We start from the raw sequence: 141,457 nt of genomic DNA, 5'->3' as shown, positions 1-141,457 counted from the left end.
ACCCCAGCACGGATATGAGTTCGTAGGTTTCAGTGTCAGCTTGTCATGAAAACACAGCACGTGTTGCAGGGGGAAATGAGGACAGACATACAGACAAGCAAACTAATGTAAAACTGTATTTGATCTGAATCAGAAGAAAAGGCCTGACAGTCATAATGTAATTCATTCTGTGATAGTTCAACGGCTGTAATACAGAAACATACAGTAAAAGGTCACCACATCAATGCGAGGACCTAACACTCTTTATAATGACCTGTATTATGGTCCGACCTGGGAATGAGAAGCCATAGCTTGATCTTTGCCAGGTTCATGTAGTTATACAGTAGGTCCCCAGCTCTAAAATGTACCACAACGTATTGACGGGTCATTCTTTGGCATATGTCAGACGTATTGGGATAAAAGAAATAGACAAATAGTCTGTGACAATTGACAATAAAGTAATATATTTCTCATCTAAGACAAAGCCAGTCTAGATAACCTGCAAGCGTATGGTGGTAGGCCAACATACAGGGAGGTCTTATAGCAATCTACTGCTGTAGGTTTAGTTCTTACAATGGCCGTGACTCAAATCAATAACATGGGAGGAGGATGACTTTGATGTGAAAGAGGAGAAACAATGTATTCTTCCTATAGTGTTCTCCGAGGGCTTGTGATTTGGGAGGATGACACAATAGAGCTATCTCAGGTCGTGTCTACACTTGACACTTACATGCAACTTCTGCTATCAGAATATTAAGATCACATTGAAAAGGCAGGTCTAGAATCACAAAAGTCGCTTTGTGGTCGAAACAGTAGTTGCATGTGTTAGCTGGCCTCATAAATGCTAGCCAGCAAGCTGATATTTTGGCTAGAGTTATCCTAACCCGTTTGCAATCCCTTTAGCATTGCTAGCTTGCTGGCTAGTTAGCTACAGTAGTTAGCTATTGCCATAAGTTGTTGTTGTGTTATTATCATATTTAGCCAATTCCACTGTTTGTACAATGTATACTGTAATTTGAATATAGTGCAGGGAAAGGGTATACGAACACACTGTGGACACAGTAGACACATTTAAAGATGATACGTTCGGAATTCCATGATCAGAAATCTATGATCAAAATAAAAGCTGCATGAACCGTCAAGTCTAGACACGGCCTCAGGTCTATGGAGGTTTATTTGGCACAATTATGTGACCCATTGAAGGAGGTGCATTGTGTTGGATCTAGCTCCATTTGATAGGAGATAGTTTTATATTATCACATTGAAAAACACAGCAAAATGTGTTTAAAAAAAAAAGAAGAAAGAATACAGCATAGAAATGCAATGGTAAATACCTTGCACATACAGAGGTGGGAGGACTCAAAAGTGTTGAGGTAAGTCCCACACCCTTTCCAGTAGAGCGTCAGTATGCAGCCATCTTGTGTCTATCTATCCTCAATCATGAGATGGCCGACACACTGAAGCATCATCTAGTTCTATTAGCCTATACATGGCTGTTCACATCCATACTGCTGAGTGGGATGCTTTGCATTGATAAATGCATTGATAAATGCGTTGTTTGTTATTGTCATGAACATACAATCTCGCCATTCAACAAGGGGTTTTTTGTCTCACTCTGTGTAAATACGTACATGTTAAATGAAATACAGTGGCAGGAGATAATAGATGTGAACTCTTTGACCATGTTGTAAAGTAACTACAGCACTAACCAGGTCTCATCTTATTGTTCACCAATATTTACACATTCTCTACCAGATGGAACCATGTTCTGGAAATCTTGCCAGCTCCCACAGTATGTTCTGGTATGTGCGTGACGGGAATAACCAAAGCAAGTTCAGTTTGTGAATGGAAAGTCCCTGAAATGAACAATAAGAGACAAACCAGCCATCGCATAGGCTATAGTGAAGGATAAACAATGCCACAGTGCCATCTATATGTAGACTGTAACTCTCCTCACTACTCGTTTCAAAGAAATCACATGATGAGTAATTTTAAATGTTGGTGTCTGTCAGGTGAAGTTTCCCCTAGTTGTCCTTCTGTAGCTCAGTTGGTAGAGCATGGCGCTTGTAACGCCAGGGTAGTGGGTTCGATCCCCGGGACCACCAATACGTAGAATGTATGCACACATGACTGTAAGTCGCTTTGGATAAAAGCGTCTGCTAAATGGCATATATTATATATTATTATCGATCTAGGGTGAGCTTCCCTTATTAGGCATCTGATTTCTTCTGTTAATTGGATGTATAAAAATATATTTCAGCAAGATTACATTTTGAATGACATTAGAAGCTTAATAGGATCACTTAATTATATATATTGTATAATTACTATTTTTTGCCAATACAGTCACCAAATGTTTGCTATGGTGTTATGTTTATTTCACACATAAAAAATAAAAATGAGTGACTGTTGGGTATGATGCTGTAGATGACATGAAAACACACCAGTGGAGGAATTATGATCCAATAGGAGATTAAATAATTACAATGTGATCAGGCACCAGGCAGAACTGAGAAACATAAGTTGAAAGAGAAAGTGCAAGTAAATGTAATTGATTATTGATGTTTTAATGGTGATACTGATGAATACATTTAATTATAGGGGTTCCTGGGGAGAGGTTTGAGAACCACTGATATGTAGGCATCAATAATGCTTACATAATCTACACCAGTTCACTAGTCTTTCTCCAGTAGACAACTGGTCATTCAGATCCTGTCTATTACATAGATCTGCCTTGTCTGCCATGTTTGTTCCCATGGGTGAACTATAATGAGGGTTGTAGTTGTGTGTTTTATTTTCATACATGTCTGATTAGTGATAACTGTGTCTTAAAAGCCATGTTGATGTCTGGCCTGAGGGGTCAAAGGTCAAGTAACTAGATTAACTGTGAGGGCAACAGTATAGCCTGTGTACCAGAGAATGAAGGGGACAGTATCTGATGAGGTATGATGTCATCAGATAGTAAATCAACCGTATATACACATTTATGATTGTAATCCTCAACCTAACAGTTACATAGAAAAATAAATCACACAAAGTATATATTTTAAATAGCCTGGGTACTGTTTCTGCTCTCTTACCAACTCTTTGGCATGATAGCACAAACCTACTGGCACTCAGGCCACCCCCAATGTGTCTGTTATAAAACTGTAATGATATGAGAGGATAATTTGTACAGAATTGTTAAGAATAATGGCTCTGATGCTCGTCTTATGTGGCAGGGCTTGCAAACTATTACAGACTACAAAGGGAAGCACAGCCGCAAGCTGACCAGTGACACGAGCCTACCAGACGAGCTAAATTACTTCTATGCTTGCCAGGCGCAGTAAAAGCTAACCAAGGTTGCCAGGTGCACGGTGTACCCTCCGACACATTGGTGTGGCTGGCTTCCGGGTTGGATGCTCGCTGTGTTAAGAAGCAGTGCGGCTGGTTGGGTTGTGTATCGGAGGACGCATGACTTTCAACCTTCATCTCTCCCGAGCCCGTACGGGAGTTGTAGCGATGAGACTAGATAGTAGCTACTACAACAATTGGATACCATGAAATTGGGGAGAAAAAGGGGTAAAAAACAACAAAACAAACAACAACAAAAAACAATAGTTTTATCACTAGTTTTACATTGATGTTAACAATTTCCAGATGACATTTTTTTTATTGGTATACCTGTATAGCAGAAATATAATCCTAAAGCTAAAGAAAAACCTAAAAGTTATTAATATAGTATTCATTAAGACAGTAGTGATATTCCTTCCAGCATGTTGACAGTGTGTTACAGCATAGCACTTAGTTTGTAACATCTAGCAAAAGTGAATAGTTTTTTTCCAGCATTGTTTTCATAACTTGTCATTTCTGTTCAAAATGTGGGAGACATCATCACATCGCAACAGATATTTATGTACAGTATGTAAATCAGAATGAATGAATCAAAAACAGAAATGCATCAAGAGACTGTTAATAAACCAATAGAAACAGATTTAGGTGAATAAATGACACTTTTTTTCTTCTTTAAAACCCCATCTGTTTTTGAATTAGTTTAACAGTAACCACAATATCAAACCCAGTTACTGTCAAAGCAAAAAGGCAGTTGTTTCAAAACTCTTAAGCACATTTTCAATTGACAAAGTACAACACACAAAATCATACTGTCACTTTTTCAAACTTAATCAGTTTCACATAGAACATTTAAAAAATCACATTGCAATACATGTTCATATAAAGTAATGAGAACTACATAATGAAAATGGACAGTATGTCTGTAAAGTAGAAACATAAAAAGTATGATATGCAGTTGAAGTTGGAAGTTTACATAGACTTTGGTTGGAGTCATTAAAACTCATTTTTCAACCACTCCACAAATGTCTTGTTAACAAACTATAGTTTTGGAAAAGTCTGTTAGGACATCTACTTTGTGCATGACACAAGTCCTTTTTCCAACAGTTGTTTACAGAGATTATTTCACTTATAATTCACAGTATTCCAATTCCAGTGGGTCAGAAGTTTACATACACTAAATTGTAAACTTGGAAAATTCCAGAAAATAATGTCATGGTCTAGAAGCTTCTAATAGGCTAATTGACATCATTTGAGTCAGTTGGAGGTGTACCTGTGGATGTATTTCAAGGCCTCAGTGCCTCTTTGCTTTCCCACATCATGGGAAAATCAAAAGAAATCAGCCAAGACCTCAGAAAAAAATGTGTAGACCTCCACAAATCTGGTTCATCCTTGGGAGCAATTTCCAAACGTCTGAAGGTACCACACTCATCTGTACAAACAATAGCATGGAAGTATAAACACCATGGGATCATGCAGCCATCATACTGCTCATGAAGGAGACACGTTCTGTCTCCTGAACGTGGTACGAAAAGTGCAAATCAATCCCAGAACAACAGCAAAGGATCTTATGAAGATGTTGGAGGAAACCGGTACAAAAGTATCTACAGTGGGGCAAAAAAGTATTTAGTCAGCCACCAATTGTGCAAGTTCTCCCACTTAAAAAGATGAGAGGCCTGTAATTTTCATCATAGATACACTTCAATTATGACAGACAAAATGAGGGGAAAAAATCAAGAAAATCACATTGTAGGATTTTTTATTAATTTATTGTTTATCTCAATACTTTGTTATACATTTACATTTAAGTCATTTAGCAGACGCTCTTATCCAGAGCGACTTACAAATTGGATATATACCCTTTGTTGGCAATGACAGGTCAAACGTTTTCTGTAAGTTTTCACAAGGTTTTCACACACTGTTGCTGGTATTTTGGCCCATTCCTCCATGCAGATCTCCTCGAGAGCAGTGATGTTTTGGGGCTGTTGCTGGGCAACACGGACTTTCAACTCCCTCCAAAGATTTTCTATGGGGTTGAGATCTGGAGACTGGCTAGGCCACTCCAGGACCTTGAAATGCTTCTTACGAAGCCACTCCTTCGTTGCCCGGGCGGTGTGTTTGGGATCATTGTCATGCAGAAAGACCCAGCCACGTTTCATCTTCAATGCACTTGCTGATGGTAGGCTTTGTTACTTTGGTCCCAGCTCTCTGCAGGTCATTCACTAGGTCCCCCCGTGTGGTTCTGGGATTTTTGCTCACCGTTCTTGTGATAATTTTGACCCCACGGGGTGAGATCTTGCGTGGAGCCCCAGATCGAGGGAGATTATCAGTGGTCTTGTATGTCTTCCATTTCCTAATAATTGCTCCCACAGTTGATTTCTTCAAACCAAGCTGCTTACCTATTGCAGATTCAGTCTTCCCAGCCTGGTGCAGGTCTACAATTTTGTTTCTGGTGTCCTTTGACAGCTCTTTGGTCTTGGCCATAGTGGAGTTTGGAGTGTGACTGTTTGAGGTTGTGGGCAGGTGTCTTTTATACTGATAACAAGTTCAAACAGGTGCCATTAATACAGGTAACAAGTGGAGGACAGAGGAGCATCTTAAAGAAGAAGTTACAAGTCTGTGAGAGCCAGACATCTTGCTTGTTTGTAGGTCACCAAATACTTATTTTCCACCATAATTTGCAAATAAATTCATTAAAAATCCTACAATGTGATTTTCTGGAATTTCTTTTCTCATTTTGTCTGTCATAGTTAAAGTGTACCTATGATGAAAATTACAGGCCTCTCATCTTTTTAAGTGGGAGAACTTGCACAATTGGTGGCTGACTAAATACTTTTTTGCCCCACTGTATTTGTATAGTTCATCCCAGTTCCAATTCCATTCATTCACGAGTCCTATATCGACAAAACCTGAAAGGCCGCTCAGCAAGGAAAAAGCCACTGCTCCAAAACCACCATAAAAAAGCCAGACTACGGTGTGCAACTGCACATGGGGACAAAGATCATACTTTCTGGAGAAATGTCCTCTGGTCTGATGAAACAAAAGTAGAACTGTTTGGCCATAATGACCACTGTCAGTTATGTTCGGAGGAAAAAGAGGGAAGAACCTCATCCCAATCGTGAAGTATGGGGTGGCAGCATCCTGTTGGGGGTGCTTTGCTGCAGGAGGGACTGGTGCACTTAAAAAAATAGATGACATCATGAGGTTGGAAAATGATGTGGGTATATTGAAGCAACATCTCAAGACATCAGTCAAGAAGTTGAACCTTGGTTGCAAATGGGTCTTCCAAATGGACAATGACCCCAGGCATACTTTCAAAGTTGTGGCAAAATGGCTTAAGGACAACAACGTCAAGGTATTGGAGTGGCCATCACAAAGCCCTGACCTCAATCCTATAGAATATTTGTGGGCAGAACTGAAAAAGCGTGTGCGAGCAAGGAGGCCTACAAACCTGAACCTGTCAGGAGGAATGGGCCAAAATTCACCCAACTTATTGAGGAAAGCTTGTGGAAGGCTATCCAAAACGCTTGACCAAAGTTAAACAATTTAAAGGCAATGCTACCAAATACTAATTGAGTGTATGTAAACTTCTGAACCAATGGGAATGTGATGAAAGAAATAAAAGCTTAAATAAATAATTATCTCTACTATTATTCTGACATTTCACATTCTTAAAATAAAGTGGTGATCCTAAGACAGGGAATTTTTACTAGGATTAAATGTCAAGAATTTTGAATGTATTTGGCTATGGTATATGAAAAGTTCTGACTTCAACTGTATACTCAAATGTACTACTATGATGATGACTATTAGAATTTTACTTCACAGTAAGTGTTTTTTTAAATCTGATAATGACAAGATCATGTACTGTATGTAACAAATCATGTCAAAGTTTATTGGTTGGGTACACAGATTAATGTCAAAGTTTATTGGTTGGGTACACAGATTAATGGATGTTACCGCAGGTACAGCGAAATGCTTGTGTTTCTAGCTCCTACAGTGTAGTAATATAATATCAATACAATACCAATATGCAAATTATTCAGAAGGTCCAAAACATGAAAGAAACGCACCCCCTATACAGTAAACATGTATCCAAAACGAAGTTGTAGGGGTCTTTTTGATGGGGGGGGGGGTTCACACTGCTTTAACAAGATTCCAATGGCCGATACAGTACTGTAATACCATAATATATGCCAGTACTATGACTACGGCTAACTACACTGAGCAAAACTATGAATTCATCATGAAACAATTTCAAAGATTTTACTGAGTTACAGTATATAAGGAAATCAGTCAATTGAAATAAATTCATTAGGCCCTAATCTGTGGATTTCACATGACTGGGAATACAGATATGCATCTGTTGGTCACAGATACCTTTAAAAAAAGGTAGGGGCGTGGATCAGAAAACCAGCCAGTATCTGGTGTGACAACCATTTGCATCATGCAGCACGACATCTCTTTCACATAGAGTTGATCAGGCTGTTGATTGTGGCCTGTGGAATGTTGCCCCGCTTTCCAATGGCTGTGCGAAGTTGCTGGATATTGGCAGGAACTGGAACATGCTGTGGTACACGTCGATCCAGAGCATCCCAAACAGGCTCAATGGGTGACATGTCTGGTGAGTATGCAGGCCATGGAAGAACTGGGACATTTTCAGCTTCCAGGGATCGTGTACAAATCCTTGCAACATGGGGCTGTGCATTATAATGCTGAAACATGAGGTGATGGCAGCAGATGAATGGCACAAAAATGGGCCTCAGGATCTCGTCACGGTATCTCTGTGCATTCAAATTGCCATCGATAAAATGCAATTATGTTCGTTGTCCGTAGCGTATGCCTGCCCATACATAACCCCACCACCATGTCAGATGTTCTTTACCATTCGGCCATCAGATTTGCCACCAATGCTCCTCATAGGACACATCACTTCACTCAATACTCCTCTGTAAACTGGTCATCTCTGTATACAGGTCACAAGACTCACTGGTTGATGCTTATTTAATAAACCCTCTTAGGCCTCACTCCCCCCTATCTGAGATACCTACTGCAGCCTTCATCCTCCACGTATACTGTAACACACACATCCCAAAGCACACACATCCCTGGGTCGCTCCTCTTTTCAGTTCGCTGCTGCTAGCGACGTGAACGAGCTGCAAAAAACACTCAAACTGGACAGTTTTATCTCCATCTCTTCATTCAAAGATTCAATCATGGACACTCTTACTGACAGTTGTGGCTGCTTCGGGTGCTGTATTGTTGTCTATGCCTTTGTTGATGGAGTTTATATGAATGACTAGAATATTCCACCCTGAAGCCATACAATATGTCTGAGTATGAAATTGATTAGAATTATGTATATCCATGTACAATATGTCTATAATAGTATTTGAATAACAGACAGACTGTCTGAGCAAGATTCAGTGCCGACCTTGGCTGGGGCCTCTGAGAGTACCTCCCAGCGTCTCCCTGTCTTAAGGGAGGATGGGGAGTAAGTCTCACGGGGTCCCCTAATCTTTGTCGGCTGGGTAGCAGGACATTGTGTGCTAATGTTAGTGTGAATGTGTGTGCGTATGTTAGCGTGCATGTGTGTGCGTATGTTTTTGTGAATGTGTGTGCGTGAGAAGCCATTATAAAATGAATTGTTTTGTACAACAGAGCAGCGAGCTCATCGTGAATAAACATGATTGACTATTTTAGCTGGGCCTCCGTCTGCTCATTTCAATTAGTATCTTACAAATCCTGATTTAGCAGACTGAGTCGTTTAATTGAATTGGTTTATGAATATTGAGAACATAATTCTCGTAACAACCTTCTTGCCTTATAAGCTGTTGTCTGTGCCCAATAAGGTTTGTACCATGTTGTTCTACTGCCATGATGTGTTGCTACCATGTTTTGTTGTCATGTGTTGCTACCATGCTATGTTGTTGTCTCAGGTCTCTCTTTATGTAGTGTTGTGGTGTCTCTCTTGTCGTGATGTGTGTTTTGTCCTATATTAAAATTTTAATCCCAGCCCCCGTCCCCGCAGGAGGCATTTTGCCTTTTGGTAGGCTGTTATTGTTAATAAGAATTTGTTCTTAACTGACTTGCCTAGTTAAATAAAGGTTAAATAAATAAAATAAAACCTCCACCATTGGGCACTCTATTCACAACGTTGACACCAGCAAACTGCTCACCTACACAACTTCATACCCTCTCTGCCATCTGCCCAGTACAGTTAAAACTGGGATTCATCTGTGAAGAGCACACTTCTCCAGCATGCCAGTGGCCATCGAAGGTGAGCATTTTCCCACTGAAGTCGGTTACAACACTGAACTGCAGTCAGTTCAAGACCCTGGGGAGAACGATGAGCACACAGATTAGATGGCTTTTGACAGTTTGTGCAGAAATTCTTCAATTATATAAACCCTGAGTTTCATCAGCTGTCCAGGTGGCAGGTCATTGATGATCCCGCAGGTGAAGAAGCCGGATGTGGAGGTCCTTGGCTGGCGTGGTTACACATGGGGCCGGTTGGACGTACTGCCAAAATCTGTAAAACGATTGACCATGTAACATCATACAGTATGGAGCTCTTACAGTTTTTCCCAATTGTTTACACACTAAAATTGGAACTTGAAATGCAATCACCGAAACCTGAAACTCATGTACCAAATCCCTAAACCAAGTCTGTTAAATTGCAAGCACAATTCCTGCTTTACACTCAGTTTTCAATTCTATATCACACTTTTTGCAAAACACGACACACAATTCTCTACATTAGGCACAACATTCAAAATTAAAATCTCTTTAGTCCCTTTGGAAAGCAACACCAAACACAATGCCAAGCTCTATACACCAATTGGCAACACCCACTCCTCACAGGTGTAGCACTAGTTGCTGAATTGTTCACTTATAAATCAGAGCTTTAACACTATTTTATTTATTTCACCTTTATTTAACCAGGTAGGCAAGTTGAGAACAAGTTCTCATTTACAATTGCGACCTGGCCAAGATAAAGCAAAGCAGTTCGACAGATACAACGACACAGAGTTACACATGGAGTAAAACAAACATACAGTCAATAATACAGTATAAACAAGTCTATATACAATGTGAGCAAATGAGGTGAGAAGGGAGGTAAAGGCAAAAAAGGCCATGGTGGCAAAGTAAATACAATATAGCAAGTAAAACACTGGAATGGTAGTTTTGCAATGGAAGAATGTGCAAAGTAGAAATAAAAATAATGGGGTGCAAAGGAGCAAAATAAATTAATTAATTAAATACAGTTGGGAAAGAGGTAGTTGTTTGGGCTAAATTATAGGTGGGCTATGTACAGGTACAGTAATCTGTAAGATGCTCTGACAGTTGGTGCTTAAAGCTAGTGAGGGCGATAAGTGTTTCCAGTTTCAGAGATTTTTGTAGTTCGTTCCAGTCATTGGCAGCAGAGAACTGGAAGGAGAGGCGGCCAAAGAAAGAATTGGTTTTGGGGGTGACTAGAGAGATATACCTGCTGGAGCGTGTGCTACAGGTGGGAGATGCTATGGTGACCAGCGAGCTGAGATAAGGGGGGACTTTACCTAGCAGGGTCTTGTAGATGACATGGAGCCAGTGGGTTTGGCGACGACTATGAAGCGAGGGCCAGCCAACGAGAGCGTACAGGTCGCAATGGTGGGTAGTATATGGGGCTTTGGTGACAAAACGGATTGCACTGTGATAGACTGCATCCAATTTGTTGAGTAGGGTATTGGAGGCTATTTTGTAAATTACATCGCCAAAGTCGAGGATTGGTAGGATGGTCAGTTTTACAAGGGTATGTTTGGCAGCATGAGTGAAGGATGCTTTGTTTGCGAAATAGGAAGCCAATTCTAGATTTAACTTTGGATTGGAGATGTTTGATATGGGTCTGGAAGGAGAGTTTACAGTCTAACCAGACACCTAAGTATTTGTAGTTGTCCACGTATTCTAAGTCAGAGCCTGTGACAATACAGAGGCGGATGCAAGATGCAAGCAACGATGGTTTAATGAATACAATTTATAGCAGCAACAGGACAGACAGACTGTACTCAGACGGAATCCGACCCAGGGACTAGAGCGCATCTTCCGGTGATAGCGTGCTGAGAAATCCAGGGGAGTGTGTCCGGATGGGAAGGAAGGAGCACAGCAGATAATCCACACAAGGGCGGCGAGAGATGAGCACTGACACACGACACAACCTCAGGGAAGTAACAACACAACCTCAGGGAAGTAACAACGATCTGACAACAAGAAACACTGGTTACAGAACATATAAAGGGAAGATAAGTGGTTCCAGCTGGCGCAGACAATCAGGCCGAGATTGGGAACCACGCCCACACAAACACGGGAGAGAGAGAGAGAGAGAGAGAGAGAGAGAGAGAGAGAGAGAGAGAGAGAGAGAGAGAGAGAAAGAAGAGAGAGAGGGAGGCAGTGGATTCATGAACCGTGACAATACCCCCCCCCCAGGAACGCCTCTTGGCGTTCCCAGGCGAATTTACCTGTCGATTGAAATCATCAATAAGGGAGTGATCCAGAATGTCCCTAGCAGGTACCCAACTTCTCTCCTCCGGGCCGTAACCCTCCCAGTCCACCAGGTACTGGAATCCGCGTCCCCTCCTTCTAGAGTCCAAAATACGATTGACAGAAAAGGTGGGTTCCCCATCAACAAGTCGTGGCAGCGGGGGAACCGGGACCGGCGGGTTAATGCGTGCCTGAAACACAGGTTTTATTTTAGACACATGAAAGGTAGGATGAATTCTCCTATATGCCGGAGGAAGCTTGAGCCGGACCGCCACCGGACTAATGATCCTGGTGACTCTGAACGGGCCGATAAATTTGGGGGCAAGCTTGTTCGAAACAGATCGGAGTGGAATGTTCTTAGTAGAAAGCCACACTCTTTGGCCAATGACGTATACCAGAGGCTTCGACCGGTGGCGATCGGCCTTAGCCTTGGTGCGCGCCCCCACCCGGAGAAGAGTCTCACGGGCTCTGCTCCATGCGTGACGGCACCTCTGGATGAAAGCGTGAGCGGAGGGAACAGTGATCTCGGACTCCGTACTGGGAAAGATAGGTGGCTGGTAACCTAAACTACACTCAAACGGAGAGAGACCCGTGGCTGCCACTGGCAACGAATTGTGAGCGTACTCAACCATAGAGAGTTGTTGACTCCAGGAAGAGGGATTCTTAGAAACCAAACATCGCAACACTCTCTCCAAATCTTGGTTGGCCCTCTCCGTTTGACCGTTGCTCTGGGGATGAAACCCTGAAGACAGGCTGACACTCGCTCCCAGTAACCTACAAAACTCTTGCCAAAACTTGGACACAAATTGGGGCCCCCTGTCAGAAACTACGTCCATCGGCAGGCCATGTAAGCGAAAGACGTGATCCACGACAGTTACCGCTGTCTCCTTGGCAGATGGTAATTTAGGCAAGGGAATAAAATGAGCCGCCTTCGAGAACCGGTCCACCACGGTCAAAACAACCGTCTTGCCCTGGGAGGGTGGAAGGCCGGTAACAAAATCTAGCGCGATGTGGGACCAGGGTCTCGAAGGGACCGACAGCGGTTGGAGTAACCCATCTGGGGGTCGATTAGAAGTCTTCCCAGTGGCACAAACCGAGCAAGCCAAGACGAAACTGTGAATGTCACGAGCCATCAGTGGCCACCAAAAGCGTTGCTTAACCAAAAAGCTAGTGCGGCTGACTCCTGGATGACACGCTACGTTGGAGCAATGCCCCCACCGAATAACATCGGACCGACACCCCTCCGGCACAAACAACCAATTAGGCGGGCAACCGGGCGGAGGCTATACCCCTTCTAAGGCCGTTTTGACCCTCGATTCAACCTCCCATGTGAGTGTGGAGACCACTAGGGTCCCGGGTAGGATGCACTCGGGAGTGGATGGGCGTTCAGAATGGTCAAAAATGCGAGAAAGGGAATCGGGTTTGACATTCTTGGAACCCGGGCGATACGAGAGAGAGAAGTCAAAACGTCCGAAAAAGAGTGCCCACCGCGCCTGCCTGGAGTTGAGTCGCTTGGCGGTTCTGATATATTCCAAATTCTTGTGATCGGTCCAAACTATAAAAGGTACCCCCGACCCCTCTAACCAATGGCGCCACTCCTCCAGTGCTAACTTCACTGCCAACAACTCTCTGTTGCCAATGTCGTAGTTGCGTTCCGCAGGTGATAACCGATGGGAAAGGAACGCGCAAGGGTGCATCTTGTCGTCAGAAGAGGAACGTTGGGAAAGTACCGCACCTACCCCCACCTCTGAAGCGTCCACCTCCACCACGAACTGACGCGAGGGATCGGGAGCTATGAGGATGGAGGGCCATTAAAGCCGAAACAAAGCGGCTCTTGAGTTTGGCGAATGCAGCCTCGGCTGTATCGGACCACCTGAACGTCACTCTGGGGGAGGTTAAGGCGGTAAGAGGAGCGACTATCTGACTAAAGTTGCGAACGAAACGCCGGTAGAAATTGGCGAATCCCAGAAACCTCTGTAGGGCCTTACGGGAATCTGGGCTAGGCCAATCCACCACAGCCTTAACCTTGTCAGTCCATGCGAATACCTTCAGTCGAGACGATGTAACCTAGGAATGGAACGGATTGTGCATGTAAAATGCATTTCTCCGCCTTGACAAAAAGTCCATTCTCCAACAACCTCTGAAGCACTCGTCTGACGTGCTGAACGTGTTCCTGGAGAGAAGAAGGAAAAAATCAGTATGTCATCCAGGTAAACATATATGAACTGATCAATCATATCTCTCAGCACGTCATTGACGAGTGCCTGGAAAACCGCTGGGGAGTTGGATAGCCCAAAAGGCATGACCAAATATTCGAAGTGCCCTCTGGGGGTGTTAAACGCGGTCTTCCATTCGTCCCCCCCTTATGCGAACCAAATGATATGCATTACGTAAATCCAACTTAGTGAACACGGATGCTCCCTGTAACCTTTCAAAGGCTGAGGACATCAACGGTAAGGGATAGGTATTCTTCACTGTGATGTTATTCAACCCACGGTAATCAACGCAAGGACGCAGAGATCCGTCCTTCTTCCCCACAAAGAAGAACCCCGCCCCCGCTGGAGAAGAGGAAGGACGAATGAATCCAGATGCCAGAGAATCAGATGTATCTCTCCATAGCCTCCCTCTCCGGAACAGAGAGTGAATATAACTTGCCTTTAGGCGGAGACTCACCTGGCAATAAGTCTATTGCACAGTCATAGGGACGATGCGGAGGAAGAGAAGCAGCACGGGACTTACTGAACACCTCCTTCAGGTCAAGGTATTCAACGGGCACGTTAGACAAATCCACCGCCTCCTCTAGAAACACAGAATCAGACACAGACGAACAAGCAGACACTAAACAGGACTCAAGACACTTGTTACTCCACATGGATATAGATTTATGAACCCAGTCAACTCTGGGGTTGTGTTGGGTGAGCCAAGGGTGGCCGAGAACTAATGGTGCAAGGGGTGAGTCCATGAGTAGAAATGATAGTGTCTCAGTGTGATTGCCAGAAGTGATGAGTGTGATAGGTTCAGTGGTGTGAGAAATGTTGGGGAGTTCTTGGCCATTGAGAGCGTTGACGGATATCTTGTGCGTGAGTGAGTTGATAGGAATCTGGAGTTTGTGAGCGAGCTTGGTGTCCATGAAATTACCCTCTGCTCCTGAGTCCAGTAAGGCTTGGGTGTCGTGCGTGTGGGTGGCCCATCTTAGTCTTACCGGGAGGAGAGTAGATGATGAGGTCTTCTCTGTGGTGACACCACCCGATAGTAGCCTCATGCTTACTACCGGGCCTGATCTTTTACCGGGCAGGAGTGGATAAAGTGGCCCGCTCTACCACAGTAGAGACAGAGTCCTTGGGATCTCCGCCTCTCCCTCTCTTCCCGAGAGAGGCGAGCTCTCCCCAGCTGCATGGGTTCGTGAGCGGAGGCTGAACTGGCCGTGTTCCCGCCGCTGGCATGCCAGCCCTCCGTGTCGTTATACGGTCTGTTAGGGCATGCTCGGCGGCCAATACGACTCAGACGAGCGTCGACCCTCAAGGCTAGTTCCACTAGTCCATTTAAACTCCTGGGAAGGTCCAGAACATAAATCTCCTTCTGGATCCGGTCCTCCAGCCCATGCAGGAACATGTCCCACTGCGCCTCCTCGTTCCACTGACACTCTGCGGCCAGAGTGCGGAATTGGATGGAGTATTCTGATACGGAACGGTCTCCTTGGCGAAGGTCAGCGAGTAGTCTGGCCGCCTCTCTACCCGCCACGGCCCGATGGAAAACCCTTCTCATCTCCTCGGAGAGTGTCTGGAAAGAGGTGCAGCATGGGTCCTGGTTCGCCCACACCGCCGTTCCCCAAAGAGCCGCTTTGCCTGATAGCAGTGTGAGTACGAATGCTACCTTAGACTGTTCACGGTTGAAGGTCCGTGGCTGCAACGAGAAATGCATGGAACATCTCGTAAGAAAAGCTCTGCAATAGTCAGGATCACCTGCATAACCCTCTGGTGTCGGTAGCCGTGGCTCTAGCTGTGAATCCGGTTCTGGCGGGGCGGGTTGAACTGCCGATGTAGGTGGCGCAGCGGAACCCCTCAGATGTTGTAATTGTTGGGTCAGCTGGGATACCTGCGTCGCAATGGCTTGTACTGCCCGACCTGTGCTGGAGATGTTCTCCTCTTGTTGATCTATTCTCGTAATACTGCGGGAAATGAATTCGGTCAGACTCGTTGAACTCGCTGCATCCATGGTCTGGTCAGATCGTTCTGTGACAATACAGAGGCGGATGCAAGATGCAAGCAACGATGGTTTAATGAATACAATTTATAGCAGCAACAGGACAGACAGACTGTACTCAGACGGAATCCGACCCAGGGACTAGAGCGCATCTTCCGGTGATAGCGTGCTGAGAAATCCAGGGGAGTGTGTCCGGATGGGAAGGAAGGAGCACAGCAGATAATCCACACAAGGGCGGCGAGAGATGAGCACTGACACACGACACAACCTCAGGGAAGTAACGACACAACCTCAGGGAAGTAACGACACAACCTCAGGGAAGTAACAACGATCTGACAACAAGAAACACTGGTTACAGAACATATAAAGGGAAGATAAGTGGTTCCAATCCAATCAGGCCGAGATTGGGAACCACGCCCACACAAACACGGGAGAGAGAGAGAGAGAGAGAGAGAGAGAGAGAGAGAGAGAAGAGAAAGAAAGAAAGAAAGAAAGAGAAAGAGAGGGAGGCAGTGGATTCATGAACCGTGACAGAGCCATCCAGAGTAGTGATGTTGGACAGGCGGGTAGATGCAGGTAGCAATCGGTTGAAGAGCATCCATTTAGTTTTACTTGTATTTAAGAGCAATTGGAGGCCACGGAAGGAGAGTTGTATGGCATTGAAGCTTGCCTGGAGGGTTGTTTTATACTATAAAAGGCCACAGATGAGCTCTCCTGTTTTGGAGGAAAATGGAAGTCAATGGAGAAGCAAGAGCTACAGGTGAAGGAGTGAGAGTGAGAGTAAGAGGATGAGGAGGACGAGGATGAGGAAGGACAGTTGTCTCAGGTGAGATCAGGGCCATATTGGTTGACCATGTGCCTAACCATGGATTGAGTATGAGGGAGGCTGGGCAGAGAGTTCATCCATACATTCAGAAATGACAACCGGTAGGTTACCTACCATCTACACTATGCTCTTTCAAGATGTATACTGTAGTATACTGCAGTCCAACATATCAGTAGGCCTATGTTACTCAGTGATTGTTGGCCAATGTTACAGTAATGTAATTTCATATTGAAAGAAAATAGATTACCTTAGCTTACTGTAACCAATTATATCATATTTGTGGATCTTCTGCAGAACTGAGAGATGGCCAGGCCATGGTGGAAGACACCGGCTGTTCACACCAGAACAGGAGACCGGCTATTGTGAACATAGTAGTGGCAAACAATACCATTAGACTATGAGAAATCCAGAACCACATAATTGCAGACAACACAATATTCAATAACATTCACCAGGTGGGCTTGGACTGTGTATTACAGCGGAACTGAAACCAGTTAAAACAGGTCTATAAGTTGTCATTTGAGCGAAACTCAGAGAGGGTTAAAGAACAGCGCTATGAATATGTGCAAGTCAGTACTATACTGTGAATTTACTATCATATCAGCACTGTATGGACACATTACAGTACTATGATCCAGTGTATTGTGCCTCACCATATTGACTGCTCTAGGTCTATGTCTTGTCTGTTTCAGAGAGTCTTGGAGCTGGATGCCACTGCAATTCAGCACGTTTAATATTTTCATTGATGAGTCTGGCTTCTACCTAGCCAAAAGAAAGGGACGGGGATGGAACATTATTGGCCATTGTGAATGTCCCTGGACGGCATGGAGGGAATATCACCATGTGCAGCCGTTAGCCAGCAAGGTGTCCTCCATCACCACGCCAACCTTGGTCCCTACAACACCGCCCTTCTCATCACATTCCTGGACACACTACATGGCATCCTCATTCCAGCCGAGCAGAGGGGTGGACCAGAGCGAACCAGGTATGTTGTCATCTGGGACAATGTGAGTTTCCACCGGGCTGCTCTGGTCCGCAACTGGGTCATCAACCACCCACAATGTATTGTTCTATACCTCCCACCATATCCCCCATTCCTAAACCCAATTGAATAGTTTTTTTCAGCTTGGCGATGGAGGGTGTATGACCGCCATCCCCTCGCACACATGCTTCTTCTTCAGGCAATGGAGGAGGCATGAGGTTGTCACGTTCTGACCTTTATTTCCTGTGTTTTGTATTTAGTTAGTATGGTCAGGGCGTGAGTTGGGTGGGCAGTCTATGTTTGTTTTTCTATGTTTTGGGTATTTCTATGTTTCAGCCTAGTATGGTTCTCAATCAGAGGCAGGTGTCATTAGTTGTCTCTGATTGAGAATCATACTTAGGTAGCCTGGGTTTCACTGTGTGTTTGGGGGTGATTGTTTCTGTCTCTGTGATTGCACCAGATAGGACTGTTTTAGGTTTTCTCACGTTTGTTGTTTTTGTTAGTTATCTCATGTGTAGTTTCTTTATATATTAAAGAACATGAATAACCACCATGCTGCTTTTTGGTCCGCTTCTCTTTCACCAGAAAACCCTTACAGAGGTGAAGTTGATGTGGGGGCTTTCGCCCGCTGGAACCAAAGAAACGACCGTGAAGCTTACTAGGGCTATAGTGCTACTAACAAAGATAACTACCCACAATAACAAAAGGGAAAAAAGGCTGCCTAAGTATGATTCCCAATCAGAGACAACGATAGACAGCTGTCCCTGATTGAGAACCATACCCGGCCAAAACATAGAAACAGAAAACATAGAAATAAAGAAACTAGAATGGCCACCCTAGTCACACCCTGGCCTACCCAAAATAGAGAATAAAAGCCTCTCTATGGCCAGGGCGTGACAAGGATGCGACAGGTGCATCTATCTGCTTAGGCTCTAAATCCATAGGATATTACTGGACATTGACCTACATCTATATGTCAACATAGCCTATATTAAAACCATGCAAATAAGTGTATGTTCTAACATGTATGGTGCTAGGCTGCTTGCATCATATGGCGCTGCAGCATATAGGTCATTTATGCGGGTGAAAAACGTGACCTGCTTGAGGCCCTACTTGTCGTTGGCAAATGTCATCAAAAGTTAGAACACATATCATGGCAATTCAGTGGATCAATGTCACGCAATATCTAAAATAGACATATAGGGACTATGGTAATGTGCCTGTATAGGCTATAGGGGGTTCAATGGCTACACATATAATATAATGCAGAAATGATGTATTTTTGTTAGTTTGTCGATATAATTTTGGTTTTATATTTACATTTAAATACTTGTTTGACCTATTATTCAGCTTTTGGCGCAGTAATACCCTATGTATTTATCAAGCCAGATCTGGTCATGCAAAAACAGACTTTCTTGTATTTTGTAGCTCAGACTTGGGGTTTGGCACAAATACATCTTTGGGATGATTCTGGGATAATTTTCCAACCCCATAACTCGGGGGCACATGGGGGGGGGGGGGCTCAGTGGCGCTCCCCAAAGGTACATTTGAACCACACTTTAATGATTTGTAAATCATGAATAGATTGACATATCATTTTAATGACCCATTTGTTTTTTTTTAAGTGCACCACTTAAAACCTTGAAATTGCATGTGCTGATGCGGTACAATTTGATTTCGGTATTAATGAAGGTACATTTCATGTTACACGTCAATTGTAATGATATTGGTGAAAATATTGATAAAGAAGATCAACCGAGCTAGGGTTAGGAAAGAAAACTACAAAATAGCACCATATTTGTAGTTCACTCTGTAACAATGTCAGTTGTTAGCCTATTTGTTACATAAATGATTTAAAACAATCCAACGTCGTAATACCAAAACGTAGTGGTGATTTTGGGCTCTCGGGTGGCGCAGGGGTCTAAGGCACTGCATCCCATTGCAAGAGGCGTCTCAATGCAAGAGGTATCACATCCAGCCGTGATTGGGTGTCCCATAGGGCGGCACACAGTTGGCCCAGCATCGTGTGGGTTTGGCTGGGGTAGGCCATCATTGTAAATAAGAATTTGTTCTTAACTGACTTGCCTAGTTAAATAAAGATTATGACGAACGATGGAGCAACTAGAATTGATTAATCAGAAAATGCAGACAGAATCGCAGCTGAGACATAGGCGATAGAAGTGAATAGGTCATTTCAGATTGAGCTGACATATGCAGCGTTTACCGTGAAAGCGAGTGTCTTCTCAGCCCTCTCCTGTACTCCCTGTTCACCCACGACTGCGTGGCCATGCACGCCTCCAACTCAATCATCAAGTTTGCAGACGACACTACAGCGGTAGGCTTGATTACCAACAACGACGAGACGGCCTACAGTGAGGAGGTGAGGGCCCTCGGAGTGTGGTGTCAGGAAAATAACCTCACGATCAACGTCAACAAAACAAAGGAGATGATCGTGGACTTCAGGAAACAGCAGAGGGAGCACCCCCCTATCCACATCGATGGGACAGTAATGGAGAAGATGGAAAGTTTTAAGTTCCTTGGCGTACACATCATGGACAAACTAAAATGGTCCACCCACACAGACAGCGAAGCTGAAGAAATTTGGCTTGTCACCAAAAACACTCACAAACTTTTCCAGATGCACAATCGAGAGCATCCTGTCGGGCTGTATCACTGCCTGGTACGGGAACTTCTCCGCCCACAACTGTAAGGCTCTCCAGAGGGTAGTGAGGTCTGCACAACGCATCACCGGGGGCAAACTACCTGCCATCCAGGACATCTACACCACTCAATGTCACAGGAAGGCCAAAAAGATCATCAAGGACAACAACCACCCGAGCCACTGCCTGTTCACCCCGCTATCATCCAGAAGGCGAGGTCAGTACAGGTGCATCAAAGCTGGGACCGAGAGACGGAAAAACAGCTTCTATCTCAAGGCCATCAGACTGTTAAACAGCCATCACTAACATTGAATGGCTGCTGCCAACATACAGACTCAATCTCTAGCCACTTTAATAAGTGGATGTAATAAATGTATCACTAGTCACAAACAATGCCACTTTATATAATGTTTACATACCCTACATTACTCATCTCATATGTATATAGTGTACTCTATACCATCTACTGCATCTTGCCTATGCCGTCCGGCCATCGCTCATCCATATATTTATATGTACATATTCTTAATCATTCCTTTACACTTGTGTGCATAAGGTAGTTGTTGTGAAATTGTCAGATTACTTGTTGGTTATTACTGCATTGTCGGAACTAGAAGCACAAGCATTTCGCTACACTCTCATTAACATCTGCTAACCATGTGTATGTGACCAATAAAATTTGATTTGGGAACATTTCCTTTAAATTTCAGTCACGCTGTAAAGCTGAACTTCAGCGATGCGGATTGAATAACCTTAAACCTGTTTCATCATCAGTGGGTACAATAGGAGAGTCAGAGTTCAGATGGTCATACTGAACTCCCTTCTATCTCGGGTCACTCAGGCACGCAGCAGTTAGCTTCAAGTGAGACAACACTTCACGACACCACACCTCTGACCTAAATTCGCCCAGAGCCTGTTGGCTTGACGTGTGTGTATATAACCCCTCTGATCAATCAAATATGTGCATATTCTTATCATTAAACGTTTCGAGTTGTACAATCAAGCTGTTTCCCAAGTTTACTGAGGAGTATGTTATGCCCTAGATAAAAGCCTACAGGCCTGTTTATAAAAAATAAAGTTCACCATAAGTCCTAGATTGTAGTGAGAACATTATGTAATATGTTTAAGGGGTGTTCCATGATTGGGATTCCAAAACCAAAAATGTCACAATGTTTCAGTGCTTAGGAAGTATAATGGTTCAAATACACCTATGCTTTCTGTGAACTACAACTCCCTGTTTCACGTTGCATTGTGTCCAGCGGCGGCGACCGGAAATGGCGCCGAAATTGTAGTTCTAACCCCTTCTGCCGTTTGTTTAAACATAGTGTACACTGTAAAGAATACAATTATTTTTAGCCACAGCTTTTGACACCCAACTGTAGATGGAAATGCCATGCTATTCATTTTGTACTATGCCTTTACATCTAAGATGTAGGATTAACTTGCTCTTGCTTCTTGCATGTTGAATTTAGGCCCTAAATCATGGGTGGGGAACTCCAGTCCTCAAGGGCCTGATTGGTGTCACACTTTTTCTCCATCCCTAGCAAACACAGTTAATTAATCAAATTGCATTCTAAACTGAAGCTCATGATTAGTTGATTATTGGAGTCAGGTGTGTTAGCTGGGGCTGCAGCAAAACTGTGACACCAATCAGGCCCTCGAGGAATTGCCCAATAAATGCATGTACCCAGAATAATGATTTATTACATTTCAACCATACCATGGCCTCGTGTCTCCTCTCTCCAGTAAAGTCAATTTATCAGAAGTCTACATCTCTATTTTTTTTTCTCTACACACTTAACCCTTAAAGCAAGAATCCTTAGTTGCTAAATCCATTTTTGGACAGTTAAATGTTGCAGGAGGCAGGTAGGATCAGGTGTAGAAGTAATTACTTTATTTAAAGATGACAATGGTGATATAGATGTTCAAATGACAATATTTACAAAATTATCTAAATTGATATACAAACTCCACAACTAACAGGTCAATGAAAACACAATACCTTGGAAGAAGCAAACCTGTCTATTCCATTAGACTTCTGTAGCTCAGTTGGTAGAGCATGGAGCTTGTAACGCCAGGGTAGTGGGTTCGACCCCCGGGACCACCCATACGTAGAATGTATGCACACATGACTGTAAGTCGCTTTGGATAAAAGCGTCTGCTAAATGGCATATATTATTATTATTATTATTACTTAGGTTGGGATATACCAGGCTCACATCTAACAATTAAACAGAAATGTCCACAGATACTTACATTTTAAACAAAGGACAGGAATACAATGACATACATTAAAACAGAATGGACATGTTCAATAAACAAGAAACACACAACAAATAGACAAAGGCAAAACATTGAAAAATGACAAGAGCAGCTATACAATTACTCTATTACCATCCGACAATAGACCATTACCAACCGAAACAAGTTCAGAAACAGCAAAGAATAAAATGTATTATTGTGTTTGCCCACCGAGAAATATCATAGAACTGATATGAGTTGAAGCGACTGATGGTGGGGTACCATCGATGGGGGATGCTGTTCTTCCTCTCCACGCCTTTTCGGTCATCGGAAAGGTTCTAAATACTTTTACCAGGGAGATGAATTATATTCATTGATCTAACAATATTGCACTGTTACAAACTGAGGAAGTACCTATTGATCTGCACAAGCTGACCAACAGCAGTTCCATCGCCACTTTCCTGCTATGCCCTGAAAAAAAATGAATGAGACAGGGCATACAATTATGCCTGTAAAAAAATAACAACTTTGTTCAGTCATCTGAAATTAATTACATACATTGCAATTGTATGTTGCTGGAGAATTGCAACATATTGCCTCTCAAGTGTGACACTGACATTTCTGACACAATCTGTAATGGTATCCAGTGTTTCTAGAACATAAAAACATTGACAGATGTGACAACAAATTCGAATCAATACTGACATTCTATGCTTCGAGAATTGATACAATGGTGTACCTGTTAGACTGTGCAATTTCGGCCATTTCCCTTTCAGCCTCTGTTGCAACTTCTGTTGCTTGGGGAAGCCTCTGTGGCAGAGTCCACTAAAACAGAACAGGAAATGTTAGGAGCATCACTAGTAGAAGGCTGGACACATGACATTTTTAACAACGCTTTTTTCTGATAAAAGATTAACTGGTGTTATTACATTAACCAGTGTTGTTACATTAACCGGTGTTATTACATTAACCAATTTTATTACATTAACTGGTGTTATTACATTAACTGGTGTTGTTACATTAACCGGTGTTATTACATTAACCAGTGTTATTACATTAACCCATTTTATTACATTAACTGGTGTTATTACATTAACCGGTGTTATTACATTAACCAGTGTTATTACATTAACCCATTTTATTACATTAACCCATTTTATTACATTAACCGGTGTTAGTACATTAACCAGTGTTATTACATTAACCAGTGTTATTACATTAACCCGTGTTATTACATTAACCGGTGTTGTTACATTAACCCATGTTATTAAATTAACCCATGTTATTACATTAACTAGTGTTATTACATTAACTAGTGTTATTACATTAACCGGTGTTAGTACATTAACCTGTGTTATTACATTAACTGGTGTTGTTACATTAACCCGTGTTATTACATTAACTAGTGTTGTTACATTAACCGGTGTTAGTACATTAACCCGTGTTGTTACATTAACCCGTGTTATTACATTAACTAGTGTTGTTACATTAACCGGTGTTAGTACATTAACCCGTGTTGTTACATTAACCCGTGTTATTACATTAACTAGTGTTATTACATTAACTGTTGTTACAAGGCCTATTCCCAGCACCAGAAGGATAAAACCCTTCATTTTCACATTGGCCAGTCAATTCCCGATTTGTTCTCTCTGGTAATCTTCCCTCTTCAGGCGTCCAGACACAAATTATCTGGAAAAACTATTCGCACCAAGATGTTAGCTTGTACATCGTTATTGAGCCGATGAGAATTTAGTAGCATAAAATACAGGTGGAACCAACCAGCAGAGGTGAATTTTATTTATTTATTTACAAAACTGAAAGTAAGTTATATGAATGTCAATCAACCATTAGGTCCGAAACAGTGCTCTCCTCTGAGCCTGGGGATCTGGATATTTTCACTGACTTTGATGGCTTAGTTGCAACTCTTGCAAATATGGACAGACAGAAAGCCAGCCGTAAGATTGAGACAAGCAGACAAGCAGACTAATGTAAAACTGTACTTGATCTGAAACAGAAGAAAAGGTCTGATGACAGTCATAATGTCATTAAGTGTGTGATAGTTAAATGGGTTTCATGCAGAAACATACAGTAAAAGGCCACCACCTCAATGAGAAGCCATATCGTGATCTTTACCAGGTTCATGTAGTTGCAGTTTTCCCATCACTGAAATTCACCTCAAAGTGTTGACAGTTCATTCTCTGGCATACAGTGACTTCAGAAAGTATTCATACCCCTTGACTTATTCCACATTTTGTTGTTGCAGCCTGAATTCAAAATGGATTAAATAGATTTTTTTCTACACATTTTACACAATAATGACAAGGTGAAATGTTTTCAGACATCTTTGCAAATATATTGAAAATGAAATACAGAAAAATCTCATTTTCATAAGCATTCCCGCCCCTGAGTCAATACCTGTTAGAAACACCTTTGGCAGCGATTACAACCGTGAGTCTTTCTGGGTACGTCTCTATGAGTTTTGCACACCTGGATTGTACAATATTTTCTTTAAAAAATTCTTACAGCTTTGTCAAATTGGTTGTTGATCATTGCTAGACAACCACGCATTGTATTCAGGACATAAAGTTCATTTCTTCGACACGTTTTTTGCAGTTTTACGTTAGTGCCTTATTACGAACAGGATGCATGTTTTGGAATATTTTACAGGCTTCCTACTTTTCACTCTGTTATTTAGGTTAGTATTGTGGAGTAATTACAATGTTGTTGAGCCATCCTCAGTTTTCTCCTATCCATGCCATTCAACTCTGTAATTGTTTTAAAGTCACCATTGGCCTCATGGTGAAATCCCTGAGTGGTTTCCTTCCTCTCCGACAACTGAGTTAGGAAGGATGCCTGTATCTTTGTAGTGACTGGGTGTATTAATACACCATCCAAAGTGTAATTAATAACTTCACCTTGCTCAAAGGGATACTCAGTCTGCTTTTTAAAAATCCTTCTACCAATAGGTGCCCTTCTTTGCAAATGATTGGAAAACCTCTCTGGGCTTTGTGGTTGTATATATGTTTGAAATTCACTGCTAGACTAAGGGACCTGACAGATAATTGTATGTGTGGGGAACAGAGAAGAGTTAGTCATTAAAAAATCTTGTTAAACTCTATAATTACACACAGAATGTGTCCATGCAACTTATGTGACTTGTTAATAAACACATCTTTCTTTCTGAACTTATTTCAGTGTTCCATAACAAAGGGGTTTGGCCTCCCGAGTGGTGCTGCAGTCTAAGGCACTGCATCGTAGAGCTAGAGGCGTCACTACAGATCCGAGTTCGATCCCGGGCTGTGGCACAGCCTGGAAGACCCATGAGGTGGAACACAATTGGCCCAGCATCGTCCGGGTTAGGGGAGGGTTTTGCCGGCTGGGATGTCCTTGTCCCATCGCGTTGTAGCGAATCCTAGTGGCTGACGTTGGTCGCCCGCTGTGTGGTGTTTCCTTTGACACATTGGTGCGGCTGGCTTCCCGGTTAAGCAAGCAGTGCGGCTTGGCGGGGTTGTGTTTTGAAGGGAACATGGCCCCCGACCTTCGCCTCTCCCGAGTCCGTACCGGAGTTACAGCGATGGGAAAAGACTGTAACTACCAATTGGATATCAGGAAAAAGGGGTAAAAAAACATTACAATTTCTTTCTTTTTAACTAAGGGGTTGAATACTTATTAACCCAAGACATTCCAGCTTTTCATCTTTGATTAATTTGCAGAAATTTCCAAAAACATAATTCAACTTTGACATGGGGTATTGTGTTGTAGGCCAGTGACACAAAACCTAAATTGAATCCATTATCAATTCAGCCTGTAACACAACAAAACGTGGAAAAAGTCAAGGGGTGTGAATACTTTCTAAAAGCACTGTATATCAGATGTATTGGGATAAAGGAAAAAGGAAAAAGACACATCCGTGTCTTTGTGAAAATTGATAATAAAGTATTAGTATTCAGAACCCTTGGCTTTTTACACATTTCGTTAAGTTAACGCCTTATTCTTTTGATTCAATTGTTTTTCCCCCTCATCAAGTAAAAACAGGTTTTAATTTTTTTTTGTGCAAAAAAAACAACTAAATAAAAACAGTTACATAAGTACTTAGACACTTTGCTCAGTACTTTGTTGAAGCACCATTGGTAGCGATTACAGACTCGACTCTTTTTGGGTATGACCCTACAACCTTGGCACAACTGTATTTGGGGAGTTTCTCCCATTCTTCTCTGCAGATCCTCTCAAGCTCTGTCAGGTTGGATGGGGAGCGTTGCCTTTACAACTATTTTTAGGTCTCTCCAGAAACGTTAGATTGGGTTCAAGTCCGGGCTCTGGCTGGGCCACACAAGGACATTCAGAGACTTGTCCCAAAGCGACTCCTGCGATTGTCTTGGCTGTGTGCTAAGAGGTCATTGTCCTGTTAGAAGGTGAACCTTCGCCCCAGTCTGAGGTCCTGAGCGCTCTGGAGCAGGTTTTCATCAAGGATCTGTCTGTACTCCGTTCATCTCTCCCTTGTCTAGTCTCCCAGTTCCTGCAGCTCATAAACATCCCCACGGCATGATGCTGCCACTACCCTGCTTCCCAGTAGGGATGGTGCCAGGTTTTGTCCAGACGTGACACTTGGCATTCAGGCCAAAGAGTTCCATCTTGGTTTCATCAGACCAGAGATGTGTGTCATTTACTGAGGAGTGGCCATAAAAGTGTCATGTTTGTCATTTATTGTCATGTCTTGTCCCTGTGCTCCCCATGCTATTCGTTTCCCTCTGCTGGTCTTGTTTGGTTCTATCCTTCTCTCTCCCCCTCCCTCTCTCACTCTCTCGCTCTCTCTTCTCTCTGTCGTTCCGTTCCTGCTCCCAGCTGTTCCTATTCCCCTAATCATCATTTAGTCCTTCCACACCTGTTCCCGATCCTTTCCCCTGATTAGACTCCCTATTTATTCCTTTGTGATCCGTTCCTGTTCCGTCGGTTCCTTATATTGTATTCACCATGCTGTGGTTGCGTTTCGCCCTGTCCTGTCGTGTTTTTTGCCGTGATTGTGTATCACCCTGTTCTGTCGTGTTTTGTGCCTTCATCAGACGCTGCGTGTGAGCAGGTGTCTCAGTCGACTACGGCCTGCGCCTACCCGAAGCGACCTGCAGTCTGTGGCCGCTTCTCCAGTTGTTTTCCCCTCTACAAATCTAGAGGATGTCAGTTATTCCGTTTTGAACATTATTAAACTCTGCTTCTGTTAAGTCGCTTTTGGGTCCTCTTTTACCAGCATGACAGAAGGAACCGACCAAGGAATGGACCCAGCGACTTCAGACGCTCGTTACACTGCCGTCGAGTTCCAAGGAGCCATGCTCGGCAGACACGAGCAGGAATTGTCTGCTGCTCGCCATGCCGTGGAGAACCTGGCCGCTCAGGTTTCCGACCTCTCTGGACAGTTCCAGAGTCTACGTCTCGTGCCACCTGTTACTCCCTGGCCTGCCGAGCCTCCTGAACCCAGGGTTAATAACCCACCTTGCTACTCCGGGCAGCCCACTGAGTGCCGCCCCTTTCTCACGCAGTGTGAGATTGTGTTCTCTCTCCAACCCCACACATACTCTAGAGAGAGAGCTCGGGTTGCTTTCGTCATTTCACTCCTTACTGGCCGGGCTCGAGAATGGGGCACAGCTATCTGGGAGGCAAGGGCTGATTGCTCTAACAGATTCCAGAACTTTAAAGAGGAGATGATTCGGGTTTTTGACCGTTCAGTTTTTGGTGAGGAGGCTTCTAGGGCCCTGGCTTCCTTATGCCAAGGTGAACGGTCCATAACGGATTATTCCATTGAGTTTCGCACTCTTGCTGCCTCGAGTGAGTGGAACGAGCCGGCGCTGCTCGCTCGTTTTCTGGAGGGACTCCACGCAGTGGTTAAGGATGAGATTCTCTCCCGGGAGGTTCCTTCAGATGTGGACTCTTTGATTGCTCTCGCCATCCGCATAGAACGACGGGTAGATCTTCGTCACCGGGCTCGTGGAAGAGAGCTCGCATCAACGGTGTTTCCCTGCTCCGCATCGCAACCATCTCCCTCTGGCTTTGAGACTGAGCCCATGCAGCTGGGAGGGATTCGCATCTCGAATAAGGAGAGGGAACAGAGGATCACCAACCGCCTGTGCCTCTATTGCGGAGTTGCTGGACATTTTGTTATTTCAGGTCCAGTAAGAGGCCAGAGCCCATCAGTAAGCGGAGGGCTACTGGTGAGCGCTACTACTCAGGTCCCTTCATCTAGATCTTGTACTACTATGTCGGTCCATCTACGCTGGACCGGTTCGGGTGCTACATGCAGTGCTTTGATTGACTCTGGGGCTGAGGGTTGTTTCATGGACGAAGCATGGGCTCGGAAACATAACATTCCTTTCAGACCGTTAGACAGGCCTACGCCCATGTTTGCCTTAGATGGTAGTCATCTTCCCAGTATCAAATTTGAGACACTACCTTTAACTCTCACAGTATCTGGTAACCACAGTGAGACTATGTCTTTTTTGATTTTCCGTTCACCGTTTACACCTGTTGTTTTGGGTCACCCCTGGCTTGTATGTCATAATCCTTCTATTAATTGGTCTAGTAATTCTATCCTATCCTGGAACGTTTCTTGTCATGTGAAGTGTTTAATGTCTGCCATCCCTCCCATTTCTTCTGTCCCTACTTCTCAGGAGGAGCCTGGCGATTTGACAGGAGTGCCGGAGGAATATCATGATCTGCGCACGGTCTTCAGTCGGTCCCGAGCCAACTCCCTTCCTCCTCACCGGTCGTATGATTGTAGTATTGATCTCCTTCCGGGGACCACTCCTCCTCGAGGTAGACTATACTCTCTGTCGGCTCCCGAACGTAAGGCTCTCGAGGATTATTTGTCTGTGTCTCTTGACGCCGGTACCATAGTGCCTTCTTCCTCTCCGGCCGGGGCGGGGTTCTTTTTGTTAAGAAGAAGGACGGTACTCTGCGCCCCTGCGTGGATTATCGAGGGCTGAATGACATAACGGTTAAGAATCGTTATCCGCTTCCCCTTATGTCATCAGCCTTCGAGATTCTGCAGGGAGCCAGGTGCTTTACTAAGTTGGACCTTCGTAACGCTTACCATCTCGTGCGCATCAGAGAGGGGGACGAGTGGAAAACGGCGTTTAATACTCCGTTAGGGCATTTTGAGTACCGGGTTCTGCCGTTCGGTCTCGCCAATGCGCCAGCTGTTTTTCAGGCATTAGTTAATGATGTTCTGAGAGACATGCTGAACATTTTTGTTTTTGTCTATCTTGACGATATCCTGATTTTTTCTCCGTCACTCGAGATTCATGTTCAGCACGTTCGACGTGTTCTACAGCGCCTTTTAGAGAATTGTCTCTACGTAAAGGCTGAGAAGTGCTCTTTTCATGTCTCCTCCGTTACTTTTCTCGGTTCCGTTATTTCCGCTGAAGGCATTCAGATGGATTCCGCTAAGGTCCAAGCTGTCAGTGATTGGCCCGTTCCAAGGTCACGTGTCGAGTTGCAGCGCTTTTTAGGTTTCGCTAATTTCTATCGGCGTTTCATTCGTAATTTCGGTCAAGTTGCTGCTCCTCTCACAGCTCTTACTTCTGTCAAGACGTGTTTTAAGTGGTCCGGTTCCGCCCAGGGAGCTTTTGATCTTCTAAAAGAACGTTTTACGTCCGCTCCTATCCTCGTTACTCCTGACGTCACTAGACAATTCATTGTCGAGGTTGACGCTTCAGAGGTAGGCGTGGGAGCCATTCTATCCCAGCGCTTCCAGTCTGACGATAAGGTTCATCCTTGCGCTTATTTTTCTCATCGCCTGTCGCCATCTGAGCGCAACTATGATGTGGGTAACCGTGAACTGCTCGCCATCCGCTTAGCCCTAGGCGAATGGCGACAGTGGTTGGAGGGGGCGACCGTTCCTTTTGTCGTTTGGACAGACCATAAGAACCTTGAGTACATCCGTTCTGCCAAACGACTTAATGCCCGTCAAGCTCGTTGGGCGTTGTTTTTCGCTCGTTTCGAGTTTGTGATTTCTTACCGTCCGGGTAGCAAGAACACCAAGCCTGATGCCTTATCCCGTCTGTTTAGTTCTTCTGTGGCTTCTACTGATCCCGAGGGGATTCTTCCTTATGGGCGTGTTGTCGGGTTAACAGTCTGGGGAATTGAAAGACAGGTTAAGCAAGCACTCACGCACACTGCGTCGCCGCGCGCTTGTCCTAGTAACCTCCTTTTCGTTCCTGTTTCCACTCGTCTGGCTGTTCTTCAGTGGGCTCACTCTGCCAAGTTAGCGGGTCATCCCGGTGTTCGAGGCACTCTTGCGTCTATTCGCCAGCGCTTTTGGTGGCCGACTCAGGAGCGTGACACGCGCCGTTTCGTGGCTGCCTGTTCGGACTGCGCGCAGACTAAGTCGGGTAACTCTCCTCCTGCCGGTCGTCTCAGACCGCTCCCCATTCCTTCTCGACCATGGTCTCACATTGCCTTAGACTTCATTACCGGTCTGCCTTTGTCTGCGGGGAAGACTGTGATTCTGACGGTTGTCGATAGGTTCTCTAAGGCGGCACATTTCATTCCCCTCGCTAAACTTCCTTCCGCTAAGGAGACGGCACAAATCATTATTGAGAATGTATTCAGAATTCATGGCCTCCCGTTAGACGCCGTTTCAGACAGAGGTCCGCAATTCACGTCACAGTTTTGGAGGGAGTTCTGTCGTTTGATTGGTGCGTCCGTCAGTCTCTCTTCCGGGTTTCATCCCCAGTCTAACGGTCAAGCAGAGAGGGCCAATCAGACGATTGGTCGCATACTACGCAGCCTTTCTTTCAGGAACCCTGCGTCTTGGGCAGAACAGCTCCCCTGGGCAGAATACGCTCACAATTCGCTTCCTTCGTCTGCTACCGGGTTATCTCCGTTTCAGAGTAGTCTGGGTTACCAGCCTCCTCTGTTCTCATCCCAGCTTGCCGAGTCCAGCGTTCCCTCCGCTCAAGCGTTTGTCCAACGTTGTGAGCGCACCTGGAGGAGGGTGAGGTCTGCACTTTGCCGTTACAGGGCACAGACGGTGAGAGCCGCCAATAAACGCAGGATTAAGAGTCCAAGGTATTGTTGCGGCCAGAGAGTGTGGCTTTCCACTCGCAACCTTCCTCTTACGACAGCTTCTCGTAAGTTGACTCCGCGGTTCATTGGTCCGTTCCGTGTCTCCCAGGTCGTCAATCCTGTCGCTGTGCGACTGCTTCTTCCGCGACATCTTCGTCGCGTCCATCCTGTCTTCCATGTCTCCTGTGTTAAGCCCTTTCTTCGCACCCCGTTCGTCTTCCCTCCCCCTCCCGTCCTTGTCGAGAGCGCACCTATTTACAAGGTACATAAAATTATGGACATGCGTTCTCGGGGACGGGGTCACCAATACCTAGTGGATTGGGAGGGTTACGGTCCTGAGGAGAGGAGTTGGGTTCCGTCTCGGGACGTGCTGGACCGTTCGCTCATCGATGATTTCCTCCGTTGCCGCCAGGATTCCTCCTCGAGTGCGCCAGGAGGCGCTCGGTGAGTGGGGGTACTGTCATGTTTGTCATTTATTGTCATGTCTTGTCCCTGTGCTCCCCATGCTATTCGTTTCCCTCTGCTGGTCTTGTTTGGTTCTATCCTTCTCTCTCCCCCTCCCTCTCTCACTCTCTCGCTCTCTCTTCTCTCTGTCGTTCCGTTCCTGCTCCCAGCTGTTCCTATTCCCTAATCATCATTTAGTCCTTCCACACCTGTTCCCGATCCTTTCCCTGATTAGACTCCCTATTTATTCCTTTGTGATCCGTTCCTGTTCCGTCGGTTCCTTATATTGTATTCACCATGCTGTGGTTGCGTTTCGCCCTGTCCTGTCGTGTTTTTGCCGTGATTGTGTATCACCCTGTTCTGTCGTGTTTTGTGCCTTCATCAGACGCTGCGTGTGAGCAGGTGTCTCAGTCGACTACGGCCTGCGCCTACCCGGCGACCTGCAGTCTGTGGCCGCTTCTCCAGTTGTTTTCCCCTCTACAAATCTAGAGGATGTCAGTTATTCCGTTTTGAACATTATTAAACTCTGCTTCTGTTAAGTCGCTTTTGGGTCCTCTTTTACCAGCATGACAAAAAGCCTGATTGGTGGAGTGTTGTAGAGATGGTTGTCCTTCTGGAAGGTTCTCACATCTCTACAGATGATCTCTGGAGTTCTGTCAGAGTGACCATTGTGTTCTTGGTCACCTCCCTGACCAAGGCTATTCCCCTGATTACTCAGTTTGGCCGGGCGGTCAGCTCTAGGAAGAGTCTTGGTGGTTCCAAACTTCTTCCATTTAAGAATGATGGAGGCCACTGTGTTCTTGGGGACCTTCAATGCTGCAGAAATGTGGTGGTACCTTTCCCCAAATCTGTGCCTTGACACAATCCTGTCTCTGAGCTCTACGGACAATTCCTTCGACCTCGTGGCTTGGTTTTTGCTCTGACATACACTGTCAACTGTGGGACCTTATAAAGACAATTGTGTGCCTTTCCAAATCATGTCCAACCAATTGAATTTGGACTCCAAACATGTTGTAGAAACATCTCAAGGGTGATCAAAGGAAGCAGGATGCACCTGCGCTCAATTTCGACTCTCATAGCAAATGGTCTTAATACTTAGGTAAATAAGGTATTTCTGTTTTTATTTTTAATAGATTTGCTAAAATGTCAAAAAATCAATTTTCCCTTTGTCATTATGGGGTATTGTGTGTAGATTGATGAATATTTTTATTTATTTAATCCATTTTAAAACAAGGCTGTAACGTAACAAAATTTGGAAAAGGTCAAGGGGTCTGAATACTTTCCGAATGCACTTTTTCTCATCTAAAACAATCTAGATAACCTGCAAGCGTATGGTGGTAGACCTACATACAGGGAGGTCTTCCAGCAATCTACTGCTGTAGGTTTAGTTCTTACAATGGCCGTGACTCAAATCAATAACATGGGAGGATGATGTGAAAGAGGAGAAACAATGTATTCTTCCAATAGTATTCTCAGAGGGCTTGTGGTTTGGGAGGATGACACAATAGAGCTATCTCAGGCTAAGGTCAATGGAGGTTTATTTGGCATACTGGATGGAAGCCATTGAAGGACGTACATTGTGTTGGATCTAGCTCCATTTGATAGGAAATGGTTTGAAAAAAAACAGCAATAAAATCATATAGTATAGAAATGCAATGGAAAGTGGAGTCAAACCGTGTTGAGGTAAGTCCCACACCCTTTCCAATAAGAGCGTCAGTATGCAGCCATCTTGTGTCTATCTATCCTCAATCATAAGATGGCCGACACACTGAAGCATCATCTAGTTCTAGTAGCCTATACATGGTTGTTCATATTTATACTGAGTGGGATGTAGGACTATTACATTGACACGTTCTTTTCAATTAAAAAGTGTTTTTGTTTCACTAAGACTATAGGCTACTGAAAGAACTAAAACAGAGCCAGTGTATACCAGCTGAAAACGTGTTGACCATAACTCCAGTAACAAGCCTACACATCCAACCAAGTCATCTTTGATCATATTTTCACATTTTCTCTCCCCAATGAAAATGTGTTCTGGAATTCTTGCCCACTCCCAGTGTGTTCTGGTATGTGAGTGACGGGAATAACCAAAGCAAGTTCAGTTTGTGAATGGAAAGTCCCTGAAATGAACAATAAAAGAGTCAAAAACCAGCCATCACGCAGGCTACAGTGAAGGATAAACAATGCCACAGTGCCATCTATATGTAGACTGTAACTCTCCTCACTACTGTTTCAAAGAAATCACATGATGAGTCACTTGACTTTTGGGTATCTGTCGCTCTGGGGTAAAGATTCCTCTAGGAACAGATATGGGATCAGCTTCCCCTCGTCCATTGCAAACCTTAACCATTAGTTGGGAAAATGCAAATCTGACCCAAGATCAGCGTTTTAGGGCAACTTCACCCGACTCCGTCTCTCGACATCAAAGTAGAAGTTGCCTCACCACAAACAAATCTTGGATCAGATTACCCTATTCCTTCTTGACATCTTGTTTCTCTGCATTCTGCAAACAATCAGGCAACTCTGTGACATTCCAATTCAGGAAGAATGAAAAACAAGCTATTTAAATGTTCTATTTAAAAGGGAGCACATTTCACCTGTTGACAGGAAATACAAGACAGCCAGGGGCTAACTCTTTCATAAAATAATGACCTATCGTGTATTAATTAATGCCACTGTACCGAAATCCATGTGACGTTCGTAATTTCGAACAGAAGCAGCCAGCCAGGCATAACCTCCAATGGTGTGCATGTTCCCAGATTCCAGTTTCAAAGAAATCAAGTGATCTTGACCACGCTGGGGCACGTTTGAAAGTAACGTCAGTGTTGGTGCACCATCTAGTGTTGAGTGTGCATTCTGCAATGTGTGACGTCGTCGTATTTCTTTGCGGGGCAAATCATGTTGTGCACGAAGCTCTCTTGAGTTTGTAAAACAGTACATTTTTCACAACATGTTCATGCAATTTGCGCCTCATAAAACCAGTGTATTGACTTAACCTAATATTGGACACCGTGATGGTTTATCGTTATCTATGCCTCGTCTAGCTATGCAAATGTCGGCCTGAAAAATGAAAGTGAAAGCAGTTTCTGCAGGCCACTGGGGAAGTCCGAAGACAAAATCATATTTCTCCATGCTTTAACAACTCCAAACTACACCAGAACAGTCGATAACAGTGTCGAAGACAACCATGGCCAATATTTCAACAATTTACAAGCTATCGTTTCTCGCCTTTACTTACTTCATACAAGGTAAAATTATCGACTTTTCTTCGTGTATTTCCTTTCAACTATCCGGCATCTGTGGTGTAGCTTTTAAATATATATATATTGAAGAATATTGAAAATGACTTAATATATGATACAATTTGAAACAACTGCTGCTACCGTATCTACTTAATCTGCATTGATCTGTGATACTTTTTACTTTGTCGCTTGTATATGCATTGAACTTGGTTGATTAATTTAGATCATTGTGTGAAATGACAAGCACACATAAACAGCCTTACAGCAAATATGCATTCATACGAATGCAATTGCTATGTATTACATGTATATTAATGTATTACAGTTCAATAAAAGAGATTTACAGTAATAGGGACTTACAATATTTTTGTTTTCACTGTCTGAATACTAAGCATCTCCATCTGCTCTTTTGATTGCCTTTTCATATCTATTCTTACCAAGCTAATCTACAGTAGTTTTATCTTCTCACCTGTCCACATTGACGGTCTCACATATTCACACAACTTTCTCGTCCTTCTCTCTTCCAGTCTATGGGACCAGCTGTCCAATTCTGGAGTGCTGGTTTGTCCAGGAGAAACCAGGTCGAGGTGGCGGATTCCCTGCTGCAATGATTCAGGAGAAGTCACTGCTGTATATCAATACAGACCCAGAGAGTGAACAAACCAAGTCACAGCAGGGACCATCTGCAGACATCAGCAATGATAGAGTCTACTACATCACTGGTCAGTACTTATACATTGTACATTATGTAGGACAATCTCTTTAGAAATTATGTAGGATTTGAATGACAAACCAGTCGCTGTTAAAGGTGCACTCCGTCAATTTGGTGTTACAGCTCAACAATTCGCCATCCTCTAACACCAAGCCTCTAATTTAAGTTATACAAGACTACAAGAGTGTTGTCGTTTTAGGCAGAGCGTTTCAGAAAAATACATGTTATTTCATTGAAAGGACCACCTCTACAGACAAATCTCCCTCTCTCTCATCAGACCCAGCAGCCATCCTCTGCAGTTCCTCTCTGCACCCACCAGAGGGCTCAGTCCATAAACCACAGTGTGAGATAAACCCCTTCATGCCCCAGCCCTCCACCGTTCAATGGGCAGTCCCGCTCACTGACTCTGCCCACAGTCCTATCTACCTGCAAGCTGACTGGTACTCTGCAGCCTTGCAGGGCCTGGACGGACAGCTGGCCCTATCCAGTGTCATGCGTGCTCCCACGGCAACCAAGGAACCCACTGGTAAAGAGCCCTATGATTGAAAAATAATTACATTCTTCTTGAACAAGGGTTGTTAAAGTCAGATTGTTGTATTTAACCATTACAAGTGTTAAAGATGGACTTAGAATCAAAATTGTATACAGTTACCAACACCACAGTGATAATGACTTATTATTAACTGGGGCTCCCGAGTGGCGCAGTGGTCTAAGTCACTGCATCTCAGTGCTAGAGGCATCACTACATCTCAGTGCTAGGGGCGTCACTACAGACACCCTGGTTCAAATCCAGGCCGTGATTAGGAGTCCCATAGGCTGGTGCACAATTGGCCCAGCGTCGTCCGGGTTTGGCCGGTGTAGGCCGTCATTGTAAATAAGAATTTGTTCTTAACTGACTTGTAAAATATTGAAAAGAAAGTCATTTAAATTAATTTGTCATATGCCATGAAGAAGTATAGAATCCAGTGATGTTTATTACTACGCAATGTCACAGATAAAGCAGTGTGAAAGTTTAATGTCTCTCTCCTACCCCTCTCTCACTCTCCCAGTGGTGCTCAGTGTGTCCAGTCGAACCCCCTTGGTCCGTTCCAGACTCGGGGAACCGGTGGTTCTAGACTGTGGGTTCTGGGCGGAGGCCTCGTCTCCTCTCTCTGGCTTGGGCTTCGCCGTGGAGTGGCGCTACCAGTTCAGGGGCGATGGCCGTCTGGTCCTGGCCTACGACGGCAAGACTGACCGATTTGCCGAGACCAAGGAAAAGGGAGCGGGGCTAGACTTCACGGCTCTGCACGAGACAGGAAATGCCTCACTGATCCTGCAGGAAGCTGAAGTGCGCCACACAGGGACCTACATCTGCACGGCGTACTTGCCCTATCTCCTGGCTCAGGTGGCAGTGGAGCTGGAGATTGTAGGTGAGGAGAGATGAATACGCTTGATTAGTCTGCCAATACTAAAGCGTTGCAATGTTTGTTTTAGACCTGTAGAATTTCAACCACTATGTATAGTATATTCACTGTAATAACTACTGTAACTCCATATACAGTACATTAGAAAACATGGTATTTATGTGTATCATCCTCTGACCTCATTCTCTCACTCCTATTTCTCCCTCTATTTCTCCCAGAGCCTCCGTCCCTCTCCATCTTCCCCTCCCCGCTCCCTCTCTCCGTGCCCGGACAGGTGGTGAAGGTGCAATGCGAGGCGTCAGGATTCCTCCCCCTCTCCCTGGAGTTCTACTGGGAGTTAACAGGGCCTGACGGTAAGGTCAGGCCCCTGGGTCAGGGCAGGGTGACAGGCCACAGGCAGGGCCCAGACAACACCTACAGCCAGACCACCCGTCTGGAGTTAGACTCAGCCAAGCTGGACCTTGGCCGTGGAGGGGAGGTCACCTGTGTGGCCGTCCATCCTGGAGGCACCCGGCGGGCCAGCGTCACCCTCAATGTCATCGGTGAGAGATAATTTAATAGAGCTGCATTGAGTTGATGGATGTTGCTCCTGGGTTCACTGATTCAGAGCCTGATATTTGTATCCTTGTAGAGGTAAAGGTTAGGATTGGCGTAAGGGAATCAATCTGTGATTAGGGGCAATTTCTACCTCAAGCAATGTTCTTTACATTCCATACATGGGTCCATATAGCAGTGTCTCTAGGCCTACCAGTATAATAAAGCAATAAGGCCCTAGGGGGTGTGGTATATGGCCAACATACCATTGCTAAGTGCTGTTCTTTGCACGACACAACGCCACCTGCCTGGATACAGCCCTTAGCCGTGGTAGATTGGCCATATACCACAAACCCCAGAGGTTCCTTATTGCTAATATAAACTGGTTACCAATGTAATTAGAGCAATAACAATGTATATTTTGTCATACCTGTGGTATACCTACTGATATACCACGGCTGTCAGCCAATCAGCATTCAGGGCTTGAACAGCCCAGGTTATCATTTCTGATATGCAATTACATTGATCTGAAATGTCAAATACATTTGACTTGACACAACACAACTTATCCTGAGTATGTATTAAATGTACTCTATCTCTTCATCCCAATCAGGTGTTAATGGTCCCTCCATTGAAGACTCCATGGCGATGGTTGCCGTGGCACTGGGGCTCTATGGTTTGATCAAGATCGTCTCCTGGACATTTAGCTCTGGTAACTACAATCGGTTTGAACTAAGATACACAAAAAAAGATGTTGAAGCCGTGAAGCTACAGTGTGAATTTGGATCTTTCGAATTCATTTGGATCTTGTGTGTCAATCTAATGCTTGACCTTATATATTCTTGCCTTTATAGGGTCCGATGATACTAACTCACAAGAGAAGGTAATTGCGCTTTCGTAAATGTCGTCAGACATATTTTGGAGTTAAGTGTAACTACTATGTGTCTATGTATATTTCCCAGATAACACTGTCTTGCCCAAATTGGTTCTATCTCAAGCTGTATCCCTCTAGTTAAAACTCCAGCCCCTGGATTGTCAATCAATCAAATGTATTTACTATGGATTACTATGTAATATGATGACATGATCTGTTATGTAGGCCCTTGGATTTCTCCCATTGTCTTTTTTTTTGTTAGTTGACACACTTTGGGCTCATCCTTATCCTTTCTCAATTACAGAAAGTGAAGTAAATGTGGACACTCCTGGGATTCCCAGGTGAGTGTGTAATGGAACCAACAAAGCTGGAATTTCAGGAATAAAAGTGCACCGTTTTGTGGAAGGTGGTACACGGAAAGAAGATATTGAGTTTCTGACAGCAGTTGAAAATGAACGATCTAACAAGTGGTCGGGGGAATACAAATATTTGATTGGGTGACTGATTTAAATATTGACATATTTAAATACGGTTATACAACTGTGAATTCCTCTGTAGAAGAACTCAAGAGACTTGTGCACATGAGCGTATGTACATATGGATGTAGATAATTGTGTGTTGTGTTATTAGTGGTTCTATTGGGTTAATTGACCCTGGAATTATAGATTGAACCCTGTCATTATTGGCTCTTCTATTGATTCTGAAGGTGAACATAAGACAAAATCCTTTCAATTGGAATGAGTAATTCCCTGGAAGTGTGTTTATATATTGTTTTCATTTAGTTTGTTTAGGGTTTTATTTAATGATATATTGTCTTGTATAGACGGTATATAGGCTATAGTGATGTTTTGTTTTTTGCTATTGATGTTGCTACCACCACATCAGAATTGTTAGATTAGTGTATTTGCCAGGAATGACCAACAACTTTGAGCAAATGAGGACTATTTGTGATGGGATGTAATAAATTCTTAATCTTCAAAGCATTTTCCCCGTTGTTGAATTTGTGTTATTGGTCATGCGATAAGTAGATAAGAAGTACTTATCATATGAAAATCCTGGGATCTTTTGATTAGGGGTGCTTTTGCTTCCACACAACTTGACTCAAGGATGTGAATACTCGACGTTTTCCTTGGTCATAACCTAGCAGACTAAACTCAACTCCACGATTTAGAATGGAGTTGAGTGGCAACGAGTGTGTGCATCAAGTCTCAGTCAGTGGATTCTTGTAAAAATGTACATTCTCCCCACCCTGTACATGTTTGTCCTGTGTCACTGTGTTATTTTTTGTGTGTGTTGTAATCCATCGTTTTTGATTAAAAGTACCGTTTTATGTGATGTCTGTCAAACTGCCCCCGTATCCACTGTTTTTCAATGGAGTGTAGGAAGTTACTTTACGCACTACCACGCTATATATATATATATACTGTGTTTCTGTGCTTTTCGTGATTGAAAAGCCCAAACAAAATAATCTAGTTCAATGACTGGTTGCTCCTTCTCTGTTAAAACAATGGCACATTTGGCAGATGTCGCGTAAAACACCACTTTTTTTTCAGCGCCAAAATAAAAACACGCAGATATACAGGACGAACACAGTCTCAAGGTAGGCATTAAAAAATTGCCTTTTTTTATTTGATTTTTTTACAAGTATAGACTGACAAGTGTATTCAGCCCAAACTCGTCGCTGCTTGAGTTGGCCTAGTTTTAACCATATGGTTGTACTGTCAGTTGCAAGGAGCGAAACTGTATTCGCCTAATCACTTAATCCAAATGAAATACACATTCTTCTTATTTTTTTGCTATCAATATTTATCTAAGAGTCTCAGACAAACGAAATAACGAATTTGTTTAGGTAAATGCACTATGAAGAAATCGCTCCGCCATTTCATGGTTGCTAAAATTCTAATAGTTTCAGTTTATGTGATAAAACAAGCAAGTATAATGTAGAAAATCATTTTACCAATCTATTCTTAAACCGTTGTGAAATACAGTATTTAACAAAAAATATTGTATTTTCAGCTGTTTGAAGCTGGTGTACAAAAACGAAAGTAAAAGACAAAAAAACTTAAGAACAAGAAGCATAGAAATAGCGCACATAGAACAATTCTAGCACTTCTTAAACGTGCTTTCAATGAAGAATGACAGATCCATAACACACATTTATATGTTGAATTTGTTCGGATCGACCAAAAAGTGACTTATACAGCTTTAAACAAGCTGACGGACAAATGTAGACAATTTGGACAAAACACCTGACATGTGAAACTGGAGTAAAGTGAATAGCCAATGATCGATGATGTTACTGAGCGACAACCAACCAACAACCAATGGTAGGCTTGAATGTTCCCGAGCTCTTCGGGGCGAGACATTTCGGTATCAAGCGGGTAAGTTGACTATCATTGTTTTGTCCATAGCTAACCGTCTAACCACGGTCTTAAAACAGTAGCTTTATTATATACATCTGCATTTCATACATAAAGCTAGTAAAATAATTTGTTTATATGTTGTCTTTGTCATACCCCTACCATTTTACCCGGAGAGATTGGCGCTTTCCTGAGCAGTAGCTAACATTAGCTTGTTGCTAACTGAGGTTAGCGAGGTATCCAGCCAACAAGGAAACAACAAACACAACAGTGGTGTTTGGAGTGTTTTTGCAGTAAACGTGTTTTTTTCCGGACAGAAGTTTCAACCAGCTCAAATCTAGTTTAATCCAAAAAATTAACTACTTAGCAAGAGTCCTCGACGTTAGCCTAGCATGCTAGCTCACGTTACTGGCGGTCAGTGTCTGTTTTCGTTGTAGATAAGCCTACAAGATATAAACAATGTTTGTTGTTATAACATTTGTTTTAAATCGTGCTGGTGAAAAGGGACAGGGTGGGGTTTACAATGGATAATAGGTAGCAGTGATGTTTGTGCCTGATCCTGTGTAATTGTCGTATTGTAAAAATGGTTGACCATTCATTGTATTGGATAGGCTCACTAAACCAGATGGCATGACAGTGGTATGTTACTTTTGAATTTGCCCAAGGTATCATTTTAACACAGTTGTTTTTGCCGTTCCTCAGCAAAGAATAGTCCCTATCTGATGGCGGTTGCCTCAGCAGCAGTGATGGACAGCATTGTAATCCTTGATGATGATGATGAGGAAGAGGAGAGGCCTCAACCCTCTTCCTCCACCTCCTCTAAACCCTCAGCCAATCATCGTACTCCCCCAAAAATCCAACAGCCCGCTCCAACTCACATCACCCAATCTCCTTTTGCTACAGTGAAGAAAGAAAGCCATGTTCTTAAAGCAGAGAACCAGAAGCTATTTACTGAGGTAAGAGGGTACATGGATGGATGGATGGATGGTGGAGATGTTTGGTGGAGATGTTTGGTGCAGTCACATTACAAATATGTCAGTGGAGCTGCAACACTGGAAAGCACAACTACGGCTGTGGCTTTGAGTCTTTGCAGATCACGGAAATCATAACAAATTTGTGCATGATCCTTTCGGATTTGGGCCTTCCCACATCACTCTTAATCAGTGTTTTTTCAAATCCCATAGTTTTGCAGGCTTTTGCTCAATCCCAGCACTAACACACCTGATTATAACTCATCTTTAAGCCCATGTATTGAGCAGGAACAAAAGTCTGCACCAACCCTGTGTCCCCCCCAGTGGAAAGATTGAACAACATTCTTCTAAACCCTTCTCCCTCGTTCACTCCCCTCCCTCGCTTTGTTCAGTTTGTAGAGTACTGCTCGGCCCACACACAGGACTGCCCTGAGGTCATGACCTTCCTGCACGCCAAGCACTCAAAGGCCTCGCCGAACTTCCTGGCCTCGGTGGAGTTCCGCAACACGCTGGGCCGCTGCCTGACGCGCGCCCAGGCCCGCCGCACCAAGACCTTTGTCTACATCAACGAGCTGTGCACCGTCCTCAAACAGCACTCGGACAAGAGGAGGCAGACTGTCGTGAAGGTGGAGCCTACTGCCGGGGAGAAGAAGGAGATGAAAGAGGAGGCACCGACAGAGGAGCTACCGTCTACCTCGGGGCAGCAGGAAGAGAAGAATGAGGAGGAGGAGGAGGAGGAGAGGAAGACGAAGAAGGCTTCCCGGAGACAGGTCAGCAGCCCCAAGAATGGACAGAGTCCAAGACTTCTCTATAGCTTTATTCCTCTTCTGCTCAAAGTGTGCACTTGGTCACCCTCACGGGTTTAAAAGCTTTTATTTGGTGTAGATTACTATAATGTTTTGCATCTGATAGTTCATCATAAGGAGCAATGTGCTAGGCATATCTTCATATCTCGCTCTCTCTCTCGCTCTCTCAGATTGCGTACCTGGAGAACCTGCTGAAGATGTACAATGATGAGATCCGGCGGCTGCAGGAGAAGGAGCTGAGTGTCAACGAGCTAGAAGAGGAGGACTCCAGCTACATCCAGGAGCACAAGCTCAAGCGCAAGGTCAGATCACCGAGGCCTATTGGTTCCAATGGCTCAGTTGGTTGGAGTGTGACGCTTGTAACACCAGAGCTGTGGGTTTGATTCCTGCTTGAGCTGTACATGACTTTGATAGATAGAAGCCACTGAAGTCCTCTCTCTCCTCTCAGATGATGAAGATCTATGATAAGCTCTGTGAGCTGAAGGGCTGCAGCAGTCTGACAGGCCGAGTGATCGAGCAGAGGATCCAATACAAAGGGACACGCTACCCTGAGGTCAACAGAAAGGTAACCAACATATTGTTTATTGACAACCCAATGCTTTTTGACCACTGCTAATTTATGTTATATAGACTATGGATGAATATTAGATTTAAAACTAACCCCAGTATGAGATAATATCAAGGAATAAAAATAAATGCATGAAAACAATAACCATTTACATTTTTATTGGTCGCATGCAGATGTTATTGCGGGTGTAGCGAAATGCTTGTGTTCCTAGCAATTGATTTTGCTGTCCTTAGTGTTTGCTCATGGCGATACAGTACACTCTGACCCCTCCTCATCCTGCTCTTCCCACCCCCACTTGCAGATTGAGCGTTTCATCAACAGTCCCGAGGCCCAGCTGAATCCCCCCGACTACACAGACATCCTGCAACATATCCGCCGGGCCAACGAGCGCCACGGCCTCAACCTCAGCAAGAAGCAGCTGACCCAGATCGCTCAGGACGCCTTCCGCGAGACCGGCAACCGCCTCCAGGAGAGACGCCACCTCGACATGGTCTACAACTTCGGCTCGCACCTCACAGACCTCTACAAGCCCGGTAAGAGAGCGTAATACACACAGCTTTACATTCCTAGTTGGAGCTGTATGTTTCCGTCTGTGCGATGTCTGTCTTTCTGTGTGTGAGAATAAAGAGAATTACACACTAGGCTGGAAATTACGATACGATATTATCACTATACTTATGTGCCGATTTAAAATATGTATTGGGATTCTCATGATTCTATATATATTGTGATTCGATACTGTGATTTTATTGCGGTTAGATGTTTCCAAACATATTGCTCACCATGGGTGTGTTTGTAAATTCGCTCTGGCTATCTACTCAGATTTCTGAGCACTCTCGTTTGAGCATGCCAGAGCGCAGAATAACTGATGAATTCGCGAACGTCGGCAAAAACGCATAATTATATTGTTGCCAGCAGCATCATCAACACTCTGGATAACATGAAAACAGCCTAACCAGCTCTGCTAGGGCGAGTAAAATGGTCAGTGAGCTGTTCCCACGTTTGTGTCTGGAAGTAGCTAGCCAACGTTAGCCAGTTAGCGTGGGTGCTTGACTGGCATTGTGAGGTCAGAACGCTCAGATCAACCCTACTCCTCGGCCAGAGTGTCCAGTGTGCTCTCTGAACGCTATGAATTTACGAACGGACAATCTGACAACGCTCTGAATTTACGAACACCCTGAGGGCACTCTGGCACTCAAAATTTAATTGACGAACACACCCCCATACACATTAGGGCGGCAGGTAGCCTAGTGGTTAGAGCATTGGGCCAGTAACCGAAAGGTTGCGACATCGAATCCCCGAGCTGACATGGTAAAAATCTGTTTTGCCCCTGAACAAGGCAGTTAACCCACTGTTCCTAGGCTGTCATTGTAAATAAGAATATCTGTTCTTAACTGACTTGCCTAGTTAAATAAAGGTTTAAAAAAATAAATGTATGTATATATATGTGTGTGTGTGTGTGTGTGTGTGTGTGTGTGTGTGTGTGTGTGTGTGTGTGTACCCCACACCCTCTGCTGCAGAGAGACAAGAGACATAAATGAGAAACATTGTGTGTGAAGCTGTGAACCTGGTAGTTGACACAATTACAGAAAGAGTGACACCAGTATGCTGCTTTGTGGATATCAGGTTGGATGTGTGGGAACTATTTAAGAAGATGGACTACGAAGTCACTAACTCTCTCACTCCCCCCTTTCATTTTGCCCACTCTTACCAGCCACTGACCCTGCCCTGTTGGACCCCACGTTGGCCCGTAAGCTGCGCACTAACCGGGAGGTGGCTCTCTCCAGCCTGGAGCAGGTCATCTCCAAATACGCCCTGAAGCAGGACGACACAGAGGAGGAGGAGAGGGCTAAACGGATAGAGAGAGAGAGGCAGAAGAAAGAGGTAGGAGGAGGAGAAAGGTGTTGAAGGAGACCAATTTACATTTTAGAAATGACTGGAGATGACATTTTAAAAATGTTTTGTAATTCTGACCTGTTGTAGTCAGCCAACGCTTTTCCACATCTGCTTTGAAAATACATGGTATTTATTTACATAAATTACTATATCTGTCACCACTCACTGTCTGTCTTTTCTGTGTGTGTCAACGGAAGGGTCAGTCATCGGCGCTGGAGGCCACCACAGCCGATGACAATCCCCTGAAGAAGGGAGAGGATGGAGAGGGTGAGGAGCAAGTTGAGGAGGAGGATGATGATGAAGACGACGAGTCGTCTGATCCAGACATCGAGGAGGAGATCCAGGCCAGCAAATCACAAGCAGGGCCAGGTGATGAGGATGATAATTTGTATTTACACAGCACCGTTATCAAATTCAGTGTTTTAACCCGGTTCATCCTGGGTTTTGGCAACAACATGGAGAAATCAAATTTTAAAAATTTGTTTTCAACTGATTTGGGTTTTCTTTTCTTTTTCAGAGGATGATGAGGAGGAGGACAACGAAGTAGAGGCAGCAAACGAGAGTGAGAACGAGGTGGATGGTGGGAGTGACAGAGACCAGGATGGAGGAGAGGATGAAGGGAACGCTGAGGTGGACAAAGACTCCGTGATGAGCGGAATCAGCCTCATTTCCCGGGTTGACACCCCACGGATCTCCTCCTTAGTCGACGAATCCCCCACAGACAGCCCCAGCCAATCAGAGGCGATGGAGGTAGACAAGGGGAACGAATCATCCAATACCAACCTGACAAAGGAGGACATCGTTTCCTCCAATCACGTTTCAGCTGTGTCAATAACCACTAGTGTGGAAACGAAGGACTCCTCAGCCTCCCCCATGGCGGCGACTCAGGTCTCTTTGCCACCGTCACCGGTGCTGATTTCGACCAATGAGGACTCCTGCACGGTCATCACTGAGACGAGGTCAGCGAATTGCAGCCCCAGGCCACCCAGTCCCAAAGACACCTGCAGAGGCAGGAAGAGAAAGAGGAAAGAGGAGGAGGTGAAATCCAGGAAGTCTTACAACGGGGTTCTAAGAAACCACAATGGGAGGTAAGGCTGTAGCACCAGAATGAATGATGGTAGAGAGAAATAAATCCATGGAGATACCTATCCATTTTCAAATGTGGAGACTTGAATGAATGAATTCTCTCTGTCCGTGTGCAGTGGCCGTGACCTCCCTCTGGACATGGATGTGGTGACCAGTAGCCCCTTGCAGGCGGACTCCACCAGGGCAGACTCTCCCACCCAGGAGATGGTCACCAGCTCCCAGTCCACCCCGCCTCCCAAGAAAAACAAGGTGAGGGTAAATGATGATTGCTGATGTTTAAATACCATGACACAACACGTTTTGTTCCACGTATGCTCAGCATATCAAACATACAGTGCATTCTGAAAGTTTTCAGACCCCTTGCCTATTTCCACATTTTGTTACGTTACAGCCTTATTCTAAAACGGATTAATGTATTCCCCCCCCATCAATTTACACACAATACCCCATAATGACAAAGCGAAAACAGGTTTAATTTAAATAGAATAAAAGAGAGCCGCACATTCTAGGAGCTCAGATGCAAAAATGTAATACCAACGTTTCGACAGCCAAGCTGTCTTCATCAGGGTATACCTGTGGTTGAAACGTTGGTATTCATATTTTTGCATTTTTTGCGGCTCTTTTATTTTCAAGTTTCTACTCCACTAGCCAGCACCTCGTCTTAATAGGTGTGCGTTTCATTTTCTTCTTAATTTAAATAGAATACCTTATTTACATAATTATTCAGACCCTTTGCTATGAGACTCAAAATTGAGCTCAGGTGCTGTTTTCATTGCATTTACATTTAAGTCATTTAGCAGACGCTCTTATCCAGAGCGACTTACAAATTGGTGCATTCACCTTATGGTCATCCTTGAGATGTTTCTCCAACTTGATTGGAGTCCACCTGTGGTAAGTTAAATTGATTGGACATGATTTGGAAAGGCACACCTGTCTATATAAGGTCCCACAGTTGACAGTGTATGTCCAGTGTTTCTCCTTTTTGCTGTGGTGCTTGCGCCACATAACAACAAAAATATGAAACATGAACAAATATTTCTGCTGAGGCGCATTTTGAGGATGCTAGAACAGTCCACATTTTCCTCTGCAAACAAAACGAGTAATTCATAGGAAAATCAAACAACCCCATAGAACAGCTTATATATATATATATATATAACACACACACATACCTAAATATTCCTCTTGTGGCGCATTCATGTTACAAGTGCTATAGGGAGGGAAACATGCATTCTATGCTGCTGCTACTCTGTTATTATCTATACATAGTCACTTTAACTCTACCTACATGTACATATTACCTCGACACCGGTGCCCCTTGACATTGACTCTGTACCCCTTGTATATGGCCTCGCTATTATTTACTGCTGCTGTTTAATTATTTGTTATTCTTATCTTACTTTTGGGGGTGTTTTCTTAACTGCATTGTTGGTTAAGGGCTTGAAAGCATTTCACAGCGCGTGTGACAAATAAAATTTGATTAAACCAAGATTGAACTTTTTGGCATGAATGCCAAGCCTCGCGTCTGGAGGAAACCTGGCACCATCCCTACGGTGAAGCATGGTGGTGGTAGCATCATACTGTGGGGATGGTTTTCAGCTGCAGGGACTGGGAGACCAGTCGGTATCGAGGGAAAGATGAACAGAGCAAAGTACAGAGAGATCCTTGATGGAAAACCTGCTCCAGACCTCTCAGAACCTCAGACTGGGGTGAAGGTTCACCTTCCAACAGGACAACGACCCTAAGCACGCAGACAAGACAAAGCAGGAGTGGTTTCGGGTCAAGTCTCTGGCAGCAACGCTCCCCATCCAACCTAACAGAGCTTGAGAGGCTCTGCAGAGAAGAATGGGAGAAACTCCCCAAATACAGGTGTGCCAAGCTTGTAGCATCATACCCAAGAAGACTCGAGGCTGTAATAGCTGCCAAAGGTTCTTCAACAAAATACTGAGTAGAGGGTCTGAATACTTATGTAAATGTCATATTTCAGTTTACTTTTCATAAATTTTCAAACAATTCTAAACTTGTTTTTCTCTGTCATTATGGGGTATTGTGTGTCGATTGAGGGGGACAATTTAATCAATTTTAGAATACGGTTGTAACAAAATGTGGAAAAAGTCAATGGATCTGAATACTTTGAATGCAGTGTGTGTCATGCTCTAACTCCACTGCCGTGACGTCACTTGTGTACACTATACAAATCTCTTAACAATCTCCACTTTGTGTCATTTTCAGGTCAACGTGGCCACTCAATGTGACCCGGACGAAGTGATCATCCTATCGGACTCGGAATGACCTCTGCCCCAACCCTACTGGGTGTTCAGGCTTCCCATTGCTAGCCTGGAACCAGGTCTGTTTATGCCGCAAAAACAGATCTGGGACCAGGCCATCCCATTACTGCCTCTTGACTTCCAAACCAGTGCCTGCTAATGTGAACTCTTGAAAATGCACACATTTTCAGATGGGAGAGAGCAAACTTTTCATTACAAATTGGCAATGGACGTGGTAGTTTACCACCAGTGTTTACATTTTGTATTTATATGCCAATTTTTGCCCAGCGTCTGGATTGTGTGAGGGAGCAGTATCACGTCAGGTTATTTTTGTATTTTAGCTGTAAAAATGAGTTCAATTAGATATTATTTTACCCGTTTTTATATATTTCTTTTGTCAAACCTTTTAGGTGGGTGAATGAATGGGTGTCTGTTCGTATTCTAGAATGCCGGCAATAGAAGATGAACCAGCAGAACACCGAAGTACTGTATCTTAGATTTTATACAGAGCCAATACACAATCTACACGTCCAACTGTCAGCGTAATCATGGATCATTTACTGTGTGGTTGCTCTGTCCACGTAGTGCAACCTAATGGCCTGAACAACGCTATTTCTCTCAAGTAATTACAAGAGCAACTTGGTGGCAGATTGGCCATTTGTGTTCAAGGTGCCAAATGAACATGATTGAGCAGATGCATTGACGTAAACTGCCAGGTACAGCTTTGCGTTAACGTGAAATGTAGTGCAGTGTCCTACTTTATGCAGGCATAACCCCCCCCTGAAGAAATGTTCACATTGACTTTGCAGAAATAGCTGTGTTCATGCTGATGGGTGTTGTAGGGGAAGTTCATCTCGGCATGTAGTAAGCAGGTAGGTGTTTAGGTTGATTTGCATCAAAGGAACGTTCATAACGCCTCTTGCTTGAGACTGCAAACGGTGGTAATGATTTAATCAGTCTCATTCTTTTTCAAACCTCCCTAAGACACTGATTGGATTCCGTTGTTTTGACCAATTCAAGAGGGTTACGGGGAAGGTCACATTTATCTAATTTTCCTTTTAGTACACTGAGAAGCAAAGATCACATTTCCTTTTAAATAAACTTTGATAAAAGAAAGTGCTTTGTGGTAACTCATTTAAAGCAATTAGGTAAGTTGTCCTTGCAAACAAAGCGCCACATTGTTGCCCAACGTTGTTGAACATGGCAGAGATTTTCCATGGATAAAGCCGACGTGGAATTAGTAATCACATGTCAGAAATGCGTGTTTGTTCTACATACCATATTTCTATCTGAACGTTCCAAAACGTCCCACTGAACACGCCACAGGTGTTTTGTGGGTAAAGACATAGAAAAACATGAATTGTACATTTGGAAATGCGAAAACAGATTACAGAAATGGACTTTATACTTATTTAACTTGGCAAGTCTATTAAGAACAATGTGTGCTTTGGGGACCTAGATCCAACCCTTTTGGGGGGGGGGGGGGGAAAAAATGACATAACCCAAATTCAACAGAATGTGACTGGTAGAACAGGTGCTGTATGTGGAGGATGAGGGTTGCAGTAGGTATCTCAGAGGGGAGTGAGACTTGAGGGTTTTATAAATAAGCATCAGTGATGTGTTCTATAAGGAGCCTTGGTGGCAAATCGGATGGCCAAATGGTAAAGAACATCTAGCCTCTCGGGAGCACCTTTACCTGACGATCTATAAATGACATCTTCCTAATCTAGCATGGGTAGGATGGTCACCCAAATCAGGGTGAAGAGGAGTGATTACGATAGAGGAAACCAAGTCTAGATGGAACCTTAGCCTGCAGCTTGGACATGTATAATAATAATAATAATAATAATATATGCCATTTAGCAGACGCTTTTATCCAAAGCGACTTACAGTCATGTGTGCATACATTCTACGTATGGGTGGTCCCGGGGATCGAACCCACTACCCTGGCGTTACAAGCACCATGCTCTACCAACTGAGCTACAGGACCATGTGCTGGGATAAGGATGGTGTACTGTCTAGCCATACTCCCAAGTATGAGATGACTACTTCAAGCTCTAAACCCTGTGGGGAGAGGCGCATTCTTACCGAACCACATGACTTTTGCTTTGGAGGTGTTCAGAACAAGGTTAAGGGCAGAGTAAGCTTGCTGGACACAGCTTTGTTGTAGAGCGTTTAACATAAAATCTGTGGAGGGGGCAGTTTAGTACAAGACTGTATAAAGACAAAATGAAGGCCTTTAAAAAGTTGATGTTTCTTTTGTAACAGATCACACATGGGAACAAGGCACAGCATCACACATGGGAACAAGGCACAGCATCACACATGGGAACAAGCTTGCTAAATTACACCAGGTATTTTATTTAGCCTTTTGATAAAGATCACATTGATGTACTTGGCCTAAAGTAACAATGTCTAAGAAAGACTTGCGCCTCGCTCACACCGACTGCGTCATTGTGTTTTGGTACACCAGAAGTACATTCATTTCCAATGGAACACTGCGTTTGCCTTGCAACATGGCAGTTGCAGTGCGTTCTGTGTGGTGCGTACGTTGGATTTATTCGAACGTATGCATAAAATGGTATGCGTAGAAGGCTTGACAGACATTAAAGAAGGTGAATGTTGAACTTTTGTTGCACACCGACGATGCTGCGCAATGACGCTGTAGGTGTGATCGAAGGCATTAGGCAACACCGGTTCCACACGCATGTGCAACAACAATCGTGTTCAATATCAAATAATATGTAACCCAAAATATGCACTATTCAGAAGTTAAACAGTATATTTCAGACCTAGTGTACAGTAGCAACAAGCGTTCTATATTTTAACCTCACAATTTTTCCCTTATTTATCCCGCCATAAAGATGACAACTGGATACTGGCTGTTAAGTGTCATACAATAGTACAGACTTTAAGATCAACTGATGAAAACGTGTTACATGAAGTTGAATCCTTTTATGTGATGTAAATGCTATGAAATGCAGCCAGGCAAGTTATTGAACAGTCCTCTATTGAAACCATACTGTAAAAGTCTTGAAACAGTCCATGGAATTCCTTTTCAATCTCACAAATAGCAGCCAACTTGAGAATTAAGAGGGAGTCAATACGAAACTCACTATTGACCAAAAGCACTTTATCTCTATAAACAGTGGGGTTTGAAATTGACACCCTTGATCACGAGAAAAATGACTAAAATATTTAAAATACTGAGCTATATTATATGCTAATACAATGCTAAGAGAAATCCATTTTGTTTAAAAAAAATGTTCCCTCAAAGGTAGGGGTAAAAATGGACAACCCTGTTTTTGATACCTCACCATGTGAGGATAATGACATTGAGCCTTTTTAAACATGTTTTATGAGATTGGAGAACACATTGGGAGGGATCTCAGACCATTCCTCCATACAGAATCTTTCCAGATCCTTAGTCTGTGCTTATGGACTGCCCTTTTCTGTCTGGAGACAGATGGCCATTTCTTTGTGGATTTTGGTGTGTGTTTGGGGTTATTGTCTCACTGGAAGATCCAGTTGTGGCAAAGTTTCCTCCTCCTGGCCAAAATGTCCTGGTACTGGGTCAAGCTCAACTCTGTCTCCGGATTTGAAACCCAATTGAAGAGGGCAGTCCATAAGCGCAGACAAAGGATATCAAGGATGTGGAAGAGTTTTGAATGGAGGAATGTTCCAAAAATCCCTCCCAAAGTGTTCAACAAATCATAAAACATTTTAGAAAAAGGCTCTGTGCAGTTATCCTCACAAGGTGGGGTATTGAAAAAAGTGGTGTCAGGAGTAAAATGATTGAGACTTAAGACAATCTTTCTCTGAGCAATTGTATTAGTATAAAATAATATTTCCAATTTTCTTTTGCATACAATATAGCTCAGTATTAACATTTATACTCATTTTTTATCAAGGGTGTCTATTTTCAGACCCTACACCCACTATGTTCTAGTAAGGCAGTCACATTAAGCATATAAATTAGTGTTAAATAGTTCAATATTCCCTATTTGATAAATCTAAACATATCTTTCATTATATTCACTTCAAATGCAATTTCCTCAACTGCTGCAATCATGACATTTTACCACATGATTTAACAGATAAGCACACAGACTACAAGCAACAAGTTTTTCTCCTGAATAAAAACATAGCCACAACCTTCATAGAAGATAAAACCTGGTAAAAACATACAGAATCCTGGTGGATACAGCTTTGTTGAGCCTGCCTACTGTTAATAGTACTCAATGTCTCTCGAGGCATGCATTGGAATTTGGCAGTTTGAGTAAGGAATGATCCGTAAGTAACCCAAGTGTCAGACTAATGCTTTGTTGTCTATGATCAATATTAAATGAGGATGACTTGTAAACACACTATACACTTTATAGTTTTGCACCTATCATAATGGGAGCAGATTAGCAAGTGATGTAATACTGTACCGTAACACTGGAATTGGACATTGAACACATCACCCATGTGGAAGGGCATCCTGTGAAACAAGACCGCAGTACTGCAAGGGTCTTCTTCACAGACACTTACTTGAAATGCACTCATTCCCTGGTAGAACAAAGTGTAGAATATTGTAGAACACATCACTTGCAACTTTCCTCTCTATTTCTAGTTTAGACTTTGCCAAAAGTGTTGTTGGTGAGTCATCTCTTTTGATTTTTGGTTTTCTTACTGGCATGTGCCACAAAACAGTCATACAGAGAATAACCTTGACATGTCCAGTACACTGAACTGTACAATGGTCCCTAGCCATTTTCCAAGGAGGGGCACTTTCCAGAGGTCATTGGAATACCTCTCCAAAGCCCCTTGTCTTAAACACAAATGGTGTTCACCCGTTTGGTCAAGTGACACTATCATTATCACCAACCTCAGACACTTCCTCCTCACACCCACCTTGGCTGACCCCCAGACCAAACACAGAACCTTGACCCTGCAACACGCTCGGACAATTGACCCCTAAGTGCACTCCTGCACTGGCCATGGTCAGGCAAGAGACGGCATTGCTGCTGCTACCTGTACTGGAATGATGTGGCGACAAGACAGAGATCCCAGTCCTGCCACCAACGGCATCTTGACTGGCCGAGAGGGGGAGATGAGAGAGGTGCTGAGGGGAGACGCCATCAGTGCGGTCGGACCCTCCCCCATCCCCGCGCCCACCAGCCGCCCCGTCATGTCTCTCGCAGTGGGAGCGGTGCCGCATGTAGCTATCGCGCCACATGAACTTCTTGCCGCAGCCGTGACAGTCGTAGGGCTTGAGCCCCGTGTGGGTCTTCATGTGCTCCGTCAGGTGGTGCTTCATTTTGAACTTCTTGGCGCAGACGGGGCAGTTGAAGGGACGCAGGTCCAGGTGCATGTTGATGTGGCGGTCGCGCATGCTCTTGTGGGTGAAGGTCTTTCCACAGTGGCACATGAACACCTTCCCTGAACCCCCGCCACCACCCCCATCCAGTCCATCTATGCCACCGCCCAAACCCCCCTGTGCTGACAAATGGACCGCTCCATGCTCTAAGTTTGGCCCTTTAAACGGTGCCCCAGCCATGCCTATTCCTATGGGTTGAGAGGAGTCTACAGAGGATTGGCTGTACATGAGGATCTGGTTGCCTTGCATGTCTATGGGAAAGAGCTGAGCTCTAGCAGCAGCAGCAGACTGGACTTGGCCGAGTAGGGCAGAAACAGCTCTGCCACCACTCTGACCAGCACTGTCATGAAGGTGCTGTGGGGGAGTCTGGTCCATCAAACCACTGTCAAACTTGAGGTAGTCTTCAGAAGATTGGCAGTAATCCATCTATGAGAAAAACTGATTCAGTTTGGTAACGATCCAAAAATACAGAAACTGACAGTTGTCCTCCTGATAAGTTAGAATGGTAAGTAGCCACATACACAGACAAACATTTCGCATCAAGGGTTTGACTAACCTGTGCCTCCGTCTCATGGTCCGCTCTGCTCCTCAGCTCTCCAGACAGAGTCCTGACATTGAATATGTTGAACGTCCTCTCCCTCTCCCTCAACATCTCCAACTCTCTCTCCTCTTCCTCATCTGGCCCTTCCTCCCCCGACACCACAATCAGGTCATCGTCCTGTGGTCTCTCCGTCTTCACCACCAACCACTGCTTCCGGGGCATGATGCTGGGCTGGCTGTAGGTGGGTCGCTTCTGGAGAGGGGAGGCGTCCCCGTCTTGGTAGGACGACACTCCGAAGCTGTCGCTGACTCCAACCTCTTGGTCCGAGACAGAGGTTGTCCGTTTCCTCCGGCTGCTCCCTTGCTTCCTATGGTACAGGAGCTCTTCTTCATCCTCCTCTCCGATCAGGAAGGCCTCCTCGGCCCCAGAAGGGGTGCAGTAGCTGGGAGTGGCGTTCACGCCTTCCTGCCCTGCAGCTCCAGCTGCCCCCCCTCCGAAGTTGACATCTCTGGGGCTGAAGTAGTTGGTGCTGCTGGGAGACTGGCTCTCACTCAGGGACAGGCGGCTGGGAGGGTGAGGAGCTGCCTGGGTGTTGCTTCCACCTGCTTGGGCACTCCCAGCCCCTAGGGAGCTTTCACTGCTACTGCATCCAGGGTTCCCCTGCACTCCCCCAATGACCCCCTGGGATGCGCTACCCACCACCCGCCCCTCTTTGAGGAGCTCTGTGCACTTGTCCACGATGTGCCACATCTGCAGCACGCTGCCCACGGTGAGGTAGTTGACGATGTCTTCGCGGAGCATGCGCAGCTGGCCCGTGTAGGCGCAGCTCAGGACGCTCTCGAACGCCAGCGGGTCCATGACGGCAGGGATGGAGACAGTGGACATGTTCTTCAAGAGCACCTGGGGGGGGAGACAGTTAATGATGGCTGGTGACATCCCAATGCACAGAATCAAGGTTATCGTAAGCTCTCACTTTAGTGCAGCAAGTTGCATAGTGCCATAGGCCTTGGACGAAAACTATCTACATGAGACACTATCAGAGGCTGTTAGAGTTAAACTAAGTTCAGTCTGGCTCTGCAACGCACCAGCAAGCAGAACAAGACACACACCTGGTCGTGAAAGTAGGGTGAGGATGCAGCTAGCACGCAGCGGTGGGCCTTGAACACCTTCCCCTGGACCTGGATGGAGAGGTCACAGAGTTGGCCCTCCTCACGCTGCCGATTCAGGCTGTCCAGTACAGACGCCTGGGAGCTGGGGAAGCGCACCTGAACCACCGAGCCAGAGGGGGCGCCTGAGCTGCTACAGCCCTGCCCCATTGACAGAGAATGCATCTAAGCTTTTGAAGAGATGGAAAGATAAGTTTGTGACAGAATAATTCAAAGGCCACGTTATATCAAGTGGTGGATGAATGTTTTATATCCTTTCATTTACCTACAAGAAGGCAGTTTTCCTAAGATTGACCCTTTCAGTGCTTATTAATGCCTACCACAAAACAATGTTCAACCACATTCCTGAAACAGTATTATGAAATTGCACTAGGTGGTCAATCAACCAATCAAAACTAATGTAATGTAAGCTAAGCTTTACAGATCACAACCGATTATTTCTTATAATACATTGACTCAAATTTCTCTGAATGACAGACACTACCTTGAGACTCAAAAACATTTAACATTTTTCTGGGGTTAATGTTTACAGCCTACAGATTGGTTCTATAAATCAAAGTTGTCACATGCATAGCAAAATAACAGATAGCAATGCAATTAGTTAGCACAGGCATGCAGTCAGTCGATTATTCTTACCAGCTAGCATTTGTAGCCAATCTAGCTAGCTAGTAGTAAAGCATGCTGGTGTGTAAACAGTCTGCCCCGGTGGACATGCGTTGAAAAGGCAGTGTTTAGAGTTTCTCTCGTTACAAAGCATAGTAATTTTCAAGCTCTTAATCATGAGAGCATCATTTAGCTACAACTAAAAACTGCCTTCAATGTCTATCTACATCTACTGGTAGCTAGCTAACATTGGCTTGTTAAAACGTATCTAGCCAGCAAGCTAAACACAACTTACCGTTTCAGAATGTGCACCTTTGAAACAATTATGTCAAGCCAGACTCTATACCGACAAGCTACCCTCTCTCCGTTGTTTACATATACATTTCCAATGGTATGATTTGTTTTCCATCGTGTTTTGCATACAACCCATCATGCGCCGCCTTTGAAGAAATGCCTAACGACTAAAAATGTAGCAGGGTTGTCTCGATTACCGACTAGACACTGGAGGTAGCATAGCAACCAAGCTAATTCAACCTCTTGTGGCGTTTAGTGAAAGTGGTCAAAACAAGAAGAGGTTAGTTAATTAAACCAGATGTATACTGGACAAAAATATAAACGCAACAATTTCAAAGACTTTACTGAGTTACAGTTCAAAGAAATCAGTCAAATAATTTCATTAGGCCCTAATCTATAGATTTCACATGACTGGGAATACAGATACGCATCTGTTGTTTACAGTTACTTTAAAAAAAATAGAGGCGTGGATCAGAAAACCAGTCAGTATCTGGTGTGACCATTTGCCTCATGCAGCATGACACGTCTAGACTCGATCAGGCTGTTGCTTGTGGAATATTGTCCCACTCCTCTTCAATGGCTATGCGAAATTGCTGGATATTGGCGGGAACTGGAACATGCTGTCGTACACGTCAACCCAGGGAATCCCAAACATGCTCTATGGGTAACATGTCTAGTGACCCCTCAGGTGGATGGATTATTTTGGCAAATGAGAAATTAACAGGGATGTAAACAAATTTGTGCCCAACATTTGAGAGAAATCATCTTTTTGTGCAAATGGAAAATTTCCCAGGATATTTTATTTCAGCATGTGAAACATGGGACCAACACTTTACATGTTGCGTTTATATTTTTGTGGATATAATGAAATGCTCATATCTCCGCCCTAGCCGGGAAGGCTTGCGGCAAGTTTAGGTCTGCATATTAAACCCATAGAAACACATTGTGCTTATTTTGAACATATTTAGTGGAGAGTGAGCGCTCTCACTTCGCCTCTTCCTCTCTGAATAAATTGTATTTCAGTTTAACCTCTCTGAAACAGATCTGGAAGGTAACATCAGACGAAATAACCATTCTGCTTAGCGGGGGAGATTTTAGCATGTAAATCTTGGTGGGGCAAACAATAAATGTTTATGCATGCCAGCAAAGCGACAACGCTAAACAATACATTCATTGCGCTATAACCGTGACAAAACAGTACCGACAAACTGTTGGGACAGCTTTAAGGAAGGCCCTAACAGTAGAGCTTTCTTTTCAGCACCATGGAGTGAATCCTTACACCTGGCTATCAGCAGAGCCTTGTCTGGCAGCGAAACAGTTAATACAGCCTCATTTACTGCCTTTTTGAAAAACAAAGCTGATATGGCTGACTTGATTAAACAAATGTGGTTTCTACTGACAGTTGAGATGTACAGACTATGGTATAAGGGGACGACGAGTGGATAGCTCCGTAATTTCGATTAAGACGTTAATGCTAGGACAGACGTAGTCAATATAACTATTTGTTCAGCTTTTGAAATCTACAGCGACAGAATTCAGAACATGGTTCATCCTTACAGTATTCTCCCTGTACACCAAGCCAGAACCATAGGATAAATAAATGGGGGCATATAAACAGACTAGGAAAGCTCTTACAATATTCAATGATTACATTTCTCTAAAACAGGCTATAGGCTACATCTGCAACATCAAGTCAGAACAGTAGGCTAAATTATTAGGGTGATGCACATGGGCTACTAACAGCTTACTACACAACATACACTTAGTATTACTTTCTTGGCTACAGTATACATATATCCTTGACATATTACATAATTTATGCAGCAGCATACACAACATTTTTGGACTCACCTTGTGCAATGCTCACTTGAACAGGAAGGTGGCGCAGCGGTCCTAATTGTGGGCTCTAGAAAGAGGCCCGAAATCCAGAGTTGGCATTCCAAGTTGGATGACCGTTAAATTATATTCCCAGTCGGAGCTAGTTTTATCCGAGGTCCCAGTAGTCTTGAACTCACTTAAGTTTGAGATTTCCCAGTTCTGAGGTTCCAATTTTTTTGAACACGGCAGAAGTCATGCTGAATTGACAGCTTGGCCAATGTATTCAAACTTATGGCCCATAGTTACCCCCTTTTTCGTGATATCCAATTGGTAGTTCCAATCTTGTCTCATCGCTGCAACTCCCCTATGGACTTGGCAAAGGTGGAGATCCAAGCCGCACTGCTTCTTGACACACTGCTTGCTTAACCCGTGTCAGAAGAAACACTGTCGAACTGACGATCAACGTCAGCCTGCAGGTGACCGACCCTCCACAAGGAGTCGCTAGAGCACAATGAGACATGGACATTCCCGCCAGCCAAATACTCCCCTAACCCAATTGTGCGCTTCACAGCCTGGGATCAAACCTTAGGCTGCAGCAATGCCTTAGCACTCATTGTTGAATTTGCAATTTCCATCTTGAAATGTTTACGTTAAATCTATAATTTATGACAAGGTTAGAAAAGGATTTGCCAGTAGATTGCTGACTTGATGCATGATGACTGCTTATCTAGCTTGATAAGATTTTGAAAGTATGATGTTGACATCAGTCCAATCAAAGCTACTGTAGATATAACTTGATTTGACCTGTGGCTAATGACCTTGAGACTTTTTGTATGGTCAATTCTAATAAGTCTATTGCAGCACCCAAGATCTCTACATGTAGATTTAAGGCGTGGTACAGTGGTGTTCCCATGAGTGACAAAACACTGAGCCAATTATGGCGAAACTAAAATTACCAACCCCTACACTCCATAATTTCCACAGGCTGCCCCACCACCACCACAGAAAGCACTCAAATAGGCTGAAACATCTGCATTTTGAAGCTTCCTTGCCCAAGAAAGCAAAAGGGAGACAATGTTTGTATGTAGATTTATTAAAATGAAAATATATATTTTTTTAATACTCAAAACAGAATTTTTCAGCAAACTGTGGGTAAATGGTTGGGCAAACAAAACAGGTGGGTAAACTGTTTTCCCTGCACTACTGACAACATCCATCTATGATTATTAACTACAAGACAAAGACTGTAAAAAAAGAGAGCTTTTATTGACTGTTGTATCTCTGATCCAATTGATTAAAAATGAATAATATAAAATAACCACTAATACAAGGGCATGTCTAAAAACCACAATGTACAGACACCACATTAATTTCTCTCCACAGGAAGCACATTTACTTCCGGTTAGCTGATGCTGTGCCAATAACACAATCATTCACCTGCAACAGAATAAATAAACAGTAAAAAAAAGAAAGCCATTGTTATTCATATATTTAAACAAAATATGCACAGCATTAATATGAACATGTTCCAGAGTGAATTGTATGTTGTTTAAAAAAATTAAATAATGTGCGAGGTCACAGACCTTGCTGGCAAACCGCAGAGAGTTCAGGGTCTCTGGGAAGCTGTCTGCCTCTGGGGAAATGTTGACAAACATCAAGCTAGAAGAGCAGAGACAAAAGGTTACATACTTTGATCTGCTCATAATCACAACCGTACAACCAACAGTCAATTAAAAAAACTAATCCGAGCAGAAATCCCATTCAAACTTCGCTCATAACCCAATTTACGTCTTGCTGTTTCCTCCGAGGCAGCTTTGGAGAAGATACGTCAGCTTTGAGTTTCTGTACGGGATAAAGCTCTCCTGGAATACAGACAAAAGAGTGGGAGGGTAAGTGAACGCAACCAAGCTATAACTTACAAAGCACCTGTGGCTCCATAAGCATGCCACCAGCCTAGAGGCATTGGGCTGCAAACACATACCTTATTAGCCAAGGCAGCGATAACAATCCCAAGGTTGGTCAAGGAGCCGTTGATGGCCGTCATCTCCTTGAAGCGGTCCCCTTGGGATTGGCTCTTCTGCACCCGCTCGCTGCCAGCCAGGTCCACCAAACACAGAGAGGCTGCAGACAGACACAGGAACACCAGTCAGGATTCTCATACCAGAACGCAATCAGATAACAGGATTATCATTTGTTCTAATTTAACATCTCAGCCTGTGTTGGTTGCAGATGTACAAAACGCAGACAAAACGATTACATTTGCACTTGACATCTCTTCCAGAGTTCTCGCCCTCAATGTCAAGCTGGAACACAGAGTGCGAGCGGGAGGAGTGGTCGTTCATGTTGGTCCGGGCTGTAGATCGGTTCTGGTTGGCCAGTGCAATCAGGTTACAGACCTGGATGAACAGTTGGTCAAAATGGACACATTAGATTAGTTTATAGGCTAGGGGGATACTTTATTGCAGAGGGATTTGAACCGCCCATACAGGTTTATCAGACAACTGCTCTACCTCCCTGTGTTTGACATGTAGGACAATTCAGGTCCTAAATGGGCAACAATTATTATTATTTACTTTTTTAAAACAAGAGGCTACTTCACATCATTCCTTTACTGTAGCACTAATTGAGGTAATTATTATGCACTTACTGGTATGCATTTGTACATACCTATAATTTAATTCTACACAAGTCGCTGTCTCTATGGATAAGTGCCATCCAAATTACTTAAAGGTCGACATAGCGAAATGATGTTGCCTCAAGACCAAAACAGCGCTTCGCCCCTCTTATTTGCAGAAATTTACCCACTAGGTGGTTTACTTTCTGCATAGGTCATAATGCTGAGTCTACCGTAAAAATCTAAAACGTACAAATAAAATGAAAATCAAACATTAGTTAAATTTAAGATAATATGACTGTTGAAATGCCCACCTCATCCTCAGAGTTGACCTTCTGGTAGGTCAGATTGGTGACAGTGATCTCGCTGTTGGCGCTTTTGCGAATCTCATGCTCCGGTCTCTTGTTGGCCTTGCCAGTGTAGAGGAGATCACGCAAAGTTTCATTGTAGATCTCAACGAAACTGGCAGTAAATGTAAACTGGGGGGGAAAATGTACCGGTCAAAAAAAGGTTGCCATTGCAAGTTCCATGCATTTACACAAGCTTTAACTCATTCCACTTAAATATCAAAATGGGAAATATACAGTATCATCTGATCTGAAAAGCAGAAACACATCAATACAGCAAAAGTCAAATCAACATGTTCAAATTCCCTGTTCACTATAATAGAAATGTCCAGCTGTAGGAACAGCTACCACTCATTCAGATGAAAACCAATGGCATCATCGGTACCTTCCATCCCTGCTCCCACAGTTTCTTGGAGGCCTGGAAGATCTGCTGCACGGCCCGGGGGATGACCCCACGCATGTCCTCCATCTCACCACCCTCCATGGTGTAGGTTTTGCCACTGCCCGTCTGGCCGTAAGCGAAGCAGCAGACGTTGTAGCCGTCCAGGGCTGACTGCACCAGGAGGGAGATCTCCTCAAACACATCCTTCTGCGGGATGGAGGGCCCAAACACCCGGTCAAAGCTGAAGTTGTAGCTCTTTTGGGTATCTCCGGAGCGCCCTATGTGAGACTACGTGGGAATGGGGAAGTGATGATTTGTTTGCAATCTTTGACATTTAAGAATAGAGTAAAATTAGAGGTCCACACTGAAAAACATACAATTACCTAAACAATGATTATAGTGACCAATTTCATGATTGTGCTTCAGGTGTGTGATTGTTACCTCTTCAGTCTTGGCCAGTGTGAGAGCCTTGTTGTCATGGGCCGGGAGCTGAATATGGTCACTCTGCCCACCGGCCTGCAGGGGGCGCACTCTGCAGAAAACTCTGATGTTTCCCTATAGAAATAAGAGAGCGGTCAGTCTTGTTAGTGTGAGAAGATCAATGCAACTTTATGCTCCTCCATCATGAGCTACAAATGGACAGGGGCCTAGCTAACTAGAGCATACAGTTTGTTTGAAGCAGAAATATAAAAAAAATATAAAAAATAATTCAATAGGCCCCAGAGAATTGAATTTTATGCAATACAATCATATCAAGGAATTGAGCATTCCCCATACTGAAACACCCCCTTGCCTTGAGCTCTTGGATTGTGTTGTGAAGCTCCCTGCGCTCCATCTCTCCACAGTGAATCTCGTCTGTCTGGCGGGCCACAGTCTCCTCCAAGTTGCGGACAGTGACCTGGGTCTCCCTCAGGGTGGTCTGGCAATGGGAGAGAGTGGAGGACTGCACAGAGAGCTGGGTCTGGTAGAAAGAGAGATGTCAGACACCTATGCACTAAAAACAAAACAAAATCTTGGGCTGCAACAGGGGCTGGTGACAAGCCGTAATGGCAGTGAGTTTGAATGAGGCTGGGCCAAAAAGGGCTATGCCAGAACTCCTTAGATACTACTGACCAAGGAGCAGAGACATTAGAACACCAGCTATACTCCATGCATCTCATGTCATAGCAGTCAAGGTGAACCGTTGTCACAATGAGTAGGCCTGCCTGCCATTTCACTTCTTGTGTGGGAGAACATGTCCTACCTGCACACTGTGAAGCTCAGCCTCCAGACTCTCCCTCAAGCCCAGAAGAACTTTGTGCTCATCGGTGAGGTTGCATAAGTTCTTCTCCAGGGAGGCCTTATCGCTGGACACAATGGCTAGCTGCTCTTTGACACCAGACAGGGCAGCCAGCTCCAGTTCATACTGGCTGCAACACAGTAAAAATTGCTAAGATTGACAAACACCAGAAGGACAAAAACAGTAACTTGATGGTATCACTACAACACTACTGGCTAAATGTATACATAAAGTTATGACTAGTACTCGACTGAAGAAAGGCAAGAGATCATGTCAGCTATAGGCCCACTTGTTTTGCTAAATTAACACTCTCCTTTGATGTTCCTTATGCAAAATAAGTAACTCTTTCCTATGTGATTACAATGCCCTTTCCCATGCCATGTCACATAGTCAACCCTCTGCATGTTCCCTGGTACTCTGTACCTGAGCTGTATGTGGAGTTCTTGTAGGTCTGAAGTCATCTGTGCTTCCTTCTGCCTGCTTTTAGCTACAGACTCCTTCAGGCTCTCGTTCTCCTGGGCTACCGTTTGGACTTTTCTCTGGTAATTGGAAATCTTGCCCTCCATGTCCGTAACTTTTCCCTTCAGGTCCCATGCAGGCCGCCGTGAACCCCCAACAGCTGCTATTGGTGCTAGGGAAACACATTCAACACCCTCATGTTTTAAGATATGGAAGAGAATGTTTGTGGATGCAATATACAGAAAATGTGATTAAGGAAGGACCATGTGATTGAAAAGGGACTTGGGTACCTACCTGCTTTAGCAACAGAGGCAATGGGCGGCTTCTGAAACCCTATTCGGGGGTTAAATATATACGTATATATTTTTTTTAAAAGACAACGTGAAGAAATATTACCAAACAAGAAACTTACAAGGCTAGCTATTAATATCACATGCATACATATTTCTCAATACACAGCATCTCACCTCTAGAGGGACCAGCAGCTATAGTGGCTGCTCCTGTATGCCGAATCAATTTGGCTGCTAAGAGAGAGGGTTATAAAAATACAAATAAATAGTGCTAAAACTATGAAAAACAAGATGACATTGGCCAAACCAGTCGTTGAAGTTTGAGTGAGGACACTCACCAACAGCGCGCTTTGGTGGAAGGGGCCTCTTTGTTCCCGTCGCACTTGCTGTCGGTCTCATCTTTGGGTCTGAATCAACCCTTCTCATCTTTTTCTAAAGGAGGAGAAAAAAAAAACATTTACTACTGGTAATTAAGGATCATTTGGAAACAAAAGGACACGTCTAACTTGTGTTTGTGGTGCATTTCTAAAGGAATTGAACATGTCCGTCATCACTGTCTGTATTAGTTTTGCAAAAGGTTTTTACACACCTGAGCAGGTTGTTGGTCTGAGCAGGAGTTTATACTCTCACTGCTGCTAGCGGAGAGGACCCTTTTACCAGACATGACTGGTAGTCGGGAGTGGTTCTGCAGGTTAGTGAAGGAAAAATCACCTAACTTTACAAAGTGACAACAGATTGTAGCAGGCAGTCCATTTAGCTGCATGTTATTTTTCTGTACCTGCCAATAGAGAAAGAGACTAAACTAACTAGTTCCTGGCTTAAGCTTGCTTATATCCAAAACCACCCTATTCAGATTGTTAGCTTACTTTAGGTTGATAGTTAACTGGCTATCTATAATCCCACTCACCTCTTTATTCATATGGCTTGAATGTGTACCTGAAACAGAGGGAGCAACATGTAACGCTGACCATAAATGCATCAATGGCATGACATAGGCTAGCTAAAAAGAAAAGAACATTGCCCAGTTAGCAAGTGGAATGGTGGGTGGAATTAAACCAACTTTGTAAAGGTTGTAGCTAGAAATCCGTTCTTTAGTTGTGTGAATAAACCAATAGCATGTTAGCAGGAGTGTAGCTAAAATTACGTTACCGTTGGGGTAACGGAAAAGCCATAGCAGGAAAAACAAAATTCAAACAGCCGTTCATTTGAACCTCTCTTCGTAATTATAAACATATAAACAAAACATTTCACGCATTTTAGTTTATTATTATTTACTTACCAATACGGGCATTCACACTTGTTTCGCTGCAAACACAACAGCCGTTTGAATTTCAAATTGAAATGTTTTGGTGGCGCTTTACACCGTCCAACGTAATTGGCTGACCTTAGCCCAATCGCGTTATAGGAAACACAATCCCGCCTTCTCTTTTGCCTTACTACCCAATCAAATTTAAATTCTAGTAATTTAGGGGATGTACAATTTTCCTCAATTCCATTCGTGGAACCCTGATACAGAACATCCATTGATCAGTCGTGGTGGGATCATTGAAATTAAATATCGAATATAAAATATAAATATAGCTCTGATTCATCAGCGTGGCTCTATAAAATAACTATATTTTATTAAATATGAGCAGATTTAATATGAATCTTGAGTCAGATATTGTCAAGATGGAATACCTGGAATTGAAAGATAAGAAAAACAAACACATTTAAATATTATGTAAACCATTTTTTTTATTCTCTGTTTGAATTCATTAAAATCTAGTTTTTCCCCCGAAAAATATTTCCACAACACATTGGCAAATTATATATTTTCTATGAATTATGATGATTATCAAATCAAATTATATGTTTTAAATGCGCTGAATACAAGTGTGAAATGCTTACTTTACAAGCCCTTAACCAACAATGCTATAAGAAGTTAAGAAAAAAAACGTGTTAAGTAAAAAAATACAATAAAAGTAACAAATAATTAAAAGGCAGCAGTAAAATAACAATAGCAATAACGAGACTATATGCAGGGGTTACCAGGGGTTACCAGTGGTTACCAGTACAGAGTCAATGTGCAGGGTAGGAGGGATTATGATGATGATTACTTTTATTATTATGTTATAGATTAAATACATACATTCTAAGCATTTTCACATTCATCAAAACCTACTGTTCCTAAAATACATTGTTCTCTCATCATATACTGTTACCCCATCAGATACTATGGGTTTGGCGAAGGTGGTTTTGCATTTAGATGTGTTTAGTGATATTTTGCTGGCTTGGACCCATGTATCCCAGGCTATTCAGGGTTGTCTGGTGCATGGTAATGTCTGAGCAGGAATGAAGTAGGTTTAAGGCCATCATGTCCAGCTGTTGTTCACGTCACTGGTAGCAATGTCAATGATGGCCATGATGGGGGAAAAACAGTAGGCCTATGTGATGGGAAAGCCATATCTGATAGGGAACAGTATATTGTTGCGATGGCCATTTAAAGTGGTTTAACCCATAGCACGATGAGTAGGGTGTTTTCCTTTCACACCAGAGACCAGGGTTTGCTTCCTGATTTTTCTGTTAACTACACTGGTGTCAGAAGGAACACACAGCTCGGGATGTAAGGGGGCTGAGGTTAGGGAAAGCAAGGGGATGTAGCTTCCCGTTTGGAGAGGGCAGTGTAGCGATCTGTGCTACATTACAATTCCTACCAAATGGAAGACCAGGGTATTCATGCCAGAGACCAGGGTGCACCTCCTGCTCCCTCCGTTCGCTACAATATAACGAGGGAACAATATGTCAATCAAATGTATTTATAAAGCCATTTTTACATCATCCGATGTCACAAAGTGCTGTACAGAAACCCAGCCTAAAACTCCAAACAGCAAGCAATGCAGATGTAGAAGCACAGTGGCTCGGAAAAACTCCCTAGAAAGGCCAGAAACTAGAAAGAAACCTAGAGAGGAACCAGGCTCTGAGGGGTGGCAGTCCTCTTCTGGCTGTGCCGGGTGGAGATTATAACAGAACATGGCCAAGATGTTCAAACGTTCATAGATGACCAGCAGGGTCAGATAATAATAATCACAATGGTTGTAGAGGGTGCAACAGGTCAGCACCTCAGGAGTAAATGTCAGTTGGCTTTCATAGCCGATCATTCAGAGATAGAGACAGCAGGTGCGGTAGAGAGAGTCCAAAACATATATGATGGGGGAGCATAATTTATTTAAAAAATAAAATTGCACCTTTCTGGAATAAGACCAGGGAAACCAGTTTGGGAACCCCTTTCTTTGCCTAGTCTGTGGTATACCTTTTTATCAGCCATCATTAATAGTGGAAGGCTACCAGCAATAACAAGTACATTCCACATCATCATAAATTCATATTAATAATCATATAATATATGATCATATTAATTTTAATAGTTATATACGTCCCCAAAGACCGGAAATCGATTTCTAGGCACCGGAAGTGTAGAGCGGAGCAGACCCACAAGAGGGAAAAAGAAAAAAATCGAGGAAAAAAAATTCGGAGAATCTGAGGGTTTGGGCGGATTTGGACTGAGTTTCCGAACTGTCCCAACCCGAGGGAGCCCCAGGGTTGAGAGGGAATCGCCAACACCGGTAATTAACATCGAGTTATTACTCAATCGTTAATTATTTCTGTTTGACAGAGCAACTCATATGAGCTGCTACTCCCCTCTGTCTGGATAGCCGGAAGTCTACATGAAACTGCATCTCGCACAGGGGCATTGGCGTCGACGTTTTTTTTTCTCGTTTTTTTTTATTCTCACAGTGTGACGAACAGGGAGAGGGATGGAGGCGTAGGGGTTGTGACATTGTTGTTTTCAAGCGGAAGTTTATTTGTTTATTGTCGACTTAAAAATAGGCCGCATAGTAGCCAGCTAGCTAACAATACTGAAATTAATGGAGGCAAGTTAGCTACAGTTAGCTAGCTAACCTCAAGGAGCTAGGTAGTTTCTACGTTACCTAACTAGCTCAGATATCACTCCTCTGTTGTTGCTAGCGAACATCAATAGTAGTCTATCGAGCTTGCCACCAGCCAGTTAGCTAAAATAAAGGTTAGATAGTGTTTTATTGTAGGTAGTGTTGGCTATCCCGTTGGCTGGCAAGCTGTCTTATGTGTGGGATGAGATAGGAAATACTGTAACTTAACATAACTCAATATTCCCCATCAGAATTGTTAGCAGACACGTCTCTGTTTCTGGTGCATTGTGTTACAAAGCTCCAATAAATAACTTCCCCGTTATACACCTAGCGGGATGGTTTTCCATGACAGACTTGTTCCTTGCTATTTATAGTGCCCACTCCTGCCATGTAGCTCAGTGAGAGTAGCTAGCCAATATGTTTCAGGGAGTTGCATGGCATTGAAAAATATATTCTATTGTGCATTCAATACAATGTATCCATATTTTTTTGTTATGATCTCTGTAGACAGCTAGAAGGTTATATGTAGCCATTGAGGAAACATGCTTTCTGTACAACCCCACTACTTCGCTCTGCATGCATTTATTTGTATGTAAACAGTAACATGCCATTTACAATCCTGACAAACAACGACACTCTCTGTCCGGGGGGCCATGGAGACTTTCAATCAATATGGCTCACACTTTTCTATCTTTATTTAAATCTATTGGCAGTGGACAAAATGCATGCCAGTGAAGAAAAGTGTTCGCTCAGCATTTGTATTGTTCAACGTCCCCCATTCCCTTGAGCAAAACTCTTACATTTCTTTTACTCAACTTCTTGGATATACTTAGCAGTTGCAAGAGACCAAGGACTTTGGCCAGACATCAGTTGAGATGGGCGTGGTCTCGTTTCAACTGACGATGCAGAGCGAGCAAGTGTTTATAAGTTATGTTGCTTTTCAATTACAGAAATAATGGAAGAATCCCATTTCAACTCATCATACTTTTGGTCTCCCGTTCCCACAGTACAAGGACAGGTAGAAACCTTATTACTGGACCTTATCTTGAAATGTACATGGTGGTGTCGCAAATAAAGAAATAATACATGTTAGTTAACGGTAACAAATAATGAGCTTACACCTTAGGTGAGGATGGCAAAACATCAAATCCACTGTAATACATATGTAAGTAACAAAACAACGGGCCTCCCCAAATGATCACTTCTGCCCCTCTCTCCCACTTCCCTTATCAACCTCTACCACCGCTACTCATTTCCTTTTGGCATCTCACCCCATTCTCTCTATTGCCTGTCTTTCTCTTTTCTACCCCTCCTTTACGAACCACGACCCCCACCACGATAGATTGAAAACGCCATGTTCCTGAACAAGATGAAGGAGCAGTTGGGTCCGGACAATAAGGGTTCTCTGTCGTTCCCTCACTCCTCACACTATCCCGCCGCCGTGCTCACCATGGACACGGGAGGCCGGGTGGTGCCCAAACAGGAAGGTGGAGGCGCTGGTGTCCAATTGAACGCCGTAGGCGGTCACCTGCACCAGCCGCACACCTCACAGAATATCACGGTGGTGCCCGTCCAGTCCACTGGCATCATGACGGCAGGTGAGTAAACAAGACACGCTGCCAGTGTCAGTTTGTCTGGCTATCCTCTGGTTGTTCTATGCGTGTCTCCTCCCTGTTTCTGTCTGGTCTAATCATGTTATATATTGAAAGATACAGAAAGAACCAACTTAAACATTCTCAGTATTTCATTGTGTGTGTAATGTGTGTCTCGGCTCTCCCTGGGAGGGGTGTGGTGCAGTCAGGTCACCGTCTCTCTCTCCCTCTCAGGGGGCCTAGTGATAACCACTCCCCAAGGCACCCTGGTCTCTCAACCCACCTCCACACAATCTTTTGTGCCCGGACCCCCTGCCAACACCATGATAGTGTCCGCACTACACCCCACAAACACAGGTAAAACCTCCACCGCATTCCCCCGTTCCCCAAAACCCATTCCCCAAAACCCGCACTGTGATAGGTTGTGTGTCCGAGTGGCTTGCAAACCTTTCCTGGCTTATCAACAAGCAAAGCAGACTCACTGGCACACACTCACATACAGACATACATTAATTTGATCATTTATTTGTATTTTATTTCATCCCGTTGTTGATATAGGCTGACCCAGCAAAGGTGGAACCACCTAGTCTTTAAAAAAAATTTTTTTTATCACAAACTTCAATCCTCAACACTCACAGACATGCATTACACTCACACAAACAAACACACAGTAACACACACATTGCTGCTTGAGCTAACCCCGGCAACACGCTGCCAGCAGTCAGCCACTAACCCTTGACCTGATCCAGCCCCCCTACCCTCTGCGGTGAGAGAGAGAGAGGGAGCGAGCCGGGTAGTGAGCTCCGTGTGTTGAGTGTGTTCTCCTCTTCTCTCGGTTTCTGTCAGAGAGCAGCCAGCACTCCTCTCTCTACTTCTACAGCCACAGTGAGTACCCAGCTCCATCTCCCCTCCACCCTGTCTCACCTAGCCTACTACTTCCTCCCCGTATGCCATCATCCATCCCTACTGCTTAGCAGTAAAGCATCTGCAGCCTTAGCCTATGGCCAGTCCTATGGTTGTGTTTACCTGCACTCTGGACTGTTTGATGCCTGGTTTGGATGTGCAGTTGAGTTGCGTTTTAAATTACTTGTCTGTGCTGAGATAATACAAGGCAGAGGTTCCCAAACTGTTTTGGCCCGCAACCCCATTTTGATCTTTTTTTTTTTTTGTATAATATTTTAATTGGGGCTATGACAGTCTATAACAAATCAGTCTAACAGTAAGGAAGTGTGGTTTGAAGTGACTGACATGTATCAGAAAGGTATTTGGAAGTTCAGAAGACCATCAGGCAATAATTGTATATATATATATATATATATATTTATTTATTTATTTATTTTCCTTTATTTAACTAGGCAAGTCAGTTAAGAACAAATTCTTATTTTCAATGACGGCCTAGGAACAGTGGGTTAACTGCCTTGTTTCATTGGCAGAACGACAGATTTTTACCTTGTCAGCTCGGGGATCCGATCTTGCAACTTTTCGGTCACTAGTCCAACGCTCTAACCAATAGGCTACCTGCCGCCCACTATGGTCTTCTGTGTAGAAAGGATTTAGTGTCTGGTCCCGTCCTCTCTATTCTAATGACTCCTGCGCGGCATGTGGGCATTATAGAGGGAAACGTCAGACACATCCACACATGTGGAGTCTTGTCTTTCAGTGACGGGGTCATAATATGTTGCAGCTAAAACCGTTCAAAAGATAAAGCCATATGTGTAGGAAGAAAAGAGAAACCACTCCTGTTTATTACAACCGCATCTAGCGGCTACCAGAGGTCACTGAACCAAGCGCACCTCTGAACCAAGCGCGACCCCATTTTCAAATCAGGCGACCCCTAGTTTGGGAAACGCTGCAGTAAGCCCTGTCATAGGCTACGAAGAAAATGTCTAAAATGTCTTCATATATGCAGGATGCTTGGATGTAGTGTTTTACTGAAGACTGTATTTAAGCTCACACTATAAATTGCACAACATATGAAGATGATCAAATCTGGGACCTGTGGATGGTCCAATAGTTATATGAGTTATATTGACTCCAAAAACCCCAATCTGAATGTCGAAGAATATGATCTGATGCCCTTCCACTAATGGTCCAAGGAAGTTATCTGGAGGACCAAAGGAGTGTTCTGGAGTGCGACGCTTTGTTCTCTGGTGGTGCAATTCCATCCATGAATGTGATCATCAAAAAGTTGATGAAAGTCTTTGTCTTGGAATAACATCCAAAACATACAAACTACAGTATCTGGCCCATTCAAAAAAAGCTAAATCAATTTTGTTTAGTAATGTAGCTGTGCAACACTGTCCAAATAGGCAGTTGGGTGTAACCGATTCTTTTTTTGCAGCGATGAAGTCTGTCAGGTGTTCCAGTATATGAAGAGATTAAAATGCCTCTGTGTTGTGGGGTGATTTACCACTCACGTGTTGTTGCTTTCACCGTTGCATACCAGGAGAGACCGCTTTGGATGTTACTCACCAAGCAGAGAGGCCCATGGGATATGTTGTGTGGTTTTTGGTCTCTATTAATGAGAGCTGTATTCCTCTCTCCCCTTCCCTCCTTTCCCCATCCCGTTTTTATGTCCCTGTTTCAGACAAGAAAGAGGATTTGGTCGTCCCTCCTGTTGTCATGCCAACGCCCGGGAAGCGGGGCAGGAAGAAGAAGTCGATGATGCAGAGGGCTGGCGCCAACCTCCCCCCAGGAAGTGATGCGTTGATTCTGGCTCACCTGGCTGCTGGGGGGCAGGTGATTTGAGTTTTTAAGTGACGTCACAAAAGAACTAACATGCTGACTACCCGGGCACGTGCCATCGCGCGCATGTTGATAATGTCCATCCACACCAGACGCGGTCAGGCCACGCAGGTTGAAATATCAAAACGAACAGAACTGATTTTGAGGACAGGTCGAAACACATAAACATTCATGGACATTTAGCTAGCTAGCTTGCTATTGCTGCTATTTTGTCCTGGGATATAAACACTGGGTTGTTATTCTACATTAGATGTACGTGGTCCTTTTTTTTTGCTGGATTTTGTAGAATTTTTACCCATTTTGATTCACACAAAATCGTGTGTTCTCTACTCCAACAATTAATCCACAGATAAATGGAGAAATCTAGTTATTTTCTAGTCATTTCTGTGGGTTTTATATGGCGGTTGGCAACCAACTTTAAGGTGCCTTACTGCAACCAACACTGGAGTGTGGACCTCGTTCATCTTTCAATCACCCATGTGGGTATATGCTCCTAAGAACCAATGAGGAGAGGGGAGAGGCGGGACTTGCTGCCTCTACGGAGGTTATCTTCAGTATTACGTGGAGGTTAGATCACTGCATCTCCCCAGTCAATCCATAGTGATAAAATGTGTTAAGGCTACTTATTGTAGTGTCATTACTTCAGGATTAATGAAGCAAAGAGTTGTTTATTAAACAAACAACATTGTTTTTGTTTGTTTATAGCACCACACTGCAGACCATTATGACTTATCAAATGATGAGGATGAGCATGGGAACAAAGACGGGACCAAATCATACAGGTAGATTGCAGGCCTTGTGTTTACATACTTTTTTACTCCTTAACACTCATCATTTGTTACCCAAGTTGACCCTAGATTTTTCTTCCCCATTCAACATATCCTCATCTCTAAACAGTATATCTCTGTTTCGCTCGTTTTCCATCCCTTACCGTTCTCTCTTACCCATCCTCCAGGTGCCGGATGTGTGCGGTGACATTCTTCAGCAAGTCGGACATGCAGATCCACGCCAAGTCTCACACGGAGGCCAAGCCGCACAAGTGCCCCCACTGCTCCAAGTCGTTTGCCAACTCCAGCTACCTGTCCCAGCACATCCGCATCCACAGCGGGGCCAAGCCCTACACCTGCTCCTTCTGCCAGAAAACATTCAGGCAGCTCAGTCACTTACAGCAGCACACACGGTACTGCTGCCTCCCTGGCGTGTATGTGTGTGAGTGTGTGTGTGTTGGTTAATTTCAGGGAATAGGTGACTGCAGAATATAGACTGTCACACAAGATTGAAGGATTGTTAGTAAAAGACAATCACTATCACTACAAATTCAGTGCTAGTGATACCAATGTACTTATCTATATTTGACTTTGAATTTGATCAATACAATATGAATAACAACTCTGCATTAGTTACATAGGGTTTTATTGCGACAAATCAAATGAGACAGTATTGCTCCCAATAATACTGATTACAAAACCTCTTATTGTACTACATCTATAACCGCAGGTTTAGAATAAACAAGCCCAATAACTACATCTATGACCGCAGGTTTAGAATAAACAAGCCCAACAAAACTACATCTATGACCGCAGGTTTAGAATAAACATGCCCATTAACTATATCTATGACCACAGGTTTAGAATAAACAAACCCAATATTTATATTTCTGGTGATGTTTGACAAAGCAGCACCACCTTTTTTTCTCTGTCGAAATGTCACAGTTAGTGACCCTTTTATAAGTAGAGTGTGTGCTGTTTTTCTGTTGCCAAGTGTTGTATCGGCGTTGTTTGCTGTCTTGGAGGCTATGTTTTTTATGTGTGGTTTGCAGATTTCTTTGGGAATTCAAGTCACTAATGTTATTGGCAAACAGAATCTGAGAAAGTTGTTTTGATACGTTTGGTAAACTAGAAATAGTACAGGTCCAAGAATCGATCCCTGTGGAACACCACATTTGATCTGAAGGGGGTGAGTTAACTCCCTTTAAAGTGACAGATTGCATTCTAACCTTTTAGATACCCGGACAACCACAGCAAAGACTAATAAGTTACGTCCATCCTTGGGGAAAGGATGCAATTTTGGGTAAACTATACCAGAAACAGCTTCATAATGTAAAATAAATTCTGTCAGACACGTCACCTGTACATTTAGCTATCCTACGACCACATCTTTCCATACTGATTTCTTCATTTTCTTTCCCTGACACTTTCCGTTCTATCTGTTCTGTCATCTCTTCAACCAGTCTTTGGTGTCTTGAACATTTATGAGGAATTAAATGAATGGCTTTTCCCCTCCTCCCAGCCTCTCCATTCTGTTAGAGTGAAGTGCACCCTTTGCTTTCTCTATTAGGCTACATATCCTCCCTCACAAGCCCCTCTCGATGTTTCGCCCTTGGTGTCAAGATAGACACAAGAGCTTGCCTTCACTCAAATTCCTTAGCAGTAGGCCTCTGTAGAATGACCACAGAACATCAGTAGCACACCATAGGTGGAGAGACCCGAGAAAGAGAGAGAAAGGAAAGGGGGACTGTGCCTGCTGTCTGTTTTCCTACAACCAAAAAGTGCACACTGTCAATCAAACTGCGCTAAAACTTGATTTGGGGGGATTTGATTATGATTTGATCTCTGGATCATTCGTCGCTGATTTGATACATTATCAATCTCTCTCTCTCTTTTTCTCTCTCTCCATCTCCCCATCCCCTTGTTAGAAACCACACTGAGGGCAAACCGCACAAGTGTCCCCACTGCTCCAAATCGTTCGCCAACTCCAGCTACCTGGCCCAGCACATCCGCATCCACAGCGGGGCCAAGCCCTACACCTGCTCCTTCTGCCAGAAAACATTCAGGCAGCTCAGTCACTTACAGCAGCACCACAGGTAAACACTACTAAACAGGGACAGTGGGCAGTCACGTCAGGGCACAACCTCTGTAGTTCCATCTACACCTCTTTTCTTCTAATTGGTTCCCTCTCACTCATTGTCTCTCACATCCTCTTTTCTTCTCGTTCAAGTTCAACACTTCCCCTAATCCCCACAGACCTCTTTAATAAAAGCGCTCAGCCTATATATGTGTAATTGAACGTCTCAATACATGTTCTGGGGCCTCCCTCATGTCAGCATGGGTTTGGACATGAGGCTGTAGACAATGTGCATATCACCTACACTTTGACCTGTATGCTTTTTTTAAATGTAGCCTACATGAAAAATAGATATGAATATTATTCCAATGTTGACCTCTCCCATCCAATTCTGATCAGAGTAATTGTTTGATATTGGGATTTTAAATATATATATATATATTTAATACTTTGTTTTTATTGAGGAACACAAAGAGTACAAATAAAGTAAAAGAACAACAAAAAAGATCTGTCCGTTACAGTGCACATGATACCGTCATCATATTAGTTACATTGACATCTTTGAATTAGACCTTTTTCAAGTACGAAACCCATTTTTCCCAGTGTTCCTGACCTCTCTCCTCTTGTGTTCTTAAAGCAAAGGTCATACGCTCCATGTGGTGTATTTCTTCTTCGATGTCTATCCATTGTGTCACTGTGGGAGGGTCTTTTTGTAGACATTTCCTGGTGTCAGCCTTTTTACTAGATCTTTAATTTTTTTATACCTCTATTTAACTAGGCAAGTCAGTTAAGTACAAATTCTTATTTTCAATGACGGCCTAGGAACAGTGGGTTAAACAAATTTGTACCTTGTCATCTCGGGGATTCGATCTTGCAACCTTTCGGTTGCTAGTCCAATACTCTAACCTCTAGGCTACGCTGCCACCCCCTTCCAAGAGATATTCAAGATATATTTTTGTTTGAATTTTTGATTTATTTGTTCCTGTCAGTTCCTTGGAGTGAGTGATGCTGTAACGGAAGTAGTCAGGCTACTGGGGTTTGTGGGAGCTGTAGTTCATTACAGACTGTGTTTCACTTCTGTAGGATTCACACTGGGGACCGACCTTACAAGTGCATCCATCCTGGCTGCGAGAAAGCATTCACTCAGCTGTCCAACTTGCAGGTAGGCCTTCTACATCTCAACATCCAATTCACAAGTCCAATAGATCTTACATTTGGACAATAATCAACTCAATTTCCATTTATTTGGTTGTACGTTTCTCATAGCAAAAAGTCGCTTAGTTAAAATCATCACGTACAGTTAATAACGGAAGCGTAATGATGTGATGACATCATAGTCTAAATAATCCTAATGCATTAACTCTTTCATGGCTTCCCCCAGTCTCACCGCCGGCAGCACAACAAAGACAAGCCGTACAAGTGCCACAACTGCAACCGCGGTTACACAGACGCGGCCAGTCTGGAGGTGCACCTGTCCACTCACACGGTCAAACACGCCAAGCTCTACTCCTGTGGCCTGTGCAACCGCGCCTACACCTCGGTACGCCTGCCAATCACCCTAAAACTCCTCCCTCTACCCTCCTCCTCAAACGACATATAGTCCCACCCCTTAAAGTGTCACACCCACTTTTTGCTTTCTAGGTGCAAGGCCTCCACTTTCGAGAGGGGCCTGTTGCATGGAAGGGATGCTCAGCAATGTCATCATTTAGGGGGGGGGGGGGGGCTAGGGAATTGTGAGGGTGGAGACTAATTCATTGTATGTACTTCTTTCAGTAACTGCAGTATTAGATTACTCAATTGACTACTTCAGGTAGTAAGTTGGTTGGTAGTGAAAACAGTTGAACAACAAGTACAAGCAGTAGTCTGGCTTGATGGTAACCCATAGGGTTGTATAGGACAGGTAGGCTTTGGCTATGTAGTTAAAAACAGTTTCCCCCTCCACTGTAGTTTATATACACTCGGCCCATATTTCCTTCAAGTCATTTGCATAGACTACATATTACTGAGTTTGTTTGTACACTACAGTTCAAAAGTTTGAGAACAAAATGCAAGGGCTCGGCAGCACATACACTACTGTTCAAACGTTTGGGATCACTTAGAAATGTCCTTGTTTTTGAAAGAAACGCCCATTTTTTTTGTCCATTAAAATAACATCAAATTGATCAGAAATACAGTGTAGACATCGTTAATGTTGTAAATGACTATTGTAGCTGGAAACGGCTGATATTTAATAGAATATCTACATAGGCGTACAGAGGCCCATTATCAGCAACCATCACTCCGGGATGCTGGCCCTTTTCTTTTAAAAACAAGGACATTTCTAAGTGATCCCAAACGTTTGAACAGTAGTGTATGTGCTGCCGAGCCCTTGCATTTTGTTCTCAAGACCCACTGCATGGTAATTGTTCACTGCACTGTCTATCTCGCTCACCCTCTTTCTCTCCTCTTCTCCAGGAGACCTACCTGATGAAACACATGCGGAAGCACAACCCGGACCCCCTCACAGTGGCGGCTGCCGTCGCCGCCCAGCAGGCCCAGGGTCACACTCCTGGAGGAGCGGGCAGGGGGAGGGGTCGTGGCAGAGGAAGCGGGGCAAACATAGGAGGCGGTGGTCCCGGAGGGGCAGGGCAGAACCCAGGGCAGAACCAGCCCCAGAACCCCAACAACCCTCAGCAAGGCAGCTACCCGCAGACGGAGGGCGTGCCGTGCCCCTTCGACCTGCACCAGTACAAGACGGTCAGCGTCACCGACCTGTCGGCCCATAAGGACCTCTGCCTGACTGTGTCCACCTCAGCCATTCAGGTGGAGCACATGAACTCATAGAGCGAGAGGATGGACAGAATGGAGAGGGAGGGAGGGAGTGGAGCCTGGTGTCACTTTTTAAATGGGAGGATGGGCTCATTGTAATGGCTGGAATGGAACGTGTGTCAAACACATCAAATGTGTTTGAAACCAGCTATTTCAATGAGGCAGTCCACTGATTTCTCCTCCCACCAGCCTCCACTGGGAGGGAGAAAGTACTAAGTAAAAACTACACTGCCTTGGGGTTGGCGAAGGAATGAATGGAAGAATGAGGTTTGGCGATGCAAGACCCAATCAGAGAATAAGGAAAGGAGGGCGTGAAGGGACTACCTGAGACGAAGAGGAAGCATGGGATATGTAGTCCAGTATTGAATGAAGAGATGATATATGAATGGTTCAAAGAATGCACTTAAAGGAGAAGACATCGAAAAGGAAGAGAGAGAGAACAAAAAATGGGGGGGGGTCTGATATAAAGAAGGCACTTGATCAATCTCGTATTTTTTCGGTTTCTCATCCTTTAATTTAGTTGTTGTATGTATATTATCATATATGTATGTATTTTTCTACCAACAGTGGAATGTGTCAGCGAACGGCGTGGGAAAGCAAAAAGATTGTGCAAGGAATGTGAGTGAGAAGAAACATCTAGAAACAGCAGATTTTGTATTTAAGAAGGATCATTTTCTATATTCCCCAACACATTTTTGCAAAGCAGGGGGTGAGGGGGAGAAAGGAGCATCGTGCTGAAACATTGAAATGGCTGTCAGGTACTGTTAACAAGTTTTTTTAAGTTTTGTTTTTTAAACCTTTCATACTGAATATTACATTATTCTTATTGTGTCAATGTTATCCTCGTTATTATCGATTGGAAGATACTGTAATCTATGTAGATATATATAGAAATGATTTTTTTCATTCAAAAAAAAAGGGAATGATGTACTTCCTAATCTCTGCCTCTGTAAAGTAAACCAGAAAACAAGAACTCCAAAAGTAACGAATCGTTGACATGTATTTCTAACCCGTCCAATCACAGAGCTCTATTCTGTTCTCTCTATTTATAGAACAGGCTCGTGATTGGCCGGTTATCTTATCCTTGTCCTTATCCTTGTACTTTGTTATGTGTCTTTTGAAATAACACAGTTCTCAATATTCTTATTAGTGTCGTTATTATTGCTCCTAATACTGTTATTAACTACCCTTATGCTACACTTGCTGTATATGCATAGTACACATTCATCTGAAGAGACTGTTTCTCTTTGTAAGGACAATAAAGTGAGACAGTCGGAGATGACAAGCTTGCTGTCAGATTCTCCTTTTACTGCATGCAGACATGCTGTGGAAAGTCAGTTTGGAGGTATTGTATCAATGTACAGTACATAGGTCAATTATACATTAAAATAATATAAATATTATGTTGTATGTTGGAATGGTTCGCTAGGTGATTGTGTTTGGGACATTAATTTGCCATAACCTGTGCCATGCCCATTTCATGACCTTCACACACACCAAAGAAGACGAGAGTAGTGGTTTTGGAATCAAAGGAATGCTGTATTTGATATAATTTAAGGGTATACGTTTCCTACAAACTACAGGGTTCTTCATGACACCAGTGCACAGCAATTTGAAAACAATAGAGGCACATTTACATTTTGGCAAGTCCTCAAAAACAAAGTAAAAAACACACTATTCTAATAACTGATCTACTCGCCATGATTAAGTAAAAAAAAAAAGTTAAGTAACTTTTTCCCAAACTTTCTTTGGTTTTCACTGAAATAAGCTCAACATAGAATAAGAAGAATATATAATAAGCAACTATTGGTATTATTTATTGGTAAAACAAGGGACAACCATGAAAATAGATGATATCCTGGTTAAAGTAAGACACAACACAGAAACAAGGTAACACTTAGTAAGGATAAGGATGTTTGATTACTCTGGTCTTCTGATACAACTGAATGGGACACCAGGCCAACACGCTGAGCTCAGAAGGCCCTTCATAAATGAAGATAAATGTGACAACTTGACATAACAAAATCATATGTTTGAAATCAGTTTTTTTATTTACCTTTGTGTACAGTCTAAAATGTTTCAAACTAAATTGAACAAAAAATCGGATAATACTTCACTAAAATAGGTACAGTAGTAGCATTTCAACAATAATTACAACATCTAAAATATTCCCATACTGGAACCTCTGGTACAGTTCCTGGTTTGGTTGCTGAGCTATAATAGTACCTGTTAGGACACATGTATTCAGGCTCCTGACAAATCATATTGAAAAAAACACCCTTAAATATAACAAATGTCTCGTGTTTCGCATAAAAATATAAAATGAAGGAGAAAAAAAATCTATTCATAAGAGGGAGTTTATGTGGCGACGGTGAGGCAGAGGGTGACAATGTGTGGAGGGAGATAAGGCAAGTTAGTTGTCAACCTCACTTCCTCCTATACCGAGTCAGTCGTCTCATTAGACCCTGTAATGCCATGAGACACACAGGGCTAGCAAGCTATGCTATCTGACTTATTTCCCTTGAACATACTGACCTGAGGCATTGATTGAACGGTAAGATAGTACTTTATTCAACCCCCAGAGGGGACATTTGATTGAACCAGTCATACATACAGTATACATGAGGAAGGACCTTTCCTCTAATGAAATGCAACGTCACCACATATGTTCCATGTACTCAATACTTGTATATCATACTATTATGTACTAGTAGTTACGTCTGTTAGTAGTACAATACAACACAGCTAGCTTCAGTTAAGGCTACGAAAGGTTCTCAAATAGAGACAGCAACCTGATTTCAGAAGTGCTTCTTTTTACATATGACACCTCTTTTTACTTCTGATGTCAATCACTTTTTTTGTAACTGAAAATTCCTCCCTTTATCATTCATTTCCACAGCTACTATTTCTGTTGATCTGAGGACCACCTTAATAACAGCGTAGCTTCAATGCGAACAGTACATCTCAATGTGAATAACATCACATTATGTAGTGTTGGCCAGAAGTGCAATAGTTCCATGATTATAACGTCAAATGACCTGTTTGACAGCTATAACAGAGCAGTAAACCAGTCGCCTAGCACTCTGGACAAAATGAATACAAGTCACATCTGTGAGAGCTGCTACATAATCCGCTTGACCTTTCTAAAGACTAGCGATTAAACCGCATCCTTCAGGGTGCGAGACACAGGCAGTGTCGTAAATAGCGTGTTGTAGCAGTGAATGTAGACACACGTAAATGGGAAAGCACACATTTTGCAGATAGAAATCCATAGAAAATAATAATATATAGAAAAACAACAGCTAAATTGACTGGCTTATTTCACACTACTTCTCCTAAAAGCCTTTGCAGGTATAGATTAGCACGATGAATACTTTGAATGGTTCATATTTTGCACATTCCGTGTTACTCAAATGTAGTACGAACAAAGCCATGGCATTTCTCTCTTAACCAATGACATTTCGTCAGAATAAAATGACCACCGGTAACATTAAAAACAATGAAAGAAAAATACAGATTTGGTCAGGTCACCTTTGCCTCTGATAAGTAAGACTGAGCACCGAGAAAAAATGAATACTGGGTGGAGGATTTGACTGCGTTTACATTGAACTCGCCAGTTAAGATGCACTTAGGGTTTGGCAGCAAGGCAGTGGACACAGCCAGTTATGAAGGAGGGAATCATGCGACAAATATACACGCAAAGAGGTGAAAGGTGAGCGAGGCAGAGAAAGGGGCATTAAGGCACATGGAAAGAAGAGGGGCTTGATAGAAGGGTAGATACTAGACACAGCACAGTGCCCTCCATAACTATTGGGACAGTGAATAATTTTTTCTTATTTTGACTCTATACTTCAAAAGTAGTAAAACGGTTAGTATTGGTTTCCATGTTCATAGCAGCAATGACCACATCAAGCTTGTGACCCTACGAATCTGTTGGATACATTTGTTGTTTGTTTTGGGTTTCAGATGATTTTGTTCCCAATAGAAATGAATGGTAAATAATGTATTGTGTCATTTTGGAGTCACTTTTATTGTAAATAAGAATAGAATATGTTTCTAAACACTTCTACATGCATGTGGATGCTACCATGATTAGAGACAATCCTGAATGAATCGTGAATAATGAGATGAGTGAGAAAGTAACAGACACACAAATATAATAACCCCCCAAAATGCTAACCTCCCCTGTTATTGTTATGATGAGAGGTTATCATGACTTTGGGATATAATATTTATACCTCTGTAACTTTCTCACTCATCATTATTCACGATTCATTCAGGATTGTCCCTAATCATGGTAGCATCCACATCAATGTAGAAGTGTTTAGAAACATATTATATTCTTATCTACAATAAAAGTGACTCCAAAATTCAAAATGCAATTTCTAAACGGTTCACCCGATATGGATGAAAATCTAACAGTCTGCACGTTAACCTCAGTCATTGTTTGATTTCAAATCCAAACTTTTGGAGAATAGAGCCAAAAGAAGATAAAATGCTTCACTGTCCCAATAATTACGTAGGGCAACATGTTTTTTTGGCATAACATACTTGAGGAGAGAGTTAAAGGCTGTGGTAGTAGACAGGGTTGTGAAATAGGTTTGCCTGAGCACCGGAGTCCTCAGCCCATATGAGTTGTCACCTAGAGAATGGAAGGAGAGGTTGAGAGAGAGGGAGATGGAGAGAGAGATAGAGAGCGAGAGGGTGTGTGTGTGTGTGTGTGGGGGGGGGGGTGGAGAAAGAGAGAAAATGAAGCCTTAGCATAGAACACCAACAGGAGCAGGGATTCACAAAGTTGGATCAGCGAATTAGCCAACTAGGTTGACTAACATTTACGAACAATAGTAAACGGAAATGTGCACGATGTACTATCCTGTACTTGATGCTTACAGTGACCATATTAACCTTGAGCATTCTTTATCAACCGTAGAATGAAGAGTTATACATATAGATCTGTGTTTGTCACAGTTATCTGGCAAGTCATTTTGTACATCCTAATCTGTGAAATATAACTCTGGATCAGGGGTGGCAGGTAGCCTAGTGGTTAGAGCGCTGGGCCAGCAACCGAAAGGTCGCTGGTTCAAATACCTGAGCCCACAAAGTGAAAAATCTGCCCATGTGCCCGTGAGTAAGGCATTTAGCCCCAATTTGCTTCACAGGCACTGTACTAGTACGGCTGACTCTGTAAAACACATTTGACTGCACCTATCCGGTGTATGTGACAATAAAACTATATTGTGTGGGGGTAACCACTGGCTCATTAATTGGAGACCTACTGAGAAAACTGTTGTTCGGACAAGTAACAGTCCTCTTGTTATATAATACGTCACACATCGTTGGTTAGGCTGTCTCACCTGTGAGATGTTGATTCCCGTCAGTTTCTCCACCGTCGCCGGAAGGCGGGTCATGATGTCTAGCACCTCTCCTGTGAGCTTGGCCGCGCCCACCTCGGTACCCCCGCTGGAAATCATGGTGATCTTCTGAGCCTGCGCCAGAGGCCTGCTGATCTCTTCCGCCATCTAGAGGCGGTCAGAGAACATACAGTTATTCGCCCAGTTCCTCAGCCCAAAAGCTCGCCCCAGGGCTCAGATGTCGGACTCTATAACGACGTGCAATTCGGCATTCAAATTAACTTCACTTGAGTTGTATGACTTTTTCACGCAAATCTTCAATTCAATGCATGACTTGCGCAATATTTGAATGCGCACACCTCAAATGATGATTCCCCCCTAAGTGTGTATTTGAGCTCTATGTCTTAAAAAGGTTTTCCTACTAGTGGTAGTTGCTCCAGCAGCATGTCCACCATGGCTCCCTCCTTGTACTGCTGGAAGGCTTCGGCCTTCTTGGCCATCTGCTCCGCCTCGGCTCTCCCCTTCGCCTCCACAGCAAAGGCCTCCGCATCACCCTTAATCTGAGATAGAGAGAGAGAAGAACATTTTTGACGGTTTGATTTTATTATTGTGACATACTATGTTGTTACGGCTTCTTTAGGTGTAACTTATCATAAGTTCACGGCAGGATTTAGTAGTATTGATGAAACAAGCTAGAAGACTTGAGTGTGGTAAACATGGCCTTCTCTTACTGTGAAAGTGCTCTCTGCTTATACGAGTCCCAGACACAAGAATGAACTGCTTTTAGGGTTAAAACAAGCTTGGAGCAGTAACAGTCCTATAGTAACAATGTGATAGTTATAGACACACTCACCCTAATGGACTCTGCCTCAGCCTCAGCCTCCATAATGAGCTGTGCACTGTGGGGAAAAAACAATTATTTACACCTTGTTTTGCCTGTTAGGTGTACAGTATAAAGTACATAGTACATATTCAGTATAGTTTGTATATTTGTTTTTCTGTCACGTACTCCATGGAACGCATTAATATCTAGTATATTTTCAATGTCTACGCAGTAAATTGTTCACAAAATGCTATATATAATTTGTGAAAGGTCATTTTGAGACCTGTGGCTGGTACGAGGGTTGGGGCGATATTTGGGGAGAGCCCTTCTACGTTATGCTACTCCAAATATCGCGATATATCCAATATAATCATTTTGTGCCATTAATGACTAGATATTTCCAGACGAGGAAATTTTTTAAAACTTATTTAAGATATTAGTCACATTCTAATTAAATAACCTTAGTAACGCAAAACAATAAGGTTTAGTTAATTCATTTAGACTTCATTTTCAGCATATTGATACAGCCTAACTGATAGAAATGCACTGTTTTGATTAGAAAAGTTCAAATAGAGAATAGGAGGGGAGGGGTGCGTCACTTGGAGAGGTGCATCACTAGGAGGGGTGCGTCACTAGGAGGGGTGCGTCACTAGGAGGGGTGCGTCACTTGGAGGGGAGCATCACTTGGAGGGGTGCGTCATTAGGAGGGGTGCGTCACTTGGAGGGGTACATCACTAGGAGCGGGGGTGCTTCATTAAGAGGGGTGCTTCACTAGGAGGGGTGCTTCAATAGGAGGGGTGCGTCACTTGGAGGAGTACATCACTAGGAGCGGGGGTGCTTCATTAAGAGGGGTGCTTCACTAGGAGGGGTGCTTCACTAGGAGGGGTGCGTCACTAGGAGCGTGGGTGCTTCATTAAGAGGGGTGCTTCATTAAGAGGGGTGCGTCACTACTAGGGGTGCGTCACTTGGAGGGGTACATCACTAGGAGCGTGGGTGCTTCATTAAGAGGGGTGCTTCATTAAGAGGGGTGCGTCACTTGGAGGGGTGCGTCACTAGGAGGGGTGCGTCACTACTAGGGGTGCGTCACTTGGAGGGGTACATCACTAGGAGCGGGGGTGCTTCATTAAGAGGGGTGCTTCATTAAGAGGGGTGCGTCACTTGGAGGGGTGCATCACTTGGAGGGGTGTGTCACTTGGAGGGGTGCTTCACTTGGAGGGGTGCGTCACTTGGAGGGGTGTGTCACTTGGAGGGGTGCGTCACTTGGAGGGGTGCTTCACTAGGAGGGGTGCGTCACTTGAGTCGGTTGAGTCACAGACCTGATCTTCCTGTCTGGTATTGCACTCCCTCGGGCTTATGCAGTGGAGGAGATCTATGTGGGCTATACTCAGCCTTGTCTCAGACTAGTAAATTGGTGGCCTGTTGATATCCCTCTAGTGGTGTGGGGGCTGTGATTTGGCAAAGTGGGTGGGGTTATATCCTGCCTGGTTGGTCCTGTCCGGGGGTATCGTCTGACGGGGCCACAGTGTCCCCCGACCCCCTCTAATTCAGCATCCAGTATCTATGCTGCAATAGTTTATGTGTCGGGGGGCTAGGGTCAGTCTGTTTGTTATATCTGGTGTAATTCTTTTGTCTTATCTGGTGTCCTGCGTGAATTTAAGTATGCTCCCTCTAATTCTCTCTCTCCCCCTCCCCTCCCAGAGGACCTGAGCCCTAGGACCATGCCTCAGGACTACCTGGTCTGATGACTACTGTCTGTCCCTCATGCTGCTGCTCCAGTTTCAACTGTTCTGCCTGCGGCTATGGAACCCTGACCTGTTCATGGGACGTGCTACCCTGTCCCAGACCTGCTGTCTCTCTCAATCGCTCAATCACTCTCTCTCGAACCTGCTGTCTCGATCTCTGAATGCTCGGCTATGAAAAGCCAACTGACATTTACTCCTGAGGTACAGACCTGTTGCACCCTCTACAACCACTGTGATTATTATTTGACCCTGCTGGTCATCTATGAACGTTTAAACATCTTGACGAACAATCTGGCCTTAACACTTTAACATCCCCTTAATGGGCTGAAATCCCATTAACGGGATCGATATGACCACAGCCAGTGAAAGTGCAGGGCGCCAAATTCAAAACAGAAATCTCATAATAAAATTCCTCAAACATACATATATTTTATACCATTTTAAAGGTAATCTTGTTGTTAATCCCACCACAGTGTACGATTTCAAATACGCTTTACAGCAAAAGCACAACAAACGATTATGTTAGGTCACCACCAAGCCACATAATAAGCACAGCCATTTTTCCAGCCAAAGATAGCAGTCACAAAAAGCACAAATATAGATCAAATTAATCATTAACCTTTGATGATCTTCATCAAATGACACTCATAGGGCTTCATGTTACACAATACAAACAAGTTAATATTTATATCAAAATATGAGTTTACATTGGCGCGTTACATTCACTAGTTCCAAAAACATCCAGTGATTTTGCATAGCCACATCGATTCAACAGAAATACTCATCATAAATGTAGATGATAATACAAGTTGTACACATGGAATTATAGATATACCTCTCCTTAATGCAACCGCTGTGTCAGATTTCAAAAAAACATTACGGAAAAAGCAAACCATGCAATAATCTGACATGGCGCTCAGAAAAATAATAAAATTAGTCGCCATGTTGGAGTCAACAGAAACCAGAAATTACATGATAAATATTCCCTTACCTTTGATGATCTTCATCAGAATGCAATCCCAGGTCCACAATAAATGTTTGTTTTGTTCGATAATGTCCGTTATTTATGTCCAAATACCTCCTTTTGTTAGCGCGTTTGGTATACATATCCAAACGCTCATTCTGGTCGAGTGTTACTTCGGACAAAAACTTTAAAAATGTATATTACATACAGGTCGAAGAAACATTTCAAACTAAGTACAGAATCAATCATTAGGATGTTTTTATCATAAATCTTCAATAAAGTTCCAACCGGAGAATTCCTTTGTGTCTTGAGGAGCAACGGAACGCAAGTGGATATCATGTGGAATGCGCGTGACCAGGAAATGGCTCTATGCCAGACACCTGGCTCATTCTGCTCTTATTCAGTCCCACAACACAGTAGAAGCCTCATTCAAATTTCTATAGACGGTTGACATCTAGTGGAAGCCCTAGGAAGTGCAACTTTATTCATATCTCAATGGGATTTCAATAGCAACTGTGTTGAAAATCAACCAACCTCAGATTTCTCACTTCCTGTTTGGATTTCTTCTCAGGTTTTTGCCCGCCATATGAGTTCTGTTATACTCACAGACATCATTCAAAAAGTTTTAGAAACTTCATAGTGTTTTCTATCCAATACTAATAATAATATGCATATATAAGCAACTGAGACTGAGGAGCAGGCCGTTTACTCTGGGCACCTTATTCATCCAAGCTACTCAATACTGCCCCCCAGCCATAAGAAGTTTTAATGTCCATATATTGTTATAATCTCCCCCGGCATAGCTAGAAGAGGACTGGCCAGACCCTCAGAGCCTTGTTTCCTCTCCAGGTTTCTTCCTAGGCTCCTGACTTTCTAGGGAGTTTTTCCTAGCCGCCGTGCTTCTACATCTGCATTGCTTGCCATTTGGGGTTTTAGGCTGTTTTTCTACATAAGCACTTTGTGACATCTGCAGGTGTAAAAAGGGCTTTATAAATACATTTGATTTGATATAATCTTGTACATCACGATATATCGTCTTGCATACCACAACATTCGATTTAATCATATATCAGCCCAACCCTATCTGGTACTCACCGCTGGGCCTCGGCCAGCTTCTCGATTTGGTATCTCGTGGCCTCAGCAGGCTTCTTCACCTTGGCCTCCAGCTCCTTCTCCTTGCGGGTGATCTCCTGCTGCTGGAGCATGATCTGCTGAGAGCGCTCCACCACCTGGACCTGCATCTTCTCCTCCTCGATGAGCTGCTTGGTCTTGGCCACCTGACGGGGATGGTTCAAATGGTAAGCCCAAGATCTCAGTAGTACTCTCTATGACCATTTCTATGTGTTTTACAATACATCCAAGTATCAGTGCAATATTATGGACATACCTGTAGCTGGTAGGCCATCTCAGATTCTGCCTTCTTGGTGTTGACCTCGATGTCGTAGGATGCTTTCTTCAGCTCATAGTCCCTCTGAGCCATGGCCATCTGGATCTCATTGACGTGCTGGGCTGAGATCTTCTCCTGCTTGGCATGGGCTTCCTACACACACACACACACACAGAGAGAGAGAGAGAGAGAGAGAGAGAGAGAGAGAGAGAGAGAGAGAGAGAGAGAGAGAGAGAGAGAGAGAGAGAGAGAGAGAGAGAGAGAGAGAGAGAGAGAGAGAGAGAGAGAGAGAGAGAGAGAGAGAGAGAGAGAGAGAGAGAGAGAGAGAGAGAGAGAGAGAGAGAGAGAGAGAGAGAGAGAGAGAGAGAGAGAGAGAGAGAGAGAGAGAGAGAGAGAACCCCAGGAAGTATAAAAAGGAGAGAGAGAGAGAGAGAAAGAGAGAGAGAAAGAGAGAGAGAGAACCCCGGGAAGTATAAAAAGGAACACGGAGAGATTGGAGAAGGAAAGGTTCAGATGGAGTACGAGAAAAGAGAAAACCAAGAGTGGATAGGGGAAAACACAGCGAAGGAACGTGATGGAGAACTCAGAAATAAACAAGAGAAAGGGACAGGATAAAGGGCGCAAGAAGAGAAGAAGGTAGAAAGGAGGAGAGAGCAGAGAGAAGGGACAGGTGGCTCACCCTGATCACAGCATCCCGCTTGAACTGGGCCTCTCCGATGCGGGCGTCTTTCTGCACCTGGGCGGTCCTGGACTTCCCCAGGGAGTGGAGGTAGTCCTGAACCACAGAGAGGAAGAGAACAACATTGGTTACTTTTTAGTTTAGGCTTCATTATTTATCCAGCATTGGAGTAGTTGAATCAATGGAGTCTCCATTGAAAGAAGAGCGCGAGAAAGCACACCTGGTCGTCGTGAACGTCTTTGAGCGTGTAGCTGACCACGCTGATGCCCATGTTGAACAGGTCGGACGAGGCCACCTTGAACACCTCCTCTGAGAACTTCTTACGGTCCCTGTAGATCTCCTGGAGGGGGTGAAATAACTGGGTTCGTACCAATGTTGATATGCTTGTGTTTAGTGCAATTGTCATGACGGTAAAAAGTTGCCGTGTTCCCGCTCCATCGTGTTACTATGTACAAGTTGTTGAACACATAGCCAGACACAGATATCCATATGACTATGGTACTGATGTATATACAACTGTTGCATGTGTAACTAGACAGTTCCGCTGTGCAATGTGCTGACTACGGTACATACAAAAGTACCCTCAAATTACAACATTCTGTACTGTTGCCTCATATGAATTATTTGACCTCAATTCCAAAATGCTGGAGTATAGAGCCAAATCAAAAGTTTTAGCTTCACTGTCCATATAAATACATAGGGGAGTGTGTCTCTGGCCATAGCTCTTGGCTTTGGTCATGGCTTCACTGCATTGAAATGAGTGAGCATCTATAATGTGCTGTTTGTTTATCTGCAACTGTAACTGTGGATGTGGCCAGTAAGGGTGCTGTCCAGTTTACCTCATGTACCGATGAAGAAGGCAAAATAGTGCCGAAATGTTTCTATGTTGGACTAAAATGAGTGCACTGCTTTAATGTAGCCTGATCCCAGATCTGTTTGTGACATCTTGCAAAACAGTTGTTTTACAACGGGTTGGTCAAAACAAGCATTGTGATTGGGTAGCCGGCGGTACTCGGCTTCATCTTGTACCTACGACCGCGGCACAGCTGTGCTAAAAAGGTCAAAACCCACACCCCCTCGTGTTGTCAAGTTTACCTCCACAGTCAGGTGGGCGATGATGGCCCTCTGGTGGCCCTCCAGCGTCTCCAGGGCGATTTGGGCGATCTCGCCCTCCGACTTCCCCATGAACATCTGACAGGCTGCGGCCAGCATCTCCTTGTTCTGCCCCTGGATCTTCATCTGGACGGAGGAGGGAACACATGATAGCAAATGAACATTTAAAAAAAAAAAAATTTTAAGCAGAAAACGAAAATGGGCATTCCTGAGCAAGTTCGGGTAGTTGTAGTCTTTTTGGGGTAGTTAATGAACACGACTCAGGTGTGCACAGTGCTAAACAAACAGAAGCATCTGCTGTGCACTACCCAACTACACAGCAGCAGTAGCTGTATCAACACTGCAACAGGCAAGGTTACTCTGTCCTGTCCATAGCACAAGAGAGTGAGGTATTTCAGAATTTAATGCTAGTGCATAAATGAATGACACAAGCCAGTTTTAGTGATATACTTGTTACCTACCTAATCAAAGAGAGCCCTTACACTTGTGTTCAAAACTAGGGTGTCTAAACAGGTCTAAATGACTGGTGATTTGACAGAATGGTGTACTTTCATTGGCTCAGGCAGAAATGGAGACCGAGAAATACGGAGAGACTAACCTGGGCAATTCCAGTGACCGAGATGGGAACCCCACGTCGGGTGTAGACTTTCTCACTCTTCACGCTCAGCGTCAGAATGTTCAGGGAGATCCTGGGCAAGAGGAAAGGAGGGAGAGATATGGTCATTCCACAATGTCGTGGTATGATATCCCAAAACAAAGGCAGATGGCAATACATGGCCAGATCATTACCATGTGTGTTTGCAGACATGACCAGGAGAAGAAACTTTACCTCTGGATCTTCTGAAAACAGGGAAGCACAAACACTCTGCCTCCAGCAATCATTACTGGAGGAGAACGGAGGCACCCTGGGAAACAGAGAGGGGGGGGGGGGGGGTGAGATACACATGAGAGTATTATTACCATCCTACAGCTCTTTAATTGTACATGTTTACACTGTTTCACAACCCTGGTCCTCGAGTAACCCTGGACAAGCACACTTGATTCAACTTGTCAACTAATCATCAAGCCCTCAATGAGTTGAACAAGGTGTGTTTGTCAAGGGCTACAAGTAAAATGTGCACTATGGGAACTGGAGGACCAGGGTTGGGAAACATTGGGTTAGAGAATGGACCTGACACCACCATAGCCTCATTTGGACCACACGTGTAGAACATGTTTTTCTTCCTCAGATGCTGTAAAGACAACAAAAAAACACACCATTTAATTAAACCATTTCATATACCAAGCAGTGGGCCAGGCAGTGGATTACTTCAGAGCCTTACATTGGCCTATTGCTGAAGCATTTGTAATTTATCAGTCATGCTTGACAGCATGAAATCTATACAGTTGGTTTAATAATAACAATTTGGTACAGCTGCTGTAAGTAACTAAATATTACTACATTTTTAATATATTCTATTAAGATGTAATCTGAATCTGAGCAGATAGTCAGTATTACAACTATTGTAACATTCCCCATGAAAATCCAAGGGGTCAGCAGACATCACTTGCAGTTAATTGAATCTGCATAAATGTTGCGCAGCATCCGTATCACGAGCACACCCAGAACATTTAGCTGATTAAGCGCATAGAAGACACGCCCATGTACTGTATCAACAAATGTATCAAAACACATGCAAATACGATTTTCATAAAACATGCAGGGGTGTGTTAGCAATGATACAAATGTATAATTTCTGCCAGACTCCACAGATGTTTGTTTATGTTGCAACCCGAGATGCATCAAATCAGTCTAAAGATTAGTCAAAATATATCCGATCACTTACCAATTTGACAGAATGAACTAATGCAGAATGCAAATGTATAGATGCAATGCAGCAATACTGTTTTTGGCTCTCAAAATACAGCAGTGTTATTCTTGCTGTCGTCTGTCCAATGCCAGTATGTATATATGAAGCTTCTGCCCGTCCCGTTATAGCTCTTCCCGTCAAAAGCGTCTATCCATCGTCTCACGCCCATTGCAAAATGTGATGTCGCCATCTTGTGGTGAGGTGGTGAATTGGATTTCATTCAATGATCAGTGTGAAATACTTTTGCATTTAGGATACACAATCGAATTACTTAGCTATATCAACAAAGTTATTGACTTTATTCAATTTAGTTGCCTTTTGTTCTTTGTTGTGTCAGTATCTCATTAGATGGATGTGGAGGCATCATGCCTATTTAAAAGAGGATGTGTGTGTGTGTGTGTGTGTGTGTGTGTGTGTGTGTGTGTGTGTGTGTGTGTGTGTGTGTGTGTGTGTGTGTGTGTGTGTGTGTGTGTGTGTGTGTGTGTGTGTGTGTGTGTGTGTGTGTGTGTGTGTGTGTGTGTGTGTTCTGATGGCAACCCAACTTGTTTCAAGTGAGGCCAACCTGCTGTGATCTGGGACACGGCACCAATGTGACAGGTTGTACTTGAATGTTTTGCTTCATGCAACCACCGCATTGAATGATTGTCTTAAGGATCGGACCCTTTTGAAACATTTTCGCCTAAAATGACATACCCAAATCCAACTACCTGTAGCTCAGGCCATGAAGCCACGATATACATATTCTTGATACCATTTGAAAGAAAGTACTTTGAAATTTGTGGAATGTGAAATTAATGTAGGAGAATATAACACATTAGATCTGGTAAAAAAAATAATACAAATGTTACATCTTTGAAATGCAGTACAAAGGCCATAATATAATATTGCAGTTTAGGCACAATTTAGATTTTGGCCACTAGATGGAAGCAGTGTATGTGCAAAGTTTCCTATTTATCCAGTGGAGCATTGTAATACTGCACAATGTGCCGAATTGGTCAATTAATACATTTTCAAGAACATTTTAGAGAACATACAGAAATGATATGGTACTACAAAATGTAAGTTTACACACTCCCAGGGATGTCATATATGATGGATCATTAGCTTATACACTAACTTTCACACATCTAGATGGCCGGGAGGGGTGGGTGTGGAGCCAGAGACAGCAGGGGTAGAACCCAATTACTACATTTTAATATAAAAATTGATTTTATCAAACTATGCTACATTTTATCTCTGGGACTCTCGGGATGACAAATCAAAGTAAGATTACTGAATTTAAGTACATTATTTACCTTCAGATGTGAATGTATCAAACCAGTTGCCGTGATAAATGTTTTTTGTTGTTGTGCACTCTCCTCAAACAATAGCATGGTATTGTTTTTACTGTAATAGCTACTGTAAATTGGACAGTGCAGTTAGATTAACAAGTATTTAAGCTTTCTGCACATATAAGACATGTCTATGTCCTGGAAAGTTTTATGTTACTTACAGCGTCATTAAAGCATATTTGTTTTAAACTCATATTTTGGATGATGAACATATTTGCATTTATTGTAATAAGGTTATCAATATGTCAATGATTTGTCTTGGCTGATCTGATTTCAGGTAATCAATAACTGTACATAATATCCCTTTTTAGTTTGTTATTATAGGGACTGTTTTCACATCTAATAGGGGGAAAAATATTATCCAACAAAATATTTTTACATTAATAGCCAATTCTTTAGGAGTCTTACAGGATGCATGGCAGGAAAGTCATACATTAGAAAATCTTTGACAGCAAGTGTGCTGATTCCATGGCCTGCTCCAACAGGACAGTGATGACAGGACGGGACGCGGCACTCCCTCTCTACTTCCGGCCCCTTTCATTACGGCAGAGAAACCCCTTAGATTTTCTTTCCTCAGCCAATCAAGATTGGGTTTCCGAAGACCGTGACCAATCATTAGCTCAAGCCTCGGTTTGGGCACGATCCAGACTTATAAATTCTTTGTCCCGCCTTGCTCAAAGGTGGCATCCACATACTTCACAGTGGTCAGTGGGTCAATTGTGGCAATAACAGCACTCCACATCTTCGCTTGTATTTTCTATTATAACTAGCATATAGAATGAGGGAAATCGTGCACATTCAGGCTGGCCAGTGCGGTAACCAGATTGGGGCCAAGGTAAGAATCTCGAAAACTGAAATGAACAAGGCTTACATTTGGGAATTAATCAATAATGCATTGTACCATTTGTTGCTTCTCGAGACAAAAAGTTGTATTCTAGGCTATGTGTATTTTAAGTCGAAATGTTCCACTTAGCCGAAATGATAAGCATTCAATGCAGAATGTTCCGTTATGGTCTTTTCTAACATGAGGTGGCCATTTAAAGTTATCTAAATGGATGAAGAGTACCGGAAATAATATCCCTTTTGTTGTCCCCTTTTCACCCTGTTGTAAAACTTCTATTTAGTTTGGTTCTTTATGGGATATACATTTATAATTAACTTCTATTTAGTTTGGTTCTTTATGGGATATACATTTATAATTTGTCAATGTGAACTAGTCGTAGAAGAAAGCGAAACTGGAAGAACGCTGACAGTTATTTTCTTATAGTGAGGTAACGGGTCTATCGAGACAGGAATTCGCTGGGCGTGTGGCTGTGTCCCTCTGTCTGGCCTCTCTCTGCCACGCTCATTGTTTTGTGTCTGGAATAGCCTCCCCTTCGACAGACAACGAAAAACAAATGTCTAAAATGAAGACTTTAAAACACAAATGATAAGTCAACTAAAAAGACACTGAGTCCTACCGTTATGACACTGGCAAGAAACAATAGCTTCATATAGTTCACCCCCGGCGTTTACAGATGTTGACGCACAAATATAGCATTTTCGAGACAATTTATTTCCTTTTTATTGTGGTTTGCCAAGTCGAGGATTCCTATCATTTTAGTCTCAGTATTCCCTTGCATTACACATTTACATAAGTAACGTTACGTTAAAGTCAAACTTTAAAAGAGTAACGGACATTTTACGACAGAAACGCATGCCGTGTTGCGCATTCACACGCCGGCTCTTGGCTGAGTGCGCATAATAGACCAGTAAAATAAACAATTATTAACACTATGATATTCATGTCACAATGACGAATTATGTAAAATAGCGGAGAAACTATAGCCGTTGTATTGTTGAAGTTTAATAAACGTCATTTAAGAAGAAGAAGAAAAAAGGGGAAAGTTGCTGAGGTAGGCAGGAGCGAGGAACGAATGCCAAAAACTCTGAGACGGGGGCATCTGGGCGAGGGGGAGGGATATGAACAAGTGGTAGACTAGCAGAGCAGATGACGTCATTTAAATGACTCAACGCTTTGTGATATACAGAGCCGAGCGGACGCTTTATAGTGTAGCCGATATATTTATATCCTCAACTTAGTTATTTTACACAACACCATTTGGGAACACCACCATGGAGGGTCCAGTGAAATGTAATCAACATAATTTAATATCCACACAAGGCCTCAATTACTCTCTTTAAATATGCTGTCTATACCGGTTCGCTAGATAAGTCTATTCAGCCCTACCCTTTGTGGTGGATGGGAACGGAGTGTGTCACTAGCCTAATTTGGTAGCCCTAACTTGTTGATGTGTTAAATTATAATTTTGTATTAGCACGGTGAACAAGAATTGGCCATGTCGCTAATCTTTCTTGTTATTGTGAGGGGTTAAAGTTTGGATTTCAAAGTGGAGTGAAAGATCAATAGGTGTATGATATAACACAGTGTCCTCTCTCTCCATTTCAGAATAGGGTCAGTTGAGTTCGTGTGACAGTCTGTGCCACTTCCTTAACGAAGTTTCTTTCGCCTTAACGTCTCACCCCATCAATCTGTCCCAGCAGTCTAATTCCTCTGGGATGGTTATACTTTTCCTGCTTATGTGGTAGCCTACAGAGTACTGCTTCTCTCTTAGCCACTTATAATGAATCTTCATGGATGGTCCTTATTCCAGTATAATGTCTTGTGACTGCGAAGGTAATTATTTATTGGATTTGCCTCAGGAGGGATGGAACTGAGGGTTGTTTCTGAGCCAATGCCAACATCTGCATTCTACACTTCCTGAGAGAATTCGACAGCAATTTTTCACCTGTGTGATACCATGGAAGTCCAGAGCCCACATCTGTGCCAGGATAGACAATGCCACTGGGAGACATTTTGAATAGTTTTGGAATTATGTAACGTATTGAATATCCATATGGTATATGGTTCAACTTAACATAATAGTTTGTCTTGCATGATATTTTGTAAGTGACCTTATATGGTATATGGCCATGTTCATCTTTACAGCAATAGTCCTTTTTTTCATTACATTTCTAATGTAATAATATAGTAACAACAACCAAATATACATTAATAGCTCAGCTTCCCAACCACTTGACCTCACACCACCCCTCAAGTGAATGGGCTATTACATTACGTTGGTAGTTCAGCCTCTTAGCGCAACCTGCACTTTAGGAGTGCTGGCATGTGTCAATTCAAGTCTCTTGTTGACTTTTATCGATCTGACCACTGTAGTTCTGGGAGGTGATCAGCGATGAACATGGCATTGACCCAACAGGCACCTACCACGGAGACAGCGACCTGCAGCTGGACAGGATCAGTGTCTACTACAACGAGGCTTCAGGTAGCACATCTCCACCCTCTACAGTTACAAAGAACATTTCAACAGAATAATGTATTTGGTGCTTACACAGACATGTACATACAGTACCAGTCAAAAGTTTGGATATACCTACTCATTCAAGGGTTATTCTTTATTTTTACTGTTTTCGAAATTGTGGAATAATAGTGAAGACATCAAAAGTATGAAATGACACATATGGAATCATGTAGTAACTAAAAAAGTGTGAAACAAATCTAAATATATTTTATATTTGAGATTCTTCAAAGTAGCCACCCTTTGCCTTGATGACAGCTTTGCACACTCTTGGCATTCTCTCAACCAGTTTCACCTGGAATGCTTTTCCAACAGTCTTGATCCTTATTATTTCATAGTTTTGATGTCTTCACTATTATTCTACAATGTAGAAAATAGTACAAATAAAGAAAAAACCCTTGAATGAGTAGATGTGTCAAACCTTTTGACTGGTACTGTATATGCAAACATACATATATGCATTTATTCTATTGAAATTGAGATGAATTTAAATGATATCCATAATGTAATGTAATGGGTGAAAATATCAACGTGGCAAGGGTTCCTGAATAGGATCACTCAATTCGTGGACTAATGGTGGTGTACAGGACGTGATATATTTTGTCCTCCCCCTGGAGGACAGACTGGAACTCCTCTCCCCTTGACATCATATAGCCCATTGTTCCCTGCAGTATTGAGCTGGTGTGTGTGTCTATCTTTGTCTCTCTTGTAGGTGGCAAGTATGTACCCAGAGCAGTCCTAGTGGACCTGGAGCCCGGCACCATGGATTCTGTCAGATCCGGACCCTTCGGACAGATCTTCAGACCAGACAACTTTGTGTTTGGTAAGGAATTAGAGGGGTATGAGTTTAGCACTGCTTGGAAATGTATGGGACATATCACTTTTAGTTAGCACATAGGGAAATTAATCTGTGTGATTAAAAGAAATACATATTATGTAACTGTCCTGTCATTTTTGAAGTAAAATAGGGTTTGAGGTGTTCTCCTCACTTTCCCTTTTCTCCTTCAAATGACCCCCCTTTCCTCCTATGTTTCTAGGTCAAAGCGGTGCAGGAAACAACTGGGCAAAGGGCCACTACACTGAGGGAGCAGAGCTGGTGGACTCAGTCCTGGATGTGGTGAGGAAAGAAGCTGAGAGCTGCGACTGCCTCCAGGGATTCCAGCTCACCCACTCCCTGGGTGGGGGCACTGGCTCGGGCATGGGCACCCTGCTCATCAGCAAGATCCGTGAAGAGTACCCCGACCGCATCATGAACACCTTCAGCGTGGTGCCCTCCCCTAAAGTGTCAGACACGGTGGTGGAGCCCTACAATGCCACCCTCTCCGTTCACCAACTTGTAGAGAACACGGACGAGACCTTCTGCATTGACAACGAGGCTCTCTACGACATCTGCTTCCGGACCCTCAAACTCACCACGCCGACTTACGGAGACCTCAACCACCTGGTGTCGGCCACCATGAGCGGAGTGACCACCTGCCTGCGTTTCCCCGGCCAGCTCAATGCCGACCTCCGTAAATTGGCTGTGAACATGGTGCCTTTCCCCCGTCTCCACTTCTTCATCCCCGGCTTCGCCCCCCTCACCAGCAGGGGGAGCCAGCAGTACCGTGCCCTCACCGTGCCGGAACTCACCCAGCAAGTGTTCGACGCCAAGAACATGATGGCCGCATGTGACCCGCGTCACGGTCGCTACCTCACTGTCGCCGCTGTCTTCCGTGGCCGCATGTCCATGAAGGAGGTGGACGAGCAGATGCTCAACGTCCAGAACAAGAACAGCAGCTACTTTGTTGAATGGATCCCCAACAACGTCAAGACCGCCGTCTGCGACATTCCTCCAAGAGGCCTCAAAATGGCCGTCACCTTCATCGGCAACAGCACGGCCATCCAGGAGCTGTTCAAGCGTATCTCTGAGCAGTTCACCGCCATGTTCCGCCGCAAGGCCTTCCTCCATTGGTACACTGGAGAGGGCATGGACGAGATGGAGTTCACTGAGGCAGAGAGCAACATGAACGACCTGGTGTCTGAGTACCAGCAGTACCAGGACGCCACCGCCGAGGAGGAAGGTGAGTTTGAGGAGGAGGCTGAGGAGGACGCTTAAAGACGGAGTGAAGCAACATGAGCGAGGTGGAAGAATGAAGAAAAGTCCTACGGAAAGCCGGAAAATAACAAAATACCACAAAAAGAGGAAAACAAGAAAAGTGCCAAAAGAAAACTGGAGAAATACTATAGAACGTAGCTGAGAAGAGGAGGGGCCCAAATGCACACCCAGAAATGGAGGATCAAATCTGAAAATGGTTGAAATGGCTCAACGAGAACAGAATGACTGAAGAATGTGACTGGACAAGGGAGAATGAATGTCAGTAAGAGAGGAGGAGAGGAGTGACAAGCAGCATTATGAACAAATAAACCGGACGCAGTCTGCATTCCATTTACTGTGACACCATTTAATCAATAAGTACGTTAAGAAACAAAATTGTTGAAAGAAAGTTAAAGAAGCCTGTGCCTATGACAATTGTTCCTGTTATTTTCAGTGTTATTTTTGTTGTTGCCATGATTTTGCATTTAATCATGTCACAAATAAATGTGAATGTGACCACATAAGCACTACAGGACCTCTCACCCCACAGTTCTGATTTTGAGACTATGGTTATTAACTTATAGCCTGGTCCCAGATCTGTTTGTGCTGTCTTGCCACCAACTTCAATGGTCATTGCCACGTCATTGGCAAGCAGATCTGGGATCAAACTAATTAACTTCTGAACGGTGGCTCGATTCTGGCCTGACTTTAATGAAGGTGTCTGTGCCACCTGGAGCCGCCCTTCCCCGGACGCCAACCAACGTCTGTGAATACAGGATGACATAGACAAAGATGGGATGAAAATGAATCGATGGATTTAGTTTGATAGTGCCAATGGAGCTTTATAACAGACAACAATATCTTGGCAATGACCAGTGAACATGTGTTGGGTTCTACCAGTATTATCAATCTCAGTGATAGTGGAACTGGAACCTAATGGGGAGAGGTCCAGGAATTGTATTCCATTCTGCAAATGTGAGTGTACAGAACATTTTTAACCACTATTCACATAGATTGTCATTGTTATTTTAGGTCTAAGCCAGGTTATCTACATGTCCAAACCCGGCTATAGTGTCAGGTATTGTTGACATCTGTACTGCACTATGAAGGGCTGAAACTGCAACTCTCTTGTATGTGTTTTCTTTGTTTTTTTCTATTCTGATTATTTACAAAATGATCTCTGAGAAAGTGAAAAGCAAGGTGCCCCCGGGGAGAAATAAAAAGTCCTTTTTAGAAAACCTCTCTGGTGTTTTTATTGGAAAATAATATTGTGGTATAATGAAGCAATAATACATTCACAATGAAACCATTGCAAACATTTGCTGTAACACCCCAGCATTGAACATTTAGAAAATCAGTTAAATAGAAACAAATATTATATCAATAAACTGTTTGGAAAAGGCAAAACATCCTTTGGGTGTTTAGGCTATTTGTAAAACGAGATTATAAAAGAATATGAATAAGCACTTGAACAGCAGATAAACCCAAATGATCTTCCAAAATATTGCTATCTTGTTTTGCCTTTGTCTAATACACTAGATTAGCATATGTAGATTCCTCTGCCTGAGTCTGTGATTAATTCCAAAAGGGCACAAGCAGTGGCAGACGAATCGAATTGTATCTGTCAGATCATGCTTCGTAAAAAATCAGCCACCACTGTAACTAACCTGCCCATAACTGTGATATTGTAGCCTAAATGATATCTAAAGCTGTAAAACTATATATTTTTAAACATTTGTTGGTATAAAACAGTTATATTTGTTATTTATTTAATCAAACATCAAGGCAAACAAGATGTGAAGTCATAATAAGCAAGGGACAACCAACCGGGCTATGCGTTCTCTGGGAAATAATGTGTGGAACACATACTATGGCGATTTTTTTAACAAATGTAATCTAGAAATCTGTTATTTTGCAGGTAGAAATGTGTTCAACATTCACTGAAGTAGCTTGCAAGTTTACTAGATAGAAACAGTAGTAGTTCCCTTGGTAATCAAACAAATAGACTTGCTAGTTTAGCTAACCAAACAATCAGTCCTAGCTTGCTATTTATGAAAATCGAATTCAACAAAGCCAATAATGTTTTCAATTCAACTTTTGCTTTCAAAAGCAGCTCAAACATAGAACATGTAAAAACTATAGCCATTGAATTCTACCGTGTAAAGATAGGCCTACTGTGCATTATTTAAGCAAAACGTCCAGTGGGTGTGGTAAATATTACCACGGATAATAAGGACTGTTCTTAAGCGACACGCAACCCTGAGGGCCTGGATACAGCCGTGGTATATTGGCCAATTACCACAACCCCCCATGTAATAATCATATGTGTAAACATACTGAATTGTAATTGGATGCATTTTACCGCCATATCATACTGTGACCACCCAAATGGTTAGGTCATGGTCAGTTTGATCCTGGTTGGCGATATGTGAACATGTCAGTTATAGCTAGCTAATAAAGAGCTACGTTAATAAATATCCTGTAGTACTGCATTTTATTATTTTGTACAAAGTGTGCAAAACAAGATGGTGTTTATTCTTTTGTTCAAAGTGCATGGCGAACAAGGAAATTGCCCAGCTAAAGGTAAACATTGTAATAAATGTGGAATATGGAACCACTTTGCAAAAGTGTGCAGAGCTTACCGTGGAAAAACAGTACACACAGTGAGTGAAGATGAAATGTCAATCAAAAAGTCAAACGCTGATGAACTGTTTATTGATTCAGTGACACAGAAAAGTCAAATATCAGAGACAGAGCAAGCCTTTGCTGACATTGAGATAGGAACACAAGGCACAGAGCTAAAGTTCAAACTAGACACTGGTGCACAAGTAAACATTATTCCTCTGAATAAGTACCACAGCTTGACATCTGAGTGCGAGCTACAGCCCCCAGACTGACTAGTTATGGTGGTGAACAGCTCCCAGTAAAAGCCACATGCACTTTCAAATGCAAATACAAGGAAAGTGACATGAAGTTGGACTTTTATGTTGTTGACACTAGAGCACCTGCAGTGCTAGGTCTTAAAGCATGTTTGGACATGGACCTCATCAAGCTAGTTTTATCAGTGACAGCACCAGTAGAGACAGACAATGTACTGGAGGGGTTTGCTGATGTTTTTACAGGAATAGGATTATTCCCAGGAGAATGTACCATTCACCTTGACCCAGACGCAACCCCTGCGGTCTACCCACCGAGAAAGATTCCCCTTGCTCTCCGTGCCAGTCTGAAGAAAGAGTTGGAGAGCATGGAGCAATCTGACATAGTCACCAAGGTTACAGAACCGACTGACTGGGTGAACGCGTTAGTGTTGGTGGAGAATAGGATAGGATAAAGTAATCCTTCTCACCCCCCCCCCCCCTTAAAATATTTAGATGCACTATTGTAAAGTGGTTGTTCCACTGGATGTCATAAGGTGAATGCACCAATTTGTAAGTCGCTCTGGATAAGAGCGTCTGCTAAATGACTTAAATGTAATGTAAATGAGAAACCACGCACAGGCAAGCTCCGAGTATGTCTCGACCCAATAGACTTGAACAAGGCTATCAAACGCCCCTATTACCCTTTACCGACGCTAGACGGCGTCACACACAAGCTAGAGGGAGCACACTACTTCAGTGTCATGGACGCTAGATCAGGCTACTGGGCTATCAAGCTCACAGAAGAGTCATCTAAGCTCACAACATTCAGCACAGCGTTTGGACACTACAGGTTCCGTCGCCTGCCTTTTGGGATTATCTCAGCCCAAGACGAGTTTCAGCGAAAGATTGACAAAGTGTACGAAGGCCTCGACGGAGTTGTGGCAATTGTGGACGACATCCTTGTCTATTGTCGAACCAAAGAGGAGCACGACCAAAACCTCCGCGCGATGCTGCAAAGGTCCCGCGAGAGAGGAGTCCGGCTCAACCCCGAGAAGAGCACAGTCGGCGCTACAGAGATCAGCTACTTCGGACATCTTCTCATAGCGAATGGAATCAAGCCAGATCCACAGAAGATCTCAGCAATAAAAGAAATGTCACCAAAGAACCGTGCAGAGCTGGAAACAGTGCTTGGCATGGTCAACTACTTAGCCAAGTTCGTACCCAGCCTCTCCAATGCTAATGCACCCCTGAGTCAACTGCTAAAGCAGTCCAGTGAGTTTCTCTGGGACAAGCCACACAACATTGCTTTCCAGAATGTGAAAGACTTGATCACGAAAAATCTCTGCAGATTGCTAAATCATTCATGGACAAAGCAAAAGCAGAAAAGAGAGACCCCTACATCAGTCTCCTTGAATACCGCCACACTCCAGTTGACAACTTCAAATCACCAGCCCAGCTGTTGATGAGCGCAGGCTTCGCTCAATTCTTCCCAGCACCAACCAGCAGCTGCAACCTGAGGTCGTCAGCTACAAGGAAATGCATGAAAAACGTGCACAGAGACAACAACAACAAAAACGATACTCCGACTGGTCAGCTAGACCACTGCCACCACTGATCAGCGGAGAGTCAGTTAGAATCCAGGAGCATGGCCTCTGGAAGCCAGCAGTCGTCATCCAGCCAGCTGACACTGAACGTTCATATCACGTCCGCACTGCAGAAGGAGCGGTGTACCGCGTCACCTACTGAACACAAAAGAACAACACACTGATGAGATGAACTGTTCCCCTGAAAGAGAACGTGATGGACTAAACACACACACAGCACAGCATACACCATACTTACCTGCAACACCACAAGAACTGTTGACTGACACAGAAGCATGCTCAGCATCATATCGCACAAGGTCAGGAAGAGAGGTCAAGCCCAGAGCTGTCTTAGACCTGTGAAATGTCAAAGGGTGTAGGCGGATCGCTGCCCTAAAAGAGTTCCAGACTGTAAACTTGTTATTAAAAGTTCACTTGAAATGCTTTGTAACTGACAGTTAGACTTACAGGTTATGTCGTTGTCTTTTGTTTGAATTGTTTATGTGTCCGCTGTGCGGGGGAAATTATAATACAAGCGGAACTACGTAGCTAATACTGTTGTAACGGGGATCCTTATTGTAGCAACACACTTTTGGAGGGAAGGCAATCCTGCGCTGCGTTAGCTAAGTTTTCATGTCATCGGGTGTAGTTCATAAAGGTTGAAGAGTGTATGTTAGGATGAAGTGTGAATTCATGCAAGGAATAATAAGTGTGAAGTTTGATTTCCTCCCTTCTGTAATACGCAGCCAATGAGGTATTTGTTCCTTTATTCATGTGTTAATCTGAACCTGTTATAACGCCGGTTAAACTGTTATGTATGTAAGCACTTCAGAATTATACCAAGCTAATAAGTCACTCGTAAGATAAGGTTGTAAGAGTGTGCTTAACTGTATTTTTCATTTACTTTATAGTTCTCACGGAAGGTGATAATTCTGACTAAAACTACAGAATAAAGCCGCCAGTTAAAATCAAGGAACGGTTGTGCTCGTGGTTACTGAAGGGAGCTATATGCTTTGGTATTGTATTTGTTTGAAATGTTAAATGTTAACATGTCTGTTAGCTGTCTGAATCGCAGTGTCTCCAGCTCGACTAGCATAGTAGCGACTACTGAACGGCTCGCTGACTCACCTATTGCTACTCATTGGACCCTATGATCACTCGCCTACACATGCCTCTCCCTAATGTCAATATGCCTTGTCTATTGCTGTTTTGGTTAGTTATTATTGTCCTATTTCACTGTAGAGCCCCCAGCCCTGCCCAATATGCCTTAGATAGCCCTTTTGTCCCACCCCCCACACATGCGGTGACGTCACCTGGCTAAACTGGTGCCTCTAGAGACAAAACCTCTCATCGTCACTCAATGCCTAGGTTTACCTCCACTGTACTCACATCCTACCATACCCTTGTCTGTACATTATGCCTTGAATCTATTCTTCTACGCCCAGAAATCTGCTCCTTTTACTCTCTGTTCCGAACGCACTAGACGACCAGTTCTTATTCCTATTCCTATTCCCCAGGCACTCTCATTCCCCAGGCACTCTCATTTGTTGACTTCTGAAAACGTAAAAGTCTTGGTTTCATGCAAGTTAACATCAGAAGCCTCCAACCTAAGTTTGTTATATTCACTGCTTTAGCACACTCCGTCAACTCTGATGTCCTAGCCATGTCTGAATCCTGGCTTAGGAAGGCCACCAAAAATCCGGAAATTTCCATCCCAACTACATTTTCCACCAAGATAGAACTGCCAAAGGGAGCAGAGTTGCAATCTACTGCAGAGATAGCCTGCAGAGTTCTGTCATACTATACAGGTCTGTGCCCAAACAATTCGAGCTTCTACTATTAAAGATCCACCTTTCCAGAAACAAATCTCTCACCGTTGCCGCTTGTTATAGACCCCCCTCAGTCCCCAGCTCTGCCCTGGACACCATATGTGAATTGATTGCCCCCCATCTATCTTCAGAGTTCGTACTGTTAGGTGACCTAAACTGGGATATGCGTAACACCCCAGCCATCCTACAATCTAAGATACGTGCCCTCAATCTCACACAAATGATCAAGGAACCTACCAGGTACAACCCTAAATCTGTAACCATGGGCAACCTCTTAGATATCATCCTGACCAACTTGACCTCTAAATACACCTCTGCTGTCTTCAATCAGGATCTCAGTGATCACTGCCTCATTGCCTGCGTCCGTAATGGGTCACTGTCAAACGCTCCCTAAAACACTTCAGTGAGCAGACCTTTCTAATCGACCTGGCCCGGGTATCCTGGAAGGAAAATGACCTCATCCCGTCAGTAGAGGGTGCCTGGTTGCTCTTTAAAAGTGCTTTCCTCACCATCTTAAATAAGCATGCCCCATTCAAAAAATGCAGAACTAAGAACAGATATAGCCCTTGATTCACCCCAGAGTTGACCGCCCTTAACCAGCACAAAAACATCCTGTGGAGTTATGCATTAGCATCGAATAGCCCACTGCAATGAGGCTAGGAAACACTGTCACCACCGATAAATCTACAATAATCGCTAATTTCAACAAGCATTTTTCTACGGCTGGCCATGCTTTCCACCTGGCTACCCCTACTGTCCTTCTGTAGCTCAGTTGGTAGAGCATGGCGCTTGTAACGCCAGGGTAGTGGGTTTGATCCCCGGGACCACCCATACGTAGAATGTATGCACACATGACTGTAAGTCGCTTTGGATAAAAGTGTCTGCTAAATGGCATATATTATTATTATTATATTACCCCGGCCAACAGCTCTGCACCCTAACACTGCAACTTGCACAAGCCCCCCCCCCCCCGCTTCTCCTTCACCCAGCTGGGCTAGACAATCTGGACCCTCTCTTTCTAAAATGATCTGACGAAATTCTTGCAACTCCTGTTTACTAGCCTGTTCAACCTCTCTTTCGTATCGTCTGAGATCCCCAAAGATTGGAAAGCTGCCATGGTCATCCCCCTCTTCAAATGGGGTGTAACGGCTTTCTTCCGTTGAAGGAGAGTCGGACCAAAATGCAGCATGGTTCGTTCGATACATCTTTAATAAAGAAAAAACACGAACAATACAAAGACAACAAACGGAATGTGAAAACCTATACAGCCTATCTGGTGAACACTAACACAGAGACAGGAACAATCACCCACGACATACTCAAAGAATATGGCTGCCTATATATGGTTCCCAATCAGAGACAACGATAATCACCTGACTCTGATTGAGAACCGCCTCAGGCAGCCATAGACTATGCTAGACACCCCACAAAACCCCCATGACAAAAACGCACCACAATAACCCATGTCACACCCTGGCCTGACCAAATAAATGAAGACAAACATACATTACTTCGACCAGGGCGTGACAGGGGGAGACAATCTAGACCCAAACTTTTATAGACCTATATCCATCCTGCCCTGCCTTTCTAAAATCTTTGAAAGCCAAGTTAACAAACAGATCACCGACCATTTTGAATCCCACCATACCTTCTCCACTATCCAATCTGGTTTCCGAGCTGGTCATGGGTGCACCTCAGCCACGCTCAAGGTCCTAAACGATATCATAACCGGCATCGATAAAAGACAGTACTGTGCAGCCGTCTTCATCGACCTGGCCAAGGCTTTCAACTCTGTCAATCACCGTGTTCTTATCAGCAGACTCAATAGCCTTGGTTTCTCAAATGACTGCCTCGCCAGGTTCACCAACTACTTCTCTGATAGAGTTCAGTGTGCCAAATCGGGGGGGCCTGTTGTTCGGACATCTGGCAGTCTCTATGGGGGTGCCACAGGGTTCAAATCTCTGGCTGACTCTTTTTTCTATATATCTCAGTGATGTTGCTCCTGCTGGTGATTCTCTGATCTACCTCTATGCAGACGACACCATTCTGTATACATCTGGCCGTTCTTTGGACACTGTGTTAACAAACCTCCAAACGAGCTTCAATGCCATACAACACTCCTTCAGTGGCCTCCTACTGCTTTTAAATGCTAGTAAAACTAAATGCATGCTCTTCAACCGATTGCCTCCCGCACCCGCCTAGCATCACTACTCTGGACAGTTCTGACTCTGTGGACAACTACAAATACCACGGTGTCTGGTTAGCCTGTAAACTCTCCTTCCAGACTCACATTAAGCATCTCCAATCCAAAATTAAATCTAGAATTGGCCTCCTATTTCGCAAACAAAGCATCCTTCACTCATGTTGCCAAACAGACCCTCGTAAAACTGACTATCCTACCAATCCATGACTTTGGCGATGTCATTTACAAAATATCCTCCAACACTCTACTCAGCAACTTGGATGTAGTCTATCACAGTGCCATCCGTTTTGTCACCAAAGCCCCATATACTACCCACCACTGCAACATGTATGCTCTCGTTGGCTGGCCCTCGCTACATATTTGTCGCCAAACCCACTGGATCCAGGTCATCTATAAGTCTTTGCTAGGTAAAGCCCTGCCTTATCTCAGCTCACTAGTCACCATAGCAACACCCACCCGTAGCACGCACTCCAGCAGGTGTATTTCACTGGTCATCCCCAAAGCCAACACCTACTTTGGCCCCCTTTCCTTCCTGTTCTCTGCTGCCAATGACTGGAGTGAATTGCAAAAATCACTGAAGCTGGAGACTTATATCTCCCTCTCTAACTTTAAGCATCAGCTGTCAGAGCAGCTTACCAATCACTGTACCTGTACACAGCCAATCTGTAAATAGCACACTCAACTACCTCATCCCCATATTGTTATTTAACTTTTTGCTCTTTTGCATCCCAGTATCTCTACTTGCACATCATCATCTGCACATCTATCACTCCAGTGTTAATGCTAAATTGTAATTATTTTGCCTCTATGGCCTATTTATTGCCTACCTCCCTAAACTTCTACATTTGCACACACTGTATATATATATATATATATATATTTCTATTGTGTCATTGACTGTACGTTTGTTTATGTGTAACTCTGTGTTGTTGTTTTTGTCGCACTGCTTTGCTTTATCTTGGCCAGGTCACAGTTGTAAAAGACAACTTGTTCTCAACTGGCCTACCTGGTTAAATAAAAGTTAAATAAAAAATCAAATAAATAAAAAACACAGCATGGTAGCAACACACCATAACAACAACATGGTAGCAACACAACATGGTAGGAGCACAAAACATGGTACAAACATCATTGGGCACAGACAACAGCACAAAGGGCAAGAAGGAAGAGACAATACTTCACACAAAGCAGCCATAACTGTCAGTAAGAGTGTTCATGATTGAGTCTTTGAATGAAGAGATTGAGATAAAACTGTCCAGTTTGAATGTTTGTTGCAGCTCGTTCCAGTCGCTAGCTGCAGCGAACTGAAAAGAGGAGCGACCCAGGGATGTGTGTGCTTTGGGGACCTTTAACAGTATATGGTCTGATATACCATGGCTGTCAGCCAATCAGCATTCAAGGCTCGAACCACCTTGTTTATAAAGGGATATAATGCAAAGCCGAACCTCCGGAGTCCGGATTCTAACGAAATTGTACGAGCTCCACCGATCATTAATAGACCACAAACCGACACCTACCGAGGCTCTCCAGATAATCCCGATTCGTAACACCATTGAAGTCCCTTTATTTGACGGGTTGGGGATGAGGGAGAGGGGGACGATATTAAGAAGAAAACATAATAATTTAGCAGAAAACCCTACTTCCTATACCCCGCCCGTCCCATCTGCTGTTTTCGGATCCAAGCCTGTCTGAAAGGTATTTACCAGCATCGAATTATGATTCATTGGTATCTGCTCAATTCTAGCGTTTTTTCTTTTCTTTACCGGGAAATGTATGGGTTAAATTGGACCGTTTTTTCGTTTGCTGGCTGATATTTTGGCTGTTTTTTTATGCATGTCTAACAGCTATATCCAATATGCGCGATTTAGGGCGTGTTACCGGTAATAACGCAGCAGAATCGGGTCGGATGACAGTAATTACCTTCATCTTCACCTAGAACACATTTTTAAAAAGCATGATTATTTTACATGTAGAGTATTGCACTTCCCATAAACAAAGGCTAATAATAGAAAATAGAAACGGGGACAATGACTATTGTTGGGCACCAGGCAGCATTTCATAGGCTACTTATGCTATTTGGGAAGGTTGGACGCCCTCTCTGCATCTACAGATTGTAGCCTATATCCTTACAATGAACACCAGAACAAACACTATGAGGAGGGTTCGTCCACCCCTCACCCCCCCAATCGTTTATGTAATTGATGAACGAATGGTAGTTCAATGTGAAATTGGTGATTCTTCATGATTCGTCTGATGTCCTGCCCAATGCGTTAATGCGTGGACACCCTGACTGGACACCCAATCGTTACGCTTCGTAATTCATGGGAACGACAGATGGCAAATGTAGCATAGTCGCTGAGTAAGTGTTTGGTATGATCACATATTCACTCTACTGAAGAGAGAATACAAATCCACACGCGTGACAGAAATCCTAACTGGAGCGAGGAGGAGTCTCTTCTATGTCTTTCAGATTCCTCAGAGCAATATAGTCATCGTCATTACCACAGTGTATTATCTTGTTGGGACAGCCCATGCAGCGGAGCGTGACACACCCTTGTCGCACCACCGGTGTATAAGACTGCACAATGTTTTACAGAGAGATAGCACAAGAAAGAGGATGCTGCTCGCGCGAGAGTGTGTAGTGGAGGAAGAGCAGCACGGGGATGTCAAACTGATGATATATGTGCGAGAAATTGGGGTGAACAATTTCAGCTCTGAATTTGTTAAATAGACTCCTGACCTTTCAGAGTTTTGATTGATGTACATTGTTATTGCATGCGACAGGCTCAAGGCAAGCTTCACTCGAACATAGATTAGCATCCTTCTTCTCAGATACTAAAGACAACCCATTGTAAATCATTTGCTTTCAAAACTCTGGCTACACTTTGATTGTCCTGAATATGAGATGCAAATAGGGAAGACCTAGTGCTGTAATTTCTGAATTTATGCAGCTGAAAGTGGCAATGCTTGCTAAACAGCACTCTGTGTTCTTTCATGGTTGTACGCTAGATCTTTGGAGCCACTTAACTCCTTCTCCTTCCCATCTCCTGTCACTGTAAGCAGAATGGTGGGCTGAGCCTGGGCTCATGTCCACTCTAGTCTAATGGGGGTCAGCCTCATCATCACACAAAAGAGCTGACTAATGCCCTGGGGAACTACAAGCCACTCCTGTTAACCTCAGGAGATGATGTCAATACCACTGCAGACACCTTGTTTTTTTGGGCTTTTTTTTCTTCAGTTACAGTAGAATTTACTGGGAGTACATGATTGAATATGAGCTCTTCATGTCCAGATTGAAACTATAACCTATTATGTTTAGTGAATCTTCATATCTCTACATGCATGTACAATAATTAAATCCATATTTAGATAAGCAATATCCTGCTGTAAAAAAAACAACACTTTTTATTTGGTGTTTTCAGAGATTCAATCAAGATGAAAATAATTGGTGTTGCTGTGTTTGGAGCCATGTTCTGCACTGGTAAGTATATTGGAGAATTAGTCACCAGGGATTTAGGTCGAGAGGTTGAAAGAGCATAAAGCAAAGTTTGACACAGTCACATGATTACATCAGATTTTATTCACATGAGTACAAAATTGCTAGAGTCATTTATTATCTGTTCCTTTTCCCCCTCATTAATTTATGGAGGGTTTGATGTTGTTGACAGCAGTTCTATTTTTGGCGGTGAGAATCTAGGGCATTTACATTGCAAACGCTTTGAGATATTTGCCAAGTTCTGTGGTTTCTCTTCCAGCATAACAAAGAATTTCTAACTTCTTGAAGGATCTTTGACAAAGAACATAAAGTAATACTAAAATGAACCTCTCTTTTACTCTACAGTTCTGACTGCTTCCCTGAAAGGTAAAGTCATGCATGATCTACAGTTTATTCTGTCTATGACTGTCAAAACCTGAAGATTGAATATGAATACCATCACTAACGTTTCCCTGATTCGGACATATTATTCCTTATAATCTTGAGTCCCCTTATCAATCTCCACCCTCCTTTCCATTCTCTGTCTTCAGTCAAAGAAGAACACAAGATTGCTTTTTTCGGAGAGGATGTGCACATCCCACTCCCATCCCTAGACAGCACTGAGGTTCTCTTCAAGCCCGCCTCCAACCCAACCGCCGAGGTGGTCCTCATGAGGGACGGGCGGGTGGTGGGCCACCGGGCCCAGCTCAACTCCCTCAAGCACCTCATCCTGGAGGATGTGGGGGAGGAGGACGAGGGCATGTACGTGATCAAGAACACAGAGGCGCCTGCCGATGTCAAACACATCCTCCTCCTCGTCAGGGGTACTGTTCTTCCAATCACTGTACAGTTAAATAATCTACTGTCCTTTTACTTCTTCAAACTTTTCTTCTAACGTTGCAATCGACTTGTTTGTATCCTCCTACTTATCGGTGTTTATCCAATACATTCACTGTCTAAGATTGTATTTCTTAGACGCAGATATCGATCTAAATGAGAGTTCCTTGCATTTCTTTTGCCTGCAATCGATTACGATCACTGTTCTGATGCAAGTGCAACTGTATAGGAATAAAATACTCCCCCTGAGCCCAGAGTGACAGTACTGTGCTGTTGTGTGCTCCCTGGCAGATTGCGCTCTGGAGCAGGTGGTTAAGTACGGTGAGACATACCACATCCCGCTCAGCGACATCTTGGGCCCTATCACCCTGGAGTTCAGGCCCAGTCAAGCCCAGGCCAATCAGACCACGGAGCCACCGGCGGTGGTGCTGCTCAACCAGACTTCCATCCCCGCGGAAGAGTACAAGGGCCGTCTGAGTGTGTCTGAGAAAAGGGTGACTCTAAGCATGGTGCAGGGGACAGACGAAGGTAGCTTCACCGTACTGGACCGCGACGGGAGGGTCAGGAGGAGGTCATGCCTGAACGTGAAAGGTGAGAGGAGGAAGACCACAGTCCGAGAGGGAGTGGTCAATGTCAGAGATGGAAGGGAGATAATACTTGATCCAGCGGTTTGGAAATTGTAGTTAGTGGTGTGGCCAAAATATGGTAAACAAAGCTTGAAAGACACAGGCCAAGGTAAGAGCAAACACAACTATTTGACAACGTTGATCAATTTTTTTGTCCCGCCCCTTTGTTCCAAAGAGCACCAGAACTTCGTCCACCTATCATATGGCAGTACTTTGAAGATCAACCTGTTTGTGGACCACACCAAAGTCAACCTCATGTACACTCCAGACTGGGACCGGAAGGACCGGGTCATACTGGAGCAAGGAGAGCTGGTGGTGCCGTTGGACCCTTCACTGGACGGCAGGCTGACTGTAGAAGGCTCCGTGTGCATTCTGGAGAGGGTCCGGTTCAGTGACATGGGGCTCTTCAGAGTGACAGACCTGTTGGGGTTCCCTGTGACCAACATCTACCTGAAGGTAGAAGGTAAACCGTGGGTTGTCAGAGAGGAGACTAGGGCTTTAGCATATGGATCCATGTATCACCCCTTTTAATGGTCTTTCCTTTCTCTTTCTTGTTATTGTCATCGATCGGACTGTCTATTTCACTCTATTGTTTTCATGTTGGAACTCTCCACATTCACCTCCTCCGTCATCCGTCTCTCCTCTTTTCTTGGTGTTCCTTTCCTCCTTGTCTTCCCTTTCCTTCCTCCATCCTCCCTCTCTCTTTTAGCGTATAAGTTACCCACGCTGTATGTTGCAATCCTCTCCTTACTGGGCTTCCTGGTCCTCCTCTTGCTGGTGTGCCTGTTCTCCTGCCTGACCAGTGTGCGCCGTCGGGCGGAGAAGGCGCGGCAAATTGCCCTCATCGCCCAGCAGGCGGGCAAGGGGGGATGGAGACGCATTCGTCAAGGTGACTCACCCAAAACGCTTCCTCAACAGGGGTGAACACTTCAAGACCCCACGATGCAACCCTTATACTATAGTTAGGCAGCATCTGGTTTATCAAACCTGTGTGCCATTCTCATGTCGAAACACCTACATTTATGAACAATTATCGGCCATTGTCTCTTCAAGAGCGCAGTTTTCACGTTTTGGTTATTCATGAGTATTCTTGAACCATGTTACTCTGATTGTAAGCCTAATATCCTCGTAGAACATAGCACACTGCGACAATGGCTCAATATGATTCCAAAATGAAAATGCTATATTGCTATGACACAGGTCGCAGAATGCAAAGTGATTGTTAGAGAAATATCGGTGATGGTAACCCCTCTTAGAGGGATAGTGAGACATATTGCATTCCTTACCCTGTAAGCAGTCTATGTACAAGGTATGACGGCAACTCATGCTTTGGTTTAGTTTACCTGGCCGCTGTTTCAACTGCTAAACGTTTAGCATTAGTGGCACGACTCCAATGCAAGTCAATGCAAACAACATGAGTATATGTCCAAATCATCCTAAAGTATCTTAAAATGGGTTTTGCGACTCCGTGTAGTTACTTAGAGATGATTTGGACATGACAATGTTGACGTTGTTCCCATTGACTTGCATTGGATTTGTGCCACAAATGCTAAAAAGTTGAACAAAGCTAAAGCATGCGTTGCTGTCATACCTTGTCCATAGACTGCTTACAAGGGTAAGGAAAACAACATGTCATTCTGTAAAATGATCACTTTTAAATATGGTCAAAGAAAGATGTCAGTGGACATCTAACTGTATTTGTGAGTGTTTGTGTGCACCTTTGTCTGTCCCACTCTCTTTTCCTTAAGAGTGCATTCCTGTGTTCGTCTTTTAGTCTCAGATATATAGCTTTAACTACACTTAAGGTCCTAATTGACGTTTGTTAATTCGCTGGAATTCACCATGGAACAAAACCTGCCTGCCCAATGTCGGATTCCTGGATGTGTGGCGCTTTGAATCACACGAAATGAGATCATCCACATATCATTAGTCATCACTCTCTCCACACGGCAGATTCCATCACAGTGGCCATTTCAAGTGTTTTGTCTGCAGCCCACAATGTTGCCGTTGTCACACAATGAGATCACACATATATCATCGCTCGCTCCATATCGCAGAATCCATCAGTGGCAACTTGAAGTGTTTTGTACATTTGCAGCCCACAATGTTGCCATTGTCCCCCCATCATCTTTATCTCAATCCTTATGTATTTGGTCCACCCAATAGATGTCAGCCTAATTACAAGTTTGGGGAAAATCTAGTTAACGATATGCCTTTGGTTACGTTTCTCCCTCTTAAAGGAGCCTCAGACGGAGCCTCTGCTTGGTGAGAGAACTGTGTTCTGGCTTCATTCCGTAGTGTTAAGTGGATGAATCTGTATTGGTGTTTGTACTAACGCTCTGGGGATGGTCATAGCGTCACTATGCTGTGTGGGCCTCCTACCACCGTCAGTGATTATTTGTCTGTGCCATCCATTCCTCACCCCTCCCTCCTTTCGCCAAATCTCCAAGCTGACAAATAACTGCTGTTACTCATTCATGATAATTCATGATAACTGCAGGCATAGCCTCAGTGCAAATAAGCATACAGATGCAGCCGTCCAATACGATTCAGCTATTCTCAAGCACACATGCACATATGTTGTTGTTCGGGGGGGGGGGGGCAGAGTTACAAGGTAAACATGAATTTATGTGTATGTGTGAGTATGTGCTGATTTGTGTGTGTGTGAATCTACTGTGCGTCTGTCTAAGATCGGGGCAGTGGCGATTAACATGTCAATTGGCTTGGTTATACTGGACTAGATCTACCACTTGTTTTCTTGATTATATGCAGTGGTACATGCAGTGGTACGTATGTCCACCTAGTTAGTGGCACACTTACAGTAGCCTACATGCAGAGTATACAGACATAATGTGGGTTTAGGCTGTATAATACACTGGATTAAGTTGCCACCCGGACTAAGATTATCACAGCTGTACAGTACGGCATTATAGCAATTAGTGTTCTCTAGTAACGGAATACTGTGGAGATGAGTTCATAGACATGAATTAGTGCATCAAATAACTACTGTACTGTACATCGAGCAAGAGCATTAGGCATTATGACATCATGTAGTTTAAGAGTACACACTGGGTGGGTTCTCTGAACACAGATTACTCCTGGTCTAAAACACATGCTCAACGGTGAATCTCTGTTGAGGATGCTTTTTAGTCCAGTTACAGGCTTAATCTGGGTTCGGGAAGCCGGGCCAATTCAAGTACTGTAGTAATTATTCAAATTATGCGACACTGTACGTCCAAGTAAGATTGTATTCTTGATTGCCAAAAATTTAGGGGAACTCTATTGCTTAATCAGCTACTAGCCCAACAGACGTTTGTGTCAAAGCTGTGCCATTTCTGTTTGTTTCTATTTGTCTGTGTCTACGTGTGTGTCTGTGTAATTTCTGTACACCTGATGCTATACATTTTTGTGGTTGAAAGTGGTGTACCGTAGATAACTTACATGTATATATTGTGACATGATGTGAGGGGCCTCAACTGTTCTAATTCCACTGTAAGGTGTTTGCTCTGGAGGCTTAGACGACACTATCAATATGCAGCGAGGCTTCATGTCCCACTTCATTATGGATTTCTGGAGACTAGGTCGACAAAAACCTGGACAGCCTGTCTGATTGCCTTTGCGCTCCCCACAGCAGTTTCCGGAGCATTTCCGACATAAAAATCGATTGATCTACCTCATCTCTCGCTCTCTCCTGACATACACACTAGAATGCGATTCCCTTGTCCCTCAAGAACGATGGCTCCCCGAAGCCTGCTCCTCTAAACCTCCAGGGTGTTCTTTTCACACCAACAACTCCAGTCGCTCAACTTGTCACTCTCTATATATACACACACCTTACGATCTTATACATCGATATAAGAGCTTAATGTGCAGTACATGTACATTTCTTTCCCGCCAACTCCTGTTTACCCGTATGTGTTTTTTATGACGCGCAGTATACATGATGAAGTGAACCTGTGATTGCTACTGTAATGTACTTGCCGTGGTTTCCTGCTAAAATACGACCCTCTTGTGCTGTTGTTGGTAGGTTGTTCAAGAGGCCTATACGCGGTTCGCTGAGGAGTCCACTTTGACGTCTACGTGGGACAACAGCAATGCCACAGAAAGCACGGAGGTCACTATTAAGGTAAGCAGGGCTCAGGGAAACATTATGGGGTGGGAAGTTGCCTACCGGTGCGCGTGTTGAGTTGCAACAGAAAAACAGGTTCCACCATTACAATTGCAAATGTTTTAAATAAAGACAGACATAAACAGAAATACGGGGGTAATGTTCCCATAAAAGGCTGAAAATAACCTCCATGCCAAGCAGTACCTAAACGACATTTGCAGAAACATCATGAATCATTCATGTTCTTTTTTTCTGCTGACCCTTTCTTTACACACCCCTCCCCCCACACGACTTTCCTTCCACAGGGTCTGGAGGTATCTAAAGCAGGCCGCTACCACACTCTCTCCTCGGACAAGAACTTCCTGGAGATGAGCGACTCGGGGGTAGAGTTCAACTCCTCCGGCCTCCCGTTAGACAGCGAATACGAGACAGACGTGCCCCAGACCTTCACCTCTCACAAGCTGCTCCTCAACAACTCTGACAGCGTGGCAGCCACTGTCATCCCAGAGGGAGATCAAAGCGCCAACCGGAACCCCGACTCGGCCATGAGCCCCAGCCTCGTGACCCAGGCCCGCTCTGAGGCCGACGCCCCTGAAGAAGACCTGATGGGTGACAGCACGCCAGAAATGACATCCAGGGGCGCCGAGCTGGCTGGAGGACTTAAGGCAGCCGACAGTGTTGCTGAGCCTGGCGATTAAGCAAGCAGCCCATTGATTCCCAGTGCCACCGCAGAGAACACCATCACCTGAGAGCACCTGCATTGTATTCCTAAAAGTCAGACACAAACCACCGGACACCCTAACAATCTTTACTCTTCAGCCTCAATTACTCCCCCACTCACACAGACACAACCCAAATCCCGATCATTGCTTCTTTTTTTTAACCTAAAGCTACAAAAAAATACTTGGTGTAACAATAGCCAGTCTAAATGCACCAGACTTTCTAAAGAGGAAAAATACAAGAACTTAGCTCATTAGAACACATGAATTCTGTGCATACAGGAAATGCATGTGTAACGGAGTTAAAAACGTACCGTACCATAAGCTCACGCCATAGCTAAGTTGAAATGTCGCGGATGGAGCCATCCAATTGGCATCTTCTGGGTGGCTCAAGCCGTTGGAATGTTGTCAAGGAGGGCAGTCACGTGTGTTGTGAAGCAGAGGATCACTGGTTCGAGCCCAGTATGTGGCAGTTGGACTGTGGAGGAAGCTAAGCTGTTAACAGCACACTGACCCCCATTACACATGTTTTTAAATTAGACTTAAAGCTAGAATGTATCCTTAGCTGGCCCAAGAGGGAATTGATAGTACCAATTACTGATAGTACTAAGTATTAAGAACCACAGACTCGGAGATAATATCTAAGATAACTTGGTGGACTAAGGGAAAACGCAAGATTAAAATGTCCAAAAGGAATGAGTGCACACTGATATCAAAGTAAAAAATGTTTTAAATAATCCTGTAAAAATGTATCCCAGATTTCCTATAATGACAAAAATGATAACATTTCTGACAGAGCTACAACATATTTAATCCATCTTTCTTATTAGCATTGAATGTCCCTACCACTGATACTGTATGTGGGGCCATAGACATAGCAGCAAAATGTATGACATAGGCCCAGGGTAATAGACCAACTTAATTTTACAAATAAAATTGTAATACTAGACTAACAAAACCAATAAAGACAACTTTATTTTCAAAAATATCTTGGTAAATAACGCTTCTGACAACCACAAGCCCATAGTTTCTGACATAGGTCTATACCGCTACAATTTCATTACATAACAGAAATGACAGGCAAGGCAGAAGGCTTTGGCACCAACTCTCAGCATATAGCCTCTATAGAACACCAGAGTTGGAGAGCTAATTCTTGATAACTGATACAAGCCTCGTAGATTGAATAACACCATGCTATGCAAGAAAGCTTGTAGTGTCCCTGGGCATGTAACAAGGTGTCCAAATCTCTGCCACTTTTGATGACATCATCCAATAAAACACATGTTTTAAACATCCCTTGGCTTGCAACGCAAATTACCCAGAACTAATACAACAGCAACTTAACATCACGCCATTTTGAACCCATCTACATAAGAGCAAGTTTCTCATTACAACCCCAGCCACTGCAGAAAAAGCCTTGAAACAGGGACTTCTGGTTGGAAGGGACCTAAACATTTAGATTGTTGCCCTTTAATAAAGACACACTCAGGAGTGATAAGATGATGAGGCAGACCTATTGACAATGAATGACCTGCATGATGTCACCCTTCCTTCTTTTTGTATCCAATTGGTAGTTGCAGTCTTGTCTCATCACTGCAACTCCCATATGGACTTGGGAGAGGCGAAGGTCGAGAGCACGTCCTCCGAAACACAAACCAACAGCACTGCTTCTTGACACAATGCCCACTTAACCCATAAGCCAGCCACACCAATGTGTTGGAGGAAACACCTGGCGATCGTGTCAGAGAGCACTGCGCCCGGCCCGCCACAGGAGTTGCTAGAGCGCGATGGGACAAGGACATCTCTGCCCCACAAACCCTCCCCTAACCTGGACGATGCTGGGCCAATTGTGTGCTGCCCCATGGGTCTCTGGCCGGCTGCGACAGAGCCTGGACTCGAACCCAGAATCTCTAGTGGCACAGCTATGCAGTACCTTAGACCACTGCACCACTCGGGAAGCCCCCTTATTTTCATTCCTATTTTGCCTGACTCCACGGCCCAAAATGAACTAAGTGCTGAATTGATAAATGCTAGCGATTATGCCAACTTTCCTGACATACTGAAAACACATTGCTTACTGAGATTGGCGCGCCAACTAAGTAATTAAGATTCAATGCACTTGCCGCTGCATTCATCAAAGTCTTTATGGGAGAAGGTTTGCACATTTCCTTTCAACACATTAGGTACTGTCAGATTCATTTATTTGAACCAATCATCCCACCCAGAATCTCAATTCAGTACAACATTTTGTCAAACGCATTGTATTTCAGATGGGTGAGGATGCACGACGACTAGATTATAAGAAAGCGGTAAAGTCCCAATGCAAAACAGAACATGATTCTTAATCCAACATCGTGGTTGCTGAACTGTTGAAATGTCAAGATTATTGTATTAAGTCCTATGAGAATTCTACTGTAAAATAGGCCTAATATCCCGGATCTATTCAATGTATTCAGTCTGAACAGGAAAAACACAGAACCGTTCGCCAACCGTTCAGATAACATCAGTGAGAGATGTCCGTCTGTCCATTTGCTGCAAATATATATTGCAAAGTCATCCACCATCCATTTGCTTCAGTAACACTATATTAATACACCCATTACAACATCTGACAAACCATTCCACTAAGGATTCCCATTGGTTTCAACTCTAGTCCAATCAGGTTCGGCATATTATTAACGAGGGTATTCTGTATGTCGATAATTGGTGTGTGTACACATGATCATGTTAAAAAGGTCAAAACAAAGGGAATGAAGGGGTGTAACAGTCCCAGGAATGTTGGGACGCGGCATAGTTGTTGTTGGGGGACAGCGTCTGCTAGCAATATCGCTACCTCGTGTTGTGACCGATTTAGGATGTCCGTGAGTGGAACTCAACTGAGTAAGGCAGACATGATTGGTGTCTGAAAGAAAAAGCACAAATATAACATGAGAAACAGTTAAAAGTATAACAAAAATGTTCAAAATGAATTTAATTGCAGCTGTTGTAAATAACACTACCGACAAAATATAAAGTATGATTCTACGTTCCTTTTTTTGGTTGAAAATTAAGGTTAAATTGTTTTTAATGCAACATGAGAATGTCGGACAGCGTAAATAAATATCTTACGTGTAAATTCATCATATATGATGTAGCTACTTGATAGTTGCTATTCTATCGGCTATTTATATTGGTTTTGTAGAATATAATGTATTTATAGATTTGTGTTCAATTGGTGTTTCATTTGCACTAATTATTTAGAATTGATGACAACTTTGACTAAAGACAATGTAAAAGCCACCTTTAAAGCTATCCCTTTCATATCAGGTAACAAGCTACTGAATCCATGGTCTGATGAGGTACATTTGACCCATTCCTATTTTAACTAATTAAAGGGAGATTGATTTTTAATTGAATATTGAGCAATATCTGCGCTTTAGCATCGAAAAACAAAGATATATATATCTAAAAATCTTACCTTACAAATCTTACCCAAAGCTCACTTTCAAGCACTCTTGTATATAGCCGAGATATATTGCATGTGTATAGCCAATACTGTTTCTTACTGCAAAGTTATGCAAGATTTTATATCCCTGAGTTGGGTAATTTATCCTTTCACTAAGTTCACAGTAGTTATAATGATATACGTAATGTAGGAGATGCCTTAGACTGAGTGATCGAGGAGACATATAATAGCAGTAAAATGACGATTTTTCTGTCTCTCGTTCTCTTCTCTCTTTTCCATCACACATCATCTACCTAGAGTATCACACGATAGTATCGGCACCTCATAATATTTTTTAGAAAATGCTAGACATGCTTGAACATTTCATAAGAACTCTTAGTATCACGACTACTTTAACTGATATTACACTTTTTTCTTCATATGCAGATAACTGCTGTCAGCTATAGTGTACCCAAAAACTACTGCTGCATGTTGAGCCGTAGGTTGCCTGTGAGACAGCAGGAATACTGCCATATTTAAATTGCAACGTAAATTCTATCTTTTTGGTGTCTGTTCATGCAGTCAAAGAGGTATTCTCATTGTCAATATTACTATGGCTCAAACTGGAATAATGAACACGTCGCCCGCAAAAGCCATTACAAAATCACCTCTGCAATTTTCACAATGATTCTATTTCCTTAATATTGATGTCAGCCAACATGGTATGTAAAACAAATGGTCAACCAGAGTTGAGAGTAAGTCTAGAGTGACTTTATGCTATATACAGGTAGAAAGCGTGGGATTTCGGCAACAAAGTATGACCATTCATTACAAAGTAATTCATTATTAGTAGTATTTAGTATTCATCAATCTATGTCCATTTGATCTACTTCAGGGTTGAGTTCACAAGGCCGAAGTCCATAGCTGAATGGTATACCTGGCAGGTTTATTTCAGGTACCTTGGTGGGAAAAGACGTCAGATGTAATCAGGAAAACTGCTTCTGAAAATGAAATGATGCGTGCTAACCTTGGTTATTATGATTGCATTTTATTGTTTTGTTTCATTTAAAATGAATTACTTTCCAAACTTGCCTGTTAGGTTTAAGTCCAGAATTCATACTGTTGGCTCTCTTGCTATATTATCGTTGACTTTTATAATACTTCGCTATCACGTACGAACAACTATGCCCTTGTGTGCTAGAATTAACCATTTCGAAAATGTTATACTTTTGGCATCATGCACAGAATTTTTAGGAATATTTTTTTTCTTCTGTAATGAATGAGCGATGTCCATTAAAGGATTTTGAAGAAACAGATGGAAAAGGATGCCATAATTGTGTCTTGTGTCAGTGCCATGCCTGCAATAATATTCTTCCAATATAATGAAAATACTGAGCTGAGGTAAACTCACTAGGGAACATTCTTAGCATAGGAGGGTTGGGCAATTCATTTCCATAATGACGTCAAATCAGGAAGTGAATCCAGTTTCCTCCTGTAATGTGTAGACCCAGGGCCTACTGGAGGTGTGTCTACAGATTGTTACACAAGATGATGTGATATAACCAAAGATTGTTGGTGTCCATTGCTGAATGTTATAAGCTTGCCTGTACAAAACTTCACCAACAATCTTTCTACTAACCTGCATTTGGTGATACTCTTCTTTGTTCTCGATTCAGGAAAACAGTTTATAAAGGAAAACTTTATAAAATGTCTGTATCCAGTTGCAGGTGGTTCTACAAACACCATATAAAACTCAGGAAGATAGTAAATATATGTTTTGTATTGAGTGAGATATGCTTACTGCATGCATCTGTTTTAGTCACCCTGTCACCTACTTCTACATGTGGCCATGTCTCATGTATAAGAAATTGTTTTCCAGAATCAAGAACAAAGGGAGTTGCAGATTAGATGCAAAATCTATGGCACTGTTTGGTATAGGCAAACCTGTTAAGTTCAGTAATGGACACCAACAACCTTTGGTTATATCACATCATCTGGTGTAGTAGGCCTACAACCTGTTGCTACTGCAGGTGCAGCTGAGTTTCATTTAAAACTATGCCACAGCTGTGAGTGACAGAGCAGAGGCGGGCGGAAATGGCGTGAATCAAGCGCAAGGAAGCCTGGATGGCGCGCCAAATTTCAAAGGACTTCCTGGGGGAAAAGAACGCGAAAATCTCCGTTCAGCAAACAACGACGTTTAAATTGGACATAAATTATCAAAAGACTAAAGTATATAGACAGTTTGAAACAATCGGCGGCGTTAGCATCATATTTAGACAGTGGATAAGAGTTCAAGTGCGCCAGATTCGAGCCACTTTTGTGGAGGTATGACTTTCAATGTGGATTACAGGAACTATCCGGCTGTCTACGCCTTGATTGTGAAATGCTTTTTCCCAAGTAGTGTATTTTGACATCTTAATATGATGCGGTGTAACGATGGTTTAGTTTGTTGACATTTGCATAGTAATCTTGGCAAAACTATTCGTTGTAATTTAGCTAGTTACCTAACAAAAGAGATTCAGTTGTTGTCCACTGCTTTGTCCCTGTGCCATTTCACCACACGAGCCTTGTGCTACACTAGCAAATCAGCAGCACTGTCAGGCATATAGTAACGTTAGCTATTAGCTACATGCAGTTTGTTCGTTTTTCGTAGAACAATGTGCATTATATTGGTGAACGCTCATAACGGCAAGGTCGTACCTACAATTCAACTACATGTAAACGTCTATTTTGATGTATTTTAAAAATGTATACAACTTTTCTGAGGTGCAGCTATGGGCAACTTTGATGGGGGCCACAATCTGAACTCATCATGAGAGGCCACAGTGATCAGGGCCTGGCCGTTGCCTTTCTGCAATTCTGACTGGCATCATAAGAGAAACTGCTGATGCACAACCACATTTCGAATTGCATCGGTATCTTCTAACTCTCAACGGTAAGCTGAGATCCCGATTTGAGTTCCTAAAATATATTTTTGGAAGTGTGTGTGTGTGTTCGTTTTTGGAAATGGATCTGTGGGCCTACAAAAGGGGGTCCCAGGGCTGCCAGATAGGGCAATAGAGCTGGGAATTGCCAGGGACCTCACAACACAATAGTTAGGTGCCAATATCATATGTATTGTGATTCAATGTTCCAAACATATTTTGCTCACTGTATGTCTTCTGCAGAGAGCATGAGAAAATTGGCTTTGATCAGTCGGGGAAATAAGTTCTGAAAATAGGTTCACGTTTAAAAAGATGGAGAACAAGCTATAGGATAAAAAAAAATATTGTACCAGAGTTTTGGCACAGGTACAGCCGACTAACGCTAGCTAACACTACCTAGCAAAAGGTAGATGTACAAATCGATACTTGTAGTTAAAGTGTCCAAAGTAGTAACTATCTACTTTTTTGCTCCCCATCACTAGGCAATAGGATGCTAAATTGCCATCAATCCATAGATTGTCACTTGTTAAATATGAAATGGTCATAACTTGTTTATATTGCTAATATAATCAATTAACTATCTATGGTGTAGACGGGTTGAGTGAGTCATGGGCATGCTGTCTTACAAACGTTCCCTCTTCTGTCTTTTCAGAGTGAACCACCTCAAGCTTCTAGCTCCCAGCCTTTTACGTGTCAATTTATGAATGAGTTATCTTAGTCAAATGTACACAGCCGTACAACTGATATTTCGGTGACATTACTCCGCAAATAACCGCGCAGGTTATAGATTGTATACGATATGTTTGACTGTTAAAACGAGAGTTTTAATGTTGAATCTGTTCAAATTCATTCAACACCACATACTAAGAGCCAAGCTTTTACCAGCATTACAGACAGCGTTAGTTTGTTAACACATTCACTGACTTAAGTGCTATTCAAGCGATGGAAAGCTCTATGTAAGAAAGTACCTGTTACTGACTGGGGTGGGGATCGGTTAGTCGTGGCCATGCTGACCGGCGTCCAGCCGTGTTTCCAGCTGCTGAGAATCGGCTCGTCCTCTACGGATTCAGCCCGGGACCTGTACACGTTCCGGCCTGCGCTGACCCACTCCGTGTTCCGGCTGGGCCGTGAGGCAGAGCTGTGTGACGTCACACTGGACTCGACGTCTGTGTCTCGGATCCACGCCGAGCTGCATGCTGAGAGGGAAGCGGAGGGAGCAGCCGAGGGGGGCTGGAAGGTGCGGATAAAGGATCGGAGCAGCCATAGTGAGTTCCATCACACGTGATTACAGTACACCGTTCTTCGAAGAATCACCACCAGAGAGAAACTGTGATGTAGTCTGATATGATGTCTGTCATTCTATCTTTGGTAGGGATTTAATATTTATTTGGTTAATTTTCTTGTAACATATTCTAGAACTACACACACTTGTGTTTAGTTTCCTTAGGTCTCATTCAACTCTTCTACTAACTAGCCTTTCATCTGAGCTTTCTTCTCCACCTTCCCATGCCAGGTACCTGGGTGAATGAGGTCCGGCTGCAGCCAGGTGTCCAATGGGAGCTCTCAGATGGTGACACGCTCACCTTCGGTGGCCAATCAGAGAGAGGGAGCCCAGAGTTCTACTTCCTCTTCCAGAAGGTTAGCGTGCGGCCGTTGGACTTCGACGCCATCACCATACCAAAGGCCGGCACCTTCTCCTCCGACCTGAAGAACCGAATCAGAACGAGCCTGGACCGCAAGGCGGTGGCCAACTTGGATCTCAACAGGGCGACCGTCATTCTGAATTCCATCGGAAGCCTGAGCAAGATGACTGGGACTCCTTGGACGTTTAAGAGGAGGTGTGACGGCAATATCACAGACGCAAGCTCCACCTTCTTTCCTTTAACATCCTTGGTCCCGCCCTCCACCCCTCCTCCCTTTCCACCCACTACCTCTGTGGTCTCATCCAAGTCACTCCCGCCCTCATCCAAGAGCAGGCGCAAGTCAGCCCACACTGTCCTTCTGGAGGATGAAAGCTCGGATGAGCCCAGGAACCACCGACAAGTGAAAGGCGGACCGAGTGGGACGAAGAGAAGGCGCCTCTACAAGTCCGAATCGGAGGGTTTCCACGCTCATTTACCCAAAACTGACCAGGATGTACGACGCCAGTTTGAACTGAAACGCGTGCCTGTGCCCAAACCGGTCGCAAACTGTCACACCATCGTCGCTAACGGCAAACTCAACCATGTTTCCTTCAACATCAGTCAGAGGCGGGAGATTGACCCAAACAATCAAAGAACTGGCCCAAATGTGAACGTCTCTGTGTTTCGCCAGCAGAATATTTTTTCTCCGCCATCCTCTGGGCGGGGAAGGCAACGGGCTCACAGCGCCCCAGTTTACTCCCCTGTGGTGGTGGGAGGAAAGACTTACACCCTGGGTTCTCCATCCTTGAGGATCTGCAAAGAGGATGGAGGACGGGCAGGGCAGTTTGCCAGATTTCACATCACCTCTGGGTAAGAATGCCCTCGTGTGACGGCATCCAAACTACAGTGACTTTGCTCTATCATATATGACTTTCTCATTGCACATTTTCCTTCTCTGGAAACTAATACGCTCCGTTCTCCACTTCACATTCTCAAATATGTATTTTTTTGTGATGTATAGTGAATACGTTGAAAGTCGAATGTGACACTCACACCTCACTCTTCTCCCTCCCTCCCAGCAAGCGGCGGGGCAGACCAAGGAAGCACCCTCCTCCGCGGCCCTCCCTTCCCCCTCCTTCCTCTTCGTCTTCCTCCTCCTCCTCGTCGTCCTCTTCGAGCTCCTCCTCGTCGTCCTCCGAAGACGAGGTGGAGGGAGTGTCCCAGGGGGTGGAGCCGTGTGCCGCGCCTCGCTGCCGCCTGCCCCAGCAGGACACGGTGCAGTGGGTCCAGTGTGACGACTGCGACGCCTGGTACCACCTGGACTGCCTGCACCGGAAGAACCTCCTGCTGGACCCCAACGCAGACTTCCACTGTGGCTGCCGCTGATACAGCAGGAGTGGGTCACAGACCCCTACACCAGAGTACACTTAATGCCTTAATCATACCACAATGAATTATGGGGGGATACATTTTATTCTTGTATAATGGGGATTGTATGGTCAAAATAGATGTACAGTGTTCGTGGAGGTAAAAAAAAAAAAAGTTGCGACTGAGGCTCTTATGAACAGTAGGATGGGTCTCGTACCTAATGGTTAGAGGCTGCTCTTCACTGACATTTTTCAAAGTGCTCATCTAAGCTCGCTCTGATGCTGAGCAACGGTTTGAGGAATTACAATGAAAGCGTGTTCTTTGTTTTAGCTGGTGGTAACCCCGGGGACTGATGAACTGAACTATTTTAGCTGCACACAGGCTACTCTGGGGAACAGTACAAGTCTCTAAACGAGTTGGCTGACAGTGACGGGCTGCAGGTTTTCTAACTTCCTGTACGAATCACTTTCATATTGGGTTGTGAATAAACCCTGCTGTTGATGGGGCTAAATGAAAGTGGTATTGGGAGAATTGGCCAAATTCTTATCTGCTGTAACACAATGTGCATCGCAAGGCTCTCATCACACAATGGGATCTCCTTGCGCTTGATTCTATCCCGTGCGGTAAAGATGTCCACTCAAAAAAAGATGAGCGTGGGTTTTCTGCGTTCATTCTCTGTTGTGTTGATGCCGACTTTATTTTGTTCTTCTGTCTGATGACTTCGATTCATATATCTAACGATGTATCCGTATCAGTCCAAAACACGACGAGATTTCAGCTGTGGTGCAGGGACTGCCAAAACTTGCGGGGTTTTGTTCCCGCCCTACTATAGCTCACCAGTTGCTCCTTCCGGATCTTGATTGGCTGACGTAGGACGGCTGGAGTAAAAGCCGGCTCTCCAGGAAGGGGGGTTTGCTACACCTGATGTATGGTCACAAAAGACTTCACGCCGTCTTCACTTTGATGATTATAAGATCAGCTCGCGGGAGAGCGTTACAGTTTTGATGTTTTCTCAACGTTATTAGGGAAAAAATAAAATCTATTTAAAAATGTGTTTGAGTATATTTTCCAACCTGTAGTTCACAAGTACGTCTGTTCGCCGTGAGTCGCATTGAGAAAGTATAACGCACACCTGTTGTGGCAATTGAATTACCAGGTGCGCGGTTTAAAAAACGGTGCTAAATTGAAAAGGAACTTCAGCACACTGTTGATCTTGACGCAGCAGCTTCACGGATTTAATTGATCTTCTGCGGAGCATCAAGATCACCAGTGTGAGCTTCTTTTCAATTCACCATGATATTACCAATGACTCGTACTTCGGCCCTCTGGGAGTTATGGCTCTGGGTTGTGAGTCGTGGTAACATTCTCTGTTCTTTCTAATAGCTTTTCATCCAGATTTTCTTTCACCAATTGGAGTACGTCTCCTCTCAGGTTAGTGAGGTGTGCCCTGAATCCCTGGTTAACGTGATACCAAGTCAGATCTCTGCAGACTGCCTCAGACGGCCAGGGGAATAGATTATAGAGCTGCCCGACTTTCAAGGGAGAGTATAACATTGTCTGTGTTTCCATGGCAACGCTGTTTTCGGCCAGCCACAGCAACAGGCAGTGTTAATTCTGGGAACCTTGGAGGCGATTGGAAATGAGATGGTAGGGAGGGGGGAAATCTATTTGACTCGGATAATTGTAGTCTGAGGGAAAATGCAGTACTGTTATCGGGAGGGTGGTAACGAGAACATGGAGCTGAAAAGCTATTTCACATTGTTATTGTTCGTTACCAGCAGAGGGCTGTCTTGTTCTTTTAAGTGAACTCTGGCTTTTTGACATGGCTTAAAAGTGTCTGGTGTAAAACTACCTGTCTGGATAAATTTATGCAGCCATTCCCAATTATTTTCAATTAAAATCAAATGTTTTCATTACCCAATTCAACGAGAATTCAATATCTTTTGTACGCATGCGGGTGAGAAGTTACAGCGTGGGCCAAAATAGGCTTGGAATGGATGGATTACAGTGCATTTATTAATATAATAATAATATATGCCATTTAGCAGACGCTTTTATCCAAAGCGACTTACAGTCATGTGTGCATACATTCTACGTATGGGTGGTCCCGGGAATCGAACCCACTACCCTGGCGTTACAAGCGCCATGCTCTACCAACTGAGCTACAGAAGGACCACCCATACGAGCTGAAAACAAATTGTAAAAAGAAGATGGGAGAACAAGCTATGAAGGAAAAATACTGGAGTTTTGGTGCAAGTACAGCAAACTAGAGCAAAAATTTATTGCGATATTGTCAAAACAATATAATCCGAAATAATATCCATCCCGATATGTAACCATATCGATTTGTCCCCCCTCACTAATGAACTAATATAGAGAAAAGCATTACAATATAGAGAAAAGCATTACAATATAGAGAAAAGCATTACAATATAGAGAAAAGCATTACAATATAGAGAAAAGCATTGCAATATAGAGAAAAGCACTACAATATATAGAAAAGCACTACAATATAGAGAAAAGCATTACAATATAGAGAAAAGCATTACAATATAGAGAAAAGCATTACAATATAGAGAAAAGCATTACAATATAGAGAAAAGCATTACAGTATAGATAAAAGCATTACAATATAGAGAAAAGCATTACAATATATAGAAAAGCATTACAATATAGAAAAGCATTACAATATAGATTATATATAGAATATAATTTATTGCCACGGAATATTATCAGACACCCCAGACAAACTGAGTTTGGCCCGTATGTGCTCTGGTTCCTGAGAGGTGTGGTGTGACTGACACACAGGTTTAACCGAAGCCTAATGGGATCACTGGAGCAGCCGCCACTTCCCCCATGAACCTGTTTCTGCCCTCAGCGCAGGATATGAGACGCTTACTATTTCCTCCCGACCCCCATCCTGACCCTGGTTTGGTGGGCTTCCAGCACCAGTCAGGAGAGGAGGGGAAAACCTTTTTACTCACTAGTACAGCCTGGGAGGTAAGTGCCTGGAACACAATGAGCGTACTGTTCATAAGCCTTGTGTTTCAATTTAATGAGTGTATCAATTACACTCAGACAATATTAATGGGCCATGGAAATGAATGTCTGATGGGACTTGCTGGGTTATAATGCTTGCGGTTCAATGTTGCAACTCTCAATCATGAATAAAACATGGCCTGTAACAACAGGTTATAACAGTATGATTCTAGAAAAGATTTAAATAAATCACTTTTAGTAGAACCGAGGGGAGAATGTATGCATTACTTATCGCCACAGGTGGGCAATGGGATAGAGTCCATTCATACATTCATGGCCCTTTTTTCGAGCTAACCAAAATTGTAGTCAGATACTTAACTTGGGATGGAATAAGCCTGGAACACATATTAAAGATTTTATAAATCTGAGGGGTTGGGTTAAATGCAGGAGGACACATTTTGGTTGAATGCATTCAATTGTACAAAAAAAGGTCTCCCCCTTTTCCTTATCCTTAATATGCCAGTTGTAGGGGGATGGTCATCGCACATGACCAGGCTTTATGTCGCTGATAACTAACTTTGATGGATGGCCCTGGTGTCAGAGGGAGGGGAGAGTAAGTGTAGCGGTAATTGGACATGCCACTTTAATGGCAGCCTATCGGTCATTAGGCTCATCAGAGAGGGTTTAACATGTTGCCCAAGCATACAACACACCCTGGTATCACAGCATGTAATGAAATGACCAGTTATGCCACCCATAAGAACACATATGCTTAGGATCAAACACACACAAGTTTTGTCTCACAAACATGCGTACACACACACACACACACACACACACACACACACACACACACACACACACACACACACACACACACACACACACACACACACACACACACACACACACACACACACACACACACACACACACACACACACACACACACACACCATCACTCACAGCAGCATCTCACAGTGGGTGGCATGCATCATTCTCTGAACTCAGTTCACAGGTGGTAAACAGAACAGCCATCAGTCGCCAGTCTATCCTAATCTCTAAACAAATGGGACTACATCTGCACGGTAATGTCTGCGTGTTTGAGTGATCTGGGGTGTTGAGGTTAACATCACAAGAGCAGTTCATTATTATTCTAATCAATTTGGCTATATCAACCCTCCAGCGTCTTGGTATTTGAGTTATCTGGGGTGGTGAGGTTAACATCGCAAGAGCAGTTCATTATTATTGTGAATCTCACAAACAAGATTGTATTTAACTGCATCTACGGGGGTCTGTGTTGGAGAATTCTGGGGTTATCAAAACAAGGTTGTACTTAACTGCACCTACGGGGTTCTGTGTTGGGGAATGCTAAAAACAGTTTGTCTTTGTTATCATTCCACGGCTCCCACCTCACCTTCCCACAGGTCACACGGCTATTTCTCAGTGGATGAAATTAAATGGGGGGCAATGGCAGGTGGCTTTATTGTGGGATGTGAAGCAGTGCCCACTTCGTCTTCCACAAGGGGAAACTGCTGTTGAACTACCAATTACGGGGCACACTTTCTCTAAATCCGCTGCTTGTAATAAAGAAAGAGAAAGCATCCTCCCAGTAGGCTGTATCAGATCTCTCTCCGTAATTGATTTAAGTCTTTTACGTGATTGAGTGAAGTCTGTTGAACTGCCAATTATGGAATACATTTGCTCTGCATCTGTGCCACTGCTGACAGTAAATTAGCATTCTTGTCTCAATCAAATCAAATAACATTTTATTGGCCACATACACATGGTTAGCAGATGTTAATGCGAGTGGAGCGAAATGCTTGTGCTTCTAGTTCCGACAATGCAGTAATAACCAACTAGTAATCTAACCTAACAATTCCACAGCTACTACCTTATACACACAAGTGTAAAGGGATAACGAATATGTACATAGAGATATATGAGTGAGTGATGGTACAGAACGGCATAGGCAAGATGCAGTAGATGGTATAGAGTACAGAATATGCATATGAGTAATGTAGGGTATATAAACATAAAGTGGCATAGTTTAAAGTGGCTAGTGATACATGTATTACATAAAGATGGCAAGATGCAGTAGATGATATAGAGTACAGTATATACATATACATATGAGATGAGTAATGTAGGATGTGTAAACATATTAAGTGGCATTGTTTAAAGTGGCTAGTGATACATTTTTTTTTACATCAATTACCATTATTAAAGTGGCTATAGTTGAGTCAGTATGTTGGCAGCAGCCACTCAATGTTAGTGGTGTATGTTTAACAGTCTGATTGCCATGAGATAGAAGCTGTTTTTCAGTCTCTCGGTCCCTGCTTTGATGCACCTGTACTGACCTTGCCTTCTGGATGATAGCGGGGTGGATAGGCAGTGGCTCGGGTGGTTGTTGTCCTTGATGATCTTTATGGCTTTCCTGTGACCGTGTGGTGTAGGTGTCCTGGAGGGCAGGTAGTTTGCCCCCGGTGATGCGTCGTGCAGAACTCACTACCCTCTGGAGAGCCTTACGGTTGTGGGCGGAGCAGTTGCCGTACCAGGCGGTGATACAGCCCGACAGGATGCTCTCGATTGTGCATCTGTAAAAGTTTGAGTGCTTTTGTTGACAAGCCGAATTTCTTCAGCCTCCTGAGGTTGAAGAGGCGCTGCTGCGCCTTCTTCACGGTGCTGTCTGTGTGGGTGGACCAATTCAGTTTGTCCGTGATGTGTACGCCGAGGAACTTGAAACTTAGTAACCTCTCCACTACTGTCCAGTCGATGTGGATAGGGGGTGCTCCCTCTGCTGTTTCCTGAAGTCCACAATCCTCTCCTTTGTTTTGTTGACGTTGAGTGTGAGGTTATTTTCCTGACACCACACTCCGAGGGCCCTCACCTCCTCCCTGTAGGCCGTCTCGTCGTTGTTGGTAATCAAGCCTACCACTGTCGTGTCGTCCGCAAACTTGATGATTGAGTTGGAGGCGTGCATGGCCACGCAGTCGTGGGTGAATAGGGAGTACAGGAGAGGGCTCCGAACGCACCCTTATGGGGCCCCAGTGTTGAGGATCAGCAGGGTGGAGATGTTGTTACCTACCCTCTCCACCTGAGGGCGGTGAGGGTAGGTCCATTCCCAGTAATTGTTTTTGCTAAGTCTATAAGAGATGGGAGTAAAAGGCCTACTATTTCACATGGCAGAGGGGCCAAGCAGCGGACATGAGTCAAACCCACAGGCCCTCTCACACTGGGAGAATGTGAGGAGATGAAACAGGATAATTTATCTCACCAGACTCACCCATCTAGCCATTCAGCCCCTCACTCAATGAGCTCTCCACCCTTTAATCTGTCCACCAAACATTGTCTTCACCCCTGGGGAGACGGTTTTCTATTTATGGAGCAGTGTTGAGCGGACGTGAGACAATCAGAAAGCGCCTTCCTGGCGTTGCGTTTGTGTGTGAGCTGTGCATTGTAGATGAGGAGTGGATGAGTGAACACACAAACAGGAAGCGGGTGACGCCGTACGGGGAACAGAACAGATGCACAATGATTATGGGTAAAATGGCAAAATATGGAGAAACAAGACGGACCAGATGCAACAACGCCTTCTAGGAGAGGCTCTCTCAGCATGAGGACAAAAGCCTACACTTTAGGTGAGACAAATGCCAACTCACAGAAACTGTAAACACACACACACACACACACACACACACACACACACACACACACACACACACACACACACACACACACACACACACACACACACACACACACACACACACACACACACACACACACACACACACACACACACACACACACACACACACACACACATATGGGCTTCAGTATATATTCACAAACACACAGCTACCACCCTTGTGCCTGAAACTCAAACCCACACAGTTTCTTAAATCCAGCAACAAGCGTACTGGAAATAAATGAGCAGGGTACACTCATTAACTGTAAACAAAGTCCACGGTACTAAACTAATGAAGATATTCACGAGTCGGAGAACACCAAGGAGGAGGTGGCGGAGACACCGAGAGAGAAACAGATAGAGGAAGAGAAACGAGTGGGAGAGAGATGGAGAGAATGGAAGAGGATGAGAGCGGGAGGGGAAGAAATTAAGAATATTTCAGGAGGTGTGAGAACACTTCCTCCCTGGGGCTCCATGTCTCTCTAGCCCTTTAATGTCTTTAATTAAAGCGAACAGTATTATCTGCTGCACCCTTGGAGTGCGTTTACCAAAGCGACACTTAGCTACAGCTCAGCTAATAGGGGAGGGGAAATGGAGAGGGGTAAACTCTAATGACGGAAGGGAAAGAAAGGGGGAACACGGAAGTCATATCGAGGGGGAGGGAAAAGATGGAGGGAGGAGGAGAGAGGAGGGAGATGGGAGATCAACGCTTCAGAAAATGAAGGAGGCTGCCACCGGCTAACACGTACCGCGCTTAAATGTGTTGCTCCGGCTGATACACGATCACATTTAAGCGACAGCTTGTTAAATCGCTCTCATTCCTCTGAGCCGATCTCTGTCCACAGGGGCAATTTCTCAAATGGCACGGAAAGGGTCTGACAGAGAGGGGGAGATGGAAGAGGCCAGTAAACATTAGATGCATTTACTGTAGTCATCTCTTTTGATGACATGGTTTTACCAAATCAACTTTTTGGCGGGCAGTTAGTTTCCCCGGAGATACTGTAGGCATGGTGTTTCTGTTGCTCTGCATGTCACAGTAGAAGGACTAGTCTTCCATTGAAGCCTCCTTGCAGAATGTTGGGTCTAGCCATCAGTGGTGCCAGTCAGACAATTGGCAGAGCTTTGGGACAGATAAACACATTATTTTATTAGTTGAAAGAGATTACCCATTGAACAGTGCAATATTTCAGTGTTTACAGTTCACAAGCAGAACTAATTTCCAGTGGTAGTTGGAGGTATTAACTTTGTTGTTTATGTACCCCTTGGTCTCCATGGAGATAACCCCAAAACAAGCCCTAATAAACCCCCAATAAACCCCAGGGCTGAAGTTAAGCATTAAGACCCTTTTGACCTACATCTGTACCGGCTAGATGTGGCAGATGATATGGCCAACCCAATCTACCCTTCGTTGAGTGATGGTGAACATTGCCTCCATTTGGCTCAGGCACAGCTCTGGCCCCCTGCCGTTTGCTGTTTGCGACCCCCAATCACAGCCATGTCAGCAGGCTCCTTATCGTGATGGACAGCCACCTCTTACCCACCGCTCCATGTGTTTGCAGATTGAAAGATTATCTGGCAAGCTACACGTCCCCTTCCCTCATAGAAAAACATACGAATCTATATCCACACAAATCACATGGAAACCATATGGGCCTTGTGGCTTCTTGGAATGGGAGTGAAAACAGAGGGCCACATATAAAATTCATGGGCTCCTGTATAAAGAAAACAATAAGGGAGAGAGCACTTTGTTAGCTTGCCTGGCTCCAGCGGTGGATCAAAGCATCTTGGGTAAGTAACACAATAGGGGTCCAAGCTGACAGCCAGTCAGGGGGTGGGAGTTGATTTATATTCCCTCCTGGAAGGAGATTGAGGAGCAAAGGCCAGGATGACCTGAACACGAGGTGGTATATGTGGCCGCAATTGCATCGAACTGACAACAGATGGCACACTGTAGTTGGTGATTTGTATGCTGTGTACACCCACACAGGAGAGGGGGGTTGGGGGGTCACTAGTTTAGAGGACAGAAGGTTTTCGATGCTCCACCAGTTTTGAGTGTTTGATTGAGAGTATTGCCAAGACAAAGAGTCAGCTGGTGACCACGGTGATAATGAACTGCTGATAGAGAAGTATCTCATAGCTTATGGCCACACCACCAATCACAGGACCATATTCTGAGGCAACATTCTCCTCTGAGCGACATGTATACATAAGAAGGTTACTGAAGGTGTGTTTATGCCAAATATTTCAATAGGTGACATCTTGGAAATGAGGTAAGGACAAACAACACCAACCTATAATCAATACCACATTTGATCAACAGAGGATTTAAATGAATGTACAGTGCATTTGGAAAGTATTCAGACCCCTTGACTATTTCCACATTTTGTTACATTACAGTCTTATCTAAAACGGATTAAATAAACAAAAATTATCATCAATTTACAAAGAATACCCCATAATGACAAAGCGAAAACAGGTTTCATTTAAACAGAAATACCTTATTTACATAACCATTCAGACCCTTTGCTATGAGACTCAAAATTGAGCTCAGGTGCATCCTGTATCCATTGATCATCATTGAGATGTTTCCACAACTTGATTGGAGACCACCTGTAGTAAATTATATTGATTGGACATGATTTGGAAAGGCACACACCTGTCTATATAAGGTCCCACAATTGACAGTGCATGTCAGAGCAAAAACCAAGACATGAGATCGAAGGAATTGTCCGTGGAGTCTAGAGACAGGATTGTGTCAAGGCACAGATCTGGGGAAGAGTACCTAAACATTTCTGCAGCATTGAAGGTCCTCAAGAACACAGTGGCCTCCATCATTCTTAAATGGAAGAATTTTGGAACCATCAAGACTCTTCCTAGAGCTGGCAACCTGGCCAAACCGAACAATCTGGGGAGAAGGGCCTTGGTCAGGGAGGTGACCAAGAAGCCATTGGTCTCTCTGACAGAGCTCCATAGTTCCTCTGTGGAGATGGGGGAACCTTCCAGAAAGACAACCATCTCTGCAGCACTCCGCCAATCAGGCCTTTATGGTAGAGTGCCAAGCGCCACGTCTGGAGGAAACCTGGCACCATCAATTCGGTGAAGCATGGTGGTGGCAGCATCATGTTGTGGTGATGTTTTTCAGCAGCAAGGACTGGGAGACTAGTCAGGATCAAGGGGAAAGATGAACGGAGCAAAGTACAGAGAGATCCTTGATGAAAACCTGCTCCAGAGTACTCAGGACCTCAGACTGGGGCAAAGGTTCACCTTCCAACAGGACAACGACCCTAAGCACACAGCAAAAACATTGCACAAGTGGCTTTGGGAGAAGTCTCTGAATGTCCTTGAGTTGCCCAGCCACTGCCCGGACTTAGAACCCGATATAACATCTCCAGGGAGACCTGAAAATAGTTGTGCCGTGACACTTCCCATTCAACCTGACAGAGCTTGAGAGGATATGCAGAGAAGAATGGGAGAAACTCTACAAATACAGGTGTGCCAAGCTTGTAGCGTCATACCGAAGAAGACTCAAGGCTGTAATAGCTGCCAAAGGTGCTTAAAAAGTACTGAGTAAAGGGTCTGAATACTTGTGAAATAGCTGGTCAGCTATAAAATTTGTTCTGCGAATATTATTTTGGGGAAGTTCCTGAATGTCATGTTTCATAGGAATGAGTGTTTGTGGTTGGAAAATCGCTAAACTTCACTGCTTTTCACAACATGATCATTTTAACTGAAGCATTTTGATTTCTATGCTGCCTCTCATCCTGTGGTCTCAGCATAGATATATTCATCATGAGTCCCACCCATTCAAAATAGCCCAATTATCCTCTGTGTAGTCTACCACTATGATAACATTCATGCCATATCCTACAGTGATAAATGTATCGACGAATAGACAGAAAATGGATCAACCATCCATATAAGTCAGCAGAATATGCAAGAATGTTCTCTATTGTGATTTTCTAAATTTTTGTAATGAGCGTCTTTGATATTTTTTTGATATTTAATATATACCACATGGATAATTCACTAAATCATTTTTTTGTATATGAATAAAGGCTTTTGACATGCCCCTCCATGCACCTGACATGGTGGAACAAACTCCCTCACGACGCCAGGACAGCGGAGTCAATCACCACCTTCCGGAGACACCTGAAACCCCACCTCTTTAAGGAATACCTAGGATAGGATAAGTAATCCCTCTCACCCCCCTAAGTTTTAGATGCACTATTGTTAAGTGACTGTCCCACTGTCCCACTGGATGTCATAAGGTGAATGCACCAATTTGTAAGTCGCTCTGGATAAGAGCGTCTGCTAAATGACTTAAATGTAATGTAAATGTAAGATTTGAATCCATTTAACCCCAACTTTTCTCCCAAATTTCCACCGGCATTGTAGATCCCTAGTTATTTTGTTGCTTTGACAGTCATTTCTGAAGATTACTATTTATTTCATGTGATTAGTGATTCACTTTAAGGTCAACCCTGTTATATTAACTGAACTCTCTTTTTAATATGGTGAAACTATTCGTTTTTTTTTATTTAAAAAAAATCATTTTTAAATAGACATTTAACATCTAATAGTCAAATCATAGTGTAAAAGAAGGTGAGCTGGTTCTTTTTTGTTGTTGTTGCCATTTTATGGTGTTTTGTGTTGGAAAATTCAGTGAGTCCAGCATAACAACTGTTATCCATCAACTATGTTAGCCTTAGACATGCTAAAAAAATTTTTTTTAAAGCTTGCATTCATTTGCCCTTCCCTGTTGCACACAACAATCTTCCATTTGTTTCCCTTATCACAAGATTTATGGGTGATTTAAGATGAAATCGTCAACCCTGTTACTTTATTTGGCACATAAATATGCACTTTCTACAGCCATTTTAAAAATGTAACCTCATGAGATGGGAAAACGTGTTATTTAAATTCAGTTGAACATGTGCTCTTTATGACAGAATGTTTAAATAAATTGAATAACAAGATAGGCCTACATGATTTGACCTCGTTCTTTTCTGAGTTCCCAGTTGGTCATTAAAGCACCATTAGAGACACGTTCATCGTGCTTTCAGGACAACTTGGAACTCGGGAAAAAATGAGGTCAAATAATGACGTCAGTGATCTTCAGGTCTGAGCGCTATAAAAAAGCCCCAGTTACCGACTTGGTATTCCGAGTCGGAGCTTGTTTTTTTCAGAGTTCCCAGTTGTCTTGAACGCTTTGAATTTGAAAGTCTGAGATTTCCTGTTGTACTGTCATACTGTTGTATGTGTAATGTTTACTGTTAATTTTTGTTGTTTTTCACTTTATATATTCACTTTGTATGTTGTCTACCTCACTTGCTTTGGCAATGTTAACACATGTTTCCCATGCCAATAAAGCCCTTGAATTGAATTGAATTGATCTCCGAGATTCCAGTTATTTTGAACGCGGCTTCAGGCCAATGCGGTTTCTGCATTATGTGCATTTTACATGACACTTCAACATTTGATGACAGCCGTTTTAGCTCCCCATTAATATTACATGGGAATATACAAAAAAATACTATAAAACGGAATGTATAGAATGAGCATTACGATGCATAAACATGATACTTCAACGTTCTATTGCATCCATGTTAGTTTACCATTAACATTACATGGGGAATATTTAAACCATGCTATGCAATTTAATGTCTAAAATTAGAACAATATTCACAATTCTAAAAGTATGCCTAACTATTTTAGGGTGCGTTCGTAAATTCACTCTGGCTATCTACTCCGATTTCAAAGTAATCTCGTCTGAGTGTGTCAGAGCGCAGAATAACTGACGAATTTACGAACGGACCATCTGACAACGCTCTGAATTTACGAACGACCAGAGGGCACTCTGAGTGTACTCTGGCACTCCAGATTGAATTTACGAACGCACCCTTAATATATGGCTCTGGTTTTAGGCGGCATATTGTGACATCACAACCACTCCCCCACTCAGAATGCGTGCGAATGCTTAGTGGAGATAACCGACACACGGAACATGAGTGTTACTTTTTTTCTGGTGCCATTTAGCGAACACCAGAGACATACCTGTACGCACTACGTCCGCCCCAGACGGGGAGGGGTTTTGAATGTTTTTGTGTGACTGTCAAGTCGACTCTAATTTGAAATCGAGAAAATAAGACGTCGGACTGAAGATCAAACCTATAGTTTACGGACTCCGGTCTGTTTTGCGGTCTAGTTTCTATTATATATTTTTATTGAGAAGCAATCAGTCAAGGAATATTAAGTCTGTTGTGGTGTGGTGCTGGGGATTTTATATCCACCTCGTCTTTTTTAGAAGAATGGCGAGAGACGCTAAACATTGCCCCCTATCACCAATGAAAAACAGTTTGTTGGTGACCGCAGGGATACTTCTGATTATTCAAGGTAAGAACCATGGACATTGACCCTGTTTTCTGTACTCTCCAGTCCTTTTATTACGTTTACTTTATGTGTTTCAATGGGTCACGTTCATTCAAATGTTCGATATCGGCAACCGAACTGTGCCATAGATCCACCCACAGTCCCATATGAAACGCATGCACATTGTGTGGCTCATCAACACGGTCATACATGATTTCAGAGGTGGGGGTATTGGATTCCTCAAGACTTGTTATGGAAGTTTATTTCTACACAATACCGTCTGGTTCCACCCGAGTTTCGGTTCGCCATGTTATGCATGCAAGGTGTGGCCTCCCGGGGTATTTATTTCTCAGAGCGCGCAGACTGCAGCGCAGGTGTGATTGTTCCGAATCACCTTAATCCCGTCGTGGTCTGTTTCGACACCGTCTCGGTTGATTTGGTTTTGTTTTGTTTGATGGTATCCGCAGATCAAGTTTCATTCAGCCAATAGTGATCTAGCTGATATTTTACAAGAACTGAAATGAAGTCAGAAAAAGCAACAGGGTGTTCCTGTAGGCTACAAGACATTGTCAGCAAAGACACTTGGTTATGGGCGTTTTGTGTGGTTTGATTGACTGGTCCGTTGTGACAAGGGGGGGAAAAACGAGAATGGACTCTACCTACATGTGTATTTATCCTACTGTTTAAAAAAAACATTTACCAACCAAATATCAATCTATTGTAGCCTCAAAATTGTCAAATGAAGATGGCTAATGTAGCCTACATAGCCTATGAACTAGTTATGTTTTAGCCTTCTAAACAATTAAGTTGTCATGTCTCCTGCATTCAGCACAATTGAAGAGTGCATTGACTGCAAGCCTCATCACTGCCAAAACCTGAGCATGGGTATGAAAAATAAGGTTTCTCCTAAGGTTGGACTGGTGTTTGACCAGAGAGAGTATAGATGTCTTGAGCCTGTCAGGGTTTAGGGCTACTAGATTTGAGGAATGTATTGATTTTGATGGTTGATCGCACAGTGTTGCATAGGCCTATGTAATTTGTGTTTACTGTACATTTACTGTAGCCTGATGCTTTTAATTCTATTAAGAGTTTCTGGGTAGAGGTTTGCCTGGGTTTATAGTTCAGATTGTGAGCTGGTTGTCATGGATACTCCTGAGTGGCAGCATGAATTTGGGACATTGAGATGTCCATCTTGTCTGGTGGCTTTGCTCATATACCGTTTGATACATCTTGAATTCAGGCCTGGGATGTGGGGAAAAAAATACATCCGTTTTGTGTACTGTAATGTTTTAGTAAGCGTAAAGAAAATTCCATTTTTTTTATAGGAATCCATTTTGCAAATTTTTATGTCCATACAAATTCTCATTGCAAACAGGTGTCAATATTGTAAAGTCTGCAGTATAATTTAAGCAACAACCAAAAAAAACCAGGCTCCTTGCTTGCGCATACATTTCTGAATGTTTACGATTTCAGAGCTCAATCAACATTCGAAGCACCCTGAATAAACTGAACATAACAAACTTCTACCCCCCCACTCCCCCATCCAATACCCCCACTCAGAGTAAAAAAAAAAAATCCCAGCCCTTTCACAGTATGCCTATTCTCTCTTTCTAGCCTATTTTCAGACTTTGCTCCAGCTCCTGTCCGGGCCCTTTGTTGGAGCAGCTTTAGTCATTGGTCCGATATCCCCCCTTCCCCTCCCTCTCCAACCGGAGTTCTGGGCCCCATTGTTTATAGACGTGTGGTGTGTGGGGGGGGGGGGTGTAGGCAGCCAAAAGTTCCTGCATGTCCTCAACTCACCCAAACCATGCCTCTCGCTGAAGGGGAAGGTATCAACTATGATTTCCTAATTTACTCAGTCTTATATGTAGAGGTTTTCAGGCCTGGTCAAATTAAATGACCTACTCTCTATAATGACAACAATTTCAAAAGTTAAATGATACGTTTAGAATTTTTCTGACCGGTCAAGCCGTCTCACGGCTTTACTGTGGAATGACCCAGATAATCTTACAGGCAAACGGAATAGAACAGCACCTTCACAAATGCATAAAGACATGCAGAGGAGTAATCCATGCAAATAGAAACATAAACGAATAGCGCTATGGTGGAGTAATGAGATGGGTTCACCGGAAATAAACACC

At 43.5% G+C, this 141,457-nt stretch overlaps 10 protein-coding genes and 1 long non-coding RNA gene across 24 annotated transcripts in view; 7 read left to right on the top strand and 4 right to left on the bottom strand.

The window, feature by feature from the left end:
• Positions 1 to 22,369: 22,369 nt before the first annotated feature.
• LOC124012756 lies at positions 22,370 to 36,183 on the bottom strand. Of its 3 annotated transcripts, none has more exons than XR_006834767.1 (3): positions 35,948 to 36,183; positions 23,478 to 23,563; positions 22,370 to 23,209 (listed from the first exon to the last, which is right to left on the bottom strand). It is a non-coding gene; the product is annotated as an uncharacterized LOC124012756 (long non-coding RNA). The 3 variants fall into 3 exon arrangements; XR_006834768.1 differs by lacking the exon at positions 35,948 to 36,183 and adding an exon at positions 34,918 to 35,359; XR_006834766.1 differs by lacking the exon at positions 35,948 to 36,183 and having other exon boundaries at positions 23,478 to 26,932.
• On the top strand, positions 35,101 to 39,984 carry tapbp.1 (TAP binding protein (tapasin), tandem duplicate 1). The gene is made up of 8 exons (XM_046326692.1): positions 35,101 to 35,484; positions 36,006 to 36,200; positions 36,468 to 36,716; positions 37,240 to 37,599; positions 37,812 to 38,135; positions 38,741 to 38,839; positions 38,982 to 39,010; positions 39,306 to 39,984. The coding sequence occupies exons 1-8, from the start codon at positions 35,424 to 35,426 to the stop codon at positions 39,315 to 39,317; spliced, it is 1,329 nt and encodes a 442-aa protein (XP_046182648.1). The 5' UTR covers positions 35,101 to 35,423; the 3' UTR covers positions 39,318 to 39,984.
• Positions 39,985 to 41,130: 1,146 nt separating this feature from the next.
• Positions 41,131 to 50,071, top strand: daxx (death-domain associated protein). Of its 2 annotated transcripts, none has more exons than XM_046327380.1 (11): positions 41,131 to 41,382; positions 42,064 to 42,317; positions 42,725 to 43,102; positions 43,309 to 43,440; positions 43,587 to 43,703; positions 44,008 to 44,239; positions 45,421 to 45,590; positions 45,800 to 45,971; positions 46,120 to 46,690; positions 46,805 to 46,937; positions 48,921 to 50,071. In XM_046327380.1, the coding sequence occupies exons 1-11, from the start codon at positions 41,292 to 41,294 to the stop codon at positions 48,978 to 48,980; spliced, it is 2,310 nt and encodes a 769-aa protein (XP_046183336.1). In that variant the 5' UTR covers positions 41,131 to 41,291; the 3' UTR covers positions 48,981 to 50,071. The 2 variants fall into 2 exon arrangements, with proteins under 2 accessions (XP_046183336.1, XP_046183337.1); XM_046327381.1 differs by lacking the exon at positions 41,131 to 41,382 and adding an exon at positions 41,476 to 41,775.
• Positions 50,072 to 51,243: 1,172 nt separating this feature from the next.
• Positions 51,244 to 57,313, bottom strand: LOC124013440 (zinc finger and BTB domain-containing protein 22-like). 3 transcript variants are annotated; one of them, XM_046327786.1, is made up of 4 exons: positions 56,923 to 57,313; positions 55,968 to 56,194; positions 54,874 to 55,758; positions 51,244 to 54,743 (listed from the first exon to the last, which is right to left on the bottom strand). In XM_046327786.1, exons 2-4 carry the CDS (start codon positions 56,187 to 56,189, stop codon positions 53,799 to 53,801), a joined length of 2,052 nt encoding a protein of 683 aa, XP_046183742.1. In that variant the 5' UTR covers positions 56,190 to 56,194; positions 56,923 to 57,313; the 3' UTR covers positions 51,244 to 53,798. The 3 variants fall into 3 exon arrangements, with proteins under 3 accessions (XP_046183742.1, XP_046183743.1, XP_046183744.1); XM_046327787.1 differs by having other exon boundaries at positions 55,968 to 56,189; XM_046327788.1 differs by having other exon boundaries at positions 55,968 to 56,165.
• Positions 57,314 to 59,984: 2,671 nt separating this feature from the next.
• On the bottom strand, positions 59,985 to 65,515 carry kifc1 (kinesin family member C1). Of its 2 annotated transcripts, none has more exons than XM_046326358.1 (17): positions 65,390 to 65,515; positions 65,018 to 65,046; positions 64,700 to 64,795; positions 64,449 to 64,542; positions 64,288 to 64,344; positions 64,115 to 64,153; positions 63,785 to 63,992; positions 63,326 to 63,491; positions 62,876 to 63,043; positions 62,524 to 62,637; positions 62,086 to 62,370; positions 61,668 to 61,832; positions 60,997 to 61,135; positions 60,721 to 60,860; positions 60,528 to 60,601; positions 60,323 to 60,398; positions 59,985 to 60,176 (listed from the first exon to the last, which is right to left on the bottom strand). In XM_046326358.1, exons 2-17 carry the CDS (start codon positions 65,027 to 65,029, stop codon positions 60,132 to 60,134), a joined length of 1,878 nt encoding a protein of 625 aa, XP_046182314.1. In that variant the 5' UTR covers positions 65,030 to 65,046; positions 65,390 to 65,515; the 3' UTR covers positions 59,985 to 60,131. The 2 variants fall into 2 exon arrangements, with proteins under 2 accessions (XP_046182314.1, XP_046182315.1); XM_046326359.1 differs by having other exon boundaries at positions 64,288 to 64,341.
• Positions 65,516 to 67,574: 2,059 nt separating this feature from the next.
• On the top strand, positions 67,575 to 79,313 carry LOC124012742 (zinc finger protein 384-like). 4 transcript variants are annotated; one of them, XM_046326663.1, is made up of 12 exons: positions 67,575 to 67,715; positions 68,990 to 69,057; positions 69,382 to 69,637; positions 69,866 to 69,988; positions 70,478 to 70,516; positions 72,219 to 72,370; positions 73,082 to 73,158; positions 73,332 to 73,556; positions 75,072 to 75,239; positions 76,304 to 76,382; positions 76,602 to 76,760; positions 77,675 to 79,313. In XM_046326663.1, the coding sequence occupies exons 2-12, from the start codon at positions 68,995 to 68,997 to the stop codon at positions 78,041 to 78,043; spliced, it is 1,710 nt and encodes a 569-aa protein (XP_046182619.1). In that variant the 5' UTR covers positions 67,575 to 67,715; positions 68,990 to 68,994; the 3' UTR covers positions 78,044 to 79,313. The 4 variants fall into 4 exon arrangements, with proteins under 4 accessions (XP_046182619.1, XP_046182621.1, XP_046182620.1 ...); XM_046326665.1 differs by lacking the exon at positions 68,990 to 69,057; XM_046326664.1 differs by lacking the exon at positions 70,478 to 70,516.
• Positions 79,314 to 82,334: 3,021 nt separating this feature from the next.
• Positions 82,335 to 92,087, bottom strand: LOC124013086 (flotillin-1-like). Of its 2 annotated transcripts, XM_046327238.1 has the most exons (13): positions 91,914 to 92,087; positions 91,259 to 91,319; positions 90,917 to 90,992; positions 90,686 to 90,776; positions 90,070 to 90,213; positions 89,195 to 89,314; positions 88,975 to 89,070; positions 88,296 to 88,448; positions 88,004 to 88,185; positions 84,233 to 84,278; positions 83,802 to 83,939; positions 83,383 to 83,547; positions 82,335 to 82,670 (listed from the first exon to the last, which is right to left on the bottom strand). In XM_046327238.1, the coding sequence occupies exons 2-13, from the start codon at positions 91,299 to 91,301 to the stop codon at positions 82,650 to 82,652; spliced, it is 1,275 nt and encodes a 424-aa protein (XP_046183194.1). In that variant the 5' UTR covers positions 91,302 to 91,319; positions 91,914 to 92,087; the 3' UTR covers positions 82,335 to 82,649. The 2 variants fall into 2 exon arrangements, with proteins under 2 accessions (XP_046183194.1, XP_046183192.1); XM_046327236.1 differs by having other exon boundaries at positions 90,917 to 91,319.
• Positions 92,088 to 93,935: 1,848 nt separating this feature from the next.
• Positions 93,936 to 99,939, top strand: LOC124012108 (tubulin beta chain). The gene is made up of 4 exons (XM_046325531.1): positions 93,936 to 94,103; positions 96,486 to 96,594; positions 97,340 to 97,450; positions 97,665 to 99,939. The coding sequence occupies exons 1-4, from the start codon at positions 94,047 to 94,049 to the stop codon at positions 98,720 to 98,722; spliced, it is 1,335 nt and encodes a 444-aa protein (XP_046181487.1). The 5' UTR covers positions 93,936 to 94,046; the 3' UTR covers positions 98,723 to 99,939.
• Positions 99,940 to 108,694: 8,755 nt separating this feature from the next.
• On the top strand, positions 108,695 to 116,668 carry LOC124012986. Its single transcript, XM_046327087.1, has 9 exons — positions 108,695 to 108,869; positions 110,597 to 110,655; positions 111,016 to 111,036; positions 111,201 to 111,473; positions 111,778 to 112,077; positions 112,288 to 112,575; positions 112,822 to 113,001; positions 116,140 to 116,238; positions 116,526 to 116,668. The coding sequence occupies exons 2-8, from the start codon at positions 110,610 to 110,612 to the stop codon at positions 116,169 to 116,171; spliced, it is 1,140 nt and encodes a 379-aa protein (XP_046183043.1). The 5' UTR covers positions 108,695 to 108,869; positions 110,597 to 110,609; the 3' UTR covers positions 116,172 to 116,238; positions 116,526 to 116,668.
• A 5,788-nt stretch (positions 116,669 to 122,456) lies between these two features.
• On the top strand, positions 122,457 to 127,329 carry LOC124012758 (transcription factor 19-like). 3 transcript variants are annotated; one of them, XM_046326699.1, is made up of 5 exons: positions 122,457 to 122,688; positions 123,136 to 123,298; positions 123,940 to 124,552; positions 124,801 to 125,779; positions 125,989 to 127,329. In XM_046326699.1, the coding sequence occupies exons 3-5, from the start codon at positions 124,294 to 124,296 to the stop codon at positions 126,293 to 126,295; spliced, it is 1,545 nt and encodes a 514-aa protein (XP_046182655.1). In that variant the 5' UTR covers positions 122,457 to 122,688; positions 123,136 to 123,298; positions 123,940 to 124,293; the 3' UTR covers positions 126,296 to 127,329. The 3 variants fall into 3 exon arrangements, with proteins under 3 accessions (XP_046182655.1, XP_046182657.1, XP_046182656.1); XM_046326701.1 differs by having other exon boundaries at positions 123,130 to 123,298; XM_046326700.1 differs by having other exon boundaries at positions 122,457 to 122,760.
• Positions 127,330 to 138,919: 11,590 nt separating this feature from the next.
• Positions 138,920 to 141,457, top strand: part of LOC124013351 (poliovirus receptor homolog) — a 91,621-nt gene continuing 89,083 nt past the window's right edge. For both annotated transcript variants that reach the window (XM_046327647.1, XM_046327646.1), the window contains exon 1: positions 138,920 to 139,340. In XM_046327647.1, the coding sequence (XP_046183603.1) occupies positions 139,256 to 139,340 (85 nt within the window). In that variant the 5' untranslated portion in view covers positions 138,920 to 139,255. The remainder of the gene's footprint in view (positions 139,341 to 141,457) is intronic.

This window comes from Oncorhynchus gorbuscha, linkage group LG24 (assembly GCF_021184085.1).
Source record: "Oncorhynchus gorbuscha isolate QuinsamMale2020 ecotype Even-year linkage group LG24, OgorEven_v1.0, whole genome shotgun sequence".
Classification (NCBI taxonomy): domain Eukaryota; kingdom Metazoa; phylum Chordata; class Actinopteri; order Salmoniformes; family Salmonidae; genus Oncorhynchus; species Oncorhynchus gorbuscha.
This window is presented reverse-complemented; position numbering and strand designations above follow the sequence as displayed.

Excerpts from the sequence above, each read along its gene's own strand:
- LOC124012758 (XM_046326699.1), top strand. The coding sequence starts at position 124,294 with ATGCTGACCGGCGTCCAGCCGTGTTTCCAGCTGCTGAGAATCGGCTCG. Across the intron at positions 124,553-124,800 it reads AAAGGATCGGAGCAGCCATA|GTACCTGGGTGAATGAGGTC; the intron begins GTGAGTTCCATC and ends TTCCCATGCCAG. Across the intron at positions 125,780-125,988 it reads AGATTTCACATCACCTCTGG|CAAGCGGCGGGGCAGACCAA; the intron begins GTAAGAATGCCC and ends CCTCCCTCCCAG.
- LOC124012742 (XM_046326663.1), top strand. The coding sequence starts at position 68,995 with ATGGAAGAATCCCATTTCAACTCATCATACTTTTGGTCTCCCGTTCCC. Across the intron at positions 75,240-76,303 it reads CACTTACAGCAGCACCACAG|GATTCACACTGGGGACCGAC; the intron begins GTAAACACTACT and ends TCACTTCTGTAG. Across the intron at positions 76,383-76,601 it reads CTCAGCTGTCCAACTTGCAG|TCTCACCGCCGGCAGCACAA; the intron begins GTAGGCCTTCTA and ends GGCTTCCCCCAG.
- LOC124013440 (XM_046327786.1), bottom strand. The coding sequence starts at position 56,189 with ATGCATTCTCTGTCAATGGGGCAGGGCTGTAGCAGCTCAGGCGCCCCC. Across the intron at positions 55,759-55,967 it reads CACCCTACTTTCACGACCAG|GTGCTCTTGAAGAACATGTC; the intron begins GTGTGTGTCTTG and ends CTCCCCCCCCAG. Across the intron at positions 54,744-54,873 it reads ACCATGAGACGGAGGCACAG|ATGGATTACTGCCAATCTTC; the intron begins GTTAGTCAAACC and ends TTTTTCTCATAG.
- LOC124013086 (XM_046327236.1), bottom strand. The coding sequence starts at position 91,050 with ATGGTAATAATACTCTCATGTGTATCTCACCCCCCCCCCCCCCCTCTC. Across the intron at positions 90,214-90,685 it reads CGGTCACTGGAATTGCCCAG|ATGAAGATCCAGGGGCAGAA; the intron begins GTTAGTCTCTCC and ends TCCTCCGTCCAG. Across the intron at positions 83,940-84,232 it reads CTGAGGCAGAGTCCATTAGG|ATTAAGGGTGATGCGGAGGC; the intron begins GTGAGTGTGTCT and ends TCTCTATCTCAG.
- LOC124012986 (XM_046327087.1), top strand. The coding sequence starts at position 110,610 with ATGAAAATAATTGGTGTTGCTGTGTTTGGAGCCATGTTCTGCACTG. Across the intron at positions 110,656-111,015 it reads TGGAGCCATGTTCTGCACTG|TTCTGACTGCTTCCCTGAAA; the intron begins GTAAGTATATTG and ends TTTACTCTACAG. Across the intron at positions 111,474-111,777 it reads CATCCTCCTCCTCGTCAGGG|ATTGCGCTCTGGAGCAGGTG; the intron begins GTACTGTTCTTC and ends GCTCCCTGGCAG.
- tapbp.1 (XM_046326692.1), top strand. The coding sequence starts at position 35,424 with ATGGCCAATATTTCAACAATTTACAAGCTATCGTTTCTCGCCTTTACT. Across the intron at positions 37,600-37,811 it reads AGTGGAGCTGGAGATTGTAG|AGCCTCCGTCCCTCTCCATC; the intron begins GTGAGGAGAGAT and ends TATTTCTCCCAG. Across the intron at positions 38,840-38,981 it reads CTCCTGGACATTTAGCTCTG|GGTCCGATGATACTAACTCA; the intron begins GTAACTACAATC and ends TTGCCTTTATAG.
- kifc1 (XM_046326358.1), bottom strand. Across the intron at positions 63,993-64,114 it reads TGCCTCTGTTGCTAAAGCAG|CACCAATAGCAGCTGTTGGG; the intron begins GTAGGTACCCAA and ends GTGTTTCCCTAG. Across the intron at positions 63,044-63,325 it reads CTGAGCTTCACAGTGTGCAG|ACCCAGCTCTCTGTGCAGTC; the intron begins GTAGGACATGTT and ends TCTTTCTACCAG.
- daxx (XM_046327380.1), top strand. The coding sequence starts at position 41,292 with ATGATGTTACTGAGCGACAACCAACCAACAACCAATGGTAGGCTTGAA. Across the intron at positions 44,240-45,420 it reads CACAGACCTCTACAAGCCCG|CCACTGACCCTGCCCTGTTG; the intron begins GTAAGAGAGCGT and ends CACTCTTACCAG. Across the intron at positions 46,691-46,804 it reads CTAAGAAACCACAATGGGAG|TGGCCGTGACCTCCCTCTGG; the intron begins GTAAGGCTGTAG and ends GTCCGTGTGCAG.
- LOC124012108 (XM_046325531.1), top strand. The coding sequence starts at position 94,047 with ATGAGGGAAATCGTGCACATTCAGGCTGGCCAGTGCGGTAACCAGATT. Across the intron at positions 96,595-97,339 it reads CTACTACAACGAGGCTTCAG|GTGGCAAGTATGTACCCAGA; the intron begins GTAGCACATCTC and ends TCTCTCTTGTAG. Across the intron at positions 97,451-97,664 it reads ACCAGACAACTTTGTGTTTG|GTCAAAGCGGTGCAGGAAAC; the intron begins GTAAGGAATTAG and ends CTATGTTTCTAG.